The sequence below is a fragment of the Cyrtonyx montezumae genome, unplaced genomic scaffold (assembly GCF_038088225.1).
Source record: "Cyrtonyx montezumae isolate F1298 unplaced genomic scaffold, pur_monq_1.0 scaffold_17, whole genome shotgun sequence".
In the NCBI taxonomy this organism is placed as follows: Eukaryota; Metazoa; Chordata; class Aves; order Galliformes; family Odontophoridae; genus Cyrtonyx; species Cyrtonyx montezumae.
Genome location: NW_027071903.1, coordinates 18,242,964 through 18,364,859, shown reverse-complemented (window position 1 = coordinate 18,364,859; position 121,896 = coordinate 18,242,964). Strand labels below are relative to the sequence as shown.

General features: G+C 37.3%; 1 protein-coding gene and 1 long non-coding RNA gene across 2 annotated transcripts; one reads left to right on the top strand and one right to left on the bottom strand.

Moving 5' to 3' along the window:
* Positions 1-207: 207 nt before the first annotated feature.
* Positions 208-7,708, bottom strand: LOC136047229 (uncharacterized). The gene is made up of 3 exons (XR_010622064.1): positions 7,342-7,708; positions 6,795-6,850; positions 208-315 (listed from the first exon to the last, which is right to left on the bottom strand). It is a non-coding gene; the product is annotated as an uncharacterized LOC136047229 (long non-coding RNA).
* A 382-nt stretch (positions 7,709-8,090) lies between these two features.
* On the top strand, positions 8,091-93,146 carry VPS13C (vacuolar protein sorting 13 homolog C). Its single transcript, XM_065733521.1, has 85 exons — positions 8,091-8,223; positions 8,841-8,884; positions 12,507-12,549; positions 13,267-13,362; positions 14,085-14,186; positions 16,756-16,818; positions 18,360-18,425; positions 19,203-19,312; positions 20,108-20,167; positions 20,730-20,789; positions 21,332-21,412; positions 24,604-24,661; positions 25,750-25,877; positions 26,550-26,656; positions 27,288-27,459; positions 27,619-27,681; positions 28,317-28,452; positions 29,050-29,144; positions 29,790-29,932; positions 30,964-31,156; positions 31,301-31,415; positions 31,732-31,868; positions 32,579-32,705; positions 33,374-33,491; positions 33,826-33,955; positions 34,308-34,386; positions 35,319-35,458; positions 36,074-36,227; positions 36,633-36,709; positions 36,874-36,933; positions 42,177-42,330; positions 42,691-42,807; positions 43,196-43,299; positions 43,598-43,765; positions 44,604-44,908; positions 45,772-45,919; positions 46,696-46,804; positions 47,202-47,335; positions 48,715-48,871; positions 49,190-49,269; positions 49,869-49,928; positions 51,015-51,174; positions 52,229-52,345; positions 52,779-52,882; positions 53,261-53,428; positions 53,872-54,176; positions 54,469-54,613; positions 55,550-55,706; positions 56,438-56,547; positions 57,564-57,733; positions 58,282-58,520; positions 59,464-59,693; positions 60,089-60,181; positions 60,969-61,334; positions 61,843-61,932; positions 62,359-62,514; positions 63,247-63,511; positions 64,087-64,247; positions 64,773-64,894; positions 65,157-65,451; positions 65,790-66,179; positions 67,156-67,260; positions 67,594-67,758; positions 68,097-68,225; positions 69,753-69,886; positions 70,017-70,143; positions 72,469-72,704; positions 73,031-73,181; positions 73,755-73,895; positions 75,250-75,331; positions 75,416-75,485; positions 76,269-76,380; positions 77,189-77,302; positions 77,425-77,561; positions 77,834-77,915; positions 78,358-78,471; positions 78,722-78,797; positions 79,433-79,596; positions 80,736-80,781; positions 82,941-83,064; positions 83,758-83,872; positions 89,533-89,624; positions 90,888-91,011; positions 91,284-91,367; positions 92,798-93,146. The coding sequence occupies exons 1-85, from the start codon at positions 8,124-8,126 to the stop codon at positions 92,897-92,899; spliced, it is 11,262 nt and encodes a 3,753-aa protein (XP_065589593.1). The 5' UTR covers positions 8,091-8,123; the 3' UTR covers positions 92,900-93,146.
* Positions 93,147-121,896: the final 28,750 nt, after the last annotated feature.

The window sequence follows — 121,896 nt, the reverse complement described above, 5'->3', positions numbered from 1 at the left end:
GCCCCAGACTCTACAGGGAATTAACTTTACTGCAAATTGAACAAATTCAGTGCCAGTTATGGCTTGGATGTTCCTCTTGTGCTGTTATGCCAGAACAAGATCTGCTAGTTGCCAGAAGGGCAAGTGCTTGTATCATATCTCTTCTCTTAAAGTGAAAGTGGATACTACAGAGTGTATTACATGGCCAATCACACGCTACTTATGTGTGTCCAGCTCCTTGATTCCGATTAGAGTTCATTGTCTCCTGAAGGTGTTCACCACCTTGCGAGGTCCACTATGCCTTAAGGCTGTGTTTTCATGCTGACTCCAGCTATTCTATGAGAAAGCATAAGCAAATAAAAAATTTATTTCAGTTCCGAGGATAAGAAGATATCTGCCACATTTGTAATTTCTTAGTATTTACAATGGGAACCGGCTGCTCTATTCTTACAAGTTGCTTCCCACTTAATGGGGAATATGCTTTTAGAACAACTCTGTCTAATTTAAATCCAGTGTAGACATAGTTTTTGTATTTTAGAGGAGATATTTTTTTTTAACTGGAATTATAATGATTGACTAATTCTCAGAGTTGCGGGAGAAATGCTTATTGTTGGGCAGGATACATAGGTATGTAACCGGGACGTAACTTTGTACTATATAAAGGTGAATGAGAGTTGAAAAAGTGCAATATGGAGAGGCAAACAAGATATCTGTGAGACAGTACTCCTTTAGAGGTTTCAACCTAGAGGAAAAATACTATGTTTGATACGTGAAGTGGCTTTTAAACTGAGATGTCAATAGTGAAATGTTTGAATATGAGAAGCTTCTAATCCAGCTATGGAATACAGATGGACCCTGCACCTGTGCAGTTAACCCATCAACAGGACTAGGATTTTGTATAAATTGTAGGACTGGGCTTTTGGTGCAGGCTACACTGAATTTTTAAAATCTGTTTGGGAGATTTGTCACTCAAATAGTCTCAATCATCACACTGATTTGTACAGACTCCTGTGCAGCACAGCATGCAAGTGCTTAATTCATGTACATGTTTCATATTTAACAGAATGCTTCTTTGTTATAGTAACAACAGGAAAAAGTACATATGGTTTGCTGATGTCAAAAAAAAATAATAATAATAATGTAGAAGGCAACAAGTGGAGGCTGTTAATTCCTTTCTTGTATACCAAGTACAACCTTTCACCTAAAAAACATTATCTGCAAAAGGAGTTTTTATGTTGTAACTTCTTTTACTTACTTTTGATAAGGGACAGCTTAAAATGTGTACAACTTAGAATACAATTCTTATCCATAAGAAGCCACGTGTGCTGACTGTTCAGGGGGTTAATGGTTTCATGAGAAAAGCAAACTTATGAAGTAAGGCTGAATCCATAAATAGCTTGGTTACTGAATGCTGGTGCTTATAGGGCTGTGGAATATATGGTAGAAGAAGAGTTTGTGTTTCCAAGTATTTCCTACAAATAATTAACGATTATGTAGTCCATTTTTACTGCTTCCTAAGTAGGATGCAGGAGGCTACGGAGCAATTCGCAAAGCAGCTAGGAAGACTAGAATACAGCTAAAACTGTCTAAAATAAACTTGTATTAGATGTTCCCAACGAACTTGGTTCTTCATTATTTTGTTTCTCTTCTCACGGAAAGCTTTTTATCTATATCATAATGAAAGGCAAGGAAAAGGAAGTGGCACAGATCCGTAGGAGAGGCATAATAAATAAGAAGCCACTCTGCTGAGAGGGACAAAGGAAGGAAACAGAGCAGGTGATTTCCTTGTGCTTTCTCTGGCCCTGGTGACGTGGTTTGATGATTTGAAGGCACACAGTGAAGAAGGGACATGACAGCTGGCTCTTCTATGACAGGGGACTGATTCCAGTGGTTAATGTGGGAAAGCAGAGGCTGCTGTGTGCCTTTATTTGGTCTCTTTGGGACCACTGAAGCATAGATCAGGGAGATTCTGTCTTTTGGGATGCTATTCTTTCTCTCTCTTATAGCAGTCACTGGGATCAATGATGAGCACCGAGGTTTGCACTGGTATACTTAATAATGAGACTCCATACAGTTTAAGGACTGCTGATTAATAGGACATCAATCTATCTAGACTACAACATTGTCTGATTCTTTCTGAATGATAAAGTAGCCATTACTGCTGTTGGTCAGACCGTCCTGCCTTGTTTTATCTGCAAATTTCATAAGACCTCAGGTTGATCTGGGATAGAGCAGCAGTCCAAGAAGAATAGGAATCAATGTGATGGATTCCTTCTCCATCTTCATAATTTTTCTTTGAACATTACCTGTTACAATCTAATCTTTAGCCATGTGATACTCGTATTCTTTTCCTCTCTATACAATGATTTAAAAATAATTTTTTTTAAGAATAATTAAACTTAATATTTAAAAAATAGTGATTTGCCACTAGGCACTGTATCAAATGCACTGTTAAAATATTCTAAAATTAGTTCTATTGAATCCTTCTGGTCTGTAATGCTAGTTAGTGTGTTCAAGAAAGACAGCAACTGGTATGACAAGATCTCCTTTTGATAAATCTACGTGGCAAATTATTTCAGTCTGGTGACTCAGGATTAACTTGTTTGGATATTTACATTGAATCCTCTACCTAATCTCCTCCCTAGCTCCCATTCACTCAGATTCTAAGGTTTTCTATAGAGCACAGTTCAATCTGCAGGCACTGTTATCTGATCATATCACTTTTACTGTTGTATATTGATACTACACTAGTTCTAAGATACACATTTGAACAGACAGTGCAACAAAAAGTCACGCTACAGGATTTATTCTTCTGTGCGCTGACTCTTTCAATATTCTGTTAAAGTGATAACAAGGAACAGTGCAAATCTCAGCTCTTCCTGAAAAGCTGTGATTTCTATTTCTCTGTAGTTTTTGCCTATGGTACTTTAGCATTCTCCTGTCTATCATTCATTGTCCTTACCAAAAACTGAAGTGAAGCTTTCCTATGGAGTTTGGCCTGTATTTACACTGTTAGAATCACTTCTGTATGTGATCACCCACTCCCCCAGTCCATGTACACTTTTTAAAAGTCAGCTTGATGGAGTTTTAGCCATTGTGTGAGGGATGCTCAGAAAGTATTGCCTCCTATTTTAATACATTGGCCCCTGACATCAGAGGCAGATGTTGGTGAAATGGCAGCACTTACACCTTCCCACAAATATTCAGTTTTGCTGTTGTGTGACAGATGGCAGCAGAGGGTCAGTCTGACAGAACGGCATCTGACACGGAAGTGCAGATGAAGCAAAGGGGTGAAACTGAATTCCTTCATGTGGAAAAAATGCAGCCGCTGATGTTCATTAATGCTTCTTGAACATTTATGGAGACCAAGCAATGGCTGTAAGCACAGTGAGGTGGTGGGTGGTGTTTTTTAGCAGTAGCAACAGCAACAGTGGATCACCTTTGCTGGTGTAGAGTTTTATGAGCATGGCATGTAGGCTCTTGTTCATCACTGGCTAAAATGCATAGCTAATGGTAGTGACTATGCTGAAAAATAGTGTTTTGTAGCTGAGAATTTACTCAATCAAGTAGTGTTACTATGCTCTTTGCATTTATTGTAGTTTTCGTGGAAGTAAATAGGAGGCACTATATACAGAGTGACCTGCATAGTTCAGTTTATGATGTCTGACAGTTCTTGTATAGTGAATGAATCCTATCATATTAATCTCCTGACTGCAGGACAAGGAAACAGGATTCTGCCTTCAGTCACATTACACTGGCACGTGACTTAGTCACACTGCTGCTATAGATCTCTGGATGAGGTCATCAAACAGTCCGATAAAAGGTGAAGGCTGTGCTAACAATATCAGCAGAGATACAAAAAAGTCTACAAGCTTTTGGACAGTAAATACAAAGCAAAGCCAGTCTGTTTTATCTGGGGTGTGCCAACTTTATGACTTTTTCTTATATTAATGTCTATTCTTGGCTTCTACCACAGAAACATCTCAAAGAATAGTGCCTATCTCCAACTGGGAATTGTTACAATGTCCATAACAGAATTTACCGATTTCAAGATCCCATAAAACAAGAAAAAAAGCAGTGATTTTAATTTGGTTTTAGATTAGTTCTCAGATGTCAAAAACAGGCAAGACTTTCAGAAGTTGAACTCAGCACTATCTGAAGATGCACAGGCATTCGAAAGCATTGTACATATTTTCACATGGTATGTGATTTCAAGTGATTTTGTTAACAATTATATCTGCCAGACAATCCCTGTCAAAAATGAAATCCACTGCACCATTTCACACACTATTTTTCTTCTGATCTTTCATTTGAAGATACTCTTATATTCTACGGGAAAATGAAAAGTGATGTTAGCTTAAAATCATGACATTCAACCCACCTGTCCTGCTTTCAGATTTGGCAGAGTTAAATTACAGCACTGAATTTAAAACTTTGTATTTAGCACAATCTAAATGCCAAACTTGACATCTGCAATGTTATGAACTATCATTATCAAAATAATCAAAAGAAATGGTGTTTAGATTTCACTACATCACTATCGCTACTTACATGTCTCTTGAGAATAATCTCTTATACTTCATCATTCTGTCACAAAGAAGTAAAAAGACACAATGAAACTGTATCAGTATGAGTTCTCCATGGTTCTCCATTGAGAACTGCCAGACTCCAGCAGTAACAAGGGAAAAGGAAAAGCAGAGTACTGCTATATGTTGACATCTTCCTAGCGTTTCAGCCATCTTAGAATATCCAAATAAATTGATTTACTTATTATTGATGTATTTGAGATACGTATTGCAAAAGTTCCCAGTATTCAGCTCAAGAAAGTATTACTTAGCAGTTTTATGTGATTTATACAAGGTAATTTGGTTTTTTTCCATCCTTCATTTTAGTAGTTGATGTAGAAATGTTAAGACAACTTTTGTTTTCCCTGATTTCCTGTAAGGGCATTCACTATTCACAAAATCTGCTGTGCACTACTTAGACTAAAACCAGTGAAAAACAAAGTTAGTATAAAAATGAAATACAAAAACTCAACAATATGAAATAGTATGAATTCCACAGTATTATTATTATTACTACTATTTTTAGAAAAAGGATAGCAAAATGATCAGTACTGACTTGTTGCACCTGTTATGTCTAAAATCTGTGTCTTAAATATAAAGTTACTGAGAATGTTACATTAAAACACTTCATAACAGGAGATACTCAGCATTTAAAAGGAGTAAAAAAACGTCTCAGAATGTGAGTGGATAGAGAACAGGATGCTCAGCAAAGCTGCAGTGTAACCATTTCTGAACATTTTCAAAACTTGTATGGACAAGACTCTTGGCAACCTGATCTAACTCATCACAAAGTCTTCTAATCCTTGGAGGCTTTGTGATGAGGAGAGCTGATGCTACATTACTTGGCTGATTTCCCAACTGCTAACAGGCATGCACTCTGTTTAGTGAGGTATAGTGGATAAAATTTGCCATCTGTTCACTTGCCAACAGTCAGATGGTAGGAGCTAGAGATTTTGTAATATTTATGCAATAAAAGATGAGAAGAAAGCTGGGTTATTAAGTGATCAATCCATGTACCCACCTCAAATTAGCATTATGCTGTGATCATTATTTATTTATGAGTGCAAGATTGTGTAACACCAAACAAATATTTGTTGTTATAAAGTGTATTTCTATTCATAAAACTAAAGATTTAAACCAATACTTTCAAGTGCAGACCTCCTATTCTTTCAGGCTTCGTTCTTCAGGAAGTTTTACCTGAGAGACCCAAGCGAATATTGCCAGATAAATAGCAAAACACAAAGTTAAGTGTTACAGCGTTGTGTTTATGGGTTTATGGTTCCTTTTTAGGAAATAATGAAGTGCTACTATTGTACACAAAGAGCGTGTTTTTGAGGACTTTCAGCTGAGTAAAACTACTGACTATCTATTCATATTTATCAAAGCAAGAATGCCTATTCAATGTTGGTATTTAGAACAAAAACGGGCAGAATGCATAGGTTCTTTCTGCAGTAAATGAACACTACCTGTGCATTCAGTGAATGGTAAGCAAATACCAACATTCTGTTCTCAATCTGTTATTCCAGAGACCTCAGTGCTAAAAAGAAACTGTGTCTACAGTTAATAAAATATCTATGTAAACTGTCTTCTTCACAGTTTTTCCATTTGTAAGTCCATTCTGTATTCTTTATTTTATTTTGTTTTACTTAAATAGATATAGATTTTACTGAAACAAGATATTTGACAGAGACTGGCTTTCTGGGAGTTCTGTTCCAGGTGAAATCACATTATTTTGTGAGCAATTTTTGATCCACTAGGCCACACATTTGTGTTTGTTAGGATAGGATGTTTGTAAATGACAAGAGAAATTTCATTTACTCAACTGCATCCTAAACAAGATGATTTTCAAAAATTATTTTGGTTAATTAGAAAATAATTTGATCACATAAAAGCTCTTTTCACCTGTTATCCAACAACTCATAGTTGTGATAAACTGATCTCTACAGAATTTTCTGAAATCATTACAGCTGTTATGAGAAGCAAAGAAAATAAGATATATCATCCTGTTTATATGATTGTTATAGAGAACATTTAATGCCATTGATTTGCACAACAGCTCTTAAATTTATATGCACTAAGAGGATGAGTTGTCACTGATTAGCTTTTGCTCAAAGCTTAGTTCTTCAGCCATGGTTTATGTGTACAAAGCATAATAAGTGAAAGTATTTTAAAAGTTTTATTATAGCAATCACAAATGAAAGTGTGTTACCAACCAGAAGGGCAGCATGAGCTCTGTGCACCATTTCCTACCTTGTTTTCTTGCACTGATGCTTCCCTAGGATACAAATAGCTTTGAGCAGACTGCACTGCATGGAAGAAGTAAAAAAGAAAAATCATTGTCACCTTCTGTAGTTTCTATAAATTAAATAATCATTTTTTTTCTCCCTGTCTGAAGCTAAACAGAGCATAAAATGAGAATGTGGGACTTTAATGCCATCCTCAAATGAAAAATCTTATCTGTTACAGTAATCATGTCAGATATCATCACGTGTTTAGTTTGAAGGTCCGGGAATCACCTCTGGGTTGACACAGGTAGGACTCTTTGAAAGAATGAAAATGGCACTAATGACTCAATATAAAACCAACTTATTTACAAAGGGACATTAACCAAAGGGCCCAGAATGCAGCATGCACGGATGATTTCGATCAATACAGTGACTATTGATAAAGCATCTGACGGCACTTGTCTGCAGTATGTGCGAGGGAAAAGGCATCCAGTGTGCTCTGCTACATCACTGTGATCACTAGTGGGTGCCTATGGAAAGGCACACAAGGCTCAAACTTCCCACTAATTAACCTTTGCACGATTTCCACGTGTCTCCAGCATTCTGTCATCATTCCCCCATCCAATCACACGCATCATCGTCCTTAACAGCCACTGCAGATCTGAACTTCGGTCTCAGCGGCGTACCGCCTGCCTCATGCTTTCAGTCTTTAACGCTGAAAAATGCTTGCGGGAGAGTTAGGCATACACATTCCTAGCAATGCACAGCATGCACTGACATACAGCGCTAAACGAGGGATCTTCTTGCGTCGTCGCCTGCTCCGGGCTGGCTGGGTGCTTTATTAAACAGACGCATTTAACAGATCAATATTAGCTGGGGGTGACCTCATCGCACAAGGGAAGTCAGGAGCCAACCGAGCACAGCTCTTCGGATTTCACCTCCGCTGCAGCAGAGGGAGCCTGCACGCGGCTCTAACAGCAGCGAAGGTAACAGGGGCCGATAGACCTTTATCAGTGTACGTAAATTCGCACCCCCAGCTGTGCTTTCTTGACACGCCCTTGCACTCAGCTCCATATCGTTTTGGAGCAGCATTTGCTCCGCGTTGTCTTGCTTTCACGTATTTTTGAGGCCTGTACTCATTTCCCCTCTCCCGTTCTCCTTTTCCGACGCTTTTCAGATCCCCTGGGCGACTGGAGGAACACAACCGAGTTCCTCTGTGACACCCCCTCAGCCCCGCGCGGCCCCGCCCCGTCACCTGACCGCGGGAACGCGCCCCGCCGCCCCTCCCGCTTTTCGTCCCCTCCGCGCTGCTGTCCGCTCCCGGTGGGCCGCGGGCGGCGGGCCCGTCTCCGCCATGGTGCTGGAGTCGGTGGTGGCGGATCTGCTGAACCGCTTCCTGGGCGACTATGTGGAGAACCTGAACAAATCCCAGCTCAAGCTGGGAATATGGGGGGGTAAGAAGCCCGTTCCGCCCCTGTTCTGTGGCGTAGCGGAGCCGCCGCTGCCGCTGGGGGAGGGCGCTTCCTCGCGGGTCTCGCCGGCTGCGGTCCCCCGAGGGACTGGCGGCCTACGGAGCCTCCCTCCTGCTCTCCCCCCCGCGAAGGGCGGGCGCTTTGCGGGACGCGGCCCTCCCTCAGGGGCGGGCGGTCGTCCGGCTCGGGACCGCGGACCACCCCCCCCCTCGGGGTGCGGTGGGGCGGCTGTGGTCTGTGGGGCCGCGGATTCCCGCGCTGCTGGCGACCCCCGGCGGCGGGCGGCGCCCCCGAGGGAGCTGGGGCTGCCCGTGAGGTGTAGTCCGGAGCGGGCTGGCTCTGGTGAGGGCCGGAGCGTTTCTTGTCAGCGTGCCTGTGCTGCTGCCACGGCGGTGAATGACTCGCACCTGTATTATAAACAGTACAGCCCCAGGAGGGTTGGTGTTAAAGCACTCAGCTGGTACACGTGTAGCCTTCCTCGTGTGTGACTCGGCGTGCCTGTGCTCCCCAATGTTACGTGTTTGGAAGGCTGTGGTTGTTTTCCTCGTTCCTGCTTGCATGGCGTTGTTGAAATCACTGCCCTTTTTTCTTCCATGTAGGTAATGTGGAGCTTGACAACTTGCAAATAAAGGAGAATGCGCTAGTAAGTACTGCGGTGATTCTCAAGCTGTGTCAGTGGTGTAAGGGCTGAGTTCCAGGGCCGCTTACTGTGGTCTCACTTCACTGTGTGCCTTCTTTGCTTGCTACCGGTACTTGATTAATGGCTTCTAAAGTTGCTAATGTTACTGGAACAAAGGGAAAAGTGGCCACAGGTTCAATCGTAAGTATGTACCCAAGAAAAGTTCTTCTGAGAAACTATCAGTAGTGTTTTCAAGTACGTTTCCTATTGTTTTCTGCATATCAGTCTGCCTCAGGAGCAGAAGGCCCTACAGAGGGATCTGGACAGGCTGGATTGATGGACTGAGGCCAGTGGGATAAAGTTTAACAAGACCAAGTGCTGGGTCCTACATTTCAGTTTGAACAATCCTATGTGTGGCTTCAGGCTTGGAGTAGAGTGACTGGAAAACTGCGCAGAGGAAAAGGATCTGGGGATATTGGTTGCAGGCTGAACATGAGCCAGCAGTGTGCCTAGGTGGCGAAGGCCAATGGCATCCTGGCTTGTATCAGAAGTAGTGCGGCCAGCAGGACAGGGAAGTAATCATCCCTCTGTATTTGGCACTGATGAGGTTGTAGCTCAAGCATTGTTCAGTGTTGGGCCTCTCACTACAAGAAAGACATTGAGGTCCTGGAGTGTACCCAGAGAAGGGCAACAAAGCTGTGAAGGCACTGGACCACAATTCTTATGGGGAGTGGCTGACGGAATTGGTATGATTCAGTCTGGAAAAGAGGAGGATCATGGATTGCTGTCTGCAGCTCCCTGCAAGGAGGTTGTAGCTGGCTGGGGGTCTGCCTGTTGTCCCAGGTGGCAGCAATGGGATAAGAGGTAATGGTCTTAAGTTGTGCCAGGGGAAGTTCAGGTTGGATACTAGGAATAGTTTATTCTCAGGAAGAGTGTTTAGGTGTTGGCACAAGCTGCCCAGGGTGGTGATGAAGTCATCATCCCTGTAGGTATTCAAGAAAAGATAGGTGTTCTACAGAGGAACAAGATTTAGTAGGCAATATTGGTGATGTGTTGGTGGATGGTTTGGATGATCTTTAAGGTCTTTTTCCACCTTTTTTCTACATAGATATCATCTGTCCTAATATGTGAAGCTTGAAATAGTAGATCTCTAAAATGTTTGTACACTTCTGTTACTGCTTTAGTCTTCCATTACAAGCTAAAGATCTTAATTTCTTCTGTGGTTGTTGCTTCATAATCGTAATACCATAAAGTCATAGTTTAGATTTCCATAGGGTTTAACACTTGTGTATTCAAGCAGTAGATGGTTGTGTGGTTCAGAATTAGGAATAACTGGTATGCATAGGTCTGCATGTTCTTTTTTCTCTGCTTGTATTGAATAAATGGATTTTTAAAGCCTGACTCCTGCAGATTGTTGACTGAAGTCCTCTGAGAGATTGTGATGCTATGTTTATAGATGTGGGTACGAGGAGAGAAGAGGTTTCACCTGTTGATGAATTAGAGGCTTATGTTTATGACTATACCAACTGGTAAGTTGGTTCTCAGTTAAAACTGTCAAGGATGACACGTTTGGGATGTGTACAGTCTGAATTTAGTATGCACATACTGATTAACCATGTAACATGGTTATTTAAATGTTTGGTCCCTTTTAAAATAGGAGTAACAGTGGAGGAAAAACAAGAAGAGCTTCCAATAAGTACCCAGATTCTTGTCTGAGAAAGCCTTCGTTGATTATTGTGTGCTGTACTACTGAAAGATTATTACTACCACAAACTTCAGCGTGCTTCACACTTCACTCAGAAAGATTAGGCAAAACATGTTGAATTTTTGCTTGACATCACTGTTTTTTTCGTCGTTCTGAAATTTCATTTACTTGCCTCTTTTACCCATTGCTAGTAACTTTGTACTTAAAGATATTTTTGTTTAGGGCTTTATAATACAGCAGTTAAGAAGGAAGTAGGTAAGGAAGGAAATACCATCTAATTTGTATGTAAATCTTCCTTATGGTGATGTCATGGTTGATTACAGATCTAGTTGTTATGTATGAAAATGGTTATAGTTTTCTCAAGGAAAGATGAAAAAAGTTGTAAACATGAAAATAAGGGGTATTTCTGACTACTTTACAGTTGCAGTATGATGGATATTTTTTCAAAAGTAATTAAAATGAGGTTAGTATTGAGTACCATTTTTAGAGAAGCATTTAGAGAGCTTATTGAAAAAGGAATTAAAGGTATGTGCTGCGATACAACTTCATCTTTTTGTAGTTTGTCTGCTGCTGCTGTCTGGATCATTTTTGTTTTTCTCTTAAGTTTTCCTATCAGAATATAACTAGCTTTTAATTTCTGATAAGTATGATATATTTCATATGTAAGTAAGGAAACCCCTTTACAAAAGGTAGACTGGAGCAAATAATTGCATTTAGTGTTATTCTTGCAATTTTTTTTCCTTAGTCCCAGAAAGAAGGCACTTCATTAAAATAAAAGTTTATCAAACCTCTGTCAAATATAGGCTACAGCTAATGCTAAATGAACCAATATTAGTGTAAGAATTCTAAAAATAAATCTGTGTGTATTTATATTACAAATGGATTCCTATGCACCTTGGAAAAATAATAAGTAGATAAATAACTTTAATCCCAAAATATGTTAAAAGATTTTATTTGGTCACAAAATGCTGAAGTGTTACTCTGGAATACATATTTTGTCCTTTGAGGATGTTGTTTCACTTTGTGTGACCTTAACTGTAAAGAGAAATATAATGTGGCAGTTGCCATTAATATTATTTTTTTATGCTGTTAAACACTTGGAATAGCAATGTTAATGAATTATTCCTGATGCATTTCTCCTGCTTTATCCTATTTCTCAATCATAATTTAAAATGTCAGATGACAGACTACATCCTAAACTCTCTAACAACCTCTTGCATTTTTCTCAGGCTTACACTAACCAAATTATTGCTATAAAACTCACAGCAGGTGGTACCAGCTAGAAATTGGTTTTTTACTGTAAGAATAGTTAAATCATTGTCTTAATTTTTAGTTTTATCTTTTGTTTCTTTATTTTTATCTTCCAGTTTATTTTCTCTCTTAACTGGTGGTTTTATTCCTGTTGGTACGCTAGGTTGATGAGATCCTTCAAGAGGTTTTAATTGGTGCTAATAATTGTTCACGTGTCATGTTTTCCTCAGATTTGAGTCTGTAAAGTTCTTGATGATTGTCAGGCATTTTCCAAAGAACTTATTACTGACATTTTAAAAACTTATTAGTAAATTCTAAGTGCTGTACTGATTATCAAAAAGATAAGACCTATGGGATGACTGAGCAAAAATGTCAAATTATATTCTCACATGTAGATGAAACTTTACTTCTCAAGTAACCTATGGAGCAAAGCATTATCATATTGTATTAAAGAGCTGCTAGAAATGTATAACTCCTTTGTTTTTTGGCTTTCGACAAGCCCAGCAGTGTTTATGGATTCCCATGTTCACATGAACATTGGTTAATTATATCTATGTCATACTGAGAACTGTCTGTTCTGGAACATCAGTTTTGTGCGTAGAGTTTTAAGAGAAGTCAGGATGATAATTCTGCTGTATGAAGCAAGTTCCCTTCACAATACCGGAATCTGTTCAATCTTTTCTTTTACAGAATGAACTGGATGTACCTTTCAGAGTCAGAGTTGGCCAGATAGGTAAGTTAAATCATAAAATGGGAGTTTGAGTACAAGCCTCAGGATCATTCTTTCCTTTACATTTCTTTTATCGAGATTTCTTAGGTGATCTATGTAATAGTACGTGCTGTTAAAGCTAGTGTAGATGTCTAATTTGGCTGCCCTACATAAATGATAAAAAGTTCATTGGGTAACCCTGTTTGTGTAATTTTATAGGCTGATTGTGAAACAATATCTGAAAAGTGTTCCACAGGTACATGGATGATTAAGGGAGCTGTTCAGTGGAACTAGAATCAGTGTGACTCTTCAAAGGGTAGATAAGGAATATGAAGAGCTTAAGTAAGGTTGCTGAAAAATTGGCAGACGCGTCAAGTGTTCAGCCACTCTTAGGTACATGTTAAAAATTCTTCCCCTTGAGGTCTGTGTTGCTTTTTCAAAGGAAGTGTTTTTTGGAGATAGATATATTCTGTTCCTTCTCATACTTCCCTGGGAAAATCACATTCATAACAGTGAATTAAAATCTACTCACAATCTCAGTTTTTGATCCGAAGTCTTTAGATTCAAAACTGCATCTTCTTGCTTGTGTTTTCTCTGCATATATTTTTGAACTCTGAGGGCTTTATGAAAGATGTACCCATGTAGTTTCTCCTCATAAACGTGAAGATAGAGAACTAATGACCTTCATTATATATTCAGCGTAGGTTTTTGTTTAAGGTAACTTTTATCTGCTTCATGCAGATAAACTGACTCTGAAGATTCCTTGGAAGAACCTGTATGGTGAAGCAGTTGTTGCAACTTTAGAAGGCTTGTATCTTCTTATAGTCCCTGGAGCAAGTAAGTAATCTTCTCGACATAGTAAAATAATCAAAGAGGTAAGTATCTAAAGGTGCCATTAAAGTAAGTATGTAATAATTTTTACACTCAGCTTCCCCAGGGGAGTTTCTAGACAAATGCAGGGAAGTGAGTGGAAGAGCAGTGTGCAAGAAGAGCACTTGTTGCTGTAATGGAAAGTCTTGCTTGTATCCATTTGTTTTAAGTTCAGTTTAACAGACATGTTTCCTTTGCTGTGTGCTGTCTTGAGACCACTTTTCTGGTACAGTTTAGACCTTTTAGCTGTTGCAGGACGCAGTCTGCTCCTAATAACAATCAAAAGTGGTAATTCTGTTACAGCTGATTTTTAGAGAGGGAGAAGATCTGAGAATTTAGCTTACTTTCAGTGAAATCAGATGCTTTGTTATAATAAGGAAAGTAAAATTTCTGGAATGTCATTTATATGTGTAGCAGAAATCAGAACCTGCATTACACAGTGCACACCACATTTAAGTGCCTCATTATACATGGAAAGGTACTCCTGTAAAACAGTGCTTAGATGTTATCTGTTGTATCCCACTGTGTTAAAATACCAGTTTCAGAGGCAGGATGGAGGTTTCAGCAACTAGAATAGCCTTTGTTTAAAATGACATTTTGCAACATAATGTTCAATATAGTGCACATTGATAATTATGCATTTACATAATTTGAAATTTAGGGTAATACTGTCCCAACTTTGCTTACAGGCATTAAGTATGATGCAGAGAAGGAAGAAAAATACTTGCAAGATAATAAACAAAAGGAGCTGGCCAGAATTGAGGAAGCCTTGCAGAAAGCAGCTGAAAAAGGTACCGAGCCAGTAATGCAAACCTCTGATGGAATCTGGGGATCTATTGTGCTGTGGAAGTGAAATCTTGATTTGTAATCGATTCAGAACATTTTAAGTGTCTAGCTAATTTTAACTACAGTGCTTTAAAAAGACTCTTTCCTCTTTAGTTTAAGCTTAAGAAGTGTTACTCATTTTGTTTACCATTTCTTTGTCCGTTGAAAATGAGAAATTAGTTATCTGGTGTGTTTTTTGTTGTTTTTTTCATGAAGCTCTTTGGGAACAGGACCAAAGACAGCAACTGCTTCTCATGTGGCAAATGTTTATTTCTTTAGAATTTCGGTTATGGATGTTGAATAATGTTGTACAGGTGCACGTGAGAAGTCATTCTTTGCTTAGAAGAAAGTTAAAGGGAAGTAGAAAGGTTTAATATGTTTCACAAAAAACTATCAACAATAGTGCCTTCAGTTTCTGCTGGTTTCTTTTGTGTGTTGGAAGATATATGATGTATGGTGGTATGGATTGTACTGGCATAGCTCAAGGAGATGGTAGAGAGATTAAGGAGGAACAGGAGGGATGTGGAGCTGTTGGAATGGGTTTAGAAGAGGACAATGAAGATGCTCAGAGGATTGGAGCAAACCTCCTATGAGGAGAGGTTGAGGGAGTTGAGCTTGTTTAGCTTGGAGAAGAGAAGGTTCTGGAGAGACCTCATTGTAGCCTTCTAGAACTTGAAGGGAGCTTACAAGGAGGAGGAGGACCAGCTTTTGGCATGGTCTGATACTGACAGGACAAGGGAGAGATGGCTTTTTAAGAAACAAGGGGAGATTTAGGTTACATGTTAGGAATAAATTTTTTACACAGAATACTGAGTAAAAAACTGCAACAGATTGCCCAGAGAGCTTGCGAGTGTTCTGTCCATGAAGGCATTCAAGGCTGAGTTGGATGGGATCTCAGGCAGCTTCATCTAGTGGCTGGCAACCCTACCAATGGCAGGGGGACGGAGCTGGGTGATCTGTGAGGTCCCTGATGAGCTAAGCCATTTTATGATACTGCACTGGGACTGGCTTAAGAAATGAGACTGTTTTCTTTATTTATTTCCTCATCAAGACAATTTGAAGTCAGTAAACTTTAAGTAAAGTTTTGATCTAGATCATTGAAAATTTAAATAATGGGTTAAAATCACAGAATTGCAGGGGTTGGAAGGGATCTCTAGTGATCATCAAGTCCTGCCCCCCCCTGCCAGAGCAGCTCCCTAGCCCAGGTTGCACGGGTAGGTGTCCAGGCAGGTCTTGAATGCCTACAGAGAAGGAGACTCCACCACCTCTCTGGGCAGCCTGTGCCAGTGCTGCCTCACTGCACTGTGAAGAAGTTCTCAGCATTACAGACTGGTTAGTCTTGTTTTATTTTTTATCATAACAAATGCATATATTAGAGTAATGATATAAATTAGGTTACTTTGAACACAGACCAAGTGCAGAACTGATGACTGGATGACAGGTAAGTACATATGTTAGAGTAAAGAGATGATTACTGAAGGTTTTGTGTGATAGGAGGTAATCCTATCACAGTTGATAAGATGCGTCCCTGTGAAAATAATAATGATGCAAGTCATTGGCCTTGGAAAAGCTTCTATAAATGAAATTGTCCTTAGAATACTTGGGGAAAGATAGTCTGCATTGTAGTTTCTCTGCTTGCTTTATTTTCCAGCTTCAGGACACTCTGCTGTCTTATTCCTATTTTGTTAATTTGAAATACACATTTGCAGTCCTTTATGCAGCAATTTAGCCATCTATATAAAGTGCAGAAATAAACCCTGTTTTATTTATTGTCTTTAGTAAATCAGAAACTATCTGTGAACTAAGCTACTTGAGTGGCTGAATTTTGCAACTGCCACTTTATATAGAAGCAAAGGAGCGTTCGTAGAAGTTGGACCTTGGTTATAGCCATACCTAAGCTGTTATTCTTTGCATCAGTAGCAATAGGATGAAGGGCAATGGGATAAAAAGAGTTTAACCTAGTAGGCTAGTTCACAATAGTTGGTAAAAAATCTGGGAAATAACTGAATGGAGTGTTTTCAGAACTGTGAATTCTTGTCTGTATTTCCTCATTTGATTAGTACTCAACTGATGTTAATGTGTGAAGAATTAATTCAGTAGGGTGGTTCTAGAGATACTTTCAACAATACAGTTTGGGTGTTGAACAAAATGGTTATGTCTCTGTGTGGTTACTGTAACGTGATAGAGAAGTAATAGCAAGATCTGCTATCAGAAATTGAACTCTTTATGTTTTCCAAGCTATTTAAGTCTGTGAGCATCAATATTCATATAGAGAGACCAAAGTTTGAAACTCTTGTCTCTTGCTGGATAGAAGTAAACAGAAAATGATGTGATATGCATTTGAATACAGTCTTTGAAATTAGGTATTTGTGAAGCAGCTCTGGTTGTTGGGTACTACAGTGTTAATGCTATCTTGATGAGAGTTTTATGAACTCAGTGTTAACCCAGGAGCTGAACGTAACATGAAAGCAGGGGCTAATTTCCTTCTTTTAAACAAAATGCATTTTTTGGTTATTTGCTGCCATATGGACCAAGGTGCTCATTCACAAGATTCCTTGTATGGGTTGGAAAGTCTGATTTACAAGGACACCAAGCCTGGTGGGTATGCATGCTTAATTGCAGCTTTATGCTTAAACAGCAACAACAAAACCCAAAGCAGCTAAATGTGGAAATGAGAAAACAATACATTTTTGGTTAGCGTATGAATATCAGTAATTTTAGAAATAAGATTTTCATGATTTTTGATTCATGCAGAAACTTTAGGAGAGTAAGGCTGTTGAAGAAGACTGGGAGGCCTTTTATATAGCTATCTATCATCTGTTTCAAATTCAAGAGTGTCATAAAATGCTGACAGTGTTCTGCTTCAGCATTAAAATACTGGCTTAGCTTTTCTTCTCCCTCCTTAGCCTATTTATTTTTTATTTGTAGAGTGGCCACTTTGTAAGTACATACAGGACAAGTTGAAGTCTTGGCTGGCACTTCCTCCTTTCTGTGAAGGAATGCGCAAAGTACATAAAAGAACAAAACTCTTCCCCTAAGTTAAATTGGCCTTTGTGCTTGTTTCCATTCTACTTTAGTAGGATACACCCTTCTTGTGCTAAAACCTGGTAAAGTTAAGTACAGGCCCTACTGCTAAATTCTTTTCTGCTTACGGACAGAAGGGTGGAGTGAAATGATGTAACTCATCAAACTGTTTTTCTTTAGAAATGTGAAAAAATAGCCTGTTAACTTAACTTGTGGAATGGTTATGATTGTTTTGACTGTAATTTGTAAGTGAATGTTATAATTTTATAATTCTTTAATAGTTCTACATGAAATTATTTCTTTATGCATTTTTTGGTCAGTTTCAGCTGTCATTCATTCCAATTACTTTCATATCCTGCTTTTAATTATTGTGAGAATCTTATTGAAAAGTCCTCTTTGGGTTTTCTTATTCATCATGAGTGTCTTAACTTGGAGTTTATGCACTTGCATGGTACAAGCCTCATCTGGATTTTGACTTCTATGTTTTTCCTATATGAATATTCTATTAAGTGTATAGTTACGACAATTATGCCTTTGCCTGAAGTCATTAAATAAATGCTTGGATTACAGAAAAAGATATTCACTAGGGTTCTAATAAGTAGTCATAATTCTGCTTTCATGTCTGCTTTGTACATTGGAGATCTGAAATGAATTCATTAAAAAGTCTGTTTATTTGCTAATAAGCCTGGTGATTATTTGTAACTCCTTAAACTCCTGGGATGTTGTGTAAGGAATCAGGAAATGTGAATTTAATGCCTTGACTTATAATTGGCAGGGCCCTTGATCACAGTGCAATCTCAGGTTGTTACTGGCTACTTGGTTTAGTGAGGCTTTGGCATTAAGTAGAAAAAGAAAAGGCAAGGCTTCAGTTGCTTTCATGAAAGTGAATCCACATGTACAAGAAGGATGGAAAATGATGCTTTGTGTTATGAAGAGTATCTGATGGCTTCCTTAACAACTATGAAATTCTTTAAAAGCTTTTAATGAGAGCTTACTAAGGCATTCTGCTTTGACAAGCTAAACTTTTTTCTGTCTTTCCTTAAGTTTCTTGCATTTCTGCTTTGCTAACTTGGATTTTATGCTTTTCCCAAAAAATTGCTTGCGCTGAAAAAAAGGACGTAAGCGTAAAAAGTATAAAAAGCATTTTAAGAGACCCTTTAAAGGTCGTGATCACTCAAAAGGTGGGTAAAAACATGACTTTGGTTGTTGTTTTTTGTTTCTTCATATTTTGCATGCTGTTTGTATTAGTTTCTCTTAGTCTTGCATCTCCATCCACTGATTATTTTTCCCCTATTTATTGGAACAGAACATAGAGCTTTTTGTTGCTGGTTATCTACTCTCTGGATGCAATACACTTGTGTTTAGTCCTTACAAATTTATAACTTACGAACTTAGCTTAAATGATCACAGTACGATTTCACTACTGAAGAACAAGAATATTTTCACATAGTGTCTTTACATTTTCATTTATGGTATGTAAACTGTTTAATCTTTTCGAATATCCTGTGAGAAGATCAAACGAACCAATCCTTTATTATTGTAAGCATCATCTTCACCTGGGTATTTTAGGGTACTTTGTGCTAAATTACAGCTATTTATCTGTTTTCTTGCTGAATCTCCTAGTTCGTTGCTGAGAAGCTTCTAAAGGGCTTTTGCCTTGGAGGGAGTGGAGAGGCCTATCTTAATCAAACTGGAACTTAGTGTAAGCTCCGCTATTATCGATGAAACTTAGAAATAAATGTTCTTACAGTTGTGTGTATGCACAAAACTAATACTACATTTTTTTCAATATGGATGTACAGAAAAGGAAAAAAAAATCTAAGTAGCTAAAAATTCAAGTGCTAGGCATTCATGTTAGAATAAGCATGAAATTTATGTTGGAGTAGCAGTTAGTGTGGTTAAACTCAATGTGTATTTGTTTCACTGAATGCTATTTATTTATTTCTTTTATTTTCCAGATAAACCAAAGGAGGAGAAGAAGGATACTTTCTTGGAAAAGCTTGCAACTCAAGTTATAAAAAATGTCCAAGTCAAGATCACAGGCATTCATGTTAAATATGAAGATGATGTAAGTACCTGGAGCATGCTTTCCATTTGAAGTTTGACTCTAGTGAAGTCATTATAGTCTTGTCCTCAGAGATAAACCATTATTTACCACCACCTTGAAATTTTATTGTGGCTTCTTATGTGTGTCTTTGAATGAAGTACTTCAGGTACAACCGAAAGCCAGTGATATTTTGGAAATGTGAAGTTGGTACTCTGTATTTTGCATTGCCTGGTGGTGCCTCGCTCACTAAATGTGTGTAGTGACCGTTTGTCATACGTTAACACATGCTGTTGATGTACAGAATTTTTAATTGTGAAGACTGAAATTCAAAACAGCAGTGACTTGTGGACTTCTAGATGAGTTGGAAAACAGGAAGTTAAATACCTACATAGTATTCTGTCCCCATTCCAGCTTCCTGGAAACAGGTGAAGCAGTTTGTAATGAGATTGTTTCCTATCTACATGCAGCTTTGGACATAAAACATTACCGTAAGCTATTTTGGAACTGTTTTTAGAGATACTGTATTCAAAGTGGTGGGACAAATGGAAATCAGAAAGTCATATAGCTGACTGAGACATGGTACTTGATAGTTCTTCAGTTCTTTACTATACAGAGGTTTTAAAACCTGAAAGAAAATTTCAGAATTGAATTCCTAAGCCTTTAATCTGCAGCCGTATTGGTATTGACCCAACTGAATGCTTCAACAAGAATAATTAAGCAGAGGAAAACAGCTCAAGATTTCAATCAGTTTTAATGAAACGATTCTTAGTGTGCAATGAATAGGGTTAAATAGCTTTTTTTTTTCTATTTTTTCAGATTACAGATCCACAGTGTCCAATTTCTTTGGGAATGACATTGCGCGAGCTTAGTTTATTGGTAATATTTGTATGCATGCATATGTTCATGTTATTGATTTACTTATCTTTGATTGGGCACCAGAAGGGATAAGTCATGCATTTAATATAAAGCAATTGAAATATGGATATGGAGGGTAAGGTAATCTTTTCTTCATGCAAATAGTACTTGAAGTTTGTACAAGCAGAAGGCAAGATTATTGAGAAACATCATACTTTTTTGAGACAATTGATTTCTTCTTATGTTCCAAGTGACATTTTAAAGTGAGTGTGTTTAGTTTCATAGGAAAGGTTGTTTCCATGTCCAGTAGATAAATTAAGGCAGATGTTACATCATGATGAAGAATGTGGTATTTCAGCTAACTTGTTTTCTATAAATGGGTAGGATAAGGAGTTGAGAACTAAAAGAAACTCACAAATTTGGTATTGGCTTTTGACTTGTGTATGTGCAGTCTAGAGAAGTTGACTTCTGTAATCTGGTAGCACCAAAGTGATTTATTCTGTGCTTGAAAGAACAGTATAAAACCACAGGTATGATAACTAAGGTACATCGTGGAATGACTTTTGTCCCTTTAAACTTTTAGACAACAAATGAGAACTGGAAACCTTCAATTCTAAATGATGCTACAAAAGTAATTTACAAGGTAATGTGTTTTTTTCCCAACTGATTAAAAAGTGAAGCTAGCAGTTGACATTTGGGATGACGTAGTCTGCAGTTCCAAAGAAAACTAGGAAAAACTGTGAATTCTTACATTTTACTTAAGTTTTCTTCATATTTAAGTAAAGTAGAACCAAAAAAGACTGGCTTTAAGTGAATCATACCTTTCAACATCATAGTTTAACCAATCAAATGCTAACTTTGATCTGCTGATAAACATTACACCGGAAGACTGAAATCTGTGTAGCAGCTATGATTTCTAGTAGTTTTGTCAAATTGCCATTTCCTATGCTAGTCTGTATGTAAAACATGTTTGGATTCTGGTAGTGAAGCATGCCCTTTTACTCCTCCCCACCCCAATTGCTTCTGATCAGTGTGTGTGAATGTGTGCACTTTAACAGTATGCTTTTTAGCAAGAAGTTTTCTTTAAAAAATAGTATTATAAAATTAATTGCATTTCAGTGCTTATAGTAGATCTGTCGTATAGCCTACGTGGAATCTGCTGAATATTGTTGTTTTTCTCTGCAGCTTTTATGCTTGGACAGCCTCAGTGCTTATTGGAATGTACACAGCAAAATGTATTACCGTGGCTCCCATGAACAAATACTGGTAATATAGAGTTAAATGTATTGAGCTGTGCTCTTTCTCATGACTGTTATATTGTTTCAAACACTGCCATATTTATTTGCACAACACCCAGCCCCAAACATGGGGTCAGCTCTATTGTGATTGCAGGGCCATGTGTTAATCCATTGTGCCAGTGATAGCTAGTATGTTTTGTTGACTTTGTATGTTACCAACTCCTAGAGATTTATAGATGGTCAGAAACTGGGTTTGTTCTATTAGTCTGTGACTTAGCATGCTGCTTATTCAGTACTGTTTATTAAATCTCAAGGCCATATGAGGTCTTATTTAGCTACTGTAATGAAAACTGACATAGCAAATAATCATGGAGTTAATAAAATTTCAGAATATTTGATATATCGAGATATTTAAGCTGCCTTGATGAAACTAACCAATGTGATGTACCCAATCAGAAGAACAAGATAGTAAAGCAGAGAACATTGCCAAACAGAAGAACAAGATCATAAAGCAAAGTGCACTTATTCTTTTTTACTTTTAGCAGACTATAGCTTCTAGGTAGTAGCTGTCCTTTGTCTGACTTAAAATATAGAGTGGTTAATGTAGTATTTCTCTTAAGGTATTAGCCAAGTACCCATCCTTATGGGAAGCAGATCTGGTAAAAGGACTATGCTGCATTTGTCAAGACTAAAAAAAGGGGCCAAAGCTTTAAATGGGAAGTACTCAGTAGGACTGACTAATGATGACTTCTGAAAATGAGGTTGGGTGAAACATAATTAAGGTGGACTGTGTAGCAGAGATGAAGCTGAAAATAATTAAAATGGTAATTACAGGGGAAGAGTGTGAGCTTTTTGAAGGCTGTGTCTAGTTTTTCTAATTCGTTAGTGTTTTGAGTTGCTGTTAGCTAGATGAGTAGTGGTGTATTGTACATTGTAGCGTTGTAAGCCCATGAAATACTTGTGAGATAAGGCAGCAATTAAATAAAAACAAAACAAGTTTCACTTATTCTGTAGAGAAACTGGGAACATGGCATATTAATAAGACAATTATAGACATAAATTGTAGCTAAGGGCAAACGTCCTCTTTCTGTACCACAGTTGAGTAGTTCTGGGTTGCAAAAGTGCCTTTGCTGTTAAATTCATTTCAGATGGCTATTACATAAATGTGGTTAAAAGATAGCTTATTTGTAGGTAATAAGAAGCAACTGGTTATTCTAGTGTGCTGTTGGCTAGTAAGTTAATGAATACTTTGAAAGTAAAAGTAAAGTTTTGAAAGTAAACTTTAGAAGAGATTATGAAAACAAGTCTCATGGCTTTGAATATTGTATGTATGAGTACTCTTCTTAGTTTATCAGAAGTTTATTTCATTTTGCTGCAGAGAATGCCAAATATGTGGTATATGCTGTCTGCATTTTATTTTTTGTTTAAATAAGTACAAATGTGCAAAAAATAGAGCGCAATATTGGCCCACTGTGTTTATAAATGTTATGCAAATGTTCTATGTATCCTCATATAGTATTCCTTGTTTCTATTTCTTCTGTTGTCCTAGTCTTTTCCAGATACCATTTATTTATTTATTTATTTTGTTGATGAAACATAACCTTAACTGACTTGATACTAAGAAGGAAGTATGGTCAAAACTGGTAAAACCAGCCAGTCATTAAATTTACTCTGAATCTTTTCTATTATGTGGAACTTGAAACCGAAGACTTCATTCTATTTTTGTTCAAGTTCCCATCCTAGAGTAATTCTCACTTTGTAAAAATTGGAATGTAAGTTCACTGTATGTAGAAGATGCTGTGAATTTGTTGGTTCTTTGTTCTGTCTACAGTCTCTCACTTCGTTTAAACAGCTAAAATTTCTTGGAGTGCTTTCCATTATGCCTTTCTAGTCTAGCAGAGGTGCTTACAAATTCTTAATAATTCATCGTGAGGGAAGAGGGGAATTTGGCATGGGCCTAAGACGACTTGTGTAAATCCTCTCAGCTGCTTGTGAAGTCCTTTCTGTTCCAGAATTTTCTGTATTAAAGACTAGGATACATCTTAAATGTATTCAGCAGTATATCCTGTTTCCTGAAGTGCTAGGCCTTCCATCCAGACAGGCTGTTTCAGTCTTACAAGTAAGCAGCATTATCAAGAACTCAGATTTAGCACAGTATCTGATTGGTCTGCCTCATAGTTGGAATAAGCTGTGTAATCCATAGCAGTCTGTCACTTTCATACAACAGTCTTCATATTTAAATAATGTGAGCATATGGCTGTTTGTGAAATTAGCTGTTGTACACTTAAGCTCATTGAAAAGCTTACTTTCACTGTTACAGTTCAGAAAATATGTTTAAATGCAAATACTTCTAATGAGCAATCGTACTTTTTTGTAAAATACAAAATATTTTTAAGTAAGAAACTGGGAAAAGAAATTATTGGAAGAGATTTATATCTGTGAGATATTTTCCTTGAAAAAAATATGCTTAATACTGACAGTGTGTAAAATATGACAGTAACAAGTGCTTCATGTGCCTTCATATAATTCATAGTATATACTGCTTCTTAAAAGCGTGTCCTGTTTTAACTGATAGTTCCATTGCAATCCAAAAATCAGATGAGCTAATTAGGTATTTGTATAGCATCCTCAAAAAAACTGCTGAAAAATTGCAACAGCAAAGAGACCTCATTTTGAATGAGGATTCAGTGCCAGCATGGTATTTCTCAGGCCTCTCAGGCTGTTGCATTATTTTTTGACATTATATCTTTCATTTCTGTCTTAATGCAGAATACCAGAAGACTCGAATGGCTTCCTTATGGAATAAACATGAGGAAGGGTAGATTATGAATATAGTGTCTCAGCACCTTCAACAAGTTTAAAAATGAATACTTAATCTATTACACTACGTGAATGTACACAATTGCTAGAATATTTTAAATTAATCAACGCTAGTTGATGTAAGGTATGAAGGTTCAGTGAACTAATAAACAAAGTTGAATTAAATTGTAATAACATTCCACTTGATGAAAGAAACTTATTTTTATTTCATCTGCTGTATTAAAACGTTTTACTCTTAAGTACTTGTGCTACATTAGATACCTCATTTAAGGGGTGAAGGTAGGGGGAAACTCCTGCAGAAAACATGTGAATAGGAGTTGAACTGTCCTCTAAATTTTTAAGTACACCAACAGTAAATTCCCTTCAGCGATTGCTAGAGAGTATTGTATTCTTTTACAGGATCAACTGAAAAGAGGAATTCCTTGTGGTGATAACCAGCCTCAAGGCTACCAGTACAGTAAGTAAGCTATGAATGAATGACTATACACTGTTCTGAGCATTTTAGTTGGTCTGAACTGACCATACAGGCATGCCCACACTAACTTCATTTTACAAAAGCCCAAACATAATGTAACATCTTAGAGGTGTTATTTTTTCTAACTACTGCTGGGCTAATCTCATTTTATTGCCTGAATCAAATGCTGTTTCATAGAATCATAGAATGGCTTGGGTTGGAAGAGACCCTAAGGATCATCAAGTTCTAATCCCCCTACTAAAGGCAGGGCCAGCAACCTCCAGATCTGGTACTGGACCAAGTTGCCGAGGGCCCCATCCAATCTGGTTTTGAACACTTCCAGGAATGGAGCATGCACAACCTCTCTAGGCAGCCTGTGCCAGCACCTCACCACTCTCTCCTTGAGAGTGAAGAACTTCCCCCTGACTTCCAGTCTAAACCTTAGCTCCTTGAGCTTAAAGCCATTCCCCTTGTCCTATCACTGTCTACCTGAGTAAAAAGTTGATTCCCCTCCTTTTTGTAATGCCCTTTTAAATACCAGAAGGCTGCAATGAGGTCTCCTCGCAGCCTTCTCTTCTCCAGGCTGAACAAGCCCAGTTCCTTGAGCCTCTCTCCTTAGGGGGGGTGTTCCAGCCCTCTGATCATCTTCATGGCTCTTCTCTGAACCATCTCCAACTGCTCCACATCTTTCCTGTAATGGGGGCCCCAGACCTGGACGCATCACTCCAGATGGTGCTTCACAGGGCAGAGTAGAGAGGGACAATCACCTCCCTGTCCCAGCTGTCCCCCCCTCTTAATGTTGGAGCCCAGGCTACCATTCACCTTCTGAGGTGCAAGAGCACGCAGCTGGCTCACGTTTAGCCTTTCATCCACCAGAACCCCCAGATCTTCTCCACAGGGCTGTTCTTAGGGAGTTCTCCTCATCTGTATACGTGTCTGGGATTACTCCAACCCAAGTGTAAAACCTTGCACTTTGCTATGTTGAGTGTAGACATCGTAATATGTAGAGTAGGTGATATATCAGGCAGTGGGCTTATGTAGTTTTAACATGGTTTCCAGTATTAAATTAATTTCAATTTTGTAATCTTAAGTTTTTAGACCAGTATCGGCCTCTGCAAGAGTCTTTATCAACCCAAATGCAGAAGTAGAACTGAAAACTCCCAAGCTTGATTGTAATGTAGAAGTACAGAGAATTGCTGTTGAACTCACAAAGCCGCAGGTAAGTTGGGTTATCACCTGTTTCCTCACAATCGTGAGGAGCTGTAGCAGTAATTAAAAGATGTGATCCTTGTGTGGCAGTCGCTCCCCACCATTAGATTCAGGCTCTCTGACCCTGTTACCTGCAGAAGCTTTGAGGGCAGCACTTGGGACAGCGAATAGAGAGTGGAATCATTCTATGATTAACTCTTACTGAGATAAGAGTTAATCAGAAGAATAATCTTTTCTACTTCTATGAGCCAACACTGTAATGGAAGAGAAGTAAGGATGAAGCAACAGATGAATGGTATATACTGGCCTTGGCAACAAAGCCCACTGAAGTACCAAGAAACTCATTTATGTAGCTCCCCAGCGATGTTATTGTTTATTCAGTGATAATTTACAGTTTTCTAAGGTTATTTTTAATGCTTATTGATACCCAAATGTAGTCTATGTTGAGAACAGTGCCAACGACAGTGTTCCTCAGGGAAACCAGAAATTCAGATGGTGGTGTCCTCCAAGAGAAATAGGTGTAGTTGTTGGTCTGCATTTACACAGCAGTGGAAATGCATAGGCTTGAATTTCTATGTAGTTTGGGGAGCACTGAAAACACCTTTATAAGCATACAGTTCTTGAAATATTGCATGTAATGAAATCTGAACCTTTGCTATGGAACTTGTTTTCCTGTGTTTAGTACCTCAGCATGATTGACCTTCTGGAGTCCATAGATTACATGGTTCGCAGTTTACCGTACAGAAAATTTAGGCCAAATGTATCTCTCCATAAAAATGCCAGACAATGGTAAGTTCTATTTGGTCATGCATTCTCTGGGAGATGTGTCAAGTCCTTTCCAGTCTTATCATTCTCCTTTGTGGATAATGCTGTTTTATAATGACATGTGCAATATGGTTTTAACTTAACATAGCTTTGGGTAGCCAAATGTGAAAGAACCAAGTGATTAAAAAAAGCTAGCCTTTATCCCAGAATCTCTGAACAAAATTCCAGTGAACTCTGTAGCAGTTATAATACAATTTTAGGAAGACTAAAGAAAAAAATTAGTCCATGTATTACGAGGGAAATGTGTCAACTGTAATTTTAGTTCTTAGTTTTGAGATGATTACATTTTTTATGGATCTTTTTCTGAATAATGAATTGATGGTGCTTATTAAAGTGCTTAAGTGTATTTTATGCTTTGTAATTTGTAAACATGCAAAGTCAATAGTGGATGTAAATTTATAGTTCTTCAGACATTAAATAGAAGCCATCAGTGTTTTCACAAAAAAAAAATAGAAAATGTGTAAATTTTCTAGGTGAATAGCTTAAATGAGGTGGTGAAGAAAGTGTTTGCATATTAATAATATACTCCGCAGTTTCTAAGTTGATGGGCACAAAGTGATACATGAAATTATTCCCTCGTGTGGGTTTATTGTAGGTGGAAATATGCAGGTGACAGTGTTCTTGAAGTTCACATCAGAAGACATACTCATATGTGGTCATGGAGTAACATAAGGCAACATAGGCAACTTCTGAAGAATTATAAAAATGCATACAAGAACAAACTGACACAGAGCAAATTGTCAGAAGAAACACAGAGGCAAATTCAGGTATGCAGGACATACTCGAGGGCAAGTATGTTTTGATTGCGTGATTACATAATTCTTTAAATATGCATGACAGTAATCAAGATTGGTAGAGAAATTGTAGTGGTGAGCCTTTCCTAAATGTGACTGAGAAGCAGATGATTTCATTATACATTTTTACAGGACCTAGAAAAAAAGCTTGATGTCTTCAATATAGTCCTAGCAAGACAACAGGCACAAGTTGAGGTAAGAAATTATTTCTGTTCAGTAATATTGTGACACTTCAAGTAGTATTGTTTTGTCATTATAGAATCTTGACAAAATTTGTGGTGATGGCTATAGCTGAATGGGGAAGAAAGAAGGCAAGCTTCCAGTTTTTCCAGGACAGGAATGAATCAGTTTAGGGAATGGTTTCCAGTTTGTAAAACTGTGCACTGTTTTTGCTGCCTAGTGTGTGCCACTCAGCAATTGTCTCTGTGTTAATGATTGTTTTGTTCCTTTGACTTCTGTTATTTCAAGACTGGCTTTGCAGCTGTTCAAATCAAGCTGTTACCATACTACCTATACATTCAAATATTTGGATGCATTTCTAGAGGTTGGCCAGTTTAGTTAAACAACAGCTATTATAGAATTCTTAAAAGATAGATGAAATCTGCATTTTATTTAGGAATTCATTTGTGACAGTATTAAGGAGTTGCCTGCTATAACAGTAGGGAAAATACAAATTTTGTCTGCAGTTGGGGTAAAAAGGTAAGCCCAGAATAGTTCCTCTTGCAGGGATAATGTTGCTGTCCCTCACGTGTCTGTTAAACCCATAATTTACAGTAAAAAATAAAGCAAAACATAATAATTAATTATATATTTTAATGTCTGGTTTGTAGACAATAAGATCAGGACAGAAACTACTGAAGAAGAAAGCCACTGAAGTTGAAAAAAAAAGTGGAGGATGGTTTAGTGGTTTCTGGGGTAGCAGAGAATCTAGAAAAAAGGAAGATGAGGAATCATCTGTTCCTGAAAGTAAGTGTAGGCTGTACTTTAGTAACTTTTTAATAGACTTGTGAGTTTCTATATAGTTGGATTGAATAACAAGTAAGTAAGTTACACTATGTCTTGGTTCGTACTGTACAGAAGGGAGATTGAAACAGACAGTACAATGCATTTTGATCTATTTTATGTTTTTATTTATATATTGATGATTGATTTGGAAAAGTGGGCATATTTCTGAAATGGCTTAAGCACTTTAGAACCTCCTGAGGAAAAGAGTATTGTGTTTGCAGCTGTGGTTTTGTAGGTGACGATTGAAATATTGTATTCTAGTGGTCTGCCATCTGGATGAGAAGGGGGTTCTAACAGTACTCCTCAATGCTCTTCCCACGGTTGGAAAATATGGATAATCTCACAGTATAAATGTTGGAAATTTCAGTGCTATGTACGTAATGTCATATATGAAGACTGCTTATTATTTTACAAAGTGGAATTTGCTTCAATATGGAGCTTTATGTCAACAGAACTTAAGTACAGTAGAAAACTTGTGGGAGGAAAACTGGTTGTAGTTACTAGTGAAGTGTAAGCTTTTGTGGATTTTATTTATGTATGTACATTTTTATTTTCTAGCTATTGATGAACTAATGACACCAGAAGAGAAGGCTAAGCTTTTTACTGCTATTGGATATAGTGACAGCTCCTATTGCCTTTCTTTACCAAAACAGGTAAACAACTTTTAAGAGAACAATTTAAAAACAAATCTTTTGAATGTTGTTCTTCATACAGGAAAGTGCAGAATTACAAGTGGCGACATGGTAGTCTCTGTACAATCCTGTAAGCTTGTGTTCTTGTCTGATTGAGGAGAGTAGAGCAGCAGCAAGCATCTGACCAGCAAAGATAAAAAAAAAACCCAAACAGTGCAATTGTATAGAAAAAGATTCATTTTTGGTTTAGACAAATTACTGTGTGTAAAGATACTTTCATCTCTGCCAATACCATGTGGAAATGTGCAGGCTTCAACTTGATTATGAAGTGTGGTTCAATGTTTCTTAATTTGCTGATTGAAATAGTTACAAATGGTGCATAGGCAAAACATGTTTTTGACACTTGCTTTCACAGTTTAAAATCCCTGTGAATTCCAATGAAGAAAAAAGAAATCAAATTAACTCAGCTTTTCTTAAAATACCATGTTTTATATTACAGAACTGTCTGGTGAGGGTTGAAGTTCTCTGTACCTAAGTTCTTGCAGGTGGATGTATGGCTGCTGATTCAGCTGTAACTCCACATTTCATTAGATTCATTTAAATTTGTAGTTTGGATTTTTTTTTCTGACGTAGATGACTAACTTCAATTTTCTCTCTCTTTGCTAGTATATTGCCCATATTGTGACGCTGAAGCTGGTAAGCACTTCTCTTACAATTAAAGAAGACAAGAATGTGGCAGAAACTCTTAAAGTACGGATAATTGATTTGAGTACAAAAATATCACAACGCCCAGGAGCACAAGCCATTAAGTAATTGGATTTATATTTTATTTTTTTAGAAACATTACTTCTTTTTCAAACTTCTTACACTTTTTTTTTCCTTGAGTATTGTATTTGTTTTACATTGATTTCTTTATGTATATGGATTCTGATATTTCACTCTTTCTAGCTAATTAGGAGATACTGTCAGTTTGGTAAATAATATTGAATGGAATGAGGAAAGGAATACTATTTGTTTTTCTGTGTGAATGTGAATAAGCTGTTTGTTGAATCTGTGTGTTAAAGTGTAGTATATTAATTTGGGGAATTATGATTTAAGCAGTGTGAAGTGGTTTAGCTAACACATTCCAGCCAAGCTACTGAACGTGATGCTTGCTTACTTCCTACAGAAAAGAAAATCCATACCTATGTATTGTGGGTAATACGTAAAAGCCAGCATGTGGAAAGCAGAGACCTTTCTCTTTTGAGAGAGAACACACCAGAAATAATGAGCACAACTTATTATGCAGTAATGTAATAATGTTTTCAGTGTCTGGGAAATGAATCTGCATTTTTTTCATGCTTTGATTTGCAGTTCCTTTATGTTTTGACTTCATGCATAAAGCCACCAGCTGAGGTGTTAACTGTGGAAATATTTTGCTGAAAGCAGTTTTGCATAGTATTAAAGGTGCAATCTGTGTGCTACACAAGGTTCCCATAAGTTCTACAAATTTTACATAAATGTGTGCTGTATCATTTACTGAAACCTAGAGTCTGGGGGTGGTCCATGAAGTAAAGGGATTCCAACAACAGAGACCCAGCGCCCTAAAAGGGATTTCATTTCTACCAGCTGCAGCTGAAAGAAAATATCACCCTTGTTGTTGTGAACAACATGCCTCCTACCTGTTTCTTCACAGTTTATTAATGTTACAATTTGTAAACCACGTGATGTGTTAGTCCTGTGAAGCTAGCTTGGTTTCTTGTTTTCCTTTATCAAAAGCTTTCTGATCTTGCTTGTTTTTCCTATGTGGAACTGTTCTGTGTCCGAATTTATATGGTAATTAACCATCTGTCTTCTTTAGGGTGGAAGCAAAGCTTGAAAACTGGTACGTTACAGGCCTGAGACAAGAAAACGTCGTACCATCTCTTGTGGCTTCCATTGGGGATAGCAAGTCTTCTCTACTCAAGATAGAGTTTAATACTAACCCAGAAGATAGTACTGCTGATCAGAGTCTTAGTATTGAATCACAGCCTGTGGAAATAAAATACGATGCAGTGAGTAATAAGCAAAATTGTTTTCTCTTTTGTGATTCTTTTTTAACTGTTTTCATTCTCTTTGCTTGGTTAAGATCTAATTTATAGTTCTTACTGAGTGACTTATGCATATGTTGTTAATTCTCATCTCTTTGTCTTTAAAAGAGAACAATAAATGCAATGGTAGAATTCTTTCAGACGAGTAAGGGAATGGATCTTGAAAGGTTAGCATCAGCCACATTAATGAAGCTCGAAGAAATCAAGGAAAGAACTGCTACAGGTAAGGGGCATCTCACCTGAGGCAAGCCCTTAGATGTCGTAGAATATTTCTGTATGATGTGTAAAACTTCCTTTGTGTATTGTTTGCTGGCTAATTACTAGATGTCTTTTTAGATTAGTTTGTTTTTATAACTTGGACTAGTGAACGTTCACTTAGTGGAGAGCAGTCAGCTTAGGTGGAAAACACTTTTAAAAATGTCAGGCTTTTATTTAATGTGTGTTATATTTCAGATAACATTTCTTCATATGTGGCCTGGAAAAAATGTTTTACTTGTGAGTAACATTTTGATTTTAATGTCCCTTTTCTTTTGTTAAAGGATTAGTTCATATCATTGAGATGAGGAAAGTTCTTGACTTGAAGATTCATCTGAAACCCTCCTACCTTTTGGTTCCGCAGACAGGATTCTACCATGAAAATTCAAATTTGTTGATTTTGGACTTCGGTACATTTCAGGTATATAAATTATTTCCCTTATAAGCACAGAAGAAGGAGGAAATACTTTTTTTTTTTTTATTCCTCTTAATGTCACTGTCATGTAAAACTGAATTTCAGAAGGTGAAGGTGCGTGTCTGTGGAAAGGCTTTCACCTAGGATACTTCATGAAAAATCAGTTGCAGTCAGCAGTTCTGTCAGTGTTCAGAGCTGTTAGGTTGTCTTTAATGTACTTCAGTGGTGCAACCCTCCCTGGAAACATTGTCTTATTTGATAAATCATGATCATAATATTTTAATTAATATATTTGATATATTCAGCAAAATGGGATTATTTTTCCTTTTGTTTTTCTTTAGAATTATGTACCTTATTAATACAAGAGAATATATTTTTCTTTACTTGAGTTAGAAAGTTGATTCTGTTATTTCTACAAAACTAAAAAATGTCAGTTAAAATCTGGTTAAATAATTGTCTATATATTTTGTTTGTACTTCGGCTGTAAACTTTTAAATAATAAGACTTCATTTCATGTCACGTGAATGGTTTGATAGCACCATCAGAAATAAAAATTTAAGAGCCTCGGAGAGGAAAGTGTGAAAGAAATTAGAGTATCTTCTCTATAAGAATCCATTTGACTATCATGAAGCTACATTAGTAAACTTTTTTTATCATCACTAGAATTAATATCACACATATGAATTTTATGCCTATCTTGTCCTTATGTTTTTTAGCTGAACAGCATAAATCAAGGCAATAGCAAAGCTTCAGGTTTTTCATCTTTAGAGGAGATTATGGACAAAGCTTATGACAAATTTGATGTGGAAATAAAAAATGTGCAACTTCTTTTTGGAAGAGCAGGTACTAAAACAAAATTTTTGAACTAATAATGCTTTTAAACTAAGATGCTTTTGAACTGATAATCAACTGTTTACTGTAAGTGTTTACTCAAAGGATTGATTAAGGATACCTTTCTGTAATTAGTAAATATGTTTAAAAAATAAAAAGCAGGGTTTAAGTAAACAGATTATTAAAAAAAACAATAACAACACCCATCTCTTCTGGTATTAAGCTGAGAAATTTACTGATTAATTTCTCTTAAAACATCTGTGTTTTGGTGTAGGACTCTATATTGTTTCTTTATTTTGTTAGTGAGCAACATAAGAACATTGGACTATTATTTCCCCTAATATGCTGTAAAATGCAGGTGAATTTGGACTTAGTAGTAGTTCATTTGAACTTAAGTTTCATGGTCAACAAAATGCTATGTTACCTTTTAAACATCTTTGTATTCAAGTACATCTTTTGGTGTGGAATTGAGCTTAAGACTGCCAAGTCAATATACTGTTAAGGAATATTAAAATCTATTAAAAAACTCTTAAAATATCTCACCCAAACTGTTCTGACTGCTTCTGTTTATAAATGGGTTATTCAGTTTTTCCAGGGGATGCTGTTTGAATACTCAGAGTATTTTAATTATAGCAATTTGCAAGCAGTGTGTTTCGTCTAAATTGATTTAATACTTGCAGGTGAAGACTGGAAGAAGGCTCGTTTTCAGCATTCATCAACTTTACATATGTTACAGCCTATGGATATTCATATACATCTGGCAAAATCAATGGTGGAAAAAGATACCAGAATGGCAAAGTAACGTATTAATGTTGAGAGGGCTTAGTTTTTTAATTATTTTGTATTTAAAGAGAAGAAAAAAATGTTTAGTTATACTTCAGAATTTGAAGACATCAATGTCTTAGTTTACTACTGTTAACAGAGCTTCACTATTTGTTCCCTGATGACCTTAACTTAATGAAATGACTAAATGAATGACTCAAATGAGTGCAACACTTGCTTTTAATGCAGATTCACTAGCTTTACTGTGATCTGACCTTAATATATTAGTGTTATGATCAGTAATATTTTAAATCAAGAACTGGTACTGTTTCTTTTGTCTTGGACTGAACCAGATTTCTTTTTTCTTAAGGTTTAAAGTGTCAGGGGGGCTTCCTTTGGTCCATATCAGGGTTTCTGACCAGAAAATGAAGGCAATTTTTGATCTGATTGATAGCATTCCATTGCCTCAGATGTCATCTATGTCAATTCCAAGCACAAAGGTAAGCTGAATATAAATAATAAAAGTGAAACAATAATAATAATAATAAAACGCTTTGACAGCATCATCAGTGATTAATGCCTGCTCTCTTTTTTATCTAAAATAGGAGATCTGTTGCTCATCTCAGCTATGAAAAGTGTCTTCATTACAATTTAATGTCAGAAAGTGCTGGCTTATTCAAACAAAGCTAGCTTTGTCATTGTCATACTGGCTTTAGTATAAGTATCAGGAAAACTCAGATGTCTAGTAAATGAAAGGCCAGCTTAAAGATTTATCATTGGTGGAAAATACAGCTGAATATATCAAATTATGAAAACTTAAAAACTGATTTTTGTTTTTCCTTCTCACTCTAGGCAGCAACTATTCCCACAATTCCTGTTGATGCCAGAGGGTTGCTTACTACTCACCACTTGTTGGCAGAAATGGTGTCAGGTAAGAAAAAAATAACAAGGTAAAATTTATGGAACAACTCAGCATTTTCAGTCAAGTGTTGGTCTTATAGCACGTTACTGGGACAGTAGGGATGAGTACAGCTGTCTCTAACTTGCACTGCATAAGATTAAAACGCTGCTGTTACCTCAGAATACTACATATGCTTCTTTAAAAAACAAAGAAACCTTTTTTGAAATAAGTTCATATTCTGCACAAGAATATAAGAACGTAAGAGTAAATAGAATGAGCTGTTAATAGCAATTTCATTAGGATGCAATTAGCAATCCAGTGTAGTTATCCAAGTGTCATGCCACATCTTTTAGAGAATTGAGGAAACTATTTCAGAAGTCAGTTGCACTGCTTTAGTCACAAATGAATCTGCTGCTGCCGTTTCAGGAGTTTGATGTCAAAGACACCTACTTTGGAGTATGAACGTGGAAAACATTATGTAACATATCTAAAGCACATATTCTTTCATCAGTAGCCAGTGTATGGCAGAAATACTGCTACAAGCATTACAGGAATGCTCTCTGAAATGTTTTGTGTTAGCAAAGCTCTACTGTTTCTGTAAATACAGAGCAAGAATAGGAAATAGCAAATTAATGATTGATGCTTTGGATTTGAGTATTTATTTTCATAGTTGTTCCAGAAAAAAATTTGCGTAGTGGAACATACAAGCTTCCAGAAGTTAATTTTTCAACTGTACTTTCTTTATCTAGATTCTTTAGCATCTAATTGTACATGTTTATATAAACTCTGATGCTTTCTTCAGTAAGGCTTCCTATTTTGTCACTTCTTTTGGGAAAAAAGCAATATTGATCTAAAAAGCATGCTTTGTCTGATTAGGTTTAAGTGAATGGGAAAGAGGGGGTGAGATGTATCCTTGTTCCTGATAAGCATTTACTAAGTAGGGGATCACCTCTGTTCTGCAGACTCTGAGGAGGAATATTTCGATTTTGAAGAAAGTTGTGAACAAAGTGATAGGACGTTAAGTAAAGGAGAAGAAATAGGAAATAAGGAATCTGCTAAAGAGGAATTGACAGATCTTCAACTGAAGTTTGAAATCAAAGAGGTATGTCTCTTTAATTCTGTCTTAATCTTCTATAGTAAGACTACTTACTTTAAGAAGACTCATTATTCTATTACCAGTGTTCTCCAAGTTTATAGACACATGACACATATTTACTAAAGTGAAATGTGTGCGTATGTATATGTATTTTAGTTATTTCTATTTATAAATTATAAAAAAAAGACTAAGTAAAACATATGTTCTTCAAGTGTGTCTATAAGTCGTGTAATACAACATAAACAACAACAAAAACTACCTGTGCGACCTGGTGTAGGGAACTTCTTTGGCAGGGGGGTTGGACTCGATGATCTCCTGAGGTCCCTTCCAACACCTATGATTCTATGAGAAAAACTATTAAAAAAGCCCATTCCTGGAACTAGTATTTTATATTAAAATTACTGCAGGTCTCAATTAGATACCACCACTGCTTTCATTCCCTCCAAGAAAAGAAATGGAATGGAAGAACAAAGCAAGTAACTCAGCAGTCACCTACAGTGAGCAAAATCCATAAGTGTCTGTGACCATCAGATATAAGCAGGGCATTAATGCTATCATCCCTTCATTGCTGATTTGAGTGAACGTAAAACGGTGGCAAAACTGTATTTCTTACTCATCCAGGTTTTGCTAGAACTCACCAGGCAAGAACAAACTGAAGAAACCATACTTGTGTTTGATGTAAAGCATCTCGGGACAGAAGCAACTGTCAGAACGTATAATTTAGCAACTGTATCATATCTGAAGACAATAAGCTTGGATTACTATGAAATTGGAGGTAATGTAAGAGAAGTATATTGGGTGTATTTGCAGTAGTCTGAAATTCTCTTCTGTTCTTCCATGCTCCTTAAAATTCAGACGTTGCTTTAGTTTTACAGGCACAGTTCTTTGGTATAATGCTACTTCTCACTGTTAGTGCTTTTCTCAATTGTATAGTTGTCAGTTGTGGACTGCCACCTTAATGCTTAGCAGATAAATAAGTTTTGGATAGAGAAAAGATACAGACTTGCTGTCGTAGACTTGAAGACAAACCATTGATTCATATGTCACGGGGTGGTAGGTTGTGACAGACTGCACTCACAACTCATCCCTGTGTTAAGGGCACAGATGCCATTAGCTCACTGAAAGCAGAAATCTAACTTAACTGTTGTTTATTTTATGTGTGGTTTTTTGTATATTACAGGTAAAAAAGCACCCCTTCATTTAATTAGTTCATCAGATAAACCTGGCTTAGACCTTCTGAAGGTGGAATATATCAAGGTAAAGATTAATCCTTCTAAAGTATGATGGTTTTGTTTGTTTGTACTGTTTCTGTACACCACAAAGTCTTATATCTACTATTTGCAGAGTATGTTACATTTTGTATTTTAAGAACACAAAGGGTGGTTTCAATTAACAACGTCTATGGTAATCATTTATTTCAGGCTGAGAAAAACGGTCCACAGTTTCAGACTGTTTTTGACAACACTGAACAGAAGATTCAAGTGAGTAGAGATTTTTTTTTCTTTCTTTTTCCTTCCTCTTGCAGGAGGGAGCCTGGCAGTTCAAAAGCACACACTTAATGTGAGAGTTGTACATCAGTCAGTTTCATGACTACGGAGAAATGCCATGTAGTTGCAAGCTAATGTGGATAAAATTAAAACAGTATAAAGGTGTGTCATCTTCTCAAGCATATAAAATGTTAACATAAAAATGCCAGCTTGAAACAGTGATTGAACACCTGGTGGGGAAGGGAGGGCCGCTCCAGGGGAGTTCAGGTGCATGCAGTGTATCTGAGCAAACAGAAAGGGTGGAGCCAGGATGCACCCATTCCCAGACATCATTTAAGGGTTGGCAGTGAAGGCAGGGATATCTCGCAGGAGATCTCCAGATATCTGAGGCCTTCTAAGTGTAAGCAGATCCTTTCCTTTGTTTCTGTGTTCGTGGCTGCTGCATTTGGGCATATCCTTGTTTAATGCAACCTAGGACTTTGCAACTATGTTGTTCATAAGTTCATAAGTTCATAAGGTTGGAAAGGACCTATAAGATCATCTAGTCCAACCATCCTCCTATCACTATCTCTACCCAACTACTAAATTAAGTCCTTTAGCACCTCATCTAAACGCTTCTTGAACAGCGCTAGGGATGGTGCCTCAACCACCTCCCTAGGCAGGCCATTCCAGTGCCTGACCACTCTTTCAGAAAAGAAATGCTTCCTCAGGTCTAATCTAAATCTTCCCCGGCGCAACTTGTGGCCATTCCCTCTCGTCCTGTCATTACTTATCAGGGAGAAGAGACCTACCCCCTCCTCACCACAACCCCCCTTCAGGAAGTGGTAGAGTGCAATAAGGTCTCCTCTGAGCCTCCTCTTCTCCAGACTAAACAATCCCAGCTCCCTCAGCCGCTCCTCATAAGACTTGTGCTCCAGACCCCTCACCAGTTTTGTTGCCCTTCTCTGAACACGCTCCAGGGCCTCAATGTCCTTCTTGTAGTGAGGGGCCCAAAACTGAACACAGTACTCGAGGTGCGGCCGTACCAGAGCTGAGTACAGGGGGATGATCACCTCCCTGCTCCTGCTGGCTACACTATTTCTAATACAGGCCAGGATGCTGTTGGCCTTCTTAGCCACCTGGGCACACTGCCGGCTCATGTTGAGCCGAGCATCAACCAACACCCCCAGGTCCTTTTCCTCTCTACATTCTTCAAGCCATTCTGCCCCAAGCCTATAGCATTGCATGGGGTTATTGTGGCCAAAGTGCAGGACCCGGCACTTGGTCTTATTGAACCTCATCCCATTTTGCTCAGCCCAGCTGTTCAGCCTATCCAAATCCCTCTGAAGGGCCTCCCTACCCTCAGGCAGTTTGACACATCCTCCCAGCTTTGTGTCATCTGCAAACTTACTGAGCATACACTCAATTCCCTCGTCTAGGTCATCAATAAAGATATTAAACAAGATGGGCCCCAAAACTGACCCTTGGGGGACACCACTCGTTACAGGACGCCAGCTGGACTTAACTCCATTAACCACTACCCTCTGGGCACGGCCCTCCAGCCAGTTCTCCACCCAGAGAAGAGTGAACCTGTCCACACCACGGGCTGCCAGTTTCCTTAGGAGAATACTGTGGGAGACCGTGTCAAAGGCCTTGCTGAAGTCCAGGTAGACTACATCAACAGCCTTTCCCTCATCTACCTGTCTGGTCACCCAGTCATAGAAGGAGATGAGGTTGGACAAGCACGACCTGCCCCTGGTGAACCCGTGCTGGCTGGGTCTGATCCCTTTATTGCCATGCACGTGTCGTGTGATCTCCCTCAATATCATCTGTTCCATAACTTTCCCTGATACCGAGGTCAGGCTGACAGGCCTGTAGTTCCCCGGGTCTTCCTTACGGCCTTTCTTGTAGATGGGAGTCACATCGGCAAGCCTCCAATCTTGTGGGACCTCTCAGGATAACCAGGAATGCTGATAGATGGCAGAAAGTGGCTCGGCAATCACCTCTGCTAGCTCCCTCAGCACCCTTGGGTGGATCCCATCTGGCCCCATGGACTTGTGGCAGTTCAGATGGAGGAGAAGATCTCTGACCATCTCTGCTTGAATCACAGGGGGTGCATTATGCACCCCGTCCCGGACTTCCAGGTCAGGGCAAGTACCATGTGGATAACTGTCCTGTCTATTAAAGACAGATGTGAAGAAGGCATTGAGAACCTCAGCCTTTTCCTTATCATCTGTGGTTATATTGCCTGCCTCGTTGAGTAAAGGAGGGAAATTTTCCTTAGTTTTTCTCCTGCTGTTAATATATTTGTAAAAGGGTTTCCTGTTCTCCTTTACAGCAGTAGCCAGCCTAATTTCAAGCTGGGCTTTAGCATTTCTAATTTTCTGCCTGCAGATCTTGGCCAGTTCTCTGTAGTCACCCCAAGTAGCCTGACCCATCTTCCAGAGGACATAGACTCTCTTTTTCTCTCAGAGTCTCAACAAAAGATCCCGGTTCATCCACACTGGTCTTTTGCTCCTCCGGCTTGACTTACAGGACTCTGGGACTGCCTGCTCCTGTGCCTTTAAGATTTCCATCTTGAGGAGCATCCAGGCTTCCTGGACCCCTTTACCCTTCAGGAGCAAGTCCCAAGGGACCCTTGCAACAAGCGTCCTGAACAGGTCAAAGTCTGCCCTCTGGAAGTCCAAGGTAATAGTTTTGCTAGTCACCCTCTTGACGGCACCCAGAATAGCAAACTCCACCATTTCATGGTCACTCCGGCCAAGACAATCTCCAACCTTCACATCCCCTACTAGTCCTTCCCTGTTAGTGAAAAGTAGGTCAAGCAAGGCATCTCCCCTGGTAGGCTCTTGCACCAGCTGAGTCAGGAAGCAATCATCCACACATTCTAGAAATCTCAAGGACTGCTTCCTCTGCGCAGTATTGTATTTCCAGCATATATCAGGGAAGTTGAAGTCCCCCATGAGAACGAGTGCTGGCCATCGTGCAACATCTACGAGTTGTTTATAGAACATCTCATCTATTTCTTCATCCTGACTAGGTGGTCTATAACAGACCCCCACCACGATGTCACTCCTAAAGACTATCCCCCTGATCCTTATCCATAGACACTCTACTTTGTCATTTCCAACCACTAGTTCTTCAACATCAAAACACTCTTTGATATAGAGAGCTATGCCACCACCCTTTCTTCCCTGTCTATCCCTTCTGAAGAGCTTGTAGCCATCAATCCCAGTATTCCAGTCATGGGAGAGGTCCCACCATGTTTCTGTAATAGCTACAAGGTCATTGTTAGCCTGCCTCACAATGGCTTCAAGCTCTTCTTGTTTATTGCCCATGCTGCGTGCATTGGTATAGATGCACTTCAGCTGAGATATCTGCCTCACCCCTTTTTCCAGCACAGCCTCCTTAGGCTCTTTACTGGTGAGCCCTGTTTTATCCCCTTCCCCCGTCACAGGTAGTTTAAAGCTCTCTCAATGAGTCCAGCTAGCTCCTGTGCTAGGATTCGTTTCCCCCTTTGGGATAGGTGCGTCCCATCAACAGATAACAGGCCAGGAGCCGAGTAAACTGTCCCATGGTCAAAAAACCCAAAGTGTCTATCTCTACACCAACCTCTCAGCCAGTTATTCATCACTTGTGTTTTCCTAGCCCATTCTGTGTCCTTCACCACCCCAGAAGGTATGGAAGCAAACACCACTTGTGCTCCCACCCCTTGAACTAATCGCCCTAATCCCCTAAAATCTCTTTTCATAGTTCGCAGACTTCTCTGAGATATTTCATTGCAGTCTGCCTGAACTACTAGTAATGGGTAGTAGTCGGTGGGGCGAATCAAGTCCGGGAGTCTTCTAGTAATGTCCCTGATTCGAGCCCCAGGGAGACAGCACACTTCCCTGCGGTTTGGGTCTGGTCTGCAAATGGGGCCCTCAGTTCCCTTTAGAAGGGAGCCACCCACTACGATCACCTTCCTTTCTTTCTTAGTAGCAGCAGTCTCAATGCACGGAGGTGACTGCCTTGCCATTGGTGACCTCCTGCGGGAATCTTCCTGCACTTCACCCCTTATCACCTCTTCAACTTCCAATGCTGCAAATCTATTGCTTAGGGGTATCTGGGGGCACTGGGGAGGCAGAGGGGGAGATCGCCCACGGCACCGAGCAGGGACTCTCTGCCAGCCCTCCCTATCCCTCAGATATCCCCCTTCTGCCCTACGGGGACAGGTCAGGGAGTCCACCAGAAACTGTGGGGGATCTCCCTGGTACCTTTCTCTCTGGCACTCTAGGGAGTTACTCCACCAGTCAATCTCCCTCTCACAGTCCCTGATGGCCCTCAGTCTCTCAACCTCCTCCTTCAATTCAACCACCATGCTAAGCAGATCTTCCACCTGCTCATACCTTGCACAGGAGAACTGCTTAGCACCCTCATCTAGTAGTAGCAGGCTCTGACACTCCTTGCAACCAGAGACCTGTGTAGCCACACTTCTAGGCAGACCTTCTGTCTGGGTCGCCACAGCCTTCTTAAGGCAAGCCCTCTGTCTTGTAGAGACCATGACAGAAAAAAATAAAAACAAAGAAACGAAAAAAATTGAGAGTAAATAAATAAATAATGGTTTATAATAATATATATATAGATATGAATTGTAATGTGTTACTTCGCGGCCCTCCCTGAGCCCTTCAGGGATATACCCCTTCAGTCCTAATCAGCTGAGGAGTGTGGGCGAGGGCGCTGAAACCCTGGCAACGCCTATGCTTCGTTAACACCTACCTCGTTAACACCTGCGCCTCGTTAATGCTTCGTTAACCTCTCGCGAGAACAGCCGTTGGGACTGCCTGCTCTCACTCGGTTCCCGAGAGACTGGAACCTCCCGAAAACCTGCCCTGTACCTCAATCAGCCACTGCAGCTCCGGCTGTGCCGACTCCAAAGCAGTTGATCACCAGGACTGAGCGGTACTTCCGGGTTCTGATCGGTTTAAATCCCCCGCCGTTGCCCTGGCAATGCCTACGCCACGTCAGCCTCTCCCGAGAGAGAGCTGCCGGGGTCTGCCGGGACTAGCTGTTCTCACTCGGTTCCCGAGAGACTGGAACCTCCCGAAAACCCACCCTGTACCTCAATCAGCCACTGCAGCTCCGGCTGTGCCGACTCCAAAGCAGTTGATCACGAGGACGAGTTGTCATTTGCTTTCCATCATGTTACAGCTCAATTGGGTGCTCTTTTACTTGTAAGGTGTATTTTAAAGTGATGTGGAGTCTCATCTTTGCAACAGGTTGCTTTTTCATCGCTAAACATTCTGCTGCATACAGAGGCCCTCATGTCTGCTGTCAGTTTTCTAGCAACTGTTAGTCCATCAAGACATAGAAGTAGTAGAGAGACACCAACTAAAGAAGAAAAGCAACGAGATGACCTTACATTAAAGAAAGGTACTCTTGTGTTTGTCAGGGTCTGAATGGATATGTGGCATGTTGACAAAAAGATGAAGTGCTAGAGAACCTGATGAGCTTTCCCTAGTTGGGTGAGGATCATGGCTTACGTCACAGTGCCTCTCCAGGTTGGAGGACTGTTGGAGAGAAAAGCCTATTGAAAATCTTAGCTTATATCAAAGTAACAGGCCTGAAGAGGAGCAGAGCTGTCATGCTAAGTGATGGAAGAATCTGTAGGAATCAGTATTGAATCATCAGAATGCCACACTCACTGAACTAAAACAGGCATCCAGTGCTTTCAGGACTTTAACTGAAAACGTACGTGCTGCGCCTTGAAAAAACACTCTCTATCTTTTCTAGTGATGAGACCTTCTAAGGATAAAGATGTCTTTGCCTTCAAGGTCTTTGTGAAGCTGGATGCCTTTTGCTTAAATCTTTGTGATGAGAAAAAGAACATTGCGGAGATCAAGATTCAAGGTATTAGAGTTTTTCTTAGTAGTACTGCTCTTGTAGTGTAATTTCAAAGCAGCTGCTGCTGATCGGTCTACTTAAGATGTAAACTTTCAGCACGTGGTTGTTTTTTTTTTTTCTTCTTCTATTGTCCTGAACTAGCATGGCTTGTGGTATTGCTTCCAAAGTTGAACATTAAGCTGGTCATCATGTTTTGGTGTTTTTTTGCATGTATGCATATGTGTTTTTTTGAGGTATTTCTTGAAAGCGAAGTATGAATAACAATAGGATATTTTATAGCAATGTTACTTAAGAAAAGATTGATAATACCTTTTCTGGCCTTCCCTTCTGTTGTCCCCAGTGCCCTGAAAGCAGGTGTTACTTTGCTACTACTGTTTGTTCTTACATTTGACAGGTCTCGATTCGTCTGTTTTTCTTCAGTCAAATCAAACGGAATTCTTTGCCCGGCTTAAAGACATCGTTGTCACAGATGTTGATACGAGGACTCTTCATAAAAAGGTACAACTACAAGATTTCAGATCTTTCTTGATTCTTCATTAATTTTGTCTGTGCGAGTGAAGTGCAATGCTTATTCTTATTCCATTGTTTAAAATACTTGATTTCACATGAATGCCTCTTTCTCAGACAAAGTTCTGGAAAAAAGGTTTTCAAAATAGAAGGATTGATGTTTGAATAGGCATTATTTAAAAACTCATTTATAATTAGTATATCTGATATACTGTCAGTCTGTTTGTTTCATTTTGGTACCTTCTTAGATGCTACAGATGGCCACTACATCCTGTTTGTTTCTTTCTAGGCTGTATCTATAGTAGGAGATGAAGTTTTCAGTTTCAGTCTAATATTATATCCATATGCTACTGAGGGAGAAGCCTATATGGATATGTCAAAAGTGGATGGTGCTATATCTTTGAAAGTAGGCTGTATTCAAATTGTATACCTTCACAAATTTCTTGTATCTTTGCTGGTAAGTCTTTTTTCTTTGTGACTTGTGTTGCATTCATTAGCTTTCCCTATTTCCAACCTCAGAAAAATGTGTAACTTGAGTTTCTCAAGGAGTGAGCTTAGCTTTCCTTATATACTACCTATAAACTTGAATAAGCAAATTGAAACTGATTTGAAACTCCAAAACTTCCACACTGCAGCACTGCAAGTGGGCTGTTCTGTGCCCCTCAACTATGCTTTTAAGGCATTCCAGTTCTCACACCAGGGAGAAAATGAGGTCACTGCGAACATAACTGAGTTAACACTGGAGACAAGAAATTTCTGCAAATTAAGATCCTATGAGGACTGCAAATTAACCACTGTAAATCACTTGTCCTTTTTGTCATATTGTCAAATACTCTAAATCTTGACTTTTTATTTTTTATTTTTTTGAAGCTTTGATGGGTTCTCTACTACTAACTACACTAACTACTACTAACACTAACTACTGCCTTCAATAAGTATTAGCTTTACTGGTAACAAAGAGGGGCTTTAAAAATAATGTATTCCCTGGAGTGTAATGAAATAAAAGATCCCTGCCAGTAGTGGGGGCGGGAAATGTAGGCAAAGAGATGAGTTTAAAAATCATTGGGTTGTAACAGTTAGCACATTTCTGGCCCATTTAAAGAATGTCGTGATAAAAAGAAAAATGTCATTGCTTGTTCTCAAGGAAAATTTAACGTTTATTAAATTTTTCAGCAGAGTTTTTGGTTGATGTTAGTTGTGACTGATGTTGTAACATGAGAGATTAATTGAGATTATAAATAGTGTTATTTATTTTTTAGCTGTATTTCTCCCTTCTTTTCAACTCTTTATTCTAGACCTTCTTGAACAACTTTCAGACAGCTAAGGAGGCGCTGGGTGCTGCTACAGTCCAAGCTGCAGAAAAGGCTGCTACCAGTGTGAAAGATCTGGCTCAAAGGAGCTTTCGACTCGCTATGGACATTCACTTAAAAGCACCAGTTATAGTCATTCCTCAGTCCTCAGTTTCCTTCAATGCTATAGTGGTAGATCTTGGCTTGATTAAGGTTCAGAACCAGTTTAGCTTGGTGTCTCCAGAAGGCAGTTTGCTTCCTCCAGTCATTGACAAAATGGATGTGCAGCTGACTAAGCTTAAACTGTCTAGGTAAAGTGCATTTCATCAAGTAATGCCTTAGCTTGTAATATTAATATTTTGTAAGACGCTAATCTGCTTGTTTTGAAATCATGGTTAGTGGCAGTCAAATATTTGCTGTTAAAATTTGTCAGTTGAAAGTTATTTTTCCTATTTATTTCCATGGAAAGTACAGTGTATGCAAAGAGCACAATAACTCTGTTTGATAGAGCAAATTATTAACTATAGAAAGCTGTTTTTCCAGCGTAGTCACCATTTTTAGCTACACCTTTTCTCCAGTGATATATAAGAGCCTGCATTATGTGCTCCTAAAAATCTGCATAACTGTCAGGAACGTGGCTTACCTTTTGTGTTGCTGTTGCCACTGCTCAAGTGTGCCACATACCACTTCACTGTGCTGACAACCACTGGTCTCAGTAAGCATTCAGCTAGCAGCAAAGGACATCAGTAGATGTGAGATTAAACTGCTTCACGTGGAAAAGATTGCACCTTTGCTTCATCTGTACTTCCGTGTCAGACAGCATTTGTCACACTGCCCCTCTGCCGCCATCTGTCACGTGGCAACAAAATGTAATGGTGTTGGTGGAAAGGTTCAGTCTGTATTGCCACACTGCCACCATCTGCCTCTGACATCAGGGACTAACATAATAAAATAGGAGGCATTAGTTTTGGAGCAGCTCTCATACTAAAATGGTAACATAGGAAAGAATAGATGATTGGGGAAAAGGGGTATTGTTGTGCTCAGGAAGCCTTAAGTGCCTAAAGAGACAAAACTTGATATTATAATATGTTTTGAGTTAAAAAAAAAAGAAGATATATATAGCATGGTTTAACTGTTTTCTTTAATGTTCTTATTTTTCTTCCTTTATTTTAAGAACCACTATGGAGGCAGGTTTATCACATCAAGACATTCAGATACTTCAACCTATTAATTTGAGCCTGTCTGTCCATCGAAATCTAGCTGCAACTTGGTTTCACAAATTGCCAGTATTAGAGATCACAGGGTACCTGGATACAATGAATGTAAGTTTAATTAAGTTATGATAGAGAAGTTCGTAATACCACTTAATGTAAGGTTATCTTTTATATTTCTGGTTGGAAAAGTGGAACAAACTACAAGCTGTTAGCTGTGGAATGTGTTTCCGGAATGTCAACAACATTTCACTTACCTCTTTAGATGTAGGAGTTTGAAAGTGTCATTAAATTCTTAACTCCCTGTATGCACTTCCTGTGCTGAAAGGAAAAGAACTGAAAGGATTGTCCAGGAGTCCTGGTTATTCTCTGTTGTAACTTAAGACCAACTTACATCATGTGGTGGAGCGCAGAGTTCTGCATCTTTTTCATTGCCTTTTAAAAATGGGCATCTTCTTGAGAGAATTTTAAATCTATATGTGTAATTGCTTTAGCAACTCCAGCTTCATTTCCTACCACTTCCTAACAATCTCAAGGAAGCTGTATATTTTGGCAATTTGTATACTGTAAGTCTTGGTCAGACAGGAAGTAAAATGTCACGAGGTAGCTTGTAATTCCTAGTATGTTACTAAAGGTGTTGATGCTGTAATATATATTGATACAGCTTTAAGAAGTCAGAACCTCCCTAATGCTTTAACCATAAGTGCTTATAAAGTTATTGTTTTTTTCCCTGAGAGATGACATTCTGATAAAATGTCTGTAAATAAGCACCCTTAGTTTTGCCAGAAAACATTGTTACACTTCACTAACTAGTTAACAACAACTACTGTTCCTTGAAGTTCTGAGGGCTTTTTTTCTGCTGAGAACTGCAATTTGCAATTTTGTAGGTTGTAGTAAGTCAAGAGGATTTGAATGTCTTCCTCAAAGTGTTGACAGAAAACCTCGGTGAAGCAGAAGAAGAACAAACTAATGCGAAACAAGTTCTACCAGAGGAAGGTGAGAGATAACACTCTTAATATTTAAGGCAAGTTAACTTTCAGAAATAATGAAAATCACGTGTTACTTGGAAAGCAAGCTTAGATCTGAGTATGATATGCAATTAATAAGCTTTCCTTAATTTTGCAAAGGCAAAAAAAATATTGAAAAAGAAGATATAATAAGTTTGTTAGCTGAAAAGTCATAGAGGTGGCAAGGTATTGAGCTTGCAGTGTCCTTGTTGCTGGAGCATTTCTATGTTCTTCTCTTTCTCCAAAGTTGAAGGCTTTGTAGAAATGTTGCTTACGTATGTCAAGGGAATTTAAGTCATGTGAGTGAGAAAAAGAATTGCGTTTGTTTCTTGAGCTAAATAAATGATAGCAATTTGGAAAGTAAACTGATATATTTAATGCTTCAGGTCAAAGCAAAGGAATGGAGAAATTGATCTTGATGCAGAATAAGAGTGTTTCAGAAGGAATACCCTCTGAAAAGAGAAAAGGAGCATTAAATGAAGATGTTATCAACGTGCTGCTTAATTTTGAAATCAAAGAGGTATATATCCATTTATAAAAATTACTGTTTCTTCTGTTTATCAGAATCAGCTGTAATGAATAATTATTTAAAGAAGGGGATAATAACTGATGAAATAATAAGAATCTGGAACCCTGACTTTTTAGCCTGTAAAGATATGAGTACTACTTACTTTAGTGTTTTGTTTGTTTTTTGTCTGCGTGATGTGAGTGGTATTAATAGAATGTGTAACATACAGTATATCTAACAGGGAAAAACAGATTTATTTTTTGTACCCTTTGCTGCAGCTAGTCTTCATCCTTCATAACATGGTACTGAGTTTTTTTAATAAAAAATGGCTGAAATAGGTAAGCTAGAACATCTACGTTGTAAAAACAAAGGACTGAAAGTGAATTTGTGCTTTTTTCCTGTCCTTCATCTACAAGCAGTCTAGTAAAAGAGGTGTTTGGATAAGTTATCATCCAAGTACCTTTTTTTTTCCTGAAGATGTCTGTGGTAATTAAACATGAAGAACTCAGTATGTTCTTTTCATTTTTTCAAGAGCCAAAAAACATCCTATGTGTTCGGATTTGTTTCATTGTGTTTTTCTTTCTCAATGTATAAACCAGAAAAATCTTGTTTAGACAAGTATCAGCAGGTGTTTCCATTCAGTAAGAGATATGGATTCCTTTTCTGAAATTGAACAAACTGTCTTCAAACCCCAAAACTATTGCTGATTGAGAGGCACACTAAAAAACTACTGACTGCCTCCTGTACCCTTCCACAACAGATACTTACAATTCAGAGCAATAGGAAATCATATTAAAATAATATTAAAACATTATCCACAGAACAGAACAGATATTCCTTAACAAAAAGTGTAGCTGGGCAGTTAGTATCTATTATCTTATCTATGTCATATATCTTGCAAATAATTCCTTCTCGTATTTAACATGATTTTACATATGAGTCATGTACGAAGTAGAATTCTTTAAATTCTTTGTATGGTAAATTGTTAGATTGGTGACGCTATTTGGAATTTCCATGAATGGAGTAGTTTGCCTATAGTTGCCTCATCATTGTTGCCTTGTAGTTGATACTGTTCATTAGCAGGTATATGTAGTTACTCTTAAATTTTCAGATGTGTTTACAAAACTTTTACAGCTCTTTCCTTTTTTGAACCTGTTATCAGAAGATTAATTCACATTGACATCTGTTCTCTACTTCCATTCCTTCCAGTTCAGTATAATCTCTATTGTTTTTTCAGTATTCAAACTGTAGCATCCAATTCAAAATTAAACTGTAGTCAAACTCTAGCCAAATTAATGGACTTATAACTGGACATTCAACAGAAATGTTAACTGCATGCCATACTTCTGGGCAGTTTATATAATGAACTTGATTCTTTTTCTATATTCAAGGTTGTAATAACCCTGATGAAACAAGTTCAGAAGGAGCGGTATCCATTACACATTCTAAACGTACTACAGCTTGGAACCAAAACCAAAATCAGAAATCATGAATTGACTGCAGCAGCATATCTGAAAAAAATTATTATGAGATGCACTGAAATAACAGGTAAGTATTCTAGATAACAGATGCATGGTCAGCACAATGTGTACAGTCCTCTTTTGTGTGAGAGGATGTTGAGCTCGAAGATAGCATAAACAAACAAACAAGAGGTTAAATGCCAAGTTAACTTAATGACCCTAGTAGTAGAGTAGTAATGAATATAGCATTTCTCAAAGTAGTGCTTGATCTACAGCGTCTCCGTGAAAAGATGCATTTACTGCCACTATTTCCATAAGTGTAGTTTATAATAGAGGCATTCCATGGGTGGAAAAAGACTTGTGAATGGATAGGATTTCCATTGATCAGTATTTTATTTATTTGCAGACTCAAATGGAGAACCTCTCTGTATTATTAATTCTTCAAGTAAGACAGATGAGCCTCTTCTGAAAATGGAATACATCAAGGTTTCAACACTTTTTAACAGCGATGATTTGGGGAGTAAAATAAGCTTCCAGACTTAGTCTACATGATATTTTTTTTCTTGTTGGTTTTAAAACTTATGAGATTTGTATTTTGCTTAGGAGTTTTCCCAGACAGCTGTTTTTCCTCTTACCGTCACCTTTTTGCTCTCTATTGCATCCATATAGTGCTGGCTTCATAAGTTAACATGCTTACTGTAACCACTGTGCTGTGGAGGTTTGATCTTTTGGCTTGCCTGGGCCACACTAAATGAAAAGGAATTGTCTTGGGCTGCATATAAAATACATGGTTAACATATATGAGTAACAAAACTTTGTACAAATATTTTCGTATTAAAACATGAAAAAGAGGGCAATGAGAATGACCAACTAGTGAGTTGGACACATGCTGTAACATATCTGTGTATGCATTCTTTTCTATAAAAACCACAGGGTAGTACCTTTGCAAAATTAATAGGTGACATAAGCAAGGACTATTTAAGTGATAGGCAGTCTTTTCAGGGGATAAAAACACTTGAGGAGGAGTTTGCTGGTACATGGAAGAGAAAACTGACTGTGCTTAGCTTTCTTTTTCCTTCTTTCAGGCTGATGCAGATGGACCTGATTTTGTTACTACTTACAGTAGCACCAAGCAAACCATTGATGTAAGTACAGGATATATTTCATAACTTTAACTTTCTCAAATAGTAACATCTGTGTGAACTTATTAGTTACTGAAGAGGGAAAAAAAAAAGAGTCTTTCTAATCATTATAATTTTCTATTTTATTACTTCAGAGAAAAATCCAGGGGAAAGAAAATGACTTAAATATAAGTGGTTATTACTGATTAGTTTATGAGCTTGGCAATGGAAGCTATACACTTCTACCTAGTTGGAATTTGTAAGGACATATTTCTGACCATTGGATTCATGAGTTGTTTTTTTATTTTGTCTCACCCCACCTCCAGAATGATAAACTTGACAGCATACAAAATGAAGCCAGATATTGCAGAATTTGAAGGTTTCTAGCAGTGGAATCTTATGAGCATTTCAGAGCTGATGTGTTCAGTCAGTGCTTCTTACTTTTCTTGGAAGCAGTTACTGATGTGTAGTTTTCCATCACTTCAGTGATTGCTGAAGTAAGCTGACTACAGAGATTGTTGCTTCGAAAATGTTTCCGTTGAAGTAATCATGTTAGGGCTGTCAAGAAGCAAGTTTCTCCAATGTGGAAGTTGTAGTGGCTGATCTACTTCACTGAGTAGATACCACTGAGAAAGCTGGTGTCTCTTAATGCATCAGTTCAACTAATCTTGTCAGAGAGTTACTCTTGACTAAGAAAAAGTGGTTAGCTGATAGTAGTGAATGTGCTCATTATACTTTCTGTTCTGGTTTCAAATATTGAATCTTTTTTTTCATTTTCTACTAAAATATATCTGCTTGGCTCTGAAGACTTGAGCCAAAGTTCTCTCTAGCCCACAATGAAATGCAGTAGAACTAAGAGCTTACTGAAGAAGTTTATCTACAGTAAATAGTGATTCTAAAGCAGACTCTGTAGCTTTCTCAGGCTTCTTTTCCATAGCTCCCTGTTCTGCTCTGGTGTTTCTGTATGGTGTTAAGTTGAAGGAGGTAGAAAGGGTGGAATGCATCTGAAAAGCATGACTTGATTTTTTTAATTGTGACAATAACTGTGTTATTAAATTGATATTGTATAATAAATAACTAAGTTACTTTGCTTCCCTGCCTTCATTTTAGGTCATCTTTTCATGTTTGGATATTGTACTTCACACAGAGGCTTTAATTTCCATCATGAGTTTTCTCACCTTCAGTGTTCCATCAGGTCCTCTTTCCAGCACTGATAAAGCACCAGACCACAAGCTTCAAACAGAGGAAAAAGGAAGTGCCCTCAGACCAGGTATGGTCATAAAGGAAAGTCCATCCTACTGTTATGTAGCAGCATCTAGTCTTTTGTTTCAAAAGATGGTATTTCATATGACATCACTGCAATCTATTTGGATAGAATCAAGATATGCATAACTGTATGTGGGGAGAAAATAATCTCTTAAAGCAAACAATAAGACATTGCTGGTATAATGTGAATATTTGGAGAGGTAAGACGCCTTATGTTTTTTTTCCTAAGTAGTAGATTTTCATTTGTTTCACTTAATAATCATGTTGCAGTAAACAGTATCAAAGCCTTCCCAAAAGATAAGTGTTTTAGCTAGGTTGTTCTCCAGTTGTAGACTGTAAGAGTGCTTACACTGATTAAAAAAGAAAAGGCAAACAAAAAATAGGCAAGCACAAAACTAACAGAAAACCTCAACATGTGCTCTTGAGCAATGGGGAAGCAGATGTTCTCAAATTGAGTTCCTCCTCTATCTTGTGCTTATTTATAACATTGCTGTCTGTAACCTTGAAATAGAACAAGTTTTTTACATGCAGACTCCTTAAGGATGTTTTATGAATTCATTCCTCTGTTTTTATTGTTTGGGAAACTCAGGGTTTTCTAATCTGTTGGGATCAAGTTTATGGTGGTTATTTGTTGTATTCTAATTTTGAAGACACCTTTAATTTTCCTGCAGGAACACTTCTTTTCCTTAGTAAATAAAACTAAATTGACCTTGCTGTCCTATACAAAGGAGAACACTTAGCACGTGAGATAATGCTTCAAGTAATTAAGTGTAGACTGTATTCAGTGTCCTGTTTGGTTAGAAACTAGATATTGTCTTGATTGCTTTTGGACTGTGTTCTCTGATGATTGCACTTGTACTAGAAGATAACTGTTTTAATTTAAGAGCTAGTAATAATCATGTTCTATCAAATCAGTTATCATAAACTGTAAAGAATAACTGCAGATTAATATTTTTAATTATATATTGTATTTCCCTGAATGTGTTAAATTTGTACATTCATATCTGTTTTTGAACAGTGATGCTCATCTTAACGTGTCACTTATTTTTCCTGTCTAGCATCTGGTAGTGCATCTCATGATGATATCTGTGAATTGAAACTTACTGCAAATCTAAATGCCTTCAACATTTCAGTCTGTGATCAGACGTGTAGAATTGCAGACATTAGAATACAAGGTAAGGTTTATTATTTCAGTGTCAGATGAGTTGATCATAGTGAGAAATTTTTTCCCTTTTCACAGACTTCTGAAGGGCCAATGTGTGTGCTGTAAGTGTGCTTTGTGTAGCAGTTTCTGAATGTTTTATTTATATAATACTGTTACAGTTAAGTATTTTAATACCCAGAATTTGGTCATGCAACGAAATATATTTTATAGAAGTTAAATTTGAATAGCTAAAACCGATTTATTTTGGCATATTTTTCATGCGTAGAAAAGGTCAGGACTTCTACGTTGAGCTTAGTGTCAGTTGTTACCTAGCAGAATTCTGATTTCTAAGCTCTTTTTCATATTCAGTAATACTATTTATTTCTCAAAATAGAAACAGAAATTGTTTAGTTCATAAATGTCTTTTCATAAATGGCTGTCGTCTTCCTTTTGTTTCAAATCAGGAATGGATGCATCTGTAGCTCTGAAAAGTAAAAAGATAGAAGTGTTTTCTAGGCTTGAGGACATCATAATTACAAATGTTGATCCAAAAACAATCCATAAAAAGGTAGTGTATATCATGGATTCTAAACAAAGAAAAAGACCCCATTCTTCAAGCTATGTAATGAAAGTACTGTAGTTGATATGCTGTGTTGTACATGTGCATTACATCAAGTGTGATTCCATGCATCAAAGATTATGTAAAGTTTCATTGATATATTTCCTTTATCTCAGGAAAGTAAAAACATGTTTTCATTAATGTTTCCAATTCTGACTATTAGCAGAAGTTAAAAATAAAACTACTTACCATCAAGTGAGATGACACAGAGCCGTTCCTGTTCATTCGTTTGCAGAAATATTTATCCTCTAGTAACTTAAACTTAATTCTGTCACAGATCTGTCACATCACTAGTTGGTAGTATTAACTACAGTCTTAATCTTCTAGGCTGTCTCCATAATGGGAGATGAAGTCTTCAGATTTCAGATGTCGCTTTATCCGGATGCTACTGCAGGGAAAGCCTATGCCGATATGTCGAAGGTGGATGGTGAAATGTCTCTGAAAGTGGGCTGCATCCAAATAGTTTATCTACATCAATTCTTCATGTCCTTCTTGGTAAGACATTAGTATCATTTCTCTTCTTGACAGTAAGAGTTGTTTTTGTAACTTTGTTTAATCAGCTCTGCTTGCTGTCCCCAGCACCTTTTGGTGAGCTGACGTACCTGTGTGTACAAGCATTTTGCTGAAGAAATGTCAGTTTAAAAGTTGCACTGTTCTATAGAAAAATAATAACTAAGGGTGATGATGTCCAAAAGCAAGTAATGAATGAAATTGTTAGCTTTAAAAAAAACCTTAAAAATAAAATAAACAGTATCTTTGTACACGTGGGTTTTTTGCCATTTTCTTCTTTAATGCTTTCTTGATTGAATTGGAAGATCAGTAATTCTGATACAGCTGAACTGTTTTTCTTTAATTTGCAACAAACTCGCTTCCTTTTTTTTTTGTGAGGCTTGTTTTGCACTCCTAGAAGTCTTACCCTCTTGACTACTTTCCAACAGAACTTCCTAAACAACTTCCAAACTGCTCAAGAAGCTCTGAGTGCAGTCACTGTCCAGGCAGCGGAAATGGCTGCTTCCAGCATGAAAGACTTTGCTAAGAAGAGCTTCCGTCTCTTAATGGATATCAACTTGAAAGCTCCAGTTATAGTTGTTCCTGAATCTTCAGTTTCCTGTAATGCTTTGGTAGCTGATCTTGGCTTAATCAGAGTTCAGAATGAATTTAAATTTGTGTCTTCAGATGAATCTTCTCTTCCTCCAGTCATAGACAACATGGATGTGCAGCTAACTCATTTGAAGCTATCAAGGTATACATAGAGTTGTTTTTTTTGCCTTGAGAGATCTAAACAAAAAAACCCAAGCAATGCTTGAGACTGTTTATGTATGTACATATATCTGTAATCTTAAAAGCTTCATGGCAAAAAAGGAATGATAGGTGAGTAATAGAACCACTCTTAACTGCATACCTGGGCATAAGTGCACGTACACAGACATGATTATCAGTTTAAAAACAAGTAATAATAATTCTGAGAGTTCTGTTGTTTGGGATTTTGCAGCTATTAAGTATATTTCCTCTTGTGCTTGTGCTGTTTTTTGTAGATGCATTTTATCTGCAGATTCTCAACCAGATTCTGAAATTCTCTGTCCTGTGAGTTTGACTTTACTCGTCCAGAGAAATTTAGCAGCAACTTGGTATCATGAAGCCCCAACAATTGGCATCAAAGGAGACCTAAAACCAATGCAGGTAACATCATGGCAACAACATTTGGTGGGGTGTCTGTGGAGCTATCCTTGGGATTAAAAGTGAAGTAGGATTTATCTATTGAGTTAGCATTTAAAATATATATCTAGTACTTTTACTTGCTAAGTTATAGTAATCCGTTTACTTGAACCTTCAGTAGACTGCTAGAAACAAAATATGTCACTGACACAGAACAGTTTAAAATTAGTTACGTCTTTCCAGATAGAGCACATTTGCTCTTTCTTTATTTGTGACGGTCATAAGGATTGAAGTAGGTAAAAATACACTGGAAGGCCTCTTAATAGTAAATTAGACCTATTTTTTTCCTCTGTACTGAAGCCAGATGTAGCACTGGTGAAGCACAGAGGAATACAGTACTGGGGTAATACCATTGGAGGGGAAAAAAAAAGTAGAGGAAAATGTCGTAACGCAAAACTATTTCTATTTTCTTCCTAAATGGCTATATTTTGCCACTTTTTATTGCTTTTTTTATGACCCTGCTAAGTTATAATTGGTTTCAGATTTATTAGCTTTTTAGATGCTTATTGAATGTCAGTTCTTTAGTGAATACAATGTAAATTGTTATTCTATTGATACCTGGTTATGTTTCTTGATAGCTGAATTGTTAAGAAGCACTGATGTTTATCAACTGTCCATACCTCTCTGCAACCAAAGAACCTTTACAAGACCAATAAATGTTTAACACGTATAGTATGCTTGTTGTAACTCCTGTTCATAACAGATGATCTCTTCCTAAAATAGTGTTTATCAGATCACTTTTGTTGGGATGTTTGGCTAGGATTTTTTTGACTCACCACCATATTTGTGATGGAATCAGCATGGTGTCTGTTGTATATAATTGACCAAGGTAGGGTAGGGTTTTGTACTGAAAGGAAACAGCATCACCAAAATTGATACTGTGGGTTTGTCCCTTTACAGATAGCTCTCAGTCAAGATGATCTAACTGTTGTCATGAAAATTTTGCTTGAGAACCTTGGAGAGGCTTCTTCCCGGCCCAATAATGTGCAACAGAGCATTGAAGATAACCAGATGGTTAGAAAAGAGAAGGTTCCACATGAATCAGATACTTTTGAGGGTATGTTGAATTCTGTAACTGAATAGATTTAGGGATAGGGCTGTTGATGCATTCAAGCATCATTGGTTTGAAATACTTAATGTATGTACATAATTTGTTTTTATTAATTGTTATAAACTAGTATGTGAAAAAATATAATATATGTATAATGAAAGCGTTTGAATGCAAACTGTTCAAGTTTGAACTGAAACCAACAAACTGCCTAGAATGTATATGTTACCTCCTCAGCTATTATAATTGTGCCTTTCAGTATTTCAACTGTATTAATGTAAGCAAAATATTTCTGTAATAATGTCAATATTTTGCCAACTCTCATTATTAAATCATTTTTAAGCCAATGGTTGAAATGCTATACTATGGAAGGAATCTAAAAGAAAGAATAATGAATACTTTGTTAACAGTATCAATATTTTCTGTAGTTCTTCTTTGAAACAAATGAGGAACTGCCACAGTAAATTAATGACAACCTGCTAGAAGTTCTTAAACCACTTGGTTACAGGTGATTGGAGCAACCATTCAAGAGACCAAAATACTAGTGGGTGTATAAAGTTGCAAATTGTCACAAGTAGTCTTTTTGGCTTAGATCTTTTCTTCCTTCTGTGGCTTTCTGAGCTCGACTTAAAAAAGCAACAACAAACAAACCACAAACAAAAGCCAGGAAACTGTCCCCAAGCTACTATTCCAAAAGAACATGCAGGTATTTTCACTAACAGTCTCTCTTCTTGCTTTAGGACAAGGTGTTTCTACATCTCAGTCTTCTGCAGAATGTAATACAGTGCTTAAATTTGACTTCAATTTTGAGTCACTTTCAGTAACTCTCTACAATAGTGACATGAATCAGGTCTGTGACAAAGCTTTTTATTATACTGGTGGGGTGGGGAACTTTTGCTTCTTACATAGACAGAACCCATGTAATAGTAATACAGATAGTATTACGAATAGTAAAGCAAAGAATTTCATCTGTTGTAATGCCTGTCTTAAGGATCATATACACTGCAAACTGAAGGCTTTGAGCAGAAAATGACCTTAATTTGAAGAATGTCAGTGTTAAATTCGCACTTAAAAATTAATCAACTGACGGAAACAACCAAATGTCTCTTTTGGTCATTCAAGACTAGGTTTCAGTTGTCCAACCTATAAGATGAAATGTTAAGATTTAGGAATTGCCAGCCTCCATGATGTTTAGTGTATGACATAGTTACTAAGCAGGCCCAATGCACATGATCCATACTTCTGTCTTACACAGTTCTGAGGACAAACCATTAACAACCAACCTTTCCATGCTGAAAACAGAAGAGAAACGTGTAATGTTGCTTTGTTATAATGACTATAGCTGTTGTCCAGCTAAGAAGCTGTTTGTTAAGCCTTGGTCATAGTGAACAGGTGGTAGATATCATTTAAAGCAACTGTAATGCAGTAACTTGCTTTGTGTCTCAAGGCCTTTGTGGTTGGTTTTTTTTTTTATTAGAAGAAAAGCTTTTGTGAAAAAAAGCTGTAATGAGATTTCATTTAAATGACTTCTTTATATACTTTCAGTTTAATCCTTAGGTCCTGCTTGTAAATGTAGTTAAGGTGATGGATATGCAGGGATCCTCTGAGGTTCAGAGTCAGGTGGAGTGTCATTGCATCGTCTTTTCCAGTAGTTGTTTGAAATGCATGTGTACTACAACACCGTGTTTGTTACATTTGTTTTCAGTTTCTCATACTTATTTGTATGGTTAAAGGAATGATTGCATCAGCAGTCTGATGGCTTCTTCCCTTTGCAGATCAGAATGCACATCTAGTGACTGGCATCACAAGAAATGTACTTAATGCTTAATTCAATAGTAACTAGTTTTACTGCTTTTTATTATGTAGAAGCCCCTGCTTTCGCTGCATAATGAGAAATTACGTCTTGGTGAACTCCGACTACATCTCATGGAGTCATCTGGAAAGATATTTTCTGATGGCTCAGTGGATGTGAATGTTAAACTTAAGGCATGTACCCTGGATGATGTCAGAGAAGGAATTCAGAATGTGACAGCAAGGTAAGTATGAGCGCATCAGAAATGAAAAAAATCTATGCAATTTATGGAGAAGACTGTTCCCTAGGTCTTCATGTTTTGCTTCAGATGGCACTGATAAAATGTAGTAGGGCTGTCAGTCTTGCTACGTGCTAAAGCACTTAATGACGTGGTTTTAATAATGTTAAACGGTTATGTCCTGTTATATGTTGATTTTCCAGAACATCCAAAAAGAAAAATAACTATGAGGCTAGAGTATTACAGTGAACTATGTAGAACAACTGAGTAGAGTATACCCAGTCTCAGCTAGAGAGAGTCCTGTGTCCAGAAACTTAGTCTGATTGCTAAATGGTACTTACATAGTTCCCAAACTGTACAACAGATTGTAGATTCAAATTGCTTATTTTAGAGGGAAGTCTGTATCATTTTTCTGTAGACAACACAGATTGTCATTTAAAATAAAATCATAAAACACACAAAGGGAGGAAAGGATGTTCTACTTATGCACGTTAGTTTTTCTGTATTAATGTGTTATGATAGAAGAAATAACTCACTTTAAACTTGTTTTCCAGAATGATAGACAAGAAAGATGACACAAATGACAGTTCTATGATAGATATGAGGTACAAACAGGATAAAAATGGAACCGAAGTTGTTGCTATCCTTGACAAGCTGTATGTGTGTGCCAGTATGGAGTTTTTGTTGACAGTAGCAGATTTTTTCATCAATTCCATGCCAACATCCTCAACAGAAGGATCAACACAACGCCATTTGAAGAATGCTACTTCTGGTAAATCAAAGCCAGAAACAGGTCTGTAAAAGTGACTTTTTTTTCCCCCCATCATATTTACAGGCTTCATAATGAAATTAAATTGTCCATAAGTGCTTGGGCACAACATATGAAGTGGCCACTGAAGCCATAGATTACTGTGAACAGTAGTAGATGCAAAAGTGCTGTGTCAAGTAATGGAGTGCTCTTCAGCTGAACTAAATATTAAAATTCACTCCTGTGAAATAGTGATTTTTCTCTTCTATTTCTGCTAAGAAAGCATCCATAGAGTTAGATGGATTGTGTGGATAGTAGTAAAAAGACACAACTTGCTCTTCAGATATGAGTGGCAATGGGTACTTTACCCATCTGCAAGCTGAGAATTTTGAAACTATGTCCTGTTGTTTCCAAGCCTGGTAACTATGTTATTTCAAAGTGTTGATAAACTTTTGGAGATGCCAACTTTTCTCTTTTTTTGTTAAATACTGAAGTTACGGTATGATGAAAAAAAGGTAAGAGACTGTCTTTGAGTTTGGTTTTGTTTATTTTGAGGGATTGTCAGTCTTGCTTGGCTTGTGTTCAGACCTAGTCATTGAACCCAATGTAGTCTGTCCTGTTCCCAGCAGTCCACCTTTTTCTTCTGGGGATCTTGGCAGAGTGGTAGGAGTGAACTTCGTTTTGCATTGCATCAAGAAAGAGTGATTTTTCAGCTTGGCTTTATAGAGCCAATGCTTAGACTGACAAGCATATTGACACAGTTTGTTCAGGACAAAATGCCTCACCAATTTCCTGAATTCTGGATGCTGTATTTTTTTGACGTTTAGTGAAATACTGCAGTGTTCCTGTAAAAGATGTATACATTTTACAAATTTATCTTTTACCTCTAAAAGCTTTGCAACAATTTGTATGTGTAGTTTAGGTATTACGTATATAATAATGCTTTTAAGCCTTTTATATTCAAGGATGGTTTTACTCGTTTTCACAGAAATACCTATATGGCCAAATATGAAAGTAAAAGCTGTGGTCATGGATCCAGAAATTGTGTTTGTTGCTAATTTGACCAGTGCTGATGCCCCTGCCTTAAAGGTTTCCTTCCAATGTGACTTTTCTCTGACATCGGGAAAGCTTGCACAAAGGATGACTGCTCAAGTGAAGGACTTCAAAGTATTGGCATGTGCTTTTCTCAGAGAAAAACAAGACAAGAGTGTAACTAAGGTATGAAAACTTGATTTCTGTCATGAAAAAAGTAGCAAGAACTCTTGGTGGTCATATTGAACTGGAGAGGTGACCTGTGTAGTTCATTTTGCATGTGGTATCTTTGCTTATGTATTTAGTGTTAAGGATTTTCAGGGCTTATGGTCCACTTGCATGTTTGGTTTCTGATTTTGTGTGTATTTTTAATCTGTATCTAATTCATTGTGTTCTGACCAGTACAAAAGAGCTCTAGTTCAAATTTGAAAGCTGAAATGAAGCACAGTAATATAGAAAGAGTGCTGTTCCTCTAGCACTAGTTATTTATGTGATCAGCAGCCCTTTGGCAAAAGTATAAGTTTTTTAAAAGGCTAGAATCCAGGAGGTACCTTACTGATCAAATTACTTTTTTCACTCAGGTGTTACAACCGTGTTCTTTGGTCATGGAAAATATGATGCATGTTTCAGGGTTGCAGACTGTGGTTGTGACAGTAGAAGAGCTTACCATAAGGGTAAGTTGGATAATTAAAGCTGTCTTTGGAAGGAAGGTATTTCTGTTTTTCAGAGCTGCTCTGTGTTGGACAAATTCTTACTTGTCTGTTGTCTTGCCTGTTTTTTGGCAATGCAGAGCAAACTTAAATATTTGATACTAGGATTTCTCCTATTAGTTTCTTCCTGTTTTGCAAAACAACCTTTTCCTTTCCACCTCTACTGATTTTTCTCTTCAGAGAGACTTATAAACAAGAGTGTGCATGGAAGTGCATATTAACTTAAGGCTCTTAATGTGATTTCTAGAATGGTATATTATGTCAATTACTGTGTTATTAGTAGATGAATTGAGTGTATTTATAGTAAAGGTCTTTCTGAATATAATTTGCAAATTCTCCTATAAATGTATTTACAAATTATCATTTGTGTTCTGAAAAAATGGTCGTAAATGAAATCTGAAATTGGAAACAAAAGTACATTGGGCTTAGGCATTTTGATGGAGGTACCCTACTGTTAGCATTGTATGTAAGCATGCTGACATGTTCTTTTGAACACCTGAAGTTCTCACCAATTATTCTTGAAAATATTATTCTTGAGCATGTGGTATTCTGAGGGAGGAACTAGAAAAAGTGGGAAAACCGGGGCTCCACAAATAGTTTATTTTTGTTTGTAATTGCATAACTTAGAAGTGTCATCTATGCTGTGTACCTATATCAAGGGCTGAGGAGTTGCTTGTCTTTTCCATCTATCATGTGTTTTAATTGCTTGTCAATTTTAAAAAGTGATACTTTTTTGTTTGCTTGTTTTAAGATCTCGCCAATAATTCTGAATGCTGTGGTGACCATTATGGCTGCCATAAAACCAAAAGCAGCAGAGGAGGATTCTAAAGGAGGAGCTGAAGTTCCTGAAAATCTGTGGCAAGTGAAGCCTATAGACCAGTGCAATGCTTGGTTTCTTGGTGTTGATGTAGCAACAGAAGCAACAGAAACATTTAAGGACCGCGAACATGCTGTGAAACAAGAAAAGTTTGACATTGTGGTGAAATCTGTTCAGATCACCTTGGAGTGTGGTCTGGGACATCGTACTGTCCCTTTATTGTTAGTAGAATCTTTATTTTCAGGTGTCCTTAAGAACTGGTCCTCCCTGATGGAAGTCTCTGCTGATATGTCACTGGAGGTTGGTACCATCAAATTATTTGCTGTTTATGATTTATGCTGTAATGCTCTGATGATTCCCAGAAGTCAAGCAACTGTGACTTAGCATAGTATGTGTACAGACTTTATGCACATAAAGCACTGTTGTACATGGAATCAATAGGAGATTCTAATGACAGTTATGAGTGTGGAATGATCTAGTCCTCACTGAAGTACTTGCGTTGTTGAAGTTTCTCATCCCAAAATTACTCTCATAGACACTGTAGGAGTGGACAGAGAAAGCTTTAGATGTATAAGAGTTATCTATGGTACTAGTAGACTGTCGAGCATGCTTAGGAAAATGTATGATATATTTCACTTGCACTGATTTTTTTTGAAGCTGTTAAAAATTAACGCTGGAGCTCTGAAATGTGAATCTAAGATTGAATAGGAGTTTTTGCTTTTTGTTAATGTGATAGTGTATTAATTGCTGTAGGAAGGAGCTTAGTTTGGTTTTTATATGCCCTATTTAATTTTGGTTCTTTCTTTAGATTCATTATTACAATGAAACTTATGCAGTATGGGAACCTCTAATTGAAAGACTTGAAGGAGGAAAGAAGCAATGGAGTTTAAAGCTCGAAGTATGTAAACGTAGTAGAAACTATAAATACTGGGTTTGAGTAGACAGCTGTTTTTTAATAACTTTATATAATACGTTAATCATTTTATAGAATGTTGACCTTTCAGATGCTGTTGCCTTGAGGGAGCTGTGGAACTTCCCAAGGAAGCATTCTGTCTGTCGACATCAGGAAGTTGTTCTGAATGAATTTATTTGTCCAGTGCACAGGCAAAATGTAGCACGTAACCACACATGCAGTTAGGGAGTTAAATAACTTGCTTGCCATCAGAATTGGTATAAAACTTCTGTGTTACTGATAAGTTTGTCTGAGATGTATCACAGATTTACAGGGTAAAGTCAATATTCCTTTGCTTGGAAAAAGTTTCAAGCGTTGTGTATGCTTTTTCCAGTTGTAACGTGAGAGGAAATAGTGAATTTTTTGTTGCAGATGAAGACTAACCCTGTCCAAGAAAGAAGTTTGATTCCTGGAGATGATTTCCTTGTTTTTCCTGAACCACAAACTGCAGTTAACATCTCTTCAAAGGATACAATGAATATAACGATATCCAAATGTTGTCTTGCTGTATTCAGCAATTTAGCCAAGGTAAGCATTAAATAATTTGGCTCTGTAGAGAGTTTAGACTTGTGAAGAACTCTGTGCTGCTAGTCACAAGCTAGTCATTGTTCTACAGCCTTGACAAATGTTAGTGAGCAGGGATGAAGAGTTTTACTCTGATAGGCCTTAAGGATTAACAACAGAGTAGTGCTACTTTTGAAGAAGGCAGTTTCTGTATTAGAGGAGCAGATGTGCTTGTGTTGGACTGAAGGAAGGAAGATGAAGGGAAGTCAATTTCTCTTAATATGTAAGAAAATGGACTGTAGGGAAGCACTTGCATTAATTAGAGGGTTTTATTTCTGTTTGGCCTGCGTCTTTTCTATAAGGCTGTTCCATAGTAGAAATCAAGCCATCTGTACACAAGTACCATGCGTCCATTTTTTTTTTAACTTCCAAATGAACAACAGTCTATAAGTTAATATTTGCTTATACTATGGGTCTGCACTGAAGATCAGCTAATATGGAGTGTGTGTAATAAAAGAGATGCTTGTAACCCTAAGTTGTGGTTAAGTACAAAGTATGGTGATGTGTTTGTGACTTCTGTGTCGTGTCCCTGCTCTTTGTTTTCTTATAAAGCCTGCCAACATCAAAAATCCCTATGAGGAGCATGTATAATTATTGTGGCATCAACACATGCCGTAGAATCTTATGGAAGTTCTCTATTTCAGGAATTATTAATTAGAATTAGTTAATAATCACTATGAATGTTCTTAATTGCAGGCATTTTCAGAAGGGACTGCATCTACATTTGACTATTCCTTTAAAGATACAGCTCCTTTCATTGTGAAAAATGCCCTTGGTATTCCTCTCCAAGTGTTTCCTAGCTCCAGTTTTCGAATTGTTAATTCAGCTGAAAAAGAAAACGTGCACTGTGTAGGAAGTGGTCAGAACATGGAACTGGAATACTCTGTTTTTGAAGCTCCTCAGCACAGAAAGCTGTCTGCGTTGTACCGACAGGAGAGCTCCACCTTCTCTTTAAATTTAGGTATTATGCTTGGGAACACTGTATGGTGTAATATGTTGAGAATGGGAAAATGGGTGTCTCAATATGGTTAAATTCAGGTAAAGTTCACTGTGTTAAAACTATTTTTGAGTACTGATGGCAGTCAAAAAATGAGAAGAAATATCCAAGCAACCACAAAGCACAGAGTTGGCGTGATTAAAAAGTTAGGAATTCTATTTGTTTTTTTAAGAGTGAGAAGTGCACTTTTCCTCTTAGCCCTTTGGATAAAATAGGTGTTTTAGTACTGTCATTGATAAACTGTCTTACAGATCTCTTAGACTTAACTCCCTCAAAAAATACTTTTGTATATGCTTTGGAGTATTTATTATACAAATTATAATGTGAAGTTAAAAAAAAGTTAAGATCTTAAAGGGTGTTCTGCCTTAAAGCTTGAGTTTTCCTTAGTGCTTAAATACCACTTCAGGTTGTTTTTTGCTAGAGGGCAACTCTGATACTCATTATTGAGTCCAGAGAAATTTGGGTATTGTTCCATTCTTTAAAATTCTAATACGTTTTATGTTTTGCATAAATAACACTTGTGTATTTTTATGGATTAGAACTGGAAGGATACAAAGGAGTGGTAAACGTTCCCATTGTGAAACCAGGTCGACGACTGTACAACATAAAAAGCCTTCTTGATGGTCATTCAGACTCTGTCATTGTACAGATTGATGCTACAGAAGGAAATAAGGTTATTACTGTACGATCTCCTCTACAGGTAAAGAAAAACAAAACCTGAAAGAAATGTTCTTCTGAATAATTTTGCTTGTTATTCTTCAGGGATGTTTGGTTTGGTTTTGTATTTCTTTTTAAATAAAGTGGTTCCCAAAAAGCTAGCGACAAATTAATGAATTTGCTGTATTTATTTTTTTCTCTATATTTTCTTAGACAAATAAAAAAAGCTATTTATTTTATTTGGCTTTCTACTATTCTTCATTACCTACCTGTGCAACCTGGTCTAAGGAACCCACTTTGGCAGAGGGGTTGGACTTGGTAATCACCCTTCCAACGCTTACAACTCTGTGGTTCTGAACTTTGAGATTGTTTGTGTACCTTTTATGTGAATTGACACTTTAAACATGTTTAGCAGTTCCTGGAATTTGAAAGTTGATGTAGTCTTCTCATATAGTCATATATTGTTCTCTTTCTGAAGTGTGTTTCTTACTAAGAAATTCTTCCTAATTTTTCTGTCAGTATTTTTTTTCAAAACAAATGTAATGAAAATTTTGTCTTTTGATCCTAGATTAAGAACCACTTCTCCATCCCATTTGTAATCTATAAACTAACCAAGGACTCCAGATCACTGGAGCCAATTGGCATATCCAAGCCTGAAGAGGAATTTCACGTTCCTTTGCATTCATACAGGTACATTTTGTTTTGTTTTTTCTGTTCTATAGGGCTGTTCTTTGCAAGACCTATAAACAAGGACAGCATTACTGTTGAAGCTTAAATTTGCAGCTCTTCCTGGTTGGGCAAGAAGGAGGAAAAAAGAAAAAGCTGTTTTTATTAAGTAATTACACAGTGTGCTGCAAGAGCCCTCCAGAATGTTAGCAATTACTTGGAACTGGTTGATGTTAGCTGGCAGTGCACAGATATCTTGCGTATCATTTCTGTTGTCTTTCTGTAGGTGTCATCTATATGTTCAACCAGCGGGAATGTTAGAGGGTCGATTTAGAAAGTCCACAACTAACATTGTCTGGAGAGAAGAGCTACATAGGAGCAATGAAGTAAAGTGCTTGTTACAGTGCCCAGCCACCGAGACAAATTTCTTGCCTCTAATAGTCAGCACAACAGCAGTACCTGATCAATTGAACTACATTTCAGCGTGTGGCAAGGACTGGGATCCTGCCTACATTATCCACCTTCACCCTACACTAACTGTGAGGAATCTTCTTCCATACTCCTTGAGGTATTTACTGGAGGTAGGTGCAAAGTAATTCAGAGTTGTTGCGCTTCATAGCATGATAGTAAAATGTTTGAAGTCATAGAGGAGGGGGGGAACTGGGTCAGGAGATACAATGGAATTGGTTTGTCATCTTGAAATCTTGAATTGTTTAGTCCTTACTGTCCTGCAAATAAAGTGCAGTTAACCTTGGATTATTTGTGGGATCAGGCTCAAATAAAAGCAATTGGATGTTGTGATATATGGTGCTGAAATACATAAAAAGTGAGCATCCTGAAAGGGAAGAATAAAATGCTGTGTTCTGAATGAATTTTTTGACTTATCAGCTTGATTTGCCTCCTCGTTATTTTATTGCAGGGAGCAGCAGAAGCTCGTGAATTGCTGGAAGGAAGTGCTGCAGATGTTTTTCATTCCAGAATCAATGGAGAAATAATGGAGCTTGTTCTGATAAAATATCAAGGCAAAAACTGGAATGGCCATCTTAAAATTCACGAAGGGATGCCTGAATTTTTTTCAGTATGTTTTACATCCCATTCTGCAGTAGTGATGACAGTGGACTTGTACATACATACCCAGCGAATTGGAAGCCGTATCGTCTTGTCTGTCTTCAGTCCATACTGGATAATCAACAAAACTTCTCGTGTTCTTCAGTATAGAGCTGAAGACATTCACGTGAAGCATCCGGCTGATTACAGAGATATTGTTTTGTTCTCCTTTAAGAAGAAAAATATTTTTAGTAAGAACAAGGTATGCTCACTTTTAGGTGGAGGTGGTACTTCGAAATCTTGCTCTTAAGAAGAAGAGCAACCTGTATTGCTTATCTACTTACTCTCTTCATCCCAAACCACATACAACTTCAGGAGAATGTATGTTGGTTTGTTTTTTTTTTTTGTTGTTTTGGTAGTATTTAAATCCACATTTAAATCTAGAGATTTAGTTTTTACTTTCTCATTAATTACTTAGAGGTAATAACAACTTAGAGTCTTAAGTCCACTTAGAGGACTAACAACACTTCATTAGATGACTAAGTAAATAGAATAGACTTACTGTCTGCATCCTTTCCCAGCCCTTTCCTGATCTTGTGCTGCATCCAGTCAGCTAACTTCAATCTAGGTGAAAAGTTTGGTGGTACAGAGTAGGTAGTGGACTTTGTAGTCCCAGCTTACCTCCCAGAAATCTTCCCTCACGGAGGAGGTGGAGGATGTAAGTTGGAAGTGAATATTCCCTTGGAGGTATGTTCCACTGAATAATGGAAGCAGAAAGTTGTCTTAATTACTTTTACCACTTAACATGCACAGTGTAAATATTCTGTCCAGTGTTAAATGTTCATACTTTGTTTTGACAGGGTATTTGCATGGTCAAATGAAGAGTACTGTAGTGCTAGATGGTTTGGGTTTTTTTTTTTTTTGGGTGACCTGTCTTTCCTTCTTAATGTTTTTTCCAAGTGGTTGAAGTAGTTGGAGCAAGTGTTATTCTATTCCATTCACCTCCCCCTTCAGATTTGTAAAGCACCACAAGATTCCTTTTTTTTTCCCTGCTTGCATGTGCTCTCATTAATGAATAATGATACTAAGAACTTAAGCTTATTTTAATTTATTGAAGGATTTAAAAGCACTTAAATATTTTTGATACTGTTCCATGTGATGTAGTAGCACTCCATAATGCATGAACTTTAAAATTAATTTGTTGAAATGCTTTCCATGGTGTCCTTTTTTGTGTGTAGATCCAGTTATGTATTTCAACGAGCACTTGGTCCAGTAGCTTTTCCCTTGATACTGTAGGAAGCTACGGATGTGTCAGGTGTTCAGCCAACAGCATGGAGTATCTGGTAAGAAAGTCCTTCTGTGTTCTAAGTGTCTCTTTGGGCACTTGTTTTTCTTCGTTTTGAGGCTTTTGTTTCACTACTTTTAAATCAAACATCAAGATATAGAAGGATTTTTTTTAATTTTCAAGTCCTTATGAAAATATGTTATTGAACTTTTAATATTAAAGGCACAAGAGTTGATTTTGAAAACTCCAAGTTGTTGGGGTTGTTTAGAGCCTGACTTAGCATATTCATCTAAATTACCTCCATAGCTATGCAGAATAATTTAAAAAAAAAACCACAAAGCTACCCAAGGCTCCTGCTAAATTGATTGAACTAGTTTTCCTTGTTCAACAGGTTGGAGTTAGTATCAAAATGAGCAGTTTTAACCTTACGAGGATAGTTACCTTCACTCCATTCTACACGATAGCAAACAAATCTTCTCTGGAGCTAGAAGTTGGTGAAATTGGTCCTAATGGCTCTTTTCCAACTAACAAATGGAATTATATCTCAACTTCAGAGGTAATATTTTATTTCGCATCCTTTGGATGTTACATAGACAAGTAACAGGTCTTCAGCTGTCGCCTAAGAGAATAATATTTCTGTAAATGCTGTCTGCTCTTCTGCTGTGATATATTCACATATCTCAGGTCATTGTGAGCAGCAGAAGCAGCATATATTGGGTAAATTAAACGGGTCTTTGAATTTAGATAACTTACTAATTGAATGCAGTATGTTTATCACTAGAGACTGTGGTAAGAACCTAAGGCAAACATGTTTGTGACACAAGACTACTTACTCCTGTCTTACTGTATTGTACATACATGAACTGTAAGTCATGCATATTTCTTGTTTCACAGTGTCTTCCATTCTGGCCTGAAAACTCATCTGGTGAACTTTGTGTAAGAGTAGTTGGCTTTGAAAGTGCATCCAAGCCATTCCTATTTAAAGTCCCAGATAATGGCACTCTGCTGAGGCTGGAAGAATTGGTGAGACTATGACTCTTTGTGGTCCATGCTTAATACTTTTAGTTTTGCATTATTGAACTTAATGCAGTGTGACTCTTGGAGATAATTGAGATGGAAGTCTTGTATTTTAAGGTCTTGGTGCATCACACTTCAGTTCTATTTCATAAAAAAGATTGTGAATCTTATTGGTAACATTCTCAGTGTTTTCATGGCTGTTGGAAGCAAAGTGATTTGGTTTTGATGATCTCACAGGAAGGTCAACAGCTCTACTGCTATTAAATTTAAAATGTTTATTAACACTTAAAACATTCCTTTGCAGAGCGTATTTCTTTAGATGGCTTTATTTTGTTTTAATTTCATTTTAAGGTATCTGTCCTAGAATATGTTTCCCACGTTTTCTCATTGAGAAAAGAAGAGCTCATGGATAAACTTAAGATTTCACTAATTCAATCATAATTATTTAAGATTTTAGCTTCTCCTACTTGTTAGAGTGCATTCATGTAAATGTTGCATGTTCAGAAAAATCTTTGGAGATAACTCTATCATAATAAGGTGAATTACAATTGAATGTGAAGATAATCTATTTCCAGGTTTGCTGAAGCAGCTGGGAAAAGTGTTTTCAGAGCAAGTGGAAATCAGTTACACAATTTTAAGTGTGCCATTTTATGTACTATTCTAAGACAGTAGATAGCTCAGATTTGCAAGACAGTCTTCTCTAGATCTATATATAGTGAGGTTTTATACTACCTCAGAGTGGTACATGTCATTTCTTGTGTGCCTCTGTGAACTGGAGAATTCATAAGATTCTTTTTCAAAGGCAGATGTGTTCCTTTTCACAGCTACCCTTAATCCAGCCTAACAGCATAGTGAAGAAGTTCATTTATCTTGGTAGACAAGCATTTGAGGAGGCTATCCAAATGGATTTTACAAGAGGGAAAGCATGAGGTAGCTCCCTTCTGTAAGCAAATGAGAAATAACTGAGCTGTACACGTTTCAGATGTGTCATTGTACTGCAAATACTCTGGAGGAAAGCAGGATATTGAAAGCCATTCAGAGAGATTGTGTGATTTTTTTTTTATTTTTTTATTTTTTTTTAGGGACATATTCAATAGAAACGTTCTGGTCAGTGATCTGCTACTGAGTCTATTATCACTTAATTTATCACACCTTTTAAAAACTGTGGTGCAGTTATCTAGACTACTGTCTTTCAGTTTTGTAAAATTTATACAAGGAAATGTCTGCCTGTTGGTTTTACTGAGTGTAGCCAAATAAAGTAATTTAAAAAACGATACATCTGATTTGAAAAGCCATTTTTCTTACGTTAGGAATACAGATTTTAAGTTAAACCTACAGTTATTTTGTGAGTGCTACTGATGTCTTAAGCCACAATGTGTGTTTGATGTTACCATTACTAGGTAATATGGAATAAGTTTTGGTTTTTTGTTTGTAAGAGACCCATGGAAGACTGATAGAAAATTAATAGTTTAGCCTCTTCTACCTTGAGTTTATGCATAGAGCAAATATTGAACTTTCTCTCTTTCACTCCAGACAGGTGGCTTATTGGTAGATGTGAATGTATCAGAGCACTCTACTCTTATAAGTTTCTCAGATTACCATGAAGGAGCTGCTCCAGCTCTTATTGTTAACCATACTTCATGGGACTCCCTCAGGTATAAACAAAGGTACGTGAAAGAAACAGTTCACTGATAATTATATAAAGAATGGTATCCTTTGAGAAGTGATAATTCTCTTTTACCATTGTGGTAAACAGTTCAATAAAAAATAAGGCATAATTTTTGTTTTAAACTGCAGTGGATTACGGAAGGAAATGGAGTTGAAACCAAAGCAAGTATGCCTGTTTGCATGGACAGATCCAACTAAGACAAGAAAATTGGCTTGGAGCTACTCAAAAAGTTTTGGTGAACATGATCTACTGAAGGTAAATCTCAGAAGGGGAGAAGTGAATGCCATACCAGACTAGTCTATAATAATCCTTAAATTTTCAGAGAAACTTTCTTCAGTGACTTGGCATCTCAGTCTTGTCCTGCAACAAATGTTTTATCCTATTCTCAATTAAGCATGTTTTTAGGTATTTAGATTAATAGAGGATTTCATACAGTTTCCAAGCTGTGTTTTCACTATATCTTCTTCAAATATTAAAGAAGAATAGTGAAGAGCTTAGGCTGTAGAAATATCCATAGAATACAAAGGACAACATAGATCACTGTTAGCAGTGCTGCATTTGGCTTAAAAATCTCACTAAAGCTGTAAGAAAAAACTCTGTGGTTGGCTTCCTTATGAGAAATGCGTGACTGGAATAGAAAACCAGTTTGTTCTGTAAGAGGTATTTGTAGTGTTTCCAACTCACACAGTGTTAATATATTAAGTGGGTACAAAGGAAAATGATGTTGGGTCAGATTTCCTACATTTATTTTAAAATGGTTTTAGTCTGCATGAAGATAAATTTCCTTGGTATTTCATTTACTTTTGAGAGAGGGATTCATATAATTCTAGAATGGCCTGGGTTGAAAAGGCCTCAAAGATCATCTACTTTCAACCCCCCTGCCATAGGCAGGATCTCCAGTCACTAGAGCAGGCTGCCCAGAGCCACATCCAGCCTTGCCTTGAATGCCTCTGGGGACGTGGCATCCACAACCTCTCTTCTGGGCAACCTGTTCCAGTGCATCACCATCCTCTGAGCAGAAAAACTTCCTCCTGACATGTAACCTAAATCTTCCCTGTCTTAGTTTAAAACCCTTGTCCTGTCGCTATCACCCCATGTAAACAGTCGTTCCTCCTCCTGTTGATACGCTCCCTTCAAGCCCTGGGAAGCCACGTTGCAGTCTCCCTGGAGCCTTCTCTTCTCCAAGCTAAACAAGCACAGTTCCTTCAGCTTTTCATCATAGGAGAGGTACTCCAGCCCTCTCATGGTGAGAGACTATGTCAAAGTAGTTGCAGAAGTCCAGGTAGATGACGTGCATCACCATTCCCCTGTCCACCGATGCTGTCACTCCATCAGAGTAGACCACAAGATTGGTCAGGCAAGATCTGCCCTTGGTGAAGTCGTGCTGGCTGTCTCAGATTACCTTTTCATCTCATGTGTGCCTTAACATGGTAACCAGGAGGATCTGCTTCATGATCTTCCCAGGCACAGATGTGAGGTTCACCAACCTGTAGTTCCATAGGTCATCCTTTCTCACTTTCTTAAAAATTGGAGTAATATTTCCCTTTTTCTAGTCATGATTTTTCAAATATGATGGAGAATGGGTCAGCAACCACGCCAGCCATCTCTTCCAGAACCCTGGGATGCTTATCATCTGACCCCATGAACTTATATAAAGTTTCATGAGGATGCCTCAGACTTGTTCCACTGTAACAGTGGAACATAATCAACTCCTCTCACCCACACATAGAGGTTGAGGGTCCTGGCAGGCACAGGGAGCCTGACCACCAGTGAAGACTGAGGCAGTGCACTGTTGTGCAACTCAGCTTTTTCCGCGCCTGAGGAAGCCACTTCTCTGTCCTCCTATCTTTTCCTGCCTGCATACTTACGGAACCCATTCTTGTTATTTTTCACATCCCTTACTGAGTTCAGCCTCATCTGTGCCTTGGCTTTCCTGATCCTTATTGCTACGCATGTGGACAACGTCCCTTTATTCTTCCCAGGCTGCACAGTCCTGCTTCTACTTCCTGTACGTTTCTCTCCCTCAGTTTAAGCTTCAGGTCCTTGCTTAGCCATGCTGGTTACCCACATCCTTTGATAGTACTCTTCTCTTTGGGAGATTTGTTTTTTTTTTTTTTTTTTCAACTATCTCTTTTGTGCCTCACAAATGAGAAATCACTGCATTTGAAGTTTTGAACTCTTTTAATTGTGGTCCATCTTTACTGCTTTGTGCCGTGCGGTTTAATACATTCTACTCTCATAACATAGGGTTCCAAGTTGCTTCTTTTGCTGTGAATGGCTTTGCTTCCTAATCATTGCCAAGGTTGTTCTCACTGGCTGCTATTGCTGGAGTGCCTACACTTCAAAAGCACTTAGAAATAAGCAAAAAAAAAAAGGGAAAAAAAACCCAGCTTGCTTCTTTGCAGTGTTTGAGATACAACATGCTGCTAAATCAATATGATGTATTAAACTGAATCAACAACTGAAAATTATTTTAGCTCTGGTTTATTTGTGTGCCAGTAAATTTGTTTATATATGTATAGCAGTATTGTGGATTTACTCCTGTAATATACTAATTATATAATGTTTTTTCCAATACAGGATGAATGTGGCCAATTTCCATACAATGCAAATACTCAGATACATTGGGTTTCTTTCCTGGATGGTCGCCAACGGGTGCTGCTTTTCACTGATGATGTTGCATTGGTTTCCAAAGCATTACAAGCTGAAGAACTAGAACAACCTGATCAAGAAATAAACTTGTCAATTCACAGTCTTGGACTTTCTCTTGTCAACAATGAAAATAAAAAAGAAATCTCTTACATAGGAATTACTAGGTAATGCACGTAGAGGCCTAAATATTTCCATGAGTACTCAAAAATGGATAGTATATAGTAATTTTAGCATAGGTTGAATTGACAGGAAAGTGTTGCCCATGTGATTTATATGAGTGAAGCCTTTTAAGCAAAATTAAGTTCTGCCTTTTTTCCTGGGGTGCAATTTATTTAAATAGGTTATGGTTGCTTTTTTTCTTAGCTTCTATAATGAAGCAAATAGTAGTTCATTCAGGCCTTAAAAACGAGGGTAGCATCTTTTAATGTGGCTGGTGTGCACAAGAAAGGCTTAAGCATTTTTAAATTGTTAACGTTGTTATGTCTTGCAGTTCTGGTGTTGTTTGGGAGCAGAAACGGAAGCACAAATGGAAGCCATTTAGTCAAAAACAAATAAACCTCTTGGAACAAGCCTATCAAAAATATCTTTGTAAGAGTGCTTTCCAAGGTCCAGGTTGGCATAAACTAGACAACAGTACAGAGGTATGGTGTGTGTTGCAGCGTTTAAAGGGCTGTAGAACCTGAACTACAGTGAAAATAGACTTACATTTTGCTAAGTATTTTAACTAGTCATCTATCTTTAAACTCAATATGAAAAGCAGGCTTTATATTGAAATATTTTCATGTTCTTAAAGTAAAATGTATTGTTCTGATGTAATATTGAGACTATTAGTGTGTTTCCTGTATGCTTAGTAATAAACAAGAGATTACCTATCAGGATTGGGGTAGAAGCACCAACTGGGAAATGAGATAAGCTGCATGTAAACATCCTTACTTATTCCAGCATATGATGAATAATTGTTGAGCTAACACAGATGTTTTTGATTTGAACAACTGAAGTTGCATGTAATGTGCTTGTCAAAATAACTGAGTTTCTTTCCTTTCCATGCAAATACTTTGAGTTATTTCAGTAATAATGAATCATGAAGTAACTAATAGTGCAGGTGTTATGAACTAGTCTGTTTATTGGTGTTATAAAATGCTATTTATCCTCAAAGTTAATTAAATAATGCATTTTTTCTGTTTTTTTTTTTTTTTTATTATTATTATTACCAGGTGAATTTTAGTAAGGTCCCAATGGAAATGCATCTCCCAGTTAAATGCAGCATCCGACGTAACTTCCTGTCAGGAATTCAAGTTGAATTCAAACAGTCACCTCACCAAAGAAGCTTACGAGCTCAATTGTATTGGCTGCAGGTACCACCTCTCCTCTTGTTCTGTGTAGTAAACATTTAAGATTTTATTGTAGTCATTTCTCTACATGAAGAGGTATCTCCAAATTTAAAGTATATTAGAGAATCATAGGGTTGCAAGGGCTGGAAGGGACCTCTGAAAATCATCAAGTCCAACCCTCCTGCAAGGCAGATTCCCTACAGCAGGTTGCACAATACAGTGTTCAGATGGGTCTTGAATATTCTCAGAGATTCCATAATGCTCTGTTCAGCCTGTTCCAGTGCTCTGTCACTCTCACAATAAAGTTCTTGCTTATTCACATGGAACTTCCTGTGTTCCAGTTCTTTCCCATTGCCTCTTCTGCTGCACATCAGTGAAGAGAATCTGTCCCCATCCACTTGGTGGGTACATGACTCTTTGCTCTCTGATGTCAGAGTAGCCGAAGTGCTATCTTACTGGTGAAAAAGGACTCAGTCCCATCATTTCACAAAGTGTGGAAAGGATTTCATGAAATTGTGGGTTAAAATAAAACTGGGTCCTAAAATGGAAAGTGTAGTTCTAAAGAAAGGGTTATTTTGGTGTTTACATTTAAAGAAAAAAAATAAAACATTTCCAAAATTTATAATAGTCGCTTCTATGCAGTCATAGCTTATAGATAGTCATGTAACATGTAATTATAGGTAGTATACCTAAGAATTAGAGCTCTTTCTGTGTAAAAGCACCTACCTACTGGAAAGCAGGCAATAGACAGTAAACCAGTATCGTATGTAAATTTAACAATGAATGAACATTCATTATTTCTACCTGACTAACATACTCCAGCTGGAGCTAATAGTGCTGATACAAGAACAAGATAACCAGTAAATTATTTGGGTTGGTACTTCTGACAATACTTAAAGTAATGAGGTAAATAACCATCATCCTCATCAGCACTAACTGCTGCTCAGTCTTGCATGGAGGAGGCACTCATCAAGGACCCTGTTAATGCTTTTTCTGACCAGCTGATTTGGAGGAGTTTCCTCTTTATTTTGCTTTCATGTTTTGTTTTTCCTGTGCATGAAGGTACTTCTTATTGTTAGTCAAACATACCATTGGCTACAGATACTCTAAATGAATCTGTGTGTGAAACTCTGTAAGCATCCCTTTCAACCCTTCCAACCTTTAGATCTTTTACAACTTAAAAAGTAACATCTCAAAATCTTTGCAGCAAAATCTTTCCCTTTCCTCCTTCCTGTAGGAAGAATGGGGAAGGAGTATGAAAACAATGATATTCTTGAGCAAAGTGTATTTTAAAAAAAGTTCCCCAAGCCTTCTAAAACTGAAATGGACTTCAATTATTGCAGTATTAAAGCACGTCTAATTAATATAATAATTTTAGGTTGATAATCAATTACCAGGATCGATGTTTCCTGTCGTGTTTCACCCAGTAGCCCCTCCCAAGTCAATTGCTTTGGATTCAGGTAAGTGAAAACTTTTAATGATATCAGACTCACACGACCTTGAATGTAGTAGCTTGACAGTTTAATTCTTATTTTTTTTTTCAGAACCAAAACCATTCATCGACATCAGCATTATCACTAGATTTAATGAATACAGCAAAGTACTGCAATTCAAGTGAGTTTAATAGTGTGCTGTAATGCGTCCTTAAAAAGAATTTAACATCTTTAAAGTGCACATTATTTTAGTGGTGGGATTGTCCTGTGCAATAAACTCTTGACTTGGACTGAGTTTTAAATGTCTGTAGTGGGGGAAAAAAAACCCCAACATTTAAAAATATTATTTATTTTGGAAAGTAACTGTTAACAGTTAAGGAAGTTCTTTAGTAGTCAGAATGATGTACTTCTTCAGCTGAAACATTGGAGTTCCATCTCTGCCTATCTGCTACACAGTGCTGGGTTTATTTGGTGCTCTAACAACAGGCATTCAGTCTCTCATGTAGCTCAAGACAGTATTTTGCTATGAAATATATGTTCTCAGTATGTCTGTGTCTTCATTTGAGTTTTGTACTATGAAGTGAAATGAAAACATTCTCATGGTTACTTACCAGTTTTTGTCCCTGGCTAGGTGTAATATTTGAGGATGGTCAATTTTATTGAAGTAAATATTTAATAACATGACTTACAGAAGAAGGTAGTTGGATAAGAGGAACAAACACACTACTTAGGTGAAACCAGTGGAGCACATAAAATCATAAAGTACAAAATTAAAATTATTAACTGCTCTTTTTAGGTCAATTTTGAATAATCTACAGAAAAGCAACATGCAGTTTCACGTGGCTGTTAAGCCCTCCTAACTGTACATAAACAGTTAACACTCAGTTAAACCTCAGTTACTTATACAAGTTCAGCTTAAATTCTGGATGCTTTCAAAGACACACTGTTCATCTTCCCATTTTAGATACTTCATGGTTCTTATCCAGGAAATGGCACTGAAAATTGACCAAGGGTTTTTAGCAGCACTTAGTGAACTTTTCACTCCATCTACAGATCCAGAAGCTGAAAGGCAAAGGGTAATGTATTGGAGCAACTGTTGCCACAGTAGGTCCTTATGGGCCTATGTGATTATCTGAATATTTTAGAAATTTTGCATTTGAGAACAACAAATGAAGAAATTTGGCAAAATAATGGTCAGCAGAGCATTGTGATTTTCATTGACGTTTAGGATTGAGTATTACTAACACACTAGTTTAATAGCTGATACAGGGTTATGTGTAATTGTTTTTTCTTCTAACATTTAATTGTTTGACACAGTTGTTTCAACTGTGGCTACAAAGTGTTAAGGGTAGTATACTAAGGTTGGGGTATGTAGAGTAATCTTTTAGCTGGCTTGTCAGTGCTGATGAGTGACTGGAAAGTGATTTTTCTTAGAAGTGTTGTCTTTAGATTTATTATCTAGAATTCTAATCTGATGAGGAAGTACAGAAGTGCAAGTGACCTCAGGAAGTTAGTTGCTTTACTTCTGTATTAATTTAGAAATATCAGGAATAACTGTTAGTGATTGAGAAATATAAGGATGTGTCAAGTAATCAAGAAGAAAGATTTAAAAAGTCTCAGAATTTTGTGTTTAGCCTTAAGGGAAAAGTCTTAACGTGATAACAGTCTGGGATACAAAAGCAGTTATCCCATTTCCACTTCTGGAGCTGCTGACCGTTTTAGTTAGCTCTCTATTTTACTGTATTTGTACTAAATTGCTTTTTGTGTTGGCTTTTATCTGTGTATTTATATATGCTTATATATAAGTATATACTTGTATGGTTTTTCTGTGCTGTTACAAACCTAACTTTCTGTTCAATTTTCTTTCTTTTTATATTAAAATAGTCTAAACTAATTCAGCAAGACGTGGATGCACTTAACACTGAACTAATGGAGTCTTCCTTAACAGACTTGTCAATGCTGAGCTTTTTTGAGCTTTTTCATATTTCTCCAATTAAGGTACGTAATGGATAAGGTGAGGTAACTTGATAAAAATTACTGCTTCATTCTTTTTAGTAAAATAGATGCTCAGATAAACTCTTTGGATAAAACAGTTGGCTTTATTAATTCTTTCTTTATAGTTGCATTTGAGTCTGTCTCTGGCTTCTGGTGGAGAAACATCAGATAAAGGTGAAGAAATGATAGCCATCCATTCTCTTAATTTACTGTTGAAAAGTATTGGAGCTACTCTAACAGATGTGGATGATCTTATTTTCAAGTAAGCCAAACAAGACTTATATTTTAGTAATTTGAAAAAACGTACTATATGCTTTAATTAGAAGGTCTACATTAAACTTTGCTGGTTGTCACTAGCATAAATGGATAGAGCCTCTGTGAAAATGGAGGAATGCAGGAGAGGTGTGGATTCTTCTCCTTTTCAGTGGAATATAGCTTCAGGTTTATCTCAAGGAAAAAAAAACTGAAATACTGAAAAGGAGAGAGAGTGCCTATTAACAATATACAACTATTTCACAATTATTTGTCTTTCAGACTTGCGTTCTTTCAAATTAAATATCAGTTCTACAAGAGAGATCAACTGATGAAGAGAGCTGTTAGACATTATAGTGAACAGGTAAGTTTTAGTCAAGCCATTGTGTAAAATATTGAGTTAACTGTCTTTACAGAATGTGGAAAATAGGAAAGAAAAGATGAATGAAGGTTATTTTTTTTTCTAAGTTCGTGGTACTGAAGTAGAAATCTGCAGGCATGTTTCTGAAACGTAATTACAAAAACCTGAAAATGTGTTGAAGAAATGTATGTAGTTACTTTTGTTCTTTCTGCCTGTACATTTATTCACTGCAGTGTTCTGTTAGTTATCCTTAGATAAACTGTATCATTAATCAGTCTGTCACAGCAGGAATACTTGCTTCAGTACTCCTAACGCCTTACTTGGGTAATCAGTCAGAATAATTAATCACCCTTGAATTCTACTGTGTAACAGCAGCCATTAAAGCTCTTCTGGGTTATTTGTTGTTGTTGATTATTTAATTTTTGTTGTCTTTGTTTTTATTTAGTTCCTGAAACAGATGTATGTTCTTGTACTTGGGTTAGATGTTCTTGGAAACCCATTTGGCTTAATCAGAGGCTTGTCTGAGGGAGTTGAAGCCTTCTTTTATGAGCCTTTTCAGGTATGACTTTCTGATTCTTCAACCATTCATAAACATGAATAGACTGATTAAACATGCAGGTGAAGTTGTAGGCTTTTTGTCATTGTACTCTACACAGTTAACATTTAAAAAAAAATGAGCATTTTCTCAACTCTTAATGAAGTGCCACGTTAAAACAATTTTGCTGTGTCTGATGTAAAGGAATTCCTTAACTTTCTTGAAACGCACAAGTATGTAGTTATCTTCTAATGCTGATAGGCTTCATTTTCAGGGTGCTGTTCAAGGACCTGAAGAATTTGCTGAAGGCTTTGTAATTGGAGTTAAAAGTCTTCTTGGACATACAGTGGGTGCGTATCCTATTGCTACTTGTTTGATAAAATAGATTAGCACATGGATTACATTTATGTATTCTTTACTTTGGAGGGAAGTTATGTTTTGAAAATATCTTTTCAAAATTATTTTTTGTACAAGAATTTAAGTTTGTATGATAGTGTTGCCAGTCTCATCTTACAGACCATTCATACCCAACTTACTTGAGAACATCTAAATCTGTTTGCAGAACAGAAAACCTAACAGAAAAATTGTGTGTACTATTGAGTTTGTAACATGCTAGGTATGAATAAAGAAAGTGATTGTAATGATTACAAAATATCTGAAAATGACTGAGAGTGATACTTGTCCTAAGTTGATACGGTTACCTTAGATGTTTATTCAGCTGTGTATTATAGTTAGTAGAGGAAGTCAGCTTCCATCCAGTATGATATGTGATGCATACTGAGCTGATTTAAGAGTTACATTATACTTAAGAGTTACATTATACTAAACAGATTCCAGACCAATTTCTTTTCATACTTAATTATCCAGCTTATGAACATTAGTAATACCAGAATTCAATATGGGAGAAATTGCTGTGGTTTATTGGTTTTTTTACTGTTAAATTGTGGAAGAACGTTAGCTTTTATTTTCTGATCTGTTCCATTAGGTGGTGCTGCAGGGGTAGTGTCTAGGATCACTGGTTCTGTTGGGAAAGGCTTAGCAGCCATTACTATGGATAAAGAATATCAGCAAAAACGGCGAGAGGAAATGGGTCGTCAGCCAAGAGACTTCAGTGACAGCCTGACCAAAGGAGGAAAAGGCTTGCTACGGGTATGTGTGACGTTGAGTATACGATGTCAGCTCTTAATATATATTTAATTATATATGTGGAAGTTTGATAACGTCTTCTTTGGCTTTATCTAAACATGAGCTAAACAGTAGACACAAACAGGAAGTTATAGGAGATTCGATATTCTGAGCATCGTCTGTCAGCTTTAGTGTTTGAAGTTGTGTTGTTCTTTTGGCCAGTACATGACCCTGAATGAAGATAGGGCCTTTAAAAAGGGAAAGGGTAAGAAATACAAATTTCTTCCTCCGTTGAAGTAACTGGGCCCTCATATTTTCTTCCAACTGATTCTGTCATTAAAGCAGTTAGGCTGTGAATTTTAACTCTGGAATTGTTCTGTGTATAAATGGCTTTGTATATGCTGAGTTCTTACAAAAACTCCTTTTTTTTTTTTCATTCATTTGCACATTCTTCTAAGTCAAGTTGAAGTATAGAAGTGGGTGTCATATTAGATTGATTATTTTTCTGAAATAGAACCTGCTCAGGTGTCACCTGTTCTTTATTATCTGAGGTCAGAAACCTTTTCTGTTTGCAGAATGTGGTCGTTTCTGGTGTTGTGTGAAAAACCCATATAAACAATTACTGAGAGATTTGTATTAGATGAAAATAAATTAAATCTCAATAAATTCCATGACTCCAATTCAAAATTACCAATGATTTTCTATAGAATTTTACGTAATAAGCATTGTGTTGGTGTTTCTGATTGAGTTTGCTGGAAGTTTAGAGGTTACTCCACTGGAGATAGATAGATAGATAGGTATTTTTTTTACCATAGTGTCATTTAACACTTTGACTTTACAATCCTTCTCAGTTATTTGATTTATCTTAGATATTTGGTACTGCTCACTCATGACTGGAAATTCTGACAGCTTTCTGAAGAGCTTTCTCTTAGAAAGAAGCTTTCTTAATTAGTATGAGGCAGACTGCTATACAGAGGATTTCTTTGTTGCCAAATAAATGTTACTTGAGCCATTTCCCTCTTTTACTTTTTATTTTATAATAAAAAATATTACTGATACTGAACTTCATCAGTTTTTAAAATGAAGATGAGCTGATTGATTGCCTAGCTGGTCACTAGCATTCTAACTTCTAAATAGGAACTTGATTATCTTCTTTCTTCTAGGGTGTTGTTGGGGGTGTGACAGGAATAATTACTAAACCGGTAGAAGGTAAGTTCTAAGGCTACACTGCTTAAAAGTTTTTGTTGTATTTTAGATTTTTTTTAGTTTTAAGAAATTTCTGTCACAATACAAAAGCAAAGGAAGCTTATTTTTGTATTTCTAGTTTAAATGTAACATTTTGCAGTATTTACTGAGATACTTTTAAAGCTGTTATTTGCTTTTGTATGAATTAGGGAGGGATTGTAAGATATTACGTTAGGCTTGCTGTAGTAACCAGATTATTGTTCAAAGCTAGCATAAAAATACTAACAATGATTCTATGAAAAGTAAGAACTTAAAATACCAGTTCAGAAAGCTTTAGAAGTTGTGACATAGGAGTGTGGCTGTAGTGATTGGGCTTAGTAAGTCAAGTTGATGGTTGAACTTTATCTTAAAGGTCTTTTGTGACGTAGACAGTTCTATGATTCTGTCCTAAGATTCTGACATTTTATATCCTGCAGTACTCATGGTGTGTTCATATCAGATGTTGAGCTAATAGATTTTGGATACAGTAAAAATAATGAACAACTGGAGTAATTACTTATTGGAGGTGATAGATGTCTCATCACTACATTTTAATTTGTGGAGATTTTCAAGTACTGGGGAAGCCTTAATGAATAAATCTGATTTAGTGCCCAAGAGCAGTATAAGTTTCATGAGAGCTTACTTCATCACTATGATAGATGATGTGAATATCTAAGAAAAAATGTTTTACATTTAAGTTGATATCCAAGTGGTTTAAATATTGCAAGTTAATTGTTACTGTCCTGTGTATCACTTATGCCTTATATGTGGTTGGCAGATAAATTGAGGTGTAGTAATTCTTTCACTAATAGATGAACAGATGTGCTTTCTAAACGCTCACCTGGTTCTTCTGTGTTAGGTATCACTAAAAACATGGAATTTAAAGAGAAATAATTAACTTCAGTTGTGTAAATGCAGCTTAGATCATTCACACTATTTTATTGTTATTACTCGCTTAGAAAAACTGATATATTAGCTTAAAGACTTGATTGAATGTGTGAAGAGCAGAATTAATTTTGACTGATGGGTTGAGCTCAAAGAGTTGTAATAAATGAAGTTACACTAGACCAGAGACCACTGAGATTCTAACATGGCTTCGTTTTAGGGTGATTTGTCTTTGATGCTTTTATAAATGTTCTGGATGCAGGACTGAAATGTATGTAAATTAGGAGCTGGAGAGGCCTTACAGAGAGATCTTCACAAACTGGAGGGCTGAGCAGTCACCAGTCAGATGAAGGTTAATGAGAGCAGTGCTGGATTCTGCACTGGGACACGGCAATCCAGAATATACATACAGACTAGGGGATGAAACTGGAGAGCAGCCGTGTGAAAATGGATTAGGGGTTCAGGCTTGGCAGCAAGCTCAACGTGAGTCAGCAGTGTGCCCTGGGGTGTGCAGTACTACCAGCTGAGGGAGGGAAGGGATTAACCTGCATTGCTCTGCCATGTGTGGCCTCCCATCAACAAGCAAGTATGGGGACCACAATAAAAGAAGGATATGTAGCTGAAGAGCATCTGAAAGAGGGTTACAAAGATGATGAAAGGCCTAGAGAACAGTGCGTATGAGAAGTGGCTGAGCTTTGTTCAGCCCAGAGCAGAGGAGCTGAGGGGAGGCAGCAGCACTGTGCTCTGCTGCCTAGTGACAGAGGCATGGCCCAAGGGAATGGCATGGAAGTTTGTCAGGTGAGGGGTTAGGGACAGGTTCTTCCGTAGAGGGTGTGGGCATGGCACAGGCTGTCCAGGGCAGTGGACGTGACCCCAAGCTGCTGGAGCTCAACGAGCACTTGGACTCTGCTCGTCAGCCTAGGGTTTGGGTTTGGGGTAGTTCTGTGTGGAGCTGGGAGGTGGACTTGGCCTATGGGTCCTTACCAACTGAGGATGTTCTCTGATTCTGTCAACATGTTTAGCTATGTTCACTTTGAAGGCAGCTATGAATTTAAATGAACAACGTTATGACTGATTGGGCAATCTGTGACTTGTTTGGAGAACTTCTTAGTAACTGGGTGGTATGTAATCAGCTCCTGTGGGCTCTTTTAGACAAAATATTCTAATGCTGTTTGGAGTAGTAGCAGCTTAATTCTGTCACCACTATCTTCTGGCATATTATTAAAACTATCATGTTTTTTTTCCCCTTTCTTCTGAAGGGGCTAAAAAAGAAGGTGCAGCTGGATTCTTCAAAGGAATTGGAAAGGGGCTGGTAGGAGTGGTTGCCCGCCCAACAGGTGGCATCGTAGATATGGCAAGCAGTACCTTCCTGGGAATTCAAAGGTAAAAAGTCAAGGGGATGTTTTGATGTAGTCTCTGTATGCTGCACACCATGTAATGAAATGATCCAGTAGTGACACTAAGTCATTTGTGTTATGTACGATATTCAGTAGGATTTGTGGGACCAAGAGGCATGTAGCAGCTTCTAATGAATGTTTTTTATGATAATCTCTGGAAGTTGCTGTCTTAGAATTTGTCTTGCAGTATTGCAGGCCACACAGACAGTAACTAGATCATTTTTTCATTTCAGTCCCTTCTCTTATGAAAAAGTAGTTAAAGGACCTTATTTAAATTTTCCTTCTGAGGCATATTTATGTACTGTTGAATGCAAATGCTTAAACATCATTTAAACTTACTGTAAAAATTGACTGCTGAAATCTTACCAGTTTGAAATGCTGCAGCATGCGTCAAGGGTTTTGCGTGTTTTAAGGGGACCTTATGAAAATATGTTAATGAACTTGAAATCTTAGTACTTGTCAAGGCATGGGAGTAAGCTTTTCTAAGTTATGTTGTAGATAGCTAATTCTCTGATGTTATTTTGAATTTATTACTGGCAGCGTGTCCTTGTTATTTACATCTTCACGATATTCGTGAAGTTTAAATTGAGGTAGTGAATAGGACGAATTTTAAACATAAATTGTTGGAACACAAATGTGCAATGAGCTTATGAGAATACTGTTCCACTGTCTCTAACAGGGTGGCAGAATCAACTGAGGAAGTACCTAATCTCCGCCCTCCACGTCTCATTCATGAAGATGGCATCATCCGGCCATATGATAGGGTGGAAGCTGAGGGTTATGATTTATTTGAGGTATGATTTACCTTGTAAACATGCTTTTAAGTTCTCTGATCCACAGGATTCCTTAAAGGATTATAGAAATTTAAGAGGAAAGCAAACAAAAACATTGCTCTGAAGGGAGATAGGATTAAGAATGCTTTGAGAATATGTGCAGATGTTAAGAGAAACATTTTTGGCACTCTCATGAAATACTTTGCTGAAAAAACTGCACCTGCTGCTAAGTCATCTTCACAAACAAAACAGATCTTACATAGGATGAATGGGGCTTTAATTACTTAAATTATTTTCTATATAATGCAGTTGTTGAGATTCCTGTAGTTTTTTTATTGTATTAGCAATGGAGAAATCTGTATGAATTCTCAGAGTACCACATTTTGATATTTATTGAATTATTTGTAATGCTAGCATGTCATAACTACAGGCATTCTGTGAACATCTAGGCTCATTTTACACCTAGATGTGGCTAACATAGGAAATTAGTAAAAGTTGTTTTCAAGTACTAAATAATGAGAATCCAGTTGAACTGTATGTCAACTTTTACTTCCTTAAATTAATTTCTTTTTTTGCTAAAAAATTAAATTACTTTTCTAATGAACTTCTAAAAAGTAAAAGTTGCTAAGTTGGTAGTTCCTTCTTAATGCTCGTTTTTAGTCCTTATTTCCTAGTCTATTTCTAATGTTTTTCTTCTTTCTCTTTCTCTCCTGGCATACGCAGCAAGAACTGGAATAAAGGAGTAAACATTTTCCATATTTCTTCTTGATTTCATTTATGATCATGTATCAACCTTATTCATTTTAGGTTAAGGGCGTGATTGCATTTAACATGTCCTCTCCCTGCTATCTGTGTCTTTTCTTTGTAGCAGATAGTGTTTCATGTTGTCCATGCTAAGAAAACAAACTAAAAATGAACTTGAATATCTAAGGTAAGATTAGTGAAGTGAGAAAGATGAGAGAGGAAAAGGGAGCGCTTTTTTTGTCTATTTTTCTGAGAATGCTTAGCTTCTTATGAATGGCAGCTACTGAGGGCACTTGAGTGTAGAAAAATCATGGTAGCATAGATGCTGAGTTCATTTGGTTTTTAATATTGTCATTCTTTTAGGGCTGTGGATGAACAGAGTAACATATGAGCATAACATCCAAAGTAGTATCGAGTAGAAAATTCTGTGGAAAATATCTGCTTCTAATTTCATGATTATATGGAAATACTGTTTCCATAAAAACTGAAAAATTTTGCCTTTCTGGTTTCTGTAATATGCTGTAGGCTGGCCACTTAGATGTTTGATGAACTCCTGTGCCTTCAAGTAAACATTTCTACTACTACTTCTTCTCTATGGGATTCTATCAATTAGAAATATAGTCAGCTTGACTCCGATTTCATTCAGAGGATCTTCTGGGACTTTTTAACAAAATTAAATGTCAACTATTAACATGAAATGATAGTAAAATATATTTCTACATGGAGTGATGCCATAAGTTTTGGCAAAGACGAGCAAGTTGTCTTAGGAACTGAAGTACTTTCATATAGTAAATGAATAAAAATTCAAGCACGTACATCTTTGCTGCCAATATCTTTCTAGAATTTAGAGTTCAGTAGTCAGCGTTTTTCATTTAAGTTGATTAAAGAAAGGAAATCAAATAGGGGTTTTTTTATTTTAGCTGCTTTAGAGATGTTATCATATATGAAGCAAAACAGATTTGTTCGTACAGTATTTTTTTATTTTAACTTGTGTTATTTTTAGATTTTAAGATATTTTCCAGTAATCTTATGCTTTCTCATTGGTTTCACTGTATTTTCTCCATCCATTGTAAAGGAGAATGCAGCATATTTAACACTGAAAATTGGATATTTTTCATTTCTTGCACATCTAATATTTGTATCTTTCTTAGGCCTTATTTGTTTAGGTCAGAATTGCATACTAAACAAGAATTAATCTTGTGCATAGTTCTCTAGGTTCCCTCTTCTTTCCAGAACTCATTTACTTGAACTCTACTATTATTTACATATGTGTTTTAAACTGGCTTTGATCTCTATGTTAGAGTTCAGTGTTGGGAAGGTTTTGTTTCCTAGTATAAATTCAAAGCAAGATGAGCAGTGTCTTACATGAAATAAGATACTTAAGCAGGGAAGGCAAGTCAGAAGGTCAGTTTATACATGCAGATTTATTTGCCAAGAAGTTACTTTGTGTTAGTTCTGTTTATTTTCTGACTTGAGTTTGCAAGTAATTTAACCAGGATTTCTTCCTTCTTATCAGTAACTGTATTTTTCCCCCCTCTAAGTAGGTGAAGAATAAAATTTATTCAGAATTGGAGATCTGCAATATGTAAATGTGTTTTGGATTCTTAATTTCTGCATTTTATTGCATGCCTGCCTTCTTGATGCTTTCTACCTGCCATACAAACATTGACCCAGAAATTATTCTCCTGCCTATGCAGTTAGAATTACTACCTATTCTTTTCTTACCTCCACCAAATACTTCTGAATGTTGCCTTGGTTGTATCATGCCTGATTCTGCCAATGACTTTTACCTTATTGAGTAATTAATTTAAATGCATTTGAGAAAGCTCTGCTTCTTGCCTGCTGCTTTACCCATGTTAATGGTACAGCTCAGATCCATTTTCAAAGTTCACTGTTTCTATCAAATTATAGGTGACTATCCTTAATTTATTTAAAAACCTTGAGTTTCAATATGTTTTCTTTTCCTGCCACACTACTTTTATGCATCTTGTATGTCATTAACTCCTTCACTTTTCCATGGGAAAAGCTTAGCAGTCTTATTACTTTGGCTTAGTTCCTCTACAGAGGAGCTGTGCAAAATACTTTTCTAGTTGGCTCTGCTTGGACTTTTTTAATGATTTGCTCTAATATGTATATCCTTTTAAAATGAGTGTGTATTTCCAGAGTTGAAACCTTGTCAGGTTACCTCAAGGAGTGGATGCCTTACTGATGGATGCCTTTTGTCCAATCCAGTGGTTGGACAAAAAATATTTTACATAAAAATGTAGTTGTTCCTAAATGTTAATAGAGCCCTACCTAGGGTAAGCAGATGTGTAGATCAGGTCTTGAGATGAGGCTTTTGTCTTTGTTTTTCCTCCCAGAAGGGTTTTTGTCTTTTTTGTTGTTTTTGTTTGTTTGGTTGGTTGGTTGGTTTAAGGTAAGAAGAGCATTGGGCTGGAGTAGGCTGGTAGATTACAACACTCATTTCCCCAGATATACTAGATGTAGTCTTTGGGCTACACACAGTTCAGTCAGATTTGATATCTTGCAGTGCATGTCTCTAGCTTATGCAGTGAGGCTTAGTACAAAGAATGTGCTTTGTGAAACCTATGTACAGTTGGAGAAATCAAAGAAAAAATATGGCAACATGAAGGGAATAGTTTCTCAAGAAATGAGTTCTTAAGGGCTTTATCTTTGTGCAAAACTTCGTTAGCTGTTGCTTTTTAATATGTGGGTACTGCTGTCCTGATGAGGAAACTGCTGCCTATGCCCAGCACTTAAGGTCTAGCAGGATGTGATGTGCTTTTATTCACATCTGCAGTGCAACTTTGCCTCATTTTCTGGTGAACACGTGGGGCTAGGTGATGTCAATGTTTTGCAGCAAGAAAAACATTATCTTTCAAGAAACTGCAGATTCTGTGTCTTAATTCAGTTCTGCTGTGTATATTTGCATTAGCTCTTACATTTCCAGGTAAGAGCACAATAAGTTGAACTTCCTTAAAGTGCTGTAGTAGTACCATCAAAGTAAAAGCTTCTGATAAAGATGCCTGAATTTGATCTGTGCATGTGTATCACAAAGTAATTTGCATTAAGTGTCCCAAACTGTTTTTTATGTAATGCACCATGATAATGCATTGAACTTATATCAGGATTGTTGGTACAGCTCTGACAAATAATGCATCCCATGGGAGCTCACGTCTTAGTGTACAAAACTTAAAAATACTAGCATTGTTTTTGAAGTTAGGGTTACAAAAACAGACTTTCTCACCAAAATTTTGAGTTTAAATAGAGAAATAAGCTTATGAATAAATCTGTTTAAAAATGCAGCGTGTCTCACTTTTTGCATATCCGACAGGAAGGTTCCTTTGCAACTTTTGTATTGTGGTCTTGCTTGGTGATGTTTTGCTTTTCATTTCTTGTATTTAAATGTATATATTCAGATTTATATAACTGAGTCAGATATGGTTTGGGTATAAAATGTGAGTTCATGTTTTGTTTTAGTCATTTGCTGCTGTCTTCCTTTCTATGCTTTGAAGAAATGCAAAGACTGAGATAAGCAGTCTTTTGTGGCATTTTTTTCTTTCATGTTTATTTTGCAGTATCAAATATTTCTAAGCTGGTCAGAAATTTATATTTATGTGTGTATGTATATATTTATGATGGGGATCCTATATTTTTGGTTGGTGGAAAATACAGAAATATATTTTAATATCTTATCCCCTGGTGTCAAATCCAGGAAAACACTATGCTTTTGATTTCATCTACTTTATCCACCTTGGATCTTAAAGGGTTTTTCTGGGATCTGTTGAAATGTATGTTGAGTCTTAAAGACATCTGTTAAACTTTAAATAAATGAAAATAAAATGCAAATGTCAAAATTTCTTTTAATTGATTCTGAAGTAGGCTGAAATGACAGCGTTCTTTGCTTACTTGATCTGTATTGAGCTTTTAGACAGATGAACATGGAGTCAAGTCATAGATTCAGCTGTGGAAATTGAGAAGGTTACTTATTTACAGCGAATAACTAAAACTGTGCTGTTTCTTTGTTGCTGTTTTTCTTCCCTTGTTCGTTTCCAGAATGCTCTTTTTAGTTTGTTAATTAAATTTAAATTGGCTGTTAAAAAGCAGCTGAATTCCCCAGTAGCAGAAGTAAGCTGAAACTTCCCTCAAGTTCATTGATGTATCAGCCTGAAATGTGATGTCTTTAAGCTAAAGTTATTGTGAGTGTTACTTAAGGTTTACTCTGAGACTCTACAATACTGCTCTTTGGAGTTGACTGAATATTGTAAAGCTGGTGATGTAATGTAGAAAAAACTACTTTTCACTTAAATGGCATGTAGAATGGAAAATCAGAAAAATACTTCATCAAAAAATATCTAAGAACATAAAAATAGTTAGAAAGCATTTCAGTGGTATTTTGAAGCTTTTCTAAACCTCTTTGTAGTTTGTCATTTAATTTGTAGCTGCCTAACAGAAACGTGATGAGTAGTTTGATCTATGCTTACATGGACCTTTCATATTTTGAATATTGAATAAGCCTGCTTGTTCAGCACTTTAGAAGCTGACCCTTGAAGGGGGGGCATTGCGTGTTTGTAACTTGGTTATTTCTGTGGATCTAGGCCAAGTGTTATATTCTTTCAAGGTACTGTCACAGGACTTTCATTCTTGAATCAGGTCTGCAACATAGGATGTAGCAGAATAGGAATTACTGAACAATAATTAGCACAAAAAGGGAATTCAAGGTAAATAAGTAGTCTACTAATGCCACTGTGTCATGTTCTCCCTTTGAGAGGTGGGGAGGGATCAGGTATTTCACTGCTAATTCGGGACTACAAACACTGAGAGATTGCCTTTAATGAAACAGTTCAACTAGGTAATCTTTTTCAAAGGCTTTTGAATTGAAAACATTTCTTAGACTTCTGTTTTTACAGGCCAGATATTTTCATTTTCTGTTTCAGAAATTGCACATAAGAAAGCTGGAAAAAGAGAACTACCGATACCACTGTGCACTTCCAAGAGGCAGAAGGGCAAACCTTATTGTTACCAATAGGTACTAAGTTCTAAAGGCTTTTTATGAGCTTGTCTTGTTTCAATTTAGGGATAAGGCATCTGGCTAAGGCTGAACTGATAGCTGTTCTTTGCACGTGCACTTTGTTTCTTTATTTTGTTTTTTTTCTTAATTTTTTTCTTACTGATTTTACGATTTGTTTTCTTTTATGCACAATGTAAGATTGTGATCAGTGGTGTTGACACTAATTCAGAAAGCTGTTTTGACCCTAAAGTCAGTGTCTGTTTCCTCCTGTTGGAGGAAATGCTTCCTTCCACAATCTAATTTCAAACATCAGAAACCAAGTGTCTGCAGTCAAACCAGTGTTTTGATAATGCACGTTTACAAGTTTGTTAATTAACAAGTACTCTGAGTCTGATTTTTTCAAATTAAAATGAATACTAAATCCATCAGGCAGTACTTAGAATGTAAGATATTACTGATTTTGGATAGTTTGAGGACTCAAAACCTTACTAAGAAAAAGTCAGCCCATGAATTATGATCTCTGCGTCCGAGATGTCACTAGTTTCTGCACTTAGCCTGTATATAAGAGGTGGGCTTATCCATACCAAGACTTCAGGAGACGTCCAACTTGAATTTGTTTTGTATCAACTAACTCACTTCCTGTTGTGGCAGAACAAGATTTTTAAGATAGGTACTGACATATTTTTACAAAAGATGATTTAGGTTTTGGGATTTTTTTTGCAGCTTCAGTTAAATGCCTACTTCCCAATTGGTCGGTGTCTGCTTAAAACTTCTAGCTTAGTCCCATTCAAAATGCCTACTTTTTTTTTCCTTAGTGTGCTAGATGGCATCGGAGATCTAAACTGATGAAGGGGCAAGTAGTTAGCAATTGTAAACCATAGCAGTGGATATTCTGTATTTATTTCACTAGTATTTCACTAGTATTTATTTCACAGCTGGCTGACTGCTCTCACATAGTAGATGCTGGCGTTGAGGAGCTGGTAAAAATTAAGTGATGTCCCTCTAGTGTCCAGTTCTATTAAAATGCTTAGATTTGCAGAGACCAGTGGTTTTGATTAATTTACCCTCTGCCTACCATATGATAGCATAGAACATGTGAATCATAAGAACAAAGTAATGATCTTAGAGTATGTATTAAGAAAATACAGTTGAACTGAATAGGTATTTTTGATGCACATAGGAAATGCATTCTGAAATATATTTCTGTTCTCCATTTGTTTTCTCCTAGACTTGTAATTCCTGGGAGAAATTGTCTATTGACTTGTTTTTCCTTTTGAACAGGAGGGTGATATATGTTAAAGAGGTGGAAATCTTAGGTCATTTAACAGCAGAGTGGGATTACCTATTTGAAGACTTTATGTGCTGTCCTACTTGTGAAGGAAATGTTTTAAAACTAACTGTTTTGGTAAGAAAATCTCGTGATTTTTGAGTTTTTTTGTCTTAAAAAAAAAAAGTATTTATTTTTCAACTCTATTTAGAGATGCAAAGATTCCCTTGATTTATCTATGGACTATAACTCTTGGCTTTGGAGATGGAAAATTTTTTGAAAGTGTGGATGGATTGTACAGAGAATGAACTGAAATGAAAGCTGAAGTTGGCATTCAAGCCATTTACATCTGGTTCTGCATTCTGTTTTGTGAGTCATCTGACCTGTATTTTTGTGCCTCTTTTCAACAGGATCAAAGAATGTTCCAAAGGAAGGACAATATAGGTCATGAATGTGTAAAGGCAGTTCAACTTCAGGATGAAGCTACAGCAAGGGTATGTTCTTTATTCTTCTGCTTTCTGTCTTCATATGACATTGTTGTAGTAGCTGAAACCGCAGCATCTGAAAAATAGTGCCTGGGAACTGTATACCATGTTTTCTTGTGGAAAAATGAGTTTGACCAGGAAAACAATGAGGTAAAATAGTACCCAGTAAGTGTACCTCTGTGTGAAATGAACAGCTTCCCTGTGTCTCACGCTCCACTGGTTTTCTACCATATATTTTCTGATGTTTTCTCAGATTGATGCTGGAGAGGCTGATTTGGGGGGAATTTTTGTTCAGTGTGTGCTTGGATTTTGTAGCCAACTCACACAGGCAAAGCAAACAATTTGCATTAATTCCATGGTTCCTCAATGATAGGAAAATTTACCTGGCTAACTCTCTGTCTTAATGTAGTTGTATATCAGATTATGAGAGGAAGAATTCTTCCCAATATCAAAAGTGGATTTAGTTAAATCCACAGCATCTTGTATGCATAATTAAAATTTCACCTAGAGTAAATGGCAAATCAGAGTCAGAATATGGCTGTGTTATTCCTATGAAATAGAACAAGACCATGTAAAAGATTGGATTGGACAATGGAAGAAGACAATCACCTGAAGACACTTTTTTTTAACATGCTAAAACAGTGTGTATTACTACTTCACCATCTCCTACCTGAATGAAGTTTTTTCAGTGTTATTTTGTGGCAGATGTTCCAAACAATGCTTTTGGTTAACTGGTGAAAGTCCTTTTGATTTTATCTGGCAATGCCAGTGAAATACTTCTGTCTGTTCTGCACTCTTTTTCCTGTTAGTGGTTAACTACTGTTCCTTTGCTCTTTTTTCTACTGCTATGTGTATGCTGAGAGTAAATTTTCTCTGTGTTGTTTATCTTTTGTGAGTTTCAGTTGCTCAGTTTCATCAGTAATACTCCACAATTTGCATCTCTCTTTTCGGTATAGATTACACTTGTGAAACTCTGCTGATTGGATAGGATGCCACAAAAACAAGTGTTCTTCACAAATAATAAGATCTTGGGTTTCAGATTTGCTTCTTTTTTTAGTCATCTGAATCTTTCTCTGATTTCCTTAAGTTACCAGCAATCCATAAATGTTTGAAATGCTTCAGCAACACTCTAATTCTTGTCTGTCCATCCAACTTAAAATTACTCTTTCTCTTCATAATCATTGTTTAAATTAGATTGACTTAATGAAATCATGAGCAAAAGTGCACTGACAAGTGTTTGAAACACTTCAGCTTTTACTAAATGCTGGAATTACTCGTGATTTTAGCTGGGCCATCCAGGCTACTCCAGTACTCAACATACACAAGCTAGGCTGCGTGTAGGTAGGAGTGAATATTGAATTAGCCATTATTGGTAGTATCTCACAGAAGGGAACTGCAGAATAACTTTCATCTACTTTTGTTCAATATGTTGTTTGCAGAGCATTTGTGATGCCATTGAGGAAGCACTGGCAACAAGAAAACAACAAAAGCTGGTGAAGCAAGCATCGCTGCGGTTGAAGAAACCTCAAATGCTGTCTTGATGATAACAGGATTTGTTGGGTTTGACCTCTGGCATACAATCTTATCACTAAAGTTTATTAGAAGCACTGTAGAAATATCTTGCAGAAACTACACATTAAATATCTGAGGTCTTCTTCTGATGTTAACTGTCATAAATGCTATTTTAAAAAGCTGTGTTTTGCCAAAACTGTGGGTTTTGTTACTCTTAAAATAAGCATCGACGTCTGTCATTTATGACTTGTGATAAGTTTTTTTTATTCTGAAATTTCCTTTTCCTGCTTTTGTTTCTCTAAAATAAACTGGTCATCTAATGTGTGCTCTAAGGTCGTGGTTTACAAGCAGATCGTGGTAATAATTATGGTTCTCACATTTTGCAAAGTACTTACAAAAGTAAGTAATAGGAACTAGTTAAAAGCTTAATTTTAAGCAAATTATGTTAAATAAGTATGAAACATTTAGCTTCTGTAAATTAATCTGTTTTTTTAGTTTCCTGAAAGTGCAGTGCTGGAGTAACATAGAAAGGAGTATGTAAAGAATGAAATAGACAACTGCTTCGTAAAGGTAGTTATTTCAGAATGTTGTCACTTATACTACAAATGTAAATCTGCACTTTAAAAATGGAAAATACTATTTACCTGTCATGAGAATGTATATGGTTTTGGTTATATCACTATAGCTTAAATACTTCTCCAGAAGGAACAGTATAGTTTTTAGAAAACATTGTATGCCAAACACTTAGTTTGTTTTCAATATTTCAGTATATAACTATTTCACTGCAAGAGTGCCATCTAAATCACTTCTCATATTACCTTCTTTTGCAGTTTCTCTTCTTGAGAACTCTTAAAATACAGTTTAGTAAGATACTTAAGCTTATTCAAAGCATAGTTCTTAATGGGATGGATAATCCTACAGACATCAAGACAAGTTCTGTTCTTAACACAAGATAACTGTCTGTGTCAGGGACTACGTGTGCCAAAAGTTTTAGGTCAATGAATTCAGTTTACTAAGTGCTCTTGCTTAAGTGCCCTTACATATACTTACTCTTAAAAATGTGTTATTTCCCTCATATTTCACATAGAAACCATCAGTGAATTTTTTTCTCTTTTTACTCTATTACATCATTTTGTACTAGATATGAACTCAGAATGAGAATGGCAATTACTCTTGCAAAGTTCTATTCTGTAAGTGAAGCAATTGTGAGAGCTGAGCCTGAGTTTTTGACCTTTCCTTATATATAAGGGCTGATGGATTCTATGAATGTGTTCTGAACTCACAGCTATGATCTCATGGAAGTTAAAAAGCTTAAGATAGTTGATCTAATGGAAGGGTAGTTGAATCTAATTAAGATAGTTGAATCCAGTTTATGGTGAGGGGAGAAGAAATGCGGTACAACATTGTTGTTGATTCTGTGATAACACCTATTTTCTACACTCTACTTAAACATTAATGAAATCAGCTACTTATGTTGTATGTATTTCAAGTCTTGTTTGAATGATATAAAGAGAAAATAAATTTTTATATGCAATTATTTATTCTACGATTTTAATGTTGCTTCAGAAGTGCATTATATGTTGGTTTGTTGCTTGTCGCTGATACAGTATGGAAAAAAAATGCTGGACTTAAGTGTACTGCACAAGAGCTATCTGGAGCCCTGTGTTTCCTGCAGTCTGGTGTCTGGGATGTAAGAGGTGATTCAGTTATGTGTCATATAATCATATAATATACCTCATATCTTAGGTTGGAAGGGACCTTTAAAGATCATCTGCTTCCAAATTTTCCTGCCCTAGGGTTACCACCTACTAGATCAGGCTGCCCAGAGCCCAATCTGGTATAGCCTTGAATGCCAGGGATGGGGCAGCCACAGCTCTGGAGAACTTATTCCAGTGCCTTAACACCACTCCTCTGAGTAAAGTATTTCTTCCTAACATTTAACCTAAATTTCCCTTTTAGTTTAAAATCATTTCCTATAACCTCTCTGCCTATGAGACCATGTAAAAAAGTCAGTAGCCTACTGCTTATAAGCTGCCCTCAAGTACTGGAAGGCTACAATGAGGTCTCCCCAGGGCCTTCTCCTTTCCAAACTAAACAAGCCCAGAACTGTACTGTACTGTCTCTTAATTCTAGTTGAAAACAGATTTCAATCTGTGTGTTTTAGTCCAAGTTTAGAAGTTACTATATGTCTTTTTTTGAGGTGGGGACTGTGAGTTTAAAACAGTCCTGATGACATGTTTCTGGCTCCATTCTTCTGCTTGCTTCAGTTCTGTACTTCTCATTTTTATTTGTAAACCTTCTGGTTTGAATTCTCAACAGTAGATACTTTTTCTCACTCTGTATGATTAGGTACTGGGAAAGAGCTTCCTATTTAAAGCAATCTGAATAAGCAGTAGGGTTTAAAGAACAACTTCTGATTTTGAAGTATGTGAACTTGCAGTTCAGATTGATAAGTCTGAACTGTAGATATCAGTAGGAATTCCAGCTAAAGTAATGAATGACCTTCTGTGCCACTTGGATCAAACACTCTAGAAAACATGAGAAAGATCGCTTGTGAAGGAGTCTGTTTCTTGCTTAAATTAATACTGATATTTGGGTATAACAGATTTCCAACTCTTCTCTTGTGCTTTCTTGAGCAGTCTTCCATTTTATTATGCATCCTTCCTTGTTTTGCCTTGTTGTTTTTTTCATCAAGCCTTTTCCATGGCTGTAATTTCTCCAACTGCAAATGTTCTTGGCTGTACCTAGGTTTTGTTGTCTGACTTAGGCAGTTTTTTTGTCCTGTTATGTCTGTCCTTTTTCTTTAATTTCACATCTTGTTGATGTGCTGGCTTGAGAGCATTAGAAGTGAGGAGTGTGTCTTGACTAGTACTGAAGTATATGTGCAGTGTAACCACAGCAGCTGAATTAAAGGCTGTTTGGATAAAGAGGCACTGCTGAAGTGCATTTTCAGTGAATCTTTAGCGAGGAATTTCAACTAGGTGCTGCAGTGCAAAGTGAGGTTTATCCAAGATTTAAGCACACACTTGTAGTGTGGCAGCGAAGTGATTTCCCATCCTGTGCAGATATTATTTATGAACCTCTGGTTTCAGTGCTACTGAGTACGTGAGTTAGCCAGACCCTTCAGAGGTTTTTAGGCCTTCCATTACAGTGAGCTCCCAGAGATTTTGCTGTCTCTAAAAACAAATTTTTACAGAATACAAGACACGGAATACTAGATTTATTAGAACTTGGAGCATTAGGTAGGGACTGATCCTTGCTGTGCACAAGCTCGTAATGTGGAAATTTAGTTATTGATTGGTTTAAGAGAGAGTTTTACATTTTCACGTGTCTTCTCCAATGTCCAGTCCTGTAGGGTAGTAAATTCAGATTGTATTCCTTCTCGTCTTTAAAAAACCTTATCTTCATTAATTGTGTTACTGCCAATGATAATGAAGTTTTTCTCTTCAGAGTTAGAATAAGCCAATTAGTTAAAACTGCTTAAATTAACATGAATAACATAAAGCAAATTTAAAATAAATAAATAAAAAAGCAGCCCCATGTAACTCTCTTGGAATCATTCAGGCTGTAGAATCTTCATCCTTGGGAATATTGCAAGCTGATGGGTCATGGCCCTGCATAACGTGCTCTACCTGACCATGTTTGGACTGCATAAGCTCCAGATATCTTCCAACTTCAGCTGTTCTGTGTCAGTAAGAAATCTGAAACACATTTAGAGAAGAAAAAAAAACCACAAAGTGTGATGTTGTGTTTTTCTTGACTTAATTGAAATTAAACCTATCAAAACAATTTTACACCTTCCACCATGACATTTAACCATTTTTGAAACACTTGTAGAGTCTGGAAAAAGATTTATGGACTCTGAAAAGAAGGTGTCTTACTCATAAGAGATTAAACGTAGTCTTTTAGAGGATTGCTTGCCAAGTTCAGGAGGGGTATGTATAAATCAAGAAATTCAGCTTAACCATCCAGATAGCAATATTTTTATTTAATTGTTGGCAGTAAATGCATTTGTTAGAACAGAGTAGCATAGTGATTACATGAGGTATTTTCTAATGTTATTCATCAAGAGAAAGGGTTATTTATATAAAGGTATCTTGCATCATGCTGAATGTTTAAAAATACAGTAAAATAGAAAAAAATAATTTAGAGTGAAAATTTTGTGAAACCTTTTTGAAGGTAGCTAGTATTTATCTGCTGAAATAATTCTTTCAACAGCTTAGGAAGTCACACTTACTTAAATGTAAGTGAGAAGTCTTAAGTCAAAATAGAAGCCAGTGGACTGACTGCTTCAGGAGAGATGATGGTATAAGAAACAAGTGGAGGAATTTGAGAATCACTGCATACAGCTTTAGATTCCATCTGAGACAGCTTTAGTTTCATTGTCATTTCCTGGATGAAGGTATGCTTATGAGAGGGAGAGCAGTTAAAATTTAAGCATACGATACTATGCATACATGAAGGGCAGATGAAGGAAAAGGAAGTCTTAAAGACATAAACATTAAAGAAAATGTGTTCAAAACCTGATAGTATTTTTCTGTTTATTCATGTTTACTAATGCAAGTCCATTTCTTGGATTATGGAACTAATTTATGTAGTCACTGAGTAACAGTGATGCAAATATGCAGATCTCTAGACTTACATCTGTGCTGCAGTTTACTCCTGGAGTAAATTCTGGAGTTTTCTAGATGTTTGTTGTCAACGAAGGTAGTAGCTTATTCTACTCATCTGATTTAGAGAGATGAGAAAAGGATATTTCTACTTTTAAAATTGTTTCATATTTTTTACTATCTATTATACAGTGAGGATATTCAGTGTCTCTATTTGATCTACTCCCAGTATAGCATTTGGAATGAGGAAATGGAGGAACCCTCCTATAGTGTAGATGTGGTAGCTGGGAGTGGAGGAAAGTGATACACTATAGAATGGCTCATTCCTCAGAGGTAGGATATTTGTGAAAGTTAATACAATATATTGAAAACCTACTACAAATTCCTGTCCCATCAGTAATGAAAAATATCTCTTTAGTTATGAAGGGTAAATGCAGTATTTGAAAGCAGTAACTGTTTTGAGTTAAACAAGGAAAAGAATAATTTTTTTTTGCATTTCAGTCAGGGAGGCACTAAGTAATTCCCAGATGCGTACGGTTATCAGCAAATGGAATTCTCTTTATTATTAACATGACAACAGGCAAGCTCTAGTGTTCATCTTGTAAGTACTCATGGTGTTTGTAGACTTTGAAGTTGATTGTAGGCTGGCATAGTAAGGGTGTATAATCCTGTCCAAAACAAAGACCTGGAGAGTAGGGAAGGTGGCTATGCTCTGTACAAGGGCTGCTCCAAAAGCAAGGACTCCTATTTTATTTGTTGACCCACTGTGTCAGAGGTGGATGTTGGTGGGATGGCAGTACAGATTAAACCTTCCCACCAGTATGGTTACATTTTGTTGCCGTGTGACAGGTGACAGCAGAGGGGCTCTGAGCAAATGACATTTGATGTGGGATTAAATTCCTCCATGTGGAAAAAACTGCATCCGTTGACATTCAGTGATGCTGAATATCAGTTGAGTACTTGAGTACTTGAGGCTTACTTCCAGAAGTTCAGAACTTTTCTCCATAAAGTATGATAGATTCCATGTATAATATATATAAAATATAAAAATAAAATAAAAGCCTTATAGGTAAAGTACTGAGCTGTGCTCTGGTAAATATTATCCCAAATCTGCCCTTGATTTATAGGAACTGCATTGTGCTTATAAATCTTTCTGTTACATTTATTATAGTCTTTACCTCTGGCTCTGGTTTTCAGTTGCTGTTAATTTTTGAAGAGCTAGGACATGGAGCTAAAATGCTTTTGACAGATTGAAAGAGACTTTTACAGTTGATTTCATGGGATTATTTTAAGTTAATTATCAGTAAAAGCAAGACAATGTATCCTGAGTCAGTAACTTAATACATAAGAAACCTAGCTTTTGACCTTATCCTGTCTTTTAAGGAATATAATAATGAAGTAGTAAGTTACAATGCTGGTGTGGCATTCTAGCAAACTTGTTGGGGAGAACTTTTGTATGATTGCTTTTAAATTAGAATGGTAGTATCAGTAGGATTTCATGCAGACAGTCCTGAGGAAACAATGACCTCTCATACTTGAACCCCAGACAGTTAAATTCCTTTTGTGCTAGACATTCTTCAGATTTCTAAAAGAGCACAGCAACTTTGAATAATAGATAACTGATGCTGGTAAGTATCAAAAGAGAAGACATTCTCCAAATGTTTGTGGGTTTTTAATAAAAAAGCAAATATACAAATATATATATTTTAATAAAAGCAAATATACTGCTTCAAATGTATTTGCAATTCAGTCACAGTAGATTTAAGTTTAACATCTTGTAGTAGAGCAAAAATCCATGTGAAGTTTGATAAACGCACTGCAAATGATGCAATACCCCATTAAAGTGTTGTTTCAGTAATGATCCACAAGGTGGGGGAATGGATCTTTATGTTGTGCTGCTGTTGTCTTCGCTTTCTTGCCCACACTCCTCCCATCTGGATACTGTGCTGTCGAAATCACCTTGTCAATATGTTCAATACAGAGCATGGAGCTATATGTCAGAAGCTGTCAGAAAATCTTACCAACTGTAAATCGAAGCCTGAAATTATAGAAGTATTGGGGAAAAAAAAGTAAAAAGATCATTCATGTATGAATTCTTGCGTGCAAGTACGATGTTTGTTGTAGAATTGGTGTGATTTCCATGTGTAAGAATTTCTTTGGGGACTAAGTGTGTTAGAGTAAAACCTTTGTATAGTTTTTATTTGAGTGCTCATTCTGCTAATGCTACTGTTGAATTGCAGAAATTCATCTGAAGATGGCTGTATAACAGACTGTCATATAAAGGTATGTACTGCTTTTCTTCTGTGTATCTAATAAATTCAGAGAGATCAAAGGCAGCCCAAGAAGCCATCTCAAAACTGTTTAACAGGATTTGATTTTTCTTTGCACGGTTCATCTGAAGCTATATCTAGTTTTTCTAAATAGAAGAGCTTGTTCTGTGATAGATATCATACCTATTTCAAATAGTGCTTAAAACCTACCTGAGACTGGTTAATAGTTGCAAACAGGAAAAATGAATAAATAAGTAGTCCTATTCTGTATTTGGGTCATGATCACCTCCTGTTATAGATGGCCAGAGCTGCTACGATAGAGAAATTGTCTTCACTCCACCTTCTGTAGTTCAGCGATGGGAGCCATTCTCATACTTGAGAGCATCCAGGAGAGTGCAGAATAGCTTTTATGTTTGCCTACTATATGCAAGAAGTGAAGCTCTGTTAGCCTATTTGCTCTTCATCTGTCCGTATTGTTTTTTGCTAGTGTCCTTTTCTTTGCTTTTAAGATCCTTTCCTATTTCTACTTTCTAGAACTTCCCCTGCTACTTCTACAGAACAAGATACCCAAAACAAAAGGAAATAGGTAAGGCTATCTAAATGTTTAAAGATAGTATTTAGGCCATATATTTCTTCTGATTAAAAAAAAAATATTTGAGGGAAAATGTTGCTGGGACAGCATATGCATGGAAGGTGATCCTCCTTGTAGTGTAAGTAAACATTTTAAAGTGTACTATTTCTAGTATGTTCAGGTGCAAACCTTCCTCTGTTTCTGAGGCTAGGTGGCTTTGCAATTCCTCCTTCCATCCCTCTTTTCAAATTCTGCAGCATTGAGGGCTTGCAGGCAGCTATTTTCTGTTATGGACAGGAGATGAGAACTGAGGAGAGGAAAAGAAAGAGTCAAGGTGCTTGATTACTTCTGGCAGATGCAGTAAGATTGCTGCCTCATTCCTCTTGTAGTCTCTGCACAGCTATTCTATTCCATGAGAAGACAAGAACTTGCAACTTTTTGTGCCCCATCTTGCTCTATCCTGGCTAGCTAGCAAACAACACGTGATTTTATTTTATTTTTTTTTAACTTCTACAAGCTGATGTCTCCCCTTTCTTAAGGGGAGTATTTTGTGGGGTTTCCTTTTACTTGAAGGGCAGACTGAGCTAGCTCTGGTGTCATTGAATTATTGGTTGTCATTGACTTATTTAAGTATTTAGCAATCTTATAGGTCTGGAGAATGCATAATGTAGCTGAAAGCAAGTTTAGAGCTGATGAAACAATATGGCTAAAGTAGTATTAAAATTAGGTAATTTTACCAGTCTTTACAAGGAGGTACTGATATTTATCATGGGCCTACTTTACTGTTTGTTTCAATCGTTCTAAGTGACATGTAAAACAAGTTTGACAATATAAAGATTTTATAAGCAACATTGTTTTGTGGAGTTCAAATGCAACCTAAGCCACTCTTTTCTGTTTGTGTCAGTTGAGTAAATCCCATTGTTGGTGGAACCAAATACTAAATCAGATCAGGAAGCTCAAGCAGCCAAAGCAATACTAGCAAATCCCTTCAGTGGTTAGATAAAGCAGTCGGAATGACTAGCAATATTGCTACCAAATGATCTGTATAATTAAATCAGAAGCTTGGCCTATGTAACTCTGAGTTGTTTTGCCAGTACTTTTCTAATGTGTTGTATGTAGATCAACATGGGAAGTTGTACTTTTTAAAGTTGATTTCTGTTCTCAAGCATGAGATAGATACAGTTTAACAATCCTTCTACATCTGTTGAGGAAACAAATCAATAATCCATATAGTATGGCATTTTGATTATTGCAGTGCAGTAGTTAAGTCAACAACGCATCAGCTTCCCTCCTTTATTTTGATTGCTTGCAGCAATCATAGCAGCTGTGCACCAGATGACTTTTTTTTTTCTGTTTTGTCTCACCAAATAGAATGCAGCTTTACATTTCTCACCTTAACAAGAGTTGTACTAAAATCACATAATGTACCAGGATGTGACCAGGGAATATTAGTATGCTCGATACAGCCTCTATTTGGTGGATCAGAGGACATCCATGTAAGATTTTTTTTGCATTAGCTGTTTTTCTTGGAATCTGTAGTGAACATGGATGTTCTTATTTTACATACATGCTGCAAATTCAAACGAGCAGCATGATTTAATGTTCAGAAGAAACTGAGGTGGTACCAATTGTCTTAACAGCCTTGTGCTCTAACATACAATGGGAGGATGGAAGAGACACACGTGAAATATTACCATCTGTATTAAGTGCTGTGATGTCAACACCTAAATACAAACAACAAAATTAATCAGCATGGATTAGGTCAGAAAAAGGTGCATCCCTTTTGTCGTTTGATGGATTCATTTTCTTCCAGATTAGCAATCAGCAGAGTAACTATGGAGGGGAAGCGAAGGGAGAGCAAGGGAAAAGATGTTCCCTTTTGGTGATGGGAAGCTGTTAGGTTGGATCACCTTCATCCTAAAAGTCACTAGTACTAAAGAACTGAAATTTCTATATTGATGCTAGGCTCTGAAATGTTGATTAACTGTGGTGTGATAAGAGGTGTGAAAGTGATGGTCACTTCACAGATATTTTTGATACTTCATAAGCAATTCCATAGCTATTGATGAAATTTAAGTTTCTTTTCATAGTAGCTTCACAAAGGCATTTGCTGTTCACTGAGAAAGGATGAGCTGGTCTAGTCTGGATATGCTCTGTGGTTACTAATGTTGCCCCAGACTTGTAGTGAATCTTGCAGCAGGTTTTTAAGTGTTTTTTACAGCCTTACCCTTAAATGATTCTGTTTTCTATCTGGCAAATATGATTACAGTGCTTTTTGTAACTGGCTTGCATTTGATGTTTAAAATTGTTAAGTAATCAAGTATAATTACATTAATTCTGTTAAGTTAAATCTCTGTTCAAGTGATTTTGTGCGTTGACAGTGCAAGTATGTCAGAAGAAAATGATAAATATTTGGAAGTCCTTTGTTCCATAAACATCAGAAAATATTAATTCATTTACATGGAGTCATCTTGGCCAATGCATGTAAACCAGACCATGACAGATATTCACTTATTAGAATTTGCCTTTCCCTTCTTTAATGAATACTTGTAGAGATCCTGGAGGTAATGGAAAATAAGACTAACTTTCTGGACGTTATTTCAGTTGAAGAAGGTGGATTCACAGAAATCTTGCTTCTACCAGGTTATGTCAGTTTGGAGCTATTTTACTTACTTTTTACAAGAAATGGATTTTAAGACACTGTAATCCTCTGCTATCCAGGTCTCCTACCCTTGTTCCATGACATCTAGATCCATATCATGGCATAAAAGTCCTGACTTTTATTTTTTGAGTGTTTTCAATCGTATTGGAAAACAACGTGGCAGAGCACTGATCCTCTCACATTACAGTTAGCAGTATTTTGATGGTACTTCTGTCTTCCATTACAAAGCCTTCAAATCATAGTGCTTTGTCTCAACAGGGGGTGGTGGAAAAAAGTTTAAAAGGTAGTAGTGGAACTGGAGATGAGATTTTCTCCTGGCAGAGAATCTAAGCAGTATTTTAGAATCAACTCAGTCATGTTATGACATCATACTAAGCCTAAGGGGGAAAAGAAACCCCAAACCTACTGAGAACATCTGTCTTCTCATGATAGTATGTGATGAGGAGGACAAGTCAATGCTGACTCATCTCAAGATATCAGTATTCTAGAGGAGTTGGAGCTATATTTCTCCTGTGTGGGTGTTTCAGTGTTTGAATTGGCCATCTGTAGGGACAGCAAAGCACTTAACCTTTTTCTTCTTGGTGAGATATTTCTATAAAAGTCTGAGAAATAAACCAGAGTTCTGATCTACAGACGAAATTCAGATGGTTAGCCACTCCATTTTACAAGAGATAATGATGCTTATCTGAAAAATTTGCCTAATAACTTCAGAAGGATTGTAAATACAACCAGTGAATATTTTTAGGTAATTAAATACAGTGATGCTTATTCCAAGTGTTCTGAAGCCTGCATTGATTTAGTTAAAATCTTAGCTCTAGGGTAATAGGTAAGCTCCTTGAATATCCCTGAATTAAAAAATAAATACATGAATAAAAAAGCAAAATATTAAAAAGCAAAAATTAGCCTATTTGTGAGTTGTATTTCTTTCTGTCTTCGTTGTTGTCAGTTCTGAATTGGTGAGATTTGCTTATGATACCAGTAATCTGATTCATCTTGGTGATATTCACTGAGGCATTTTTTTCAAGTATATTACAAGGAAATTGGCTTTTTCTCTGATTAAGAGTAGATTTCCCAAGGCTATTATTTGCCCATATTATTTGTCTGCAGTAGGATCTCTACAGATACTTGTTCATTAGTGAGTTGTCGTGATGTTTATAAGTTCAGTATCTTGAACAACCAGTGGTTGACTGAAGTTCTAAAGTTTTCATGAAAGACCTCCAATTACAAGCCTTCCTGCTTTTGACAGTTCAGTATCTATCTCAATTGTCCCCTTTTTTTCCAGAGAGACAGTGATTTAAGATTCAACGTAAACATAAAACCAGTGATCGATGGCAGCTGACAGTTGCCATTGTTTGTTTGTCCAATCCAGTTAGATGAGCAGCCAAGTCGGAACAATTAGTCCTCAGCTCAGTTCTCCTTTGGGCTGCAGCTAATTCTGTACAGTGTTTACTTTTCTTGATGACCCTGTAGAAAGGAATATTTGTGACGGTTTGGAATTTGGTAAGAATGAATTTGTGACAAAAGGTTGAACTACACTGCAAGAAGTAAATCTTCTGTTGTTCAAAATGAGCCTGATGGGGGCAGATACTGTTAATGATATCTGTTGATGAAGTTACTTTAAAAATGAGTTTTCCTTCTTATGGTGTTGAATTCCTACACACAAGATCCACATATTCTATTTATTTTCTATTCTAAAACACAATGTCTTGGCTGCGGCTCTCTTAATGAAATCCAGAAACATTGAGAAGGCACACAGTTGTCTTCCCTTCTGGTCTGTCCTTTTTTAAAATGCTAAGTAGTTATTTTTGCCATAGTGAATCTGATGAGAAAATACATCCTTCAAAATGTAAATTCTATGCATTTGAAGAAAGTAACTGAGCAGAGGAACAAACATGTAGTTTTATGTAAGTGGACAAATTTTTCCTGCATAGCAATTATATCAAGATAATCACCAGCTATTAAAATATGGCCAGGAAAACCAAAACAAATTCTAAGCTGAAGCAGTAGAGATTGATGAGAGAGCTGTTTAATATGTCTATTTTTTCATGGAAAACTTTTGTTTTCAGCTTTCAATGAGAAATTGAGATTGTTCCTTAAATGACACCACACAAACAACATTTAGATGTTTTTCTTTTAGTTTTGTACTGTTTCTCTGCTGCTGGATCAGCTCTTTCTCTACTGTTGGTTCTGGAAGAAAGATGAAGTAGAACTGGCATTATTACTGCTCTGCCACTACCTAAAGACTCTGGTGAAAGATCTTACTGCTGTGATAACCTGTTATTTTCTGCATTATTTTCTGAATGCACAGTTGAAAACCAAAGGATTTCTGTTGCTATCAGAGGGTGTTAACACCCAGTTGGAAGGTTGTGTAATTCTGATGTGCCAGTCAATTGATGAGTCAAATCCTCCTCCTCAGAGGATTTATATCAATTATTTAACATGGTGGCTGGAATCATACAGTGACTAAATGCAGTGACCAGCTTTAGTACGTGGGAAGTGAGAGTTCCAGGGAAAAGTCTTTGCATGCTGTAGTTAGAACGGACATAACATGTATTTATGTATGGGCAGACCTAGTAGTAATACAGTGCATACTGACATACTTGCCTGCATGTTTCACATAGCCAACAGGGTGAATGCAACAGTGTAGTTGTCAAAGATGGAGCTTAGCTACTGCCCTGGGGGCCCAGAGGCCAGGAAGTGTGGGTAAACCAGATGTGAGCACCACCAGTTGTTTGGTGAGTTGATCTTGCTTTCTTGTGGTGAGGCCCATGCATGTCCATTGCATTAGTGAATGCTGCAGGAAGCATTTGTCATCAGTACTGTAATGACATGGGGAAAGGCTGCCAACCCTAGCTGGCCCTGTGCTTATTCCATTTACATCCTTCAGTGGCTGGGATATTTTTATGCATTGTTATTTGAGACTTGTGAAATTTCAAGTGTATATGCACACACACTTTGGTTTAATCAAAGTGAGTGATCCTGTAACACCTGAAGAAGGCCCAGCAGAAGGGTTTTATGTGCATCTGCCTGCGATATTTCTATATCTGTATCTGTCAAAACAAACAGAAAAACAAACCTCAATTCATGACAATCATTCTTTTCAAAATGAAGATCTTTTCTTGTCAGAATTTATCTGTTAGCAAGGATTCAATTACGAGTGTTTATGTGTAATTGCATTATCAACCTATATTTTGATAACATTCTCCTCATAATCCAAGATAATTAATTCCATAAAAATATTTAAAACTTCTGTGTTATCAATATATTCTACTTGTACTCATGTGGCCATTCTGTATTTCCTCTCTTGATAAATATATAACTGCACATTTCAATAACCCTCCTTCTGAATCCAAGACCTCTTTTATTCCTACGTTTTCACCCAGGAAATAATCTCTGCACGTTGATGTCCTGTATTTAATGTTTGGGATAATAGTTAATGATTGGGATGCTTGTAGCCTTCAAGCTGAGGAGTGCAAGAACTAATATTCTTACACATTTTCACTTTATAAAAGACTGCTTCAGTTACTTCATTTTTATAATTTAGGTTTTTTGTTTTACTGGATTTATAGGAAAATTTTCTAGAAAAAAAATAAGTTGGCTTTTGTAGAGTTGTTTTCCTGGAGAAGATGGTTTATAGCGCTTCTTATTCAAGATGTATAGAGCTTCTTATTCACATCACAGCTTCCTTAATTCATCCTTCATTCTGTCATAGCAGTAACAGTAGATTTCACATATCTCGCTTGCTGAAAATGTTTAGATGCTGTATGCTTTACTCAAACCTGTTGAGGGGTATGGCTTGAATGGAATTAGCTATAGTAAAATCTGGTGTCTTCTTTTATCCTATGGCAGTCAGTTGATACTTTGAATTTAGGCAAAGCACTGTGTAGTTTGTTTAAGAAATGGTTGTTGATTGTTTTATGTGAAGTAGTGTGGATACAGTGCTATTTACAAAGGTCTGCACTTGGGCTAGGTGTAAGCAGGAACGGGAGAAATTATATTATGGAGACAGTGCTCTGAATATTCAAAAGTCTTCAGGGAAGCAGACTTCACAACATCTCTGGGCAGCCTGTTTCAGTGCTCTGTCACTCTCATGGTAAAATTTTTCCTGATATTCTGACAGAACTTCCCATGTTTCTGTTTGTGCCCATTGCCTCAGTTTGTCACCAGGCACACTAGGAGTCTGGTCTCATTCACTTGATGCTCTCCATTCAGACACTTAGACACAATGATCAGTTCCCCCTTCAGCTTTCTCTTCTCCTGATTGAGTAGCTATACTCTTTTACCTATTCCTCATGTAAGAGATGCTCCATTCCCTTTGTAATTGGGGTAATTAGTTGAGGTAATCGAGATACACTAACAGTTTGAGGGGGGAAAAAAGGATTCTAGGAGTAAAGCTAGTCGTGCATGTACACAAAGCACATCAGAGCAGGGATGCTGTGTAAGTTATGTGTAAGTGTGCATTTATTATTATTGTGCAAATTACTAACTCACCACAAAAACAAGATAGAAGTGTTGAACTAAATAATAAAGCAAATGTACTACTTCATAAAACATTACAGTGTTAGCTGATGTTTAGAATCTGCTGAATATTTTCTGAACTTTTGAATATTTTCTACTATACTGTAGCTGAGAAAAACGAATGGTCAGAGTTTTGACTGGTTTTGAGTACCTCCCAACCACTTCTACTGGTTCCAAGTTAGTGGCATGTTCAGCTTCTACCCAACATGAGGTCCTGTTTGTGCTGTGTCTGAGATACTAGCAAGATAGCAAGTGCACTAGCTCGATTTGTTTTCCACATCTTGTGGGGTGGTATTGGTGAGCACTGCTTCACAAAATGAGAATTGATTTTGTTGCTGTGATAGAAATTTGTGGCAGAACTATTTCAGGAACTCCACCTTAATCAGACTTTGGGTAGAAATCATTACCCAGCAGGGATGCTGTATGCCTTGGTGACTGGAGAAGGTTACACAAAACAGATAGCCATCCTTTACCAAAAGTCATTGAAAAGACTCACTTCACACACAGTATCCTATACATTTGGTGATGCAAAATTTTAAGCACAGTTCCTTGGAGAGAACATCTATGAGAATAGCTTTATAAACATGATTATTAAAAATGTGAGAGCAATTCTGTTACTGTGGCAGAGTTGGTAAGCTTCTTGCGGTTTTACTCCGAATGTATGACACCATTTAATGTGCCACGCTATGCCAAGATTAAAGCTTAACTGTCCACATAATGGTTTAGCATCTTGTCTGCATCCATGCATGTAATATCAATTACTGCTAATAAGAGTTGTGTGAAAAAAGAAGGAAGGCTGGAAAAAAAATATTGTCCTGGTGTTGTAGTGCTCCCACACAAGCTAATCTTTTAAACCTAATTTGGAGCCTTAACTCAATTCAATTTTTCTGCATGTGTGAAGGAAGAGGGCTTGAATATAAAGAGGTCAGTGGAAGGAATAGAGATGTCCTTGCATTCAAGCTCCGTGTAGCTTTACAAAGCGTTCCCTTTTCTGAAGAGGAACAGGGACGTAGAACACAAGGGAATGGTGCTTTGCTCAGATCTGAGAAATGTGCCTTTAGAGTTTCTCTCCTTCTCCCCTGTTGGGGGATGTAAGTGAAATGATGCCTCTTTCTTTATTTCTGGTGAAGAAGACAAGTTAACTGTGCTTTCAATCTTCTGTTTACAAATAATATATACAACACCAATTGAGTGAAGGAATCCAATTCAGTAAGTGCTGCATGCACTATCAGCAAGTAAAACCTAGTGGTTTCTGAACTTGAGCTCTGATTGATGTCTCCACAGATTTTAAAAGAAGAGATACACAGAAATCTTGTGACTTCATATCTGTATTTTCATGTAGAATATATAGTGAAGAAAAGGCTTCTGAATGGTGGAAGTATATTAAATTATACAGTAAGTATATTAAACATGGAAAAGGGAAAACTTATCCAAGCTGTATGCTTTGTGATTGAGAATCTTAGGTTAAAATTCTCTTGGAGACTTGAGTCATTATTTTGTGGTCATTACTGCACAGTTCTGTCTTGGATGTATTCTGAATTTTCAGATGCAATAAATTAAACATCTGCTATGCTCTGTTTTCAATAAAAGCTGTAAATCTGTATTAAGTAACACCCACAGCAATGTATTTGCCTTTGGCTTAGCCTCTAGCTTTAAGACTATCCAAATGTTGATGTTACTCAAGGAGCATGGTGTCCAAGGTTCTTGGCATGTTCTTGCCAAAACACTGATATGTTTGGCTGTATTATAAACTGAAGGTGTTTGTGATATCCCGAACAATGAATTCTCCTACTGATGCTGAAATGGATTTCCCAATCAGTGAGACAGCAGACTTGCCATGAAGACTTGCATGGCCTGACTGCTGTGTCATTTGAATAATTATTGCTGACTTTGGTTATTTTTTTACCTTTGTCAGTTGGCTGACATAGTTACATAGAGTGAATAGATCATCTTTGTGGTTATGAGAGTGGAACAGCCTGAAGTTCTTCTTCCTGTTCTACTTGCATCTGAGTTACCGTGTTGGATCCCACCGTGTTGAATCATCTGATGTCTGCCTTTTAATTGCAGAAACTTTTTCCTCTGAGATGTTTCACACTATTTTAGTGGTTGTAGCTAACTGAGCTACCAGGGTGACATTTTCTCTCGACTTTGCTGTATTATGATTATATCATAAATCTTTGTCACAACTATGTTCATACTATTCTCTAAAATTTGGCTTATTTTCACAAATGGGCATAATGATAGTCATTAGTATTGGTGAGAGTCAGCAGCTGCTGGCTTCCTTACAGCAAAGCCCCTACTAATGGTGGAGTCTGCACTTTGTTAACAGAAGGTCACCACCATTTCCTTCCTTCTTTTCTCCCCATCCTACTGCATCCTAAATAAACCAAATTAAACAAATGGTCTGTGCTTTTCAGCTGCATGTAATGTGCCATGATGTTACATAATTTTAAAAGTGCCTTCCTAAGTAAGAGCTACAAACAGGGAGTCCTAATGAAAGATTATCTCCACCTATGTTTCTTTTAAAAGAAGTCCCTATTTTAGAACCATTTCTGTTGGAGCATACAAACCAAAGAATACTTTTCAGTGAAGCTGGAGAAAGAGTGTGTGTGATGTGGTTTATTCACTAGGCTAACAGGCTAATGGCTGTTTCCACTGAACCACTGCTTTGATACTTACAGAGGTATTCACAAAGGTTGTTTAACTTTGAGAATCTGTCTCAATAGGTTTCTCTTATGGCTGATCCAGGGGTTCAGCTAACAGTGATACGAAGAAGGAAAGCAGCCATTCCTCAAGGATGTGTTGTCTTTCAGTACCATCCAGTTTGAGACAGGACCTGTGGCATCCTTGAAGGAAGTTTTTGGGGACAGAACATGCTGTGTTTTACAGCCTGAGTCTGGGAAGGTGAGACCTGACCCATGGCTTAGATGTGGTCTCCTGGTGGGAGGGATAGCTGTGGGAAGAAGCAGGCAGATTTTAACACCCATTTTCTAACTTGATATGATTTGAGCACTCATTCCTGCTGAATTGGACCAACTGTGTCTAATATAGCCTCAGAAGAGAGCTGTACTGATGCCAGAAGTGGCATAGGTAGATCAAGTTCCCTTGGCTGAAGGTAGGCTCTTTAAATATCTCCCAGAGTTTCAAATCAGGCATCTTCTTGGTTGAAAACGGTGAGTGGAAAAGTCTCTGCAAGGTTAATAACATGTGAGCCTTCAGCATTTCTCTTCTGTTTGCTATTTCAGTCAAATGTAGGATATATTCTTCATCTCTTCAGTTCATTAGTGTAAGAGAAAGAGATAAAACTAGGAACTGGAGATGCTTTGGCTGTCAGATGTAAGCCTCTAGATGTTTTTGTATATAACTTAAGAGAGGGGACTAATCCCAGCCATCGAGTCTGGGACTGGTTTTAATGCAGAAGACCAGCTGGCCAGGTTGTCACCCACCCAGTGCCATTTTCCTTGTAGTGCTCTTTAGGCTTATTTGTACAGTAAGCAACTCTCAAAAAGAACTTACAGAGCTGCACAGATTTCTGAACATTTGAGGGTGCACTTTCATTGTTCTTGAGCAAATGTCTTCCACTGAAAAAATGAAACAGTATTCATCCAGAAAATGATTTTACCTCATAGCATAGCTTCTGTAGCACATCCTGTCCTGAAGCAAGCTGACTGAGCGAAGGAAATGCCTGCACCAGGGATTGTAGAGATTGCAAACTATTTGCCAGAATCAGTCCAAAAAAGCGGTGATAAAAATGGAAAGTTAGAATCAGTCTGAGAGCTGTTTTTTCTCAGGAACTGACAAAATAAGTGACTGTTAATTCTTCCATGGGTCAGTGTAATGTGTAAGCTGCACATGGTAGTGTGGCACTTAATAAAATGCATTTATTTTGTGTTCATAGGGCGTTTGGTTAAAATGGAAAATCTGGTTGTAAGGATACCATTTCCTCTTGACTTAATATTGTGAGTTGAAGTAGTTGAACAACTTCTGCGTGGAACTCATGTAACTTTAATGCCCTGTGCAGGCATTGTTTATTTGACAGGCTTGTAACAGTTACACTGCTTGAGCTCCTTAAAGACAAAATTTGTTTCATACCTTGAGGGTGCGAAGTCCCAGGGCAGCAGATGGCCCTATGATTATTATTTCCAACCTGTCTTACCTGACCGTTCCTTCCCTGTATGAACAGCTGTTTCATTTACTTCAGTGCAGCCCAGCCCGATCGGCTATTTTTCTTCTGCCCTTTCCTTTGTATGCAACATAAATCTTTTTTCTTTTTTTTCCTCCTTTGACCTGGCCTGCAGCTCCATCCACCTGTGCATGCCTTAAGCAATGTCAAACTCTTGCCAGGTCCACTTCCCTTTTTCCAGATACATTCTTTTGAAACTGAACTTCTTTGCAGTAGTGCTGTGTGGTTACAAACAGACTGTTCTCCTTAGGATACTCACTCTTTGTGCATTTGGTGGGTGTGACTTCAGTTCTCTGTTCCAGTTAACTCAGCCCAGTGATTCAAGGGTATCAGCCTTTTGGTGTTAAGCTCTGAGTAAGCACTTTGTGCAACTTACAGGTTGTGCAGAGCACTTAATATAAACCTGTGGATTTAATTTCATCTCTAATGTTGCAAAGTCAATTGTTGATGTAAGGAAATGTCAAAATTAAAATGTGCCCATCGAGTTTCAGTAGAAACTGTAGAGCTCCCTCCATATGTAATTCACACAGCATCAGCCATTCCTGTGATCAGAGCCAGAACCAGAATCCAGAGTGGAAGTCAGATACCTTCACAGAGTGCCTCAGACTGTAAGACAGGGAAAGAGGACCCTACAGACACCAGCTCTGTTCTCACACATCATTTAGTACATTTCTTGGACACTGACCTTTCAGTCCCATTTGACAGGCCTCCTATGATAAAATGTAGTGACTTGCCAGGTGACTGACCATCATAAAGTATACCTGCTGAAGTTTCTCAGGCATTCTCATTGTTAGTATTTCTTAAATTCATACGTGTAATCCAATGGATCTGATGCTGTTTTGATGTAGTTTTTTTCTTTTAGTTGTCTCATAGAGATGTTCATATTATCATTTCCCCCTTAGAAGAACGCCACGATAGAATAACTTGTGGCACAGCAGATTTCTGATGTTGCAGCACAGTGTCTGTCTTCTGTTACGTGGATAATATTTTTTTCCTCCATCAGTGCCTTGATTTAGAACCAAGTGTCTGGCTTTATCCACTTTGAAACGATGCAAGCAGTTCCTTTTAGGTAACTTGAAATGCAAATAAGGATATATTTGATACAAACTAATCCCTAAAAGGACTTGATGAAGTGCTGCAAGCTTATTTTTCTGAAAGCTGAGTCAAGTCCCACTTCAACATCAAACTGTCTTCCAGCGTATGCTCTACACAAATAATGAGTAAATTACGCTCTAAAAAAGTTTCATCAGACACATCTCTGATCTTGTGCTGTGATTTTCATTTTTAAAGCACATATAGTGTTTTACATAGCACGTGGAATTCTAGCCCTAATTTCTATCGTGAAAAAAATGTATTCCAAAAATTAAATATGCAGCAAAGATCTAAAAGATAGTAGATGCTAAAAAAAAGGAAGAGTTGTTCCTGAAGAAATATCTGTAGAACAGCCACCTTAAGCTGAGATTTGCAGGTAGAGTTCATCTGCGGGTCTGCTTCTTGTATTGAAAGACAGAAATATGTAGTTGGGATGTGAAACAGTTATAAAACTATTTTTTCTTGTGCAGATGTCTGATATAACTGCAATTTATTAACTAATCTGGAGGAAAAAAAAGTTTATGAATATAACTGGGGAAGAAAGGGTGAATTTACCTTTAGGTTCTAAGCAAAAGGCCTGGAAATGATTGTGTCTGTGAATCTCTGGAAGAGCAATAGTGATAATGATGATGAATCATGTATACATCTGAAAGTTAATAAGCTCAGATGTGCTTATGTTTGATAGATGATTAATTTGCAGAGTCAAAGACATGGTGTTAGGGTGGTAGTCACATTTCAGTATAGTTGTTAGGTGGCGTGGTATATTTCCTCCCACTTTCTGAAGGTATGTATATAGAAATAAAGGTTTACTGTGATTTCTGTAGTGACCAAAGTTTAATTCCCTGTATCTGCTTGTCTCACATGTGCAAGCACCCATGAACACTTAGAGACTCCTTAAATGTGTAAGACGTGTTTTGGACTTACGGACGTGAGAGAGGATCTGGCATGCTATTTGCTATATTGTATTTTATTATTTACTATAATACAAAGAATCGTGAATGGGAGGGTCATTAATGACGGCATGATTTTAAAGGTGAATACTAATCCTGAACTTTTTAAAAAAGCTGTAACTGAACTTTAAACATTTCCACTGCATTTGCAAAGTTTTTTTCAGAGACAGCTCTTGAAATGCAAGTGCCTGTCATTAATGTGTCAGATCAGATAATCTGCAATGGGAAAGAACTTTTTCAAAAATAAAAGCTGACATTTCCTCTTTAGGACTGTCCTGCACTCATTTGGCTTTGAGTTCAGGTTGACCTACAGTAATTTGGAGTCAGAAGTTTGCATCCAGAGCCTGCTTCTTACCTGGACTCAAGTGACCTTGAGTGTTGCACGGCATTTATATATACTACAGAGCAAACATAAATAAAGAAATGAAATTCTGTTGCTCAGGAGAACTTTGTGAGCTTTTCTTAGCCTCAGTCTAATGTAAAGTTGTATTTCAAACGCGTTCACAGAATCACAGAATTGTAGGAGCTGGTAGGGGCTTCTAGAAATCATCTAGTCCAATCCCCCTGCCAAAGCAGGCTCCCTATACCATTTTTGGGGGGTCTCGATTTAAGAATACAAGTAAAATCAATATAATGGTCGTTTAATTTTTCTGTTGATCTGCACTTGTTTAACTGTACAAGATGTGTATACAGACATTAAGTAATTGCTGTGAAATAGGAAGGAAAATGTAGTACAGTTGGTGTATAACTGGGTATTCATGGCTCTGTCTGCGTACCAAGTAGATTTGGTTGTTAATGCTTTGAGTGGTGCGGGAGTTCTTAGTGCTTTGTGGATGATACAAAGCAACTGGCTGGAGGCAACAGACCTCTCTGATACAAAGCGTTTCCTGAACTTCTGGCCAGCTTCACAGCACAGCTCTTGACTGTTAACAAGATTAAGTTCTCCAGGTGGGAACTTGAGACAGTCCTAGAGATTCCCCCAGGTAACTCCTGTTTCTAGCCCAGTTGATACCAAGACTTTGTATGCTTCAATGTGTTGATTAACATCCTGGGTGGAGAATCTGGCAGTCTCAGGGGCTCCCCCAGGCAGCTCCTGTTGCAGGGTTAACCAAACTATGTAGGTAAGGCACCTTTAAATACTCAGCAGAAACTGCTGATGGAAAAATAAGTAAGAGAGATTTGCTATGTAGCACGAGACAGCACTGGCAACGGATTGTGGAAGGGCTGGAGTGTTCATGTATGACCATGAACCATCTCTGTTTGTAGGACTTTACTGGTTTGATGGGTCAGGAAGAGTCATCTGGCAGGTCACTGCAATTCCAGGCACTGATGCAGCAGACTCCTACCAGCATCAGACAGCAACTGACTGCCCTGTTTGAAAGGTTTAATTTCTCCATTTAAATATTATCCTGGACCATATTATTTTTCAAACCAGTGCTGTGTCTATGCAACATAACACACCAATGGTTTTTCTGCAAATCCATTTGCAAAACCATTGCAAATGTGAAGCTGGGTGGGGGATGTTCATCTGCTGGTTCTGCTGCCAGCATACAAGGCTGGGTTTTGACTACAGTACTTTTCTCTCGAGAAGGAGGCCAAAGAAGCCATGTCCTGCTTTAGGACCATGGCCTTGCCACAAGGCAGTGACAGATAGCATGGATTATACTTACAGAATTAACCAAAGGAAATGTATTTCTCAGCCATTTCCAAAACAAGTAAGAACCTTTAAAACACTTCTTTTACTCAGCAAGCAGTATCACTTAATTGCAAAATTAAATTTTTGTCTGGTCCATAATGCATTTTTCTTTTGCTGTTCTGAGGAAGTTAAAATGTTAGAAGATAATATTCTGAGGGCCTGATAGCCTTCCTATCATTAATTCAGTGCGGATTTCTTAGAGGCATTTTGATGTATATATCCTCAGGTCACTACAGGCACAGAACTGGAGTGTTCCTTAGTATTAAGGATGTTCCTTAATATGATTTCTTAATATTATAGAGGCTAATTTGAAATTAAACATTTCAGTAGCTAACTGGACTACTTATTTAGTAAAAACTGGTATCATACTTGAGGTATTTCTAAGAGGCAGATGTACATCTGCAGTATGCTTCATCTGAAAGCTGGTGGGAAAGTGTGCATGCATCCTGTAGGTTATACTTCATTTCAAACATTAAGCCCTTTTTCTTCTGGTCTTGTCTGTTACTACTGATAAAAGGAGCAAATACTCTCCGTAAGTCTCCCTTGGACCTTTTTTGTGAACATCTGTATTGCTGGAAATTGAGAGAGGAAATAGTACTGCTTATTTTGTGTTTTAGTGAGCGAAATACAGAAAGTAGGCAACACAGACAGAGAGTTTGCTAAGCATCTTAACTGCTACTGGTCTTGCATTTGTAAGGACTTTTCAGAGCTCAAAGAAACGCCCAGTCTCAGGCAACAAAGGAGATAATACAGGTTCTTTGATATCTCTTAGGGCTCCCAGATAAGTACAATTTAGATGAAGTACAAAGCTGATGGCTCAGGAAGCAATGCAGCTATTTTTATTTGCTAAATCACTTCCACCAATAGAGTGCACTGAGACACTCAGCAGTTCTTCAGCAGAGCTGTTTGTGTCACCTGGCTTAAAAGGGTTTCTGGAAGCAAATCCGAACATGATTTGTTGCATCTGCTTTTGAAAGCAGAAGGTTGGTTAAAATCACTGGGGTCACCGTTCCTTAAGCTGCTAGAAATTGTAGAATGTTAACAAAAACATGCAGGCAATGTTTGCAAAGTTTCTTTGCCTTGGATGCTGAAATAGATAGTGATTGAAATCCAACCAGGAGCTATGCTCTTTTACTTCATTCTTTCTTGCTGCTGTTAGTCATTTGTGGATTCACATCACCTTGTGTATAAGGCTGCTTGCTTTTGTATTTATTTTTTTAGTTGCTTGTAAACTTCTTTAGTTTGTAGAGGTATGATTACTGTATGAAGTATTTCTAGCAAGAAATTCTTAGACCAGAGAGAACGATGATAAGTTTTGGTATGTTAGATCCTGTCTGTCAGTGCTGTCACTGTATGCTTCTGCTCCAGAACAACATGCTGTGGAGCAATCCTTCCTGTTTGAGTTCACCTGTTCCACGAGGAAAAATATTTCTAACCCTTTACAGAGAAGGCAGAGGTGCCCTTAGACCTTGCAAAGAGCACGTGGTAAGCTTTTCAGCTTGCCACTCCTTTATGCTGCAAAGGAAGACTAATGATTTTCTCACAGTGTGAGATTGTGATTATTTAAAGTCATTTTGGAATCAATCAAATTCTTCCTAAGGTCAGTCCCATGGGCAGGACTGACAGAAGTGGAGTATTCTACTTATCTGCTGATTTAAACTTATGATCAGATACTTGTGCCTCCTAGAGAAAAAAAAAATCCTTAAAAAAATAATTTATTGCAGTTTTATTTCATAAACTGCATTGTTGCTGGTCAGCAATTAAGATAGAGACACTCATAATTAAAACTTACACATGGAACTGTCTTGAGGTGCTATTGAATTTCACTTGGGTCTTTTGAGACTCAGCTTTTCTCCTGCCTCTCATCTGGCTTTGCATGAAATTATTAGTTCTGTGTTAAAAGTACCCTAAAATATCTGGAGCCATCATATGATCAATATTTTTTAGAGATCTGCAGTGTCAAACTCTGAGTCAATTTTGTCTTTTGAAGGTGCAACTGAAAGCCAGTAATGAAGGGCTGAGTTAGTAACAAAAGGCCAAGTTGGCATTTTAATTGAAATGATTTTTTTTTCAGTGGTTTAACTTCACACTATGAATTTCAACTTCTTTGGCAGTGCATTTGTACCACATGAATATACTGGCATAAGATGGCACAGTTAGAATTAATAGGAAATCTTCAACATTAGAAGCAATGTAAGATGTAAAAATGTTAGAAAATACAGCTTCCTGATTTCCTGACATTTGAAATCCTTCAGCATATTGCTAATGAACGTAAATGGGAATTAAAAGGAGGCTAATAAAACTAGGAGACCAAACTTAAAATTAAGGTTGTGAATTATTAAAAATAATTGATGTTAATGAAACAATGCATACTCTAGGTTTCTGAGAGAGAGATTTTCTTTCTGAATTGAAGGTCAGAGCTCTTGCACTTTTAAATGCCAGCTCTGGCAATACATATACTATTTTGGGCTTTCATTAGGTACTAAAAATGTGTGTTAGGAAGAATTCCATTTCCCTAATTTAGTCCCACTAACAGGAACAGAAGTTAAAGGAGATATACTACGAAAGCTACATTTTGAATTTAGACCTAGAGCTTGTATTGTCTTGAACAATTGTAATTCTGGGGATAATTATTCTATCTGTGCACTTAACAGTAATAGGGTATGGGTGGTAGAAAAGGACAGGGGATTAAGTACAACATCTTTAAAAATATGATTAAAAACTATCACCTGAATACTACCAAAGCGAAGCCTGATCTTGTGTGTGCTGTTAAAACCAGAGATAAATTTATCTCCCATGGAAGCCGCTGCATGAGAGACCATGTGTTAGCTCCCTTAAGAACTCGAATAACGAAACAGGAGTTCAGTCCTCTCCTAAACTTTAGACTTTCTTAATGTTGTTTTTCACTAAAAAACATAGGATGGAAATTTCCTGGGTCTGAATTCACCGTTGATTCAGTCTTCTCCTATGTGCAGTAAAATATCTTCACTGCATCTGTGTAGTGAGTTAATATTTCTTGGAGAAGCTGTGCTTACTGGATAGACTAGCCCAACCACCCTGATATCGTGATGGATCTGACATGAAACTGTTGACAACGGAGAAGTGTGTGTTACAAAACAAGCAGAATGTTTTCTATCAGAGATTGTTCCTCCAGATCCACTTCTCTCCAATTAGCCTGTCTTCTTTCCTTGTCTCAATGTACAAAGGCACACAGAACATCAGAGGTTGATAAACTGTGATAAGTAATGCATAATAATTTTCATCAAATATCTTTGCCATAAAAATAGCTGCTCCTTTTTGCTTCTGGGATATTTGAGTTTGACTCTTCTGACGTTATTCCAACTTGCTTGAGATAGATTTGGAGAGATGATTTTTTTTTTTTCCAATTCATTTGGGCTTTGGTACTTTACAGTATTTTGCTGCTTAGTTGGATGCAAGTTACTGTCATGGCTGCAGGACAAGACACTCCTGAATCTCTTACAGACTTGTTGAACAGGATGTTGTTGTTTTTTTTTCTCATATACTTGCATAACTCTTTGCCAAAATTATAGTTACTATAAAATTCATGTAGCTGTAAAGTACCCATGAGCTTTGTGAGTTTAAATGTCATCCCATTCCATCCCTATTACATGAATATGTTGTAGGCCATACTGGGCTGAAGGGTAATTGGCATCAGTCATGTTTAACTGCATGCCCTGACTCTGGGAAAGGGTTTGCAGAACTGCATTTAACTTCTTAAAGCTAAGTTACACAGCATAAAATATATGAAATTGTCGTATTTTTCTGGTTTTACTCATTTTTTATACATCTAAAATGTACCATTTCTTTTTATGAAGTCTTGGTTTACGATGATGGTTATGACTTGTTTGTGGTTGTCTCTTATACTGCAGCTAAATGGAGAAGGGAGTTGGGAAAAGAAGCTTGAGGAACCATTTTTCTTGTACTAAGTGTTGTGGGTTTTTTCCTTCTTTGAAATCTTATCTGTAAGTAAAGCTGCTTATGTTTCTTTTTCCTTTTCTTTTTTTTCTTTTTTTTTTCTGCAGTTTACACTCTTTCTTTTTCAAGCTTGGTTCTTACTTATATGAAATAAACATGAAATCCACCTGTCTACCAGTAGCCATTTTGAACATTTTAGCAGTTTCTGTGGACTAAACAATTCACTGAAGTTTCTGCCAACTTCCGAAGTCTTCCCCCAGGGGTAGTGCTGTTTATTCCTCTTCTTCTACATATTATATTTCTGTGTGTCAGCTTGATACTGCTGACACATCTGTGTTGTTGGACATCATAAAGATTTTTGCACTGTTATAATCCCCAACTCCAGACATGCTATTTCTTTGCAGTATACTTTGCAATTACCCTTTTCCAGCACTTCTTTCAGTCATCCAAGGCATGAGTTAGAAATTCTTCCCTTCACTGGTAGTCCTAATGTGCTGAATCCATCTTCCCCAAAAAGATTTGCAAAAAAGATCCCCAAAAGACTGGAGCACAAGTCTTATGAGGAGCGGCTGAGGGAGCTGGGATTGTTCAGTCTGGAGAAGAGGAGGCTCAGAGGAGACCTTATTGCACTCTACCACTTCCTGAAGGGGGGTTGTGGTGAGGAGGGGGTGGGCCTCTTCTCCCTGATAAATAACGACAGGACGAGAGGGAATGGCCACAAGCTGCGCCGGGGAAGATTTAGATTAGACCTGAGGAAGCATTTCTTTTCTGAAAGAGTGGTCAGGCACTGGAATGGCCTGCCTAGGGAGGTGGTTGAGGCACCATCCCTAGCGCTGTTCAAGAAGCGTTTAGATGAGGTGCTAAAGGACTTAATTTAGTAGTTGGGTAGAGATAGTGATAGGAGGATGGTTGGACTAGATGATCTTATAGGTCCTTTCCAACCTTATGAACTTATGAACTTATGAAAAAGTAAACAGCCAAATGCAATGCTTGTTTGTTAATTAATTATTAAGCTTTCTAACTTATTATGAGCATGTATTTAGATGTGCTAGGTGGGGTAAGCAAATAAAAAGTGCTGTCACATACAGGTCCCATGGCCAGGAGCTCTGGAAACAGCAGAACAATGTATTCTGTGCTGAAATCAGGAAAAAGGAGCAGCAAAGTCTGGCAGACACTGCCGGTCTTCTTGGAAGTTTAAATAAAACTAGTGAGCCTGTTTGCAAAGGTGGTTCCCTTTCCTGGCAGGAGGGAATTATCAAGCATATTTACAGAAGCACTATTTTATTCTGACAAAATGTACCGACTTTTGATATTTTATCAAAAATGTCAGTGTAATTACCATCTGCTCTTATTCTGTTTGCCTTTTCCATCTGGATACCAACATATCTTTGTATAAACATAACCCACCTACTAACTCATTGGTCTCTAGCCTGCCTCATGAATTGTAACACTTGAATGATGGCTTAACCTGATGTCACCTTAATCAAGAGCAGGTTATGACCTTGCTGAATTAACAGCTACAGCTAGAGGGGCTGTGCTGCGTGGGCATGGAGTGGGAGTTACACAGAAATATGTCCATTAAGAAAGAGCATGATGGACTGTACACGGAGAGGGGTTTGCGTACCCAGAGCTGTCTCAATGCATGTATCAGCCCATGGGGGTAATTCTGCCTAGCATCTGCTCTGGAGAGCACGGAAACACAGAGGTGTGTGGTGTGTTTATTGCATGATGTCTCTAATGCTTATAAATGGTTAAATTTCTGAGAAAGTGTTAAATCTGAACTCTACCGTTCTGGATTTTCTAAGTTTCTTACAGCTTTTTCTCTTTCTTAGTAAGAGAAAATTGCCCTGAACTGTTTGTTATTGTATTTTGATTTCAGACTTTGAACTGATTTGCTTTATTCTTCACCACAGTTCTGAGTAATTGCCGTAAAAAAAGAAAATCATTTCAGAATACGGAATGCACCTGTGTTGGGACTTCCTCCATGTGGAAGAGATGACAAATAGTGCAAATGTGCAGTGTGCTGCTAAGCCAGTGTGTGTGACCTGGGAATCTGGTTGTCCGTTCCTTTCTTATCCCAGCATTCACATCTTTCCTTTGTGGTCTTGTTACCTTCTGAATGAATGGAGCAGTGGTTGCAAAATATATTACACTCTAGAATGAAAAGGGTAGGGATGGTGCATGGTCTAGTCAGAGCTGTTCTTGTGCCTGACCCACTGGTATTTTTGGTAACTGAGTTCATGTTACTTTTGTATCTGTAGGCATGAGCTTGGGCAGTCTGTTTTAGCCATGTACCATCAGGACAGCAATCTCTTGAAGCTTTCTTTTTTTGAATCCATCTCAAAACAACGCCTTATGGGACATTTAAGGGACCTCTGGGATAGATGTTTATGCCTCTGTTGTAGATGTTTCTTGTTTTCCCAGTTCACTCGGGCTACACCTCTGTGCTTGAGGGATCTAGGCTCGGTTGGTATCACACATACTCTCCTCCTAATCGAGATATTGCAGGGGCCACATAAATCACCTGTGTCCACTGGC

Coding starts and splice junctions, on each gene's coding strand:
- VPS13C (XM_065733521.1), top strand. CDS start 8,124: ATGGTGCTGGAGTCGGTGGTGGCGGATCTGCTGAACCGCTTCCTGGGC. Junction 21,413..24,603: donor GCTCCCATGAACAAATACTG/GTAATATAGAGT, acceptor ATTCTTTTACAG/GATCAACTGAAAAGAGGAAT. Junction 57,734..58,281: donor ATTCAGAATGTGACAGCAAG/GTAAGTATGAGC, acceptor CTTGTTTTCCAG/AATGATAGACAAGAAAGATG.